Below are 117889 nucleotides of genomic sequence, written 5' to 3' on the forward strand. Positions count from 1 at the left end.
TTAGTTACTCCCTGAAATTGTGTATTACAACAATATGATATCAATGTAGCTAATATATAGTTAGGTTGTAAATATTGTTGCTTAATAGTTTCTGTTATTTATTTTTTGTCATTCAGTTCTGTTACACATTAAGCATTTGACCTTTTCCCCTCATCCTACTACTTAATTATGCCATTTGTAACTACGTTTATAGTTTGTAACATCTCAATTTTTATATTTTTATGTTGATCCGTTGACTTTGTTTATTGAGAAGTGCTGAACTTTTTCACTTTTACTTGAGCAAATATTTGCATCACTATTTGGTGACAGTTTGCTTTTATAATTGGGCCCCATTATTTAAACAATAGACTTTTTTGGAAGCTCTACTCGTCTCTACCAGGACATACCATGGATCTCTTTGGTAAAGCCATATCCGAGAGCAAAGCCTGTTGCTATAGCGACAGGCGACGCAGCTCTCTCCAACAACATGTTTTTGGCAGTGCGTCCTGTAACCGCAGTTTCACACCCCCATCGTTTACACCGTTCCCCCTGTTATTCTGCAGACAGGGCACTTTCCGCATGAGCATTAATATGTAATCATCCCAGGTCACAAGATCACAAACTGTGGAAACATGAGCCAATGAACGAGCAAACATTTGGACAAGAACATGTGTCTCCTCTTCATGCAGGCCCCAAGCCCAGGTAAAGGAGGGGAATCACAAGGAAGGGCGCCTGTCTTAAAATCACAAATTCAAATACAAGTCGCCAAACACCACTGCAGGCACAATAAGTTAGTGATAAACGCAAGGGGGAAAAGACATATTTGCTCATTTCATTCAAAACATATAAGTATGTTAATATATTTTTCCTCCGTCTCTGATCATATAAATGTGATGATCCGCAACAATAAAATGTAAAAATGCTTGGCACATTTTAGCATTATTTTCTTAAAAATCATGTCTGGGAAAATATATCACTTTATTCCTCAATGAAAGGTACAAGCAAAAAAACAAAACAACAATTGATATGTTAATGATAGTAACGTATTTTACTGTTTGAGGATTTGTTTTGCATCTGAGCTGATTTGATTGAAATAGGATGAACCTTTTATTTTATTGTTTAAATACAGCTACCTCTCTCAACTTACTCCACTACATATTCAAACACATTATTGTGTAAAATATTTGCCCTCAGCAAACGGCTCATTTTTATTTATTCTCCGCACACTATGTACACATTTACCGTCGACTCTGCACTATTTCAGCGCGGCGTGCAATCCGCGAATGTACTCCTGAATTTGTTTAGCCTCCTTTACCGATGCCGTGCTACAATGATTGCCCGCTTTTTGTGCAGTATTGCCCTCCATCTGTCCTGTTTGTACAGTACGCGGCAGCCAAGAGCCCTCTCCACTCCAGCGGCGCATCGCGGGATGGGAAGAGCCTCCTTCTTCAAAGACGCGGGCGGCCCTGCTCTCCTCCACCATGGCACATTGGTATCAGTTTCACCATAATTTCATCACCAGTAGCTCCCCGCGAATACTGCTTACATTAACTTTTTACAAGGGATTGGCAACACGCAGGCACTGGCGCACGGATGCATGGCACAAGACTTTAGCCCCCCCCGTTTATTCAATAGTTGGTGTGAACATATTGTTATTTGTTGATGAAGTGTTGAGCAAACAGGGCCAGAGAAAGACAAGACAAGAGAGGAGAAACCCCCGTAGATACGGCGGGATTATGCATTGGGAGAATGGGGATTAAAAATACAAGAGGTTGGGGAGGCTTCAAAGTGCAACGTGCTTGAATGACGGCTGGCGTATTGTTTTGATAAGTGTTCCCCCAGGAGAACATGTGAGACGGCGTGTCACTTTCTCCCTCTCATCTTTGCCATAAAGAAAAGCACGGGCACCGAGGGGACCGGCAAAAATCAACTGTAATTGTGGCAACAATACTGTAGAGACACACACACACACACACACACACAATGCAAATGAATTTATTTAGTCTGAACATGAACCTAAATTACCGTGTTAGACCCTGAGATGGGAGATGATAATTGCGGTTGCACTGGGAAGCATGACAAATACAGACGATTTCATTCAAAACCCCGAGATACTCTTTCATCACGCTGCCGGTAACATGGATCAGGACATGTTACGATATGAAACATTGTCAAATCCGCATGTGTGTGTGTTTACCACCAAAGTCAGGAAGGGAAAAGAATAAGACGCTCGACATGCGCGGCTGTGTTTCCCCTGTTCAAATTACAAAGACGGCATGAATAAAGATGAGTGAATTAACCCATTACTCTGACCATGAACGCTGCCGACATGACGCAACAGAAACGCCGCGTCTCAATTATGATTTACTTTGACTTCAAACAAAACAAAACACAGGTTCACGACGAGAGGAAAACAAAAGATCAAAATTATCAAGCTTCAAAACAATGCGCGGAAGGCCTTCCCACGTTTAGTGCAACCACAGTGAAATAGTTGCACATGCAGCTTTTTAACACCGGTTGTTTTGGAGTGTTATCAATTACAAAAAGAGGGAAATCGATTTTTTTGAATTTACATCATTTTGGGGTCAAACAATTAACTATGTTGGCATTGTGTTGTTACAGATGATGCTTCCTCACTCACCTAAATATTTCATTCTTGAAACACCAATATTACAAACAGTTCAGCCGTCTACACTTAAGTGATTCTTCATGGATCCCAAGTGAATGTAAATTAAAGAATAGGCTACATTGTATTCTCTGTGATGTTAATTTGGAGCACATCAATTTGCTTGGTCTTAAAGCAAACATATCTACTGTATATGCTCAACCGTCTCGCCAAGTAATAATTTAACACGCCACAGTTTTACAATTAAAAAGGATTAGCTGAGTTGATAGAATCAAAAACTGTAAATTTACACATGTTCTGTGTCATTCGGATGTATTCCTGCTTTGTCTGTTGATACTTTTTTTTTTCCAGACAAAAATGAATTACCATTGCTAGATTCATACACAGTCATTTCAGTGATTGATTTTTTGGTGATTCAGCCCTTCTTATTTAACATTCAAATACAGTCCATTGTGCCCTTGGACTTGGCCAGGTTAAACAATACGTCGTTCATCTCCAGAGTGGATCTGACAGCTGAGGTCTATGGTGGGAGACAAGCGTTGTGAAATTGACAGAATTGTGTGACGTTTACTGCCGGATTCGCTGACTGCGTTTCTCCCACGTCTTTAATAAACATGTGTAAATACAAATCCCACACAAAGCCTCGTTACTAGATTACCATTGTTTTTCTCGGGGTGTTCGCGTTATCACCGCGCCGCTTCTGTTGTGGGGAACGTGTTTTAACCGAGAGCTGAGATTTCGAGCCCTGGTGTGGTCTCATTACGGCAGGCTGCTGTTGGTTATGCTGCGCCTTTGAAGATGAGGCTGAAGGGAGATGCGTTTTGCTGCAGTTCAAACAGTCTCCTCCACCAGGACCCACCTCCACCGCTGCCTCTGCGCCCAAAAGTGCGTCTGCGTGGGGGCTTTGGGCTGTGGGTTTGCTCCTGGTTAGAGGGACGGGGTTGCAGGCCACTTCCACTTCCAGCCAAAGCAGATTATCCCAGTGATGCAGTGAGAGTGAGCGCTAAAGCCAGGCAGCATTTGGTGATTTGTTTGAGACCATAACATCATTCATTCACTCCCAACTCAGTGGTGGTAAGCGACTATTGTTGCCACAGCTGCCCTGGAGTCGACTGAAACGGTTCACTCACACACTCCGCACAGGCAAGGTGGGTGTCTTGCCCAGGGATACAATGACAGCCTGCACCTGTGGGAGTTGGGATCTGAACCGCAATGTAAAAATATTGATAGCATTTGTGTAGAAATGGAAATCCACCTTTTCAATATGAATCAATAACATGAGTGTACTGTCAATGTCTTAAGTCTATGTCTATTTTCATCACTGTTTTTGTTCAACATTTTAGAAGAAAAACAAAGGAATAATCCACACAAGCGATAGTGCTTTACACGTCAGCTAAAGAACAATAAATAAATAGTTTAAGAGTAGCGCGCAAGACAACATGAAATCAATTGAAAAAGAAAACATTCAGCAGTAAAAACACTTCCCTCTGGTCATCTCAGGGCCCAGAAGGAGAGACTGAGAAGGAGCTTCTTCTCCAAGGCAGTGAAGGCCCTATTGAAAGTTTAATTGGACATGTCATGAGGCCAGTGAAAAATCACTGGTCAGAACTTGAAATTACTTTTATGATATGAATGCAGATTTTTATTGATGTTTTGATGCTATTATGCATGGGGGTGCTCTCAAAATGAATTCTGTTGTGATTCATTTTGCAGTGACAATAAGGAACAATCCTATCCTAAAACAAAATACTGATACTAATGCAGCAAAACCATCAACTAAACAGCTACATAATAATAATAATAATTCAACAAATTATGATTTATTAGCTGAGCGGATTTCCATTTTTATTCACTAATTTACCTAACACTTGCTTATCTTTGAACAGTGTGAGGACGACGAGAGCACCTACAGGACACAGGCTGCACAAGTTTGTCGCTTTGAGGATCTAACCCTCAACCTCCATGCCAGAAACACGGGTGCGCTAACCACTCTGCCACTGTGTCTGTTCTTTGCAAGAGAATTAGCTCCAAAAGTCTCTTCTTAGGTGAGATCGTGATGTATTTAAAGAATATGAACGTTGTATAGGCTTTTGTGAGGTGAGAGAAGGAGCCCCCTGTGGTGTGTTTTTGAGGAGAGAGAGGCCTGAGCAGCAGACAGATGTGCGAGCCAAAAGGAAAGAAGACTTTGAAGGTAAAGGCAGCGGAAGCAGGATTAAAGCACAGGCTGGACTTGTAAGCGGAGATCACAATCCACTACTGAGGCTTTTCAGTTGACAAGTCTAACAGAATGATTTCACCCCTCTATTTCACCTCCTCTTCCTATGTTCTAATGCAAGGGCTGTGCAATATGGGGGGACAATTCCGATATTTTTGATTATTGAGATCATGAAATTTCAATATTTCATCAAACCATATCAAGACGCTCATTAAAATCCCTATATCTGATTTTTTTTTTGTGGAACAAAATTTTATTTGCCCTCCACCAGTACATTGTAAACTCTGATAATTGTGAGAAAAAATACTGTGCACCTGAATATAAAGGATTTGCATCCATTTCATGAACTTTCGGACTAGTTTTCTAGCATTTTGTTGACCTGCGTTTGGAAAGTGAAAAATGAGTTTGGGCCACAAATGGCTATTTAATTTATTCACTTCCTTGTTCATTGTTTGTAAACAAATACAATCAGGTACGAGGCCTTTAAACGAACTATTCGAACTGTTATACTAGTGATAACACTTTACAGCCCGCGAGTTCCATGTGTAGGTGCAGGGAACAAGAAAGTAATTGCACATTTAAGTACAGGTATTTACACATTAAAGTGCCAAAAGGGTGTAACAAAGTGTAACAACTGTATACAAGGAGTAACAAAGGTGTACAACGTGTATCAAGGTGTACTAAGTGTAACAAAGGTTTATGTGTTGTTGCATGGGTTTTGATAATATACAGTTTCATAAATGACAACAATACACTGTAACTACTGCAGTGTTTGTACAGGCTTTTTAATGCCCAAATAGTACATTTGAACACGACAAACAGAGGAAAAAGAAATTGGTACATACATAATTTTTTGCGATTTCCGAACATTTCATCAAACAGAGGAAAGGGAATCAGACATTTGAGCAAAAAAAAATCAATCAATCAATTTTAGCCCAAACTGTAGCTGAATATGTTTTAGTCTATAGTTTTCGTATTTTCGATGAATGGTTTGGCACAATTTAATGCCTTTTAATGCTTCTATATGCCCCCCGTGGAAACCCTGTAATGTGTAACTACACATGAGCGCGGGCTGTAATCTAAAGTGAGACACTATGTACACACCTTTATTACTCTTTGAACACAGTTATTAAACTGTGTCCAAAGTAATTACATGTCTAATTACTTTGGATTCTAAGTACCCATGTGTTTCTGTTATAGGCTGTTAGCAACACATGAAAACCTCAGTCAGAAGTATTTTGTGGCACCTTAAGGTGCGATATGAATATTGCCTCTCTTATTGCGGCAGACCCATTTTATGTGGAAGTCTGATCCAGCTCAATAAATAACTTTTTTATCCTTTATGGAAACAGCACAGCTATGGTGTGAGTGGTTTATCAGCTGTGTTATAAAATCTGAACACCAACAGCATGTATCTGTATGTTTCTATTTACAGACTTTTTAAAACTTTAAATATCTTTCAAATGTAAACTGTAGTTTTCTTTTACCAATAGAATGTTATTATTATTTTTTATTTTATTATTGAAGAGTTGTGATAACATGTCTTTCAGTTTTCCATCACGCCTCACGTATAGACTTTTGTGGCTACGTTTAATTCTTAATATATGCCACATTCATAACCACTACTTCAAAACAATAATTAAATGCTTTCACCTACAAGGGGCCACGGCATGTCTGAACCGCAGTTGACCTCAGAATCAAAAGCGAGGCACAGAAATGACCTAAATATTATACTTTCAACTGCAGTGTTCAAGTTGTTATCAAAACAGCATTTGAAACATGGCTGGGTAATCTCTCTGGGAATATCCTTTTGTATCTTGAGCCACACAAAGCCATTCAAAGCACCCTGAGCTAAAAAGGCAGTGTCCGGGACTCAGCTGCACCCATGGGACCCTCCGCACAAACCAAAGCAAGGCCCTCTTGAAACTGCACAGAGGAGAGAGAAGAAAACCTACTGCGTTATATCCCCCACCTGAAGCCCCTCACATGCTTACATTTCTCTGTGTAAACCCTTACAGGAATAAGTGGCTCATGTCTCTGCACTGCGGCTTTCTGTTTGTCCCTGATCTACAACATTTTGGGAGAAGTGTGGATTCCAGTAAAAGCTTGTCAAACAACACATTTCATTCTCCCAACTCCAGCAGCAGCCCTGCGAGGCCCAGAGGCATAACGCTGCCCCTTTGAACATCCAAATCCCCGTGCTGCGCCTTGACTCGCCTTTGTTATTCGCTCTGCTGCTGTTTCTTTCTTTTTTTGTGCTCAATGCCATTGCGCTGTGGACCACGGGCCGTTTAGCTGTGAAAGATCACCTCATTTGCGGCTTCAAGACCCAATTAATTGACCTCTTTAAATGATAACAGAGGGCGAACATATTGTTATAATCAAGAATTCATTAGAGGGAATTCAGGATCCTGATTTAATTAGTCCCTCCCTGGATTTAGAAATGAGAGATTGCAAACACTCAACAAACGGCGCCCTCTGCTGACAGCTGTTCCAAATACGCGCGCACACACACACACACACACACACACACACACACGTCACATTCATGCCTCTCATATTTATGCAGCGGGTTTACAGTGATGCGAAACAATGAAAAAAGTGGGTTAGCCTTGTTTACGTCAAATACGACAGAATGGTTTTAAAAGCGGAGCAACACAAGAATCCTAATGAGATTGCAGCCCGGGTTGGACATGTGTGATGAGGCGCAGGGCTCCCTCTCTATGGGCTAAAGAGCACAATGTCTGACAGAGTAAAGGCGAGATGCTGGAACAAATATCTCTATGCAAATGCGGTGACAGTGAAAGGATGCGGTGTTATATACAGGGCTTTGTATACAATGTATGGGCTCACATTGTCTATAGAGATTCAGTATCCTTTGCCCACATACGCGAATTAAAGTGTCACCATTTACTGAAATACATCTGATAAGTTTCAACCTCTTTAACCTCCACATTTTCTCCAGTTCGGCTTTACCCAAATCTAAAAGTTTCAACAGTGTAATGCCTCATTTGAAAGCCAAAAGTTTTTTTTTTTACAGTGTTTTTGTCTCTTTTTTGTCATGGTTTTGTAGTTTTTTGTTACGTTTATTGCTTTCTTGTCATTTTTTTTCATCATGTTTTTGTTGCTTTTGTCCCTTTTTTTTTTGTTGCTTTTCTGGTACGTTTTTGTCGCTATTTTCACGCTTTTAGATTTGGGTAAAGCCAAACTGAAGAAAATGTGCTTGGTTCAGGAGGGTCAAAGGGTCAAACGTAAAAAAACAAAACCAACATTTGTTCATTTTTTGTAGTAGATTTTTATAAGGGGGCTAAAATGATGTGTCTTGCCCAAGGACAAGATAAGATCAGATAAAATAAGATGGTCCTTTATTGATCTCACAATGGAGAAATTCACCTATTACATCAGTTCTCAAGAAACACTCAAGACAGAAATGTGCAGATTAAATAGTAGTATGAATTTAAAAAAAACTTTAAGGGGCAAAAAGTGTAAATAATTAAAAACAGAATAAGAACAGACTACAAAATGTAGAATAGCAAAATGTCAGCATTAGCGGTGCAATGTTTACCGTCATGGTGCAGGTGGTTGATAAAGTGACGCTGATGCAGAGATTATTGCATGTAGTTTTTCATTGTAGTTATGGCACATGAATTACTTTACAGTGTTGTACGGTCTGACAGCGGTGGGGATGAAGGACCTGCGGTAGCGCTCCTTCTTCTTCATGATGGAGGTCAGCTTGGCTAATACCCTCCTGTCCCTCACCTCCTCCAGAACACAAATAGCCTGAACAAAACCGCTTTATTTTAATGTGTCTATACCTTTTTTGGGTCCGTAAGCTTTATTCAGCAGGACACCAGAGGATGAAGAGCAGGGATAAGCATTCAGACAACTGTTGGAGCCAATGACACTGCCATAATGTGCAGCAGCCACTAGACTACCAGCTCCACTCTTCCTTCTACTTTCATGAGGTGACCGTCTCTACAGAGCGTAGGGTGGTCAACTCAAAAAACTATTTTAAATGTACACAACGATTTACACCAATGGTTCCCAACCTTTTTTGTCTCGCGTACCCCTTGATTCATTCATTTATAAGTACCCCCTACCTCGAGGATCTTGTCAATTTCAATACAAAGTGACCAACTCAAGTACGATTGTTTAATAGTGTGTCGTGTTCAAAATGAAGCTGAAATACTCTCAAAATCAAACCTTATTATTAAAACTAACTAAATTAAAATGAGTATTCTACTCAGTTTCACTTTCTTTTTTAGTCTGAAATAATTCCAAGTGCCCCCTGCTAAGTGCTCATGTACCCCCAGGGTTCCCCATACTGATTTACACTGTGATTTGGCATAATTCTTTGTGCCAGGTGCCCCTCCATCATGACACAATTCTTTCTAATTTTACAGGTTTGGCACTGGCATACAGAGGGAAACACAACAGTAACTATTTACATGCGTCCTCGGAGGCAGTTGTGCAACCACTTACGGAGAACTTGGCAAGAGGCGACTTACCGTAACTTACCGCAACTTTTTTTTTCTTTTCTGTAATCCACATAAACAAGGGCTGCACTGTGGCACACAAGTCCAGAGCAGCTTAGTTATTTCTCCCAGCTTGCATTTAAATATACAGTGGTATGCATAAGTATGGCCCCCCCTTTAACTTTTCGACCTTTTGCCATACTATGGACATAAATATATTTAAATTAAATTTTATGTGAAAGACACACACTAAGTGACACACAATGGTCTCAGAGGTCTGTTAAGAGACTATTGGGGAGCAGACAGCATCATGAAGTCCAAAAACACATCAGACAGGTCCGGGATAAAGTTATTGAGAAGCATAAAGATGGATTAGGTTATAAAAAGATTTACAAAGCTTTGAACATCTCTCAAAGTACAGTTAAATACACCATCCAGGAATGGAAAGAGTCTGGCATCACTAAAAACCTACCAAGACCCGGCCGTCCTCCTAAACTTACTGACCGAACAAGGACAGCACTGACCACAGCTGTTACCCTGGATCAACTGCAGAGAGCTACGACTCAGGTGGGGGAAACTGTACACAGAACAACTATTATCTTATACTGCACAAATCTGGCCTTTGTGGCAGAGTTCTTCTGGCAAACAGAAACAGGACTTCTTATAGTTTTCTTTAAAAATGCTACCCTGCCATAAGGCCAGATTTGTGCAGTATACGGCTAATAGTTGTTCTGTGTGCAGTTTCCCCCACCTGAGCCGTAGCTCTCTGCAGTTGATCCAGGGTAACAGCTCTGGTCAGTGCTGTCCTTGTTCGGTCAGTAAGTTTAGGAGGACGGCCGGGTCTTGGTAGGTTTGCAGTGATGCCATACTCTTTACATTCCTGGATGGTGTATTTAACTGTACTTTGAGAGATGTTCAAAGCTTTGGAAATATTTTTATAACCTAACCCAGCTTTATACTTCTCAATAACTTTATCCCGGACCTGTCTGGTGTGTTCTTGGACTTCATGATGCTGTCTGCTCCCCAATAGTCTCTTAACAGACCTCTGAGACCATCGCAGAGCAGCTGTATTTGAACTGACATTAGATTACACACAGGTAGACTCTAGTTAGTCATGGGGGCAACATGTGATCATCCAGAAATCATCAGGCAACTTCTGAAGGCAATTGGTTGCACTAAAAGGAAAGGCAGCCTGCACTTTTGCACATCACACTTTTCGTTTTTTTTATTTATAAAACAAATATAAATCATGTATAAATTTGATTTCACTTCACGATTGTGTGTCACTTAGTGTGTGTCTTTCAAAAATTTCAACTAAATATATTTCTGTTTATGGTCCATAGTATGGCAAAATGTCGAAAAGTTAAAGGGGGGCCCATACTTATGCATACCACTGTATAATACAGCGGACAGACGATCTCTGGCCCCACAGTGTTCGCTGAGATGTGCACTTCAACTTCAAGAGGTCACGGTTTTAAATCTGTCAAAAACTGTAGACTGGCTCTGACAATTTGCTCAATGTCTCTCCCTACTCTTCACTGATAAATCAACATCAATATAACCTACATTTAGAATATTCAAGTGTATGCTCAAACAAAAGAATTAAATGACCACTGCTGCGGATAACCAGACAGTCACAACCAAAGACGAACTTAAGAGGTCCTCAGAGAAATATTGGCTGCATTGTTCTGGCTGATAGTTTTCACCGTTATAATGAAGGATGATATTTCTTATCTTCTGCCGAGACTAAACTCTGAATAGCAATGAATAATTTGTGCCCCAGCGCTTGCATTTATATTGTTCAGAGGGATTTCTTTTGACCCCCATCTCAAACTCAATCTCTGTCGGTTCATGTGACACCAGGACAGATGCAGCGCTGCGTCTCAGCCCTGGATCTGATTGGTTTCGGAGCAGCAAAGATCAAAGCCGAGACAAAACAAAAGATAAAAGATGATAGAGGAAAAGCTGCAGGAAAGATATGTTGTCACCATGTCGTTTTTTCACCCACAGCCTGACCAAAATCATACATACTAGTGCAATATTGTTTTTTCTTTAGGAGGCTGAACTTTGCAATGTTTAGGTCAAATGGAGTTTATTTGAAATGCCAGTGGGTGCATCGTGTGTACTCCCCTGTGTGTTGGAAAGTCACCTTTGACTTGTCTCTAGTTTCCTTTGTAAGATGATGCTACATTCCTTTGGTGGTTGTTAGACTCATCCAAATCTTTATATCACTTTGGAGATTCTGCAGATGACAATCTATAATTTGTTATAAAGAGAATTTGTATGGACCTATAGATTTAAAAAAGAAAAATGTCAATGACAGTTGCAAATGTCAAAAGGATCTGAGTCCTAACTTTGAAAATTAGACTACCACAGGATTTGTCCTCTGAAGAAGACCACGTTTTCTTTTTTGCTTGTCTACTGGAAAACATGATCCCGAAGAGCCCTTGTCCTAACACTCATTGGACCCATTAACGCACATCCTTTTTGACATTTTATGAGCACATCATTATGAGTTGAATTATATTGTGGCTGAATCTCAGTTCTCTTTGTGTCTGCATAGTTTTCAAGTATTAACTGTTGTTTTGGTCATTATTTCAGCTTTATAGGTTTATTTAATGTTTATTAAACATTTCTGTTGAAAATGCAGTATTTTACATGAAAAACAATTCTTATTTGGGTTGCGGTGTGCAATCCTAGGATTAATAGGAGGATGGGTCCTGACAGCATCCCAGTTGAGAACCACTGCCCTAAAACATACACTTTTAAGAATCCTTCTCCATGTGCTCTTGCAGGATTCTGGCTCAGATCTAGAGATGGGTCGTTTGCAGTCGCCCACTGCTGCTGACAGTTTGCCCCAGCTGCAACGAAAGATGGAAAGTAAATGATGGAGAGGACTTCTATGGGGACAGTAAAATACCATTTACAATTTATTTTCTAGGCCTACAATAAAAAAAATTAAGCTGCCAACCAAGATGCTGGTGCAGTTCTGCACGGCCATCATCGAGTCCATCCTCACCTCCGCCATCACCGCGTGGTTCCCCGGTGCCACAGACCGGGACAAGTTTCGACTGCAGAGCATTGTGCTGCTGCTGAGAAGGTGATTGGCTGTGAGCTCCCATCTCTCCAGGACCTGTTCACCTCCAGGACCCGGAGGCGTGTGGATCAGATCACAGCTGACCCTTCTCACCCCCATAAATCCCGCCACATGAGCAGTTTTTCAGACTCATGAACAAAAAACAAGACCCACTAGCTTGGTCACAGACTCATGGATGTAATGTGCTCTGTTGCACTGTGTGGTGTGTCCCCACTTAGATCATCTGCTATCACTTTATCACTTTATATCACCTTATCACTTTATATACTGTACCTGCACATCTGTAAGTACAATCTGTTGTTCTATGTCAATTATTGTTATACCATATTTGACCTTTTATTATTTATCTTATTTAATATTCTTATACATGCCCCTATAGCCTTTTAGTTTCAAGTTTTATAGTTTATTTTTATCTAGATTCTGTGTTATATTTTGTATGTTTCACGTCAGCACCAAGAAAAATTCCTAGTCTGTGAATCTGTTGTCAAACCATCCCACCTCCTGAAAGAGCACACTGTCGTTGTGTCCTTGGGCAAGACACTTCACCCACATTGCCCTCAGTGTCTGCGTACATTGGTGTATGAATGAGAGTATGAATGGGTGAGTGGATCCTTGCTGTAAAGCGCTTTGAGTGCCTACTGTAGGTGGAAAAGCGCTGTATAAGTTGAGACCATTTACCATTTACCATTTACCATGGCAATAAAAGCTATTCTGATTCTGAGAAGAAACCACTGAAACTATTATGGCGCATGTTTACTGTATCAATAAATTGACTGATTTAGGCAACCTTCTTCTGGAACAAATGACTGGAAATTGGACAACCATCAGCCCCTAACAGTCCATTCTGAAGCGGACTTATATAATGTTTTGCTCCATCGTTGAATATCGAAAGGTTTTAAAGGGGCCAACACGCGATCGTCATGTTGTCCTAGTCTATTTTCAGCTTCGCCCCCACATCACAACACAAAACTGAGAAGGATTTAACAACTTCTTGAGAAACTGGGGGAGTGGACCAGCAACAGGCGGCCAGGGCTTGAAACTTTTGGGAAGTGGGTCCTTTGGGAAAAGGGAGGAGGCGTAAAGGTCCAACGAACACGGGCTCACGGGGGGAGTGACTCAGAGGGAGGTGGTCACGGTTTGGGGTATAAACAGCAAACTACCGCCGCCCTCCGTTTGAGCAACTTTGTGGCCTGTACGTCCCCTCTACGTGCGCCTGGGGAAAGTGCGTAGCTCCTGCCTCTGCAGCCGGTCCTCTCCGATAGCTGCTGCAGCTAACCACCCAAACTGCAGCGGACATGGCACCTGTCTGGCCCCAAGTGTTTGCGCTCATTTTAGCGTCTGTGCTCGTGCAAACGGCGACGGGAGCAAGTATCAATGACACGTGAGTACGACGAGTTTCTCCTATAGTCCCGGTGCTTTGCATTTCGGGGTTATTGTGTGTGCGTCACGCCGAATGCACGTGATGTGATGAAGGTATTCCTCAAGCATCATCTCCAGTCGTTTAAGGACATCCAGCAGCATCCCAGCGTGGAGGCTGCAAGGTCCACAAACAAAGCAGCCTGACCACTCTTATGCAATCCGTAGTTCACTTTAAAGTCTCTAAATGTTCATGTTCTACTCAAATCTGGAAAGTGAACAAACCTAGTAGTGACAAGCTTCCCTGCAATGTTGTAAAACGAAGAAAATGTGGGGCTGTAGGCCTTTTTAACATCTGCAACACAGTATATATTGTATGCATTTATGGAATTAAATAGCCTAAATAAAAAGTTCATTGTTATGTCTTCCGCATTGGGCCGTCTTATATTATTGCCCTGGCTTTTCTTTATTGTCTTGTGCATTCCAAAGAGAGCTTTCTGTTCTGACTTATATACTGTTATTTATAAATGTGATCTTGGTTAACTGTGTGTTGTGCTCACTTTTCCATGACCCAAATGCCTTTCACAGAGGCGCTTGAAGCTGACCAGTCAAAGAAGTTTCATCATCACAGTTTCACTGAGGCAAAAACGGCATCAGCATTCTCCACAGCATCACCAAAACTCAATTAAATGTGTCCTTTAGTTCTCATTGGCAGCAGACAGCCTGTGCGTGCCAACCAGCTTCAACACAACCTCAAACACTAATCAGCAGAGGGCCCATGGCTCCATAATATTTAAAATCTGCCCATGCAGTAACAGATGAACACTGCTGTTTCATCATACGCTGAAACTTGGTTCAACAGGTTACTGATAATTATTCAGACATTAATAGGCTTTCTATAAAAGACAGAAACCACAGTATAATGCTAGCATGTCAGGATTCCTGTTGCCCAGTACTGGTGAAGTTGGATCTATAATAGGCAGATGATGGTGGCTTGTTAAAAAATATGGTTAATATGTTTCTGGTGCATGTAGGAGAAAAAACATTATTGATTATTTTAGCTATAATTGAAATAAAGGCCAGGGAATATGGCAATACTGTTCTTTTACTCCTGTATATGAATCAATCTCAATTTTCAATATAAACCTTTACAAAAAAAAAAAAATTCCACTCCAATATTATTTAACACAAAAATCTTGTGTTATACTCCTCCAAACTATAAAGTTGTTTGCTGTATACCTGACCAATGATGATTATTGAGATTGTGATTTTAATTCAGTTTCGATTCTCCTTTGAAGAACTGGAAAAGTGTACTTTTGTGTATAAGTGGTTTGTTCTGCAAAGAAACTGTTAGACACACAGGAGCTGCCACAGTATCTGGCTTGAAGGGGGCGGGGCACTGGAGGAGGGGTGGGTGCACATTGTACACACAGGAAAGTTAGTGTTAATTAATCTTATTCTTATTTACTCAATAGGCAATTTTTTGGAAAAAGATCAGTGTAATCGTAAATATAATTGGATTTTGATGATTACACAGCTTTCTGTCAATGTATTTTATGTTGTTTGTACTCCCATATTCTAGCCCATATTCTGAGTAATGTCTGATCATCAATGTCCTGTTCACTGCTGTAGGATATTTGCGGTGACGCTGAGCTCTCGAGTCAAAGCGGCCGTCCCACAGACGCTGTGTGCCCAGGTCCATGGGCCCTCAGAGCGCGTGGTCCTGACAGTGACTTTAGAGCTGGAGTCCAGCAGCAGCTCTCTGCTGGAAGAGACCATTGAACAGGACTTCTACCGCTGCATCATCTTTCAGGTATGGCTCAGCAACACACTGAGAGCACTACACTGTTGTTTAAAAGAAATATTTCAAGAACAAATTTTATATCTATTTTGTATTTGAGGTCATAATTTGAAGTAATTGTGCACGGTTTGGCTCTATAATGTATCCAGTTTTTGGCTCTGGCTCAGTGCTGACAAAGTAAATGGTTGTGAGTAAATTGCAGCTCTGGTTTCCGTCAGACCACTGCACATGGTTATGCAACTTACGGGACATGCACCCTGATGCCAAACGACCCACCGACCCCAATCATCTGTGACAATAGCAGTGTGTGTGGACCTCCTGCTGCTGCTCTGGCATTTATCAATAGGCACAATGAGCACTTTCTGCCAGAGGCCAAACATGTACCTGCATTCCTCTGGACTGCAGCCCTCTGCCCTCTACTCAGCCCCAGAGCAGCCCTAAACCACAGCGTTTGGGATTGGCTCCAGCTTCTCTTATGTAAGAGCAACTCCATTAAGGAATAAAAACATGTGCTATACAAGTATGACCACTTTTCCTAATTATCCTTGAGTGATGGAGAGGGACTAACATGGCTTAAAATGGGTTTTGCAGCCAGATGGGCTCTGCCAGCATTACAGAAAGCGTCCTGTTTCCAATTTCCGATAAATTTGTTGACATGTGCTAGATGTGTTCCTCGGCTTAATGTTTTCCTTTCTATGTATAAGAACACGGACCACTTCTCAAAGCAAACAATATAAAGATAGTTGTTGTGTTTGCAAGCACAAACGATTCAATAAAATATAATATAGCACGGGCAAAAATCTACAAACAGGATTCTAGGCATGGCCTTGTTTCCATCTGTTGTTCCACACATGCTGTCACAAACACACTCTCCTTTATCCTGGACCCAGAGGACCCTACTATACATGTTTTAAACCCATAAAGGGAAACCAATGCAGGGTGGTGCACATTATATCAAACTCCACACAGAAACGGTGCCACAGTTGCCAACATTTCTATTCTATTTCTATCCAAGTACTATTTGTGTTTCTGTTTGATTTGTTATTTATTTATGTCTTTCCAGGCCCCAGTTGTTCCCAGGAGAACAGTAGCATCAATTAATGTCACCATTCAGGGGGAGAGCGGCACTCTGGGTAAAAAGGCCAAAATACTGATCGAACCTGCTACTTTCATTCACATCATTCAGACGGACAAGCCCATCTACAAACCGGGCCAGACTGGTATGTTACCTAACACAGACACAGTCCACTAAAAGCAGTAAATGGTATGAGGGGAGAGGGAGATTCACTGCTCAACCTCTCCTCTGTGCTGCTTAGAAATTCAGCTGCATTTGCACTATTTTGGTCTACTTTACAAAATCTGCATAATGCTGAGCCAAAACTTGACAACTTTAGGAATTATGTCTATATTCAGCACTTAGGCAGGGAGCGGTTCCTCAACAGATTTTGCTACTGGATGTTTGTAAATGAAGAAAGCTTTCTTTCCAAAGCAAGGTACCGAGACTCCATCAATTGACAGTTCTAGCAATTTATCTAGCAAGTTATTTAAGCTTGGAGGCACCACTAATTTGGCTTATTATATGACTTCACTTGATAATCTGAAAAACGGAGCAGATGGACTGCCAGTATGGTATTATTTTTCTTTTTCAATTTTTAGAAAGTACATCGAACCCCTCTGTCCACAATAAACAAAAATGAAAAAAAAAACGAGACTAAAATAACAACAGATATAAAAAATATTTTTAGTCAAATCTTGTAACTAGTGAGATATTATTTTTGTATATAAAATTGTTATGCGGGCCGTTGGCGCCATACAGTATGCATTTGTTTTTAACGTCTTGTCAATAATGCATTATTTATTGCCAAATAATAAAGCATCAGTTTGACTTTTGTGGACACCCAAAGCTTGACATTGCTTTATTTATTCATTCTACAAGATTGACGTCTCTGACAACACACACATCCCATTCATACTTGGGTGAAGTGTTTTGTCCAAGTGACATTGGGCACTGCAGCAGGAATTGAACTGCCAACCCTCTGATCAGAATCGTTTCATTTTATACTTTTATACTGTTTGGCAGAAGTTGTACATTTTAAAGATATGAATTTGTTTTATTTTCATGGTGTCTGTGACTTAATGGTACCTGCTGTAAAATTGAATGTTTGCCTTTTCCCAGTAATAGGGTTTGTTTTTTCTCTGATTTTAGTCAAATTCAGAGTCACCTCTATGGATGCTGAATTTATTCCTGTAAAACGAACAGTAAGTCTGATTTTTGTTTTGCTGAACAGAAATTTTTGGTAGAAGGTATATAATTAATATGTATATTTAGTATAATTCACATATTAATAAAAAAATTGCATGTTCTTCACAGAACATCCACACCAACGGTGGCAGGAGTGAAACGCGCAATCAGCTTCTATTCATTCCCTATGTGGGCTGACAACCGGAAAGCGAGTACCAGTTATTGCTTTCCGGTCGCCAGCCCGCATAGGGAATGGCTTGATGCTGACGGCTCATTTTGCTCCTGCAGCTGTTGGATGTTCTGTGAAAGCCTGATGTTGCGATTGCACATGCTCAGTGAAGAATTAGTGTAATCAGCACCGCCTCCTGGTGGACAGTGTCTGTTCCTAGAACCGTAGTTATAGTAGTAACTTTAGTTGGTTAATAAAATCATTTATTATAGGCATTCCACTTAATGTGAAATATAGCACTTACTTACCAACTCTGCCATTTTGTGAGTGACAGTTTTGGTTTTAAACATGTGCTTAATGCCAAAGTTTGTGTAACGTTGCGCTGTGTGTGATGTGTATTGAGGAGCTGGGTCTATTTTGGTTCAGAGAGTGGGAGGCGAGCGAAGGCCTGTTTGTTGGTTTTTAAGGAGAGAGTGGGTGTGCGGCGCCGCGTGGACTCCTGTGATAAACTGCTGTCAGAGTTCATTTGGCGCACAGCACATCTGACCCAAACATCTGAATCAATATGAGCTCAGGGCCTTTTCCATCCGCGATCGCGCACATGAGAGCATCACTGTATACAGCAAACCTATCACATGTCAACTATCAATATGTCTGAATAGTAAAGCATGTGTTTTTCTCTTTCAGTACAAAGTGATAGAGCTTGAGGTAAGCCACAGTTTCATCATTTGGCAGTGGAAAACATATCAGGTTGTCTTAAAATGTACCGACATCACACTAACAGACTGTAAAGGGAGAGAGGCAAGGCTGTACCTTTCTGCTTCATGGGCAGTATATGGAATTTACCATAGAAACCCTAAACCTTTTATGAATGTTCAAAAATTGCATTACAACTATGAATATATGTGCATATCCATTCATTTTAAAGTTTACTTTTCTGTAACACCAATTAGTACAAAACACATAGAAAGTATAGGGCTTGTGACTTGACTTGGACTAGAGCCAAATACTTTTTTCTCCTTCTAACAGGATTAAATGTTTAATTGCTAACACTTCCATGTGGCTATTTGATATCTTCACTCTATCATCGGTTAAAATAACATGCCCAATTGCTTTATTTCTGCAAAACAATTTTCATGGAATAATGCTGTTAGTTTTGCTCCCCCTTCACCTTGTATTCGATGTCCAGGACCCCAGTACAAATCGCATTGCTCAGTGGCTGGATCAAACCATTGACAGGGGCATCCTGGATCTTTCGCACCCGATTATCCTTGAAGCTGCACAGGGCACCTACACCATCACTGCCACCACAGAGCAGGGCGAGAAAGTGCACCACAACTTTGACATCAAGGAATACGGTAATACTATTGTACCAATAAAGTTGCAAAATACAGAATCTTATTTTATCTATTGCAACTGTTTCATGAATTAGTTTTGCCAAAATATGAGGTGAAGGTGCAGCTGCCGAATGTGATCACAATCCTGGACACGGAGGCCATCTTTAAAGTCTGTGGAAAGTGAGTGTATCATTTGCAAGCATGCAAAGTTTCTCTAGTTTTGTTTAGTATTTCAAATATTTATGCGTTTATTGAATGGAGTTAGAGTTTTAGTATTTTATTTTGGTCATGCATATTTCTTCTTCAAAGTTCCTATTTCTTGGTGCAGATACACTTATGGTAAACCAGTGGAGGGCTCTGTCAAAGCAGTGTTCTGTCGAAAGGCCTTTCGAGGTTACTGGTACACTACCAACAAACAAGACGTGTGCAAGACCTTCCAGCTCACAGTAAGTATCTGCATACACCTAAATTGCTCTAACCCGTTTAATTATTCATCCCAGTGATGGCATATATTTCTTTCTATTTCTTTAGACTGACAAAAGCGGTTGCGCTTCTCAAACTGTGAATCTTTCTGAGTATTTCCTGAATAAGAGTGGATATCACGACAGTTTCCAGCTGGAGGCTGAACTGCAGGAGTTTGGAACTGGTATTTTTAATTGCTCTCAATTTCTAAAAAAAAAACAACAACTTGAAAACTAATTTTTGTTCACTTGTGCATATTTGTAACTATTCACTCTGCAGGGGTGACTCTCAGAGGCAGTGCACGGGTCAGCTTCACTGAAAAGATAAGAACAACCACTTTTGAGGATGAACCTGCGTCTTACAAACCCGGCATTGCATTTGAAGGAAAGGTAAACATGACTTTCAGTATATATCAGTGTTGTCTCTTTTCTGTTACTTCATGTAGCCATGTTGTTCTACTGGCTCACATAAATCATTTGCGCTCTACAAGATTGTATCCCCTTATCCTATTTCAGCATAATTTAATTTAATGTTTCAACTGGTACATACTATATGCTATTGTCCATTTTCTGCCTTTTTCAACCCGACCATAGTGTGCCTGCGTTTTTGTTTGTTTGTTTTACTTTGTGACACTTTTCTAGGTCAAATTAGTTGGTCCTGACTCCAAACCTGTCGCCAATGAGAATGTGTACCTCACCACAAGTAAATCCCAAAACCTTACGCTCACCACTGACCAAAAAGGCATGGCTTCCTTTGCCCTGGACACATCCCTCTGGACCGACTCTGTGTCTCTCTGGGTGAGTGAAAGCCTTTTTCCCCCTTCTTCATTATGTCAAACTTCAAATGTTATTATGGCCTATTATCAATGCCTGTTTTGTTTTTAGGCATCGGCGAGGGAGCGAGGGAAGATGGATCCATATGTCCCCAACCTGCGCACACCGGAGTACAGTTCAGCCTCTCGTCAAGTGACCGTCTTTTACTCCAAGAGCAGCAGTTTCATGAAGATCAAGCAAAACGAGGGAAGGTTTCGCTGCAACAAAGAGGCGTCGGTTCAAGCCGAGTACATCATACAAGGAAAAGAGCTGAAGGAGGGACAGGAGCAGTTGGACTTCTTCTATTTGGTAAGAATTTGCCTTACAGGGCTATAACAGCGGGGTCAGGAAGTATTTTTACCCTTTCTCACATTGTGCACAGCAAATGTTCACATTTATCATTGTTATTTCTTAAGATAATCGAGGCCCATGGAATAGGGCTGCTGTAATTGTTTGTTTTTTGTGTTTTTTTTGCATATGTTTTATTTGACGAAACCGGTGCAGAATTTTACCAACAGAAAATAAATGTATTTGATTTTCATATCACTTAAGGTGTCTGAAAACTTTCGCAACCCAGTATGACTTGCTCGAACAATTGTATTGCATTACATTGTTACATTTTCTCTTTTGTGTTCCTTTGATGCAGGTGATGGCCAAAGGCTCATTGGTCCAGCATGACCGTTTACCTGTGGCAGTTAAAAGAGATATGGGTAAAATTGGTCGGCTCTTTCCAACTGGAACAAAGTATTAGATGACTGTAATGTTTCCTGATCATGTTTTTTTTTTTTTTACATGTTTGTTGCAGTGAACAAAGGTGTGTTGACGATTCCTCTGCGCCAGGTTGTCAAACTGGCTCCGATTGCTCAGGTGCTGGTGTACACTGTGATGCCCAGTGGGGAAGCTGTGGCCGACAGCATGGACTTCCCGGTTCAGCTTTGTCTCAGTAACAAGGTACAACTACGCCTGAAAAGGCTACACACAGAATCTATGACTTTGTAGCTGTCATATAATTTATCCTTTAGGTCTCCAAATACACATTGCCTTGCTAAAGCGATTCACCTAATGCCCTTTCTAATTTAAAAGATGTGTCTTTGTTTCCTCTCTGTTCCAAAGGTTTCTATGAAGTTTGCAACTCTCCAGCAGCTTCCAGCGGAGAAGACCACACTGACGCTGCAGGCTCATCCCGACTCGCTGTGCTCTGTCCGGGCCATCGACCAGAGCGTCCTCCTGCTCAAGACTGGGGTGGAGCTCACAGTGGACTATGTAGGACATTTAACTTTCCTATTCAAACGTTCTTCAGACAAGTGTGCTCTTCTTCATTCAGTCTTGTTCAGTAGTAAATGTTGCTTGTTGTCCTCTTCTTAGGTGTATGACCAGCTGCCTTTCCAGAAACTCACTGGTTATCCTTACGAGGTGGAGGACCACGAGCCGTACCCGTGTTTCCCCGTCCCTATCCCGGAGGTGGAGGTGGAGCCGGTGATAGAGGTGGAGCCGGTGATAGAGGTGGAGCCGGTGATAGAGGTGGATGTGGATGCGAAGGGCGGCGGCCGCAAGAAGCGCTCATTTTATTTCGGACCGGTCAATCACAAAGACGACGTGTACAGCATCTTTAAAGTAAAGCCCTTTGTTTGGTCACGTTGTTGACGATTGCCGAATCACGATGAAGCGTCACATTGAGAAACCAAATGAGTGTCAACGTTGAGTTACCTGTAAAATTGATTTGTTTTGTCGCTCAGTCCTTGTATTGAGAGTTCATCTTATGTGATATTGACCTGTCCTGTTTTTCTCCTAGGAAATAGGAATCAAGATTGTGACCAACTCAGATGTGAAGAAACCCTTTAATTGCCAAGAGATGATGTACGACCTGGCTTATGAAGGTATTATGTATTCAATGGCAGTGGATGATATTGCCATGGATTTTAGCGAGGCTGATGGTGCTGCAACTAAAACGGCAACAACACCAGACGTATCAAAGCCGACAAAAGAGACCGTTAGAACGTACTTCCCCGAGACCTGGATTTGGGAGCTGGTCTCTGTCGGGTAAGTGCTGGTGCTAATCGTTCTTTTATGTATCTGTTCTTAGATATGGTGGTAGATTCTCCTCCAATCCCCATGGCCTTTAACATGATGCCCAGCCAGGACAGTCTCTCAAAAGACAGCGTCCCAAATCGTGAGCAAAAGAAGGAGACCGTCAGGACTTTCTTCCCCGAAACCTGGATCTGGGACCTGGTGCCTGTGGGGTAATGATCCAACATCATTAGAAGAGACAAGAAAATCAAATGAGATATTGTAGTGCAAATAGTGATTCTAGAAAACCAATGGAACCTAAGACATTTCTTATAGCCACTGTTTCTGATGAAGGTGGTGAAGTAGCCGAAGTTTGTCAAGGCACGGCACAGAAATATAGGAATAAGAAACCAGGTGTAAGAAATTCCCATGGTAATGTGTTGTTAATTTATAATATGGCAGAAAAAATTCTACTCCAAGGATACAAAGAAGATTTCACCGAAAGCACTACGGGACATGCTTTCAAATTCCTTGTCAATTATTGTCATCTTCGCTGGTGCCCAGAGAGTACTTCAAGTTTTGCGCAGTATTATTGCGCTACTTTCCACTAATAATCTTACGTAAACTAAATAATGCTTTACATATTTCATTTGCTCTATCGTATAAAAGCTACTTTTTATATAATTTTCACTTTCACTGTGTCTACATCTGATTATTGTTGATCAACTTTTTTGTCTTTAAATTTCTTGAATTTTGCTTCATTTTCTAATTATTTGCATGATATTTGGCCTCTCTCTTCTACTTTAATTTTTGCCATATTTATTTGTGAATTTAGTGCACCACTGTGTTTTTTGTTTACTTTTCTTGTCATCTTTAGTAATCATGTTCGACCTTGTGTTTGTGGACAGACCCAGCGGCTCGGTGAACGTAGAGAAGACGGTCCCAGACACGATCACCAAATGGGCCGCGGGGGCTTTCTGTGTGTCCCCCGCAGGGCTCGGCATCGCCCCCAACACCGCGCTCACCGCCTTCCAGCCGTTCTTCGTCAGCCTCTCGCTGCCCTACTCGGTCATCAGGGGAGAGGTGTTCACGCTCAAAGCCACCGTCTTCAACTACCTCTCCAAGTGCATCATGGTAAGTTTAAGAAAGTGCTTATGTCGCACGCTCAAATGCAGTTTTGTTTTTGTGTTTTTTTTGTGTTTTTGGATCTCTATCTCGCGCTACATATATAGACCAGTAACACCTTTACTCTGCCCACGTTCCTCCAGTAGCAATCAGCGAGTAGACTTTGGCATTTAGACCATGGTAGCTTTGTACCTTTTGTATCTTTGTCCATCTTTCTGTTGTTATTCACACCTGACTTATTTTCTAAAGGAATTGTAATTGAAAAGTAACAAACAATCACTTTAATTTTTATTGGTGTTCAGGTGAAGGTAACACTGGCGGACTCGGAGCAGTTCACCTTTAAGCCCTGTGACAGCTGCCAGTACACGGTGTGTCTGTGCGGAGAGGAGAGCACCACATTCTCATGGGTCGTCACGCCATCCGTACTCGGTAAAGCTTCATTTATCTCACAGCTTCGGAAAAACCTCTAAATAAGGCGTACAAGGAATTCTCTGTTGGTTAATTAAGTCGGCAAGATTACATTTTAATGAAAACATGTTAATTCTTTTTTCTGGCATTTAGTTCATTTCAAAGTTGTAAAACTATATATGTATTTTGGATTATAAACAACAATGATAATGTTGAAGGAACAGGCCACCGTTTTTCCATACGGAGATATGTTCATACCTGAGCTTAGACGAGTTGATGCGTACCTGTGCAGTCTTTGTGCGTGCGCTCTGTTACGCAAGAAGACCGAAGATGTTAGCATTTGGCCTCTCCCAATGTATTCCTATGGCACCAAACGGGATGAAGTTAGAAGCGACCAAGCTCTTCAAAGGGCACGCACAAAGCCCAGACAGGTAAGTATCAACTTGTCTAAGCTCAGGTAAGAACATATCACGGCATGGAAAAACGGTGGCCTGTTCCTTTAAGTGTAAATGCGTTTTCTAGGGTTGTTTTAGTTTTAGTTCTAATCTAGCTTGAAATGTATTTATGTTACATCTTATAAATTCCCTTTAATTTCCAGTTGTGTACAATGTTTTTAATGTTTTTTTTTCTCATATAACAAAAGCCCCGCATGGTGTTGAATTGGTGATGATTTCATTTGGAGCTGCTTTTGTGTTGTGTCTCTCAGTCACAAACATGAGAAAGGAAAAGCTAATTAACCCTTGTTATTAGGGCCCTGACAGCTGGGTGTGCTGCGGGCCATGTAAAAGTAAAGCACTTATTTTTAATGGTGTGAGCTTCATCAGCCTCCATCAGTGGGATGAGTGCAGGCTCCTCTAACGCCCCCTTAGAGCTCTGCTGACAATCACTTGAACTAACAAGTCAGGTAGTATCTCTGACGAAACAGCGGGAAAGCTCTCCCCCAGGGCCCGATCTGTACTTGTCCTCTGTGTGAGACGGAGTGAAGGCAGTGAGGGGGGAGGACAATAATAAGGCAACAAATGGGGATTAATGAGGCCCAATGAGCTGGGAACAGGAGGAAGGAAAACAGGAGGCAGGAGCAGCTGGAGAGAGAAAATCCACAGGAAGAAGTTTTGCTTGGTACACAAAATATGACAGTATCAGCACTAATATGGCTGTGTCCCACAGGTGAGGTGAGTATCAGGGTCAGTGCAGAGGCCCTCAAGACAGACCTCTTCTGTGGGAACGAAGTGGCCACTGTCCCGGAGATGGGACAGATCGACACTGTGGTCCGCACACTGCTGGTGCAGGTCAGTGTTTACTGGACATAGACTTGGCTCATATACGCAAGGCCTTAGTAACTGTTTGCACATCAACATACATTATTTTAAATTGTGAAAACATTCAGAGAACCAAAGCAATTTTAAACTTCAACCATGTTAAGACCAACCCTTTGGTTTCCTTCTTATATCTGGCTTAGTTTTTGGCTTTGTTCTCATTCTGAATATTAACTTTTAATCATGAGTAACATCTCTATTTAACATTTTCTCTCCAGGCTGAAGGAACTCCACAGATGGTGAGCCACAACGCACTGCTCTGTCCCGCAGGTGAGTCTTCATCACAGTCTGTGCCGCTTCTACTCTCTGCCTTTAGCTCAATTTAAAGATAGGAATTTGATCTTGAGGCTGTGATCTTTTGTATATTTCATTTGCAGAGGGTCCTGTGGAGAAGAAGATCTCTCTTCTGATGCCTGAGATGTTTGTGGCTGGCTCAGCCCGAGCCACAGTCTCTGTTCTGGGTTTGTCACATCACATTTACTGCCTCACATTTAAATGTGTGTAAGATTGTAATTTCTAATGTCGGTTATGCGTGTTTCCAGGCGACCTGATGGGCAGAGCCATGAAGAACCTGGACAAACTGCTGGCCATGCCTTATGGCTGTGGGGAGCAGAACATGGTGCTGTTCGCCCCAAACATTTTCATCCTCAACTATCTGAAGAGCACAGGCCAGCTCAGCAAGGACATCCTGGACAGAGCGACTACGTTCCTACAGTCAGGTATGTCACATGTGGATGTAAAACAATATCACTTTTAACACCGCTGTAAAAGAATGTGCTAAGTGTTTTGCATTTTGTAGGATATCAGAGAGAGCTCACGTACAAACACGATGATGGTTCATACAGCGCCTTTGGAAAGTCCGACGAGTCCGGAAACACGTGGTCAGTAAATGCCCAAATTATTCCCTTTTTAAACCTGGGAGAAATACCAATATCCAGTGTTTGTTTGTGTCCTGCTTATGTCATATGTCACTGGGCAAAATCCACATTGCATTATCCATAGTGCAGCTGGAAGGGCATCTGATCTTAAAATACATTTGTATGTGATTGGTGACAGTTTTTGTGATGGCACCAGAAACACTACATTTATCCTGCTCCTTCTGCTGTTTTATACTGCACAGCGATAAACACCAAAAGAAAATGAGGTATATTTCTGATGGCATAACTTGTACCCGTTGCATCACTTGTTACCCAACATTTAAAAGCATTTATTTAGGGCTGCACTGTGCGTATTTTCAGCTCTAATCTCACACTTTTTTTGATTAGAGGAGAAGAATGGTGTCCCGTCAGCTGTCTGGCACCAGCGCACATCCTAATAAATCTAAAGACGCTGCCAAAATGTGAATATTTGAATTAAATGGGCTTTAAATCACAGCCTCCGGGGGATTTATCTACCCCTCTGCTCTTTATTAGACGCCACTGGGCAGTTTGGCAGGTACTGAGGCTGTGTAGGTGTGTTTGTGAAGCCAGGAAAACTGGGGCTGTTCAGTTTGAAATATGTGTCAATGCCAATGGGAGAGTGTCCAAATTACCAAACAGTGCATTGCTTTGTTTAGTGACGACAATGGGGGGAAAATACTGGAAGCATTTAGAGGTATTTTGTGTTAGATTAAATTGTTTTATTATTGGAAAAGTAGCTTGGAAATTAAACGGATAGACCTCATCTTTCCAATTAAAAGAGGCATAAATAAGCTTTTTTCTATATTTTGTAAAGATAAAACATTCACACATTTAAATCTTTAGAGGTGATAATGATGTGTAATTGTAATTGTTGGTGAACTCTCGACAAGAACAGTAGTTTTGAAAAAGATGTCAAAGATTTTCTATTTTTATGTGTGACTTCACAGGCTTACTACCTTTGTGATGAAATCCTTTGGAGGAGCCAAACCATACATTTATATTCAAGAGGAGCACGTTACTGAGGCCAAGAAGTGGCTCCACCGTCACCAGAGTCCAGCGACCGGCTGCATTGCCTCTGTTGGCAAGCTTTTTCACAATGGCATGAAGGTGCTGTGTCCTTTTTTAATCGTTGCATTTTGAACCTTGGTGTGTCTTAACAAAAGCGTGTTATTTTTAAGTGTGAATTTTCTTCCCAAAGCAGAAAATAATGTTAAGAATAATTAGGCTTCTCCAAGCTCTGGATATACAGTATATGTCGCCTCAGGCCTAAACACAAACGACATGGACTATATAAAAGAATAATTGGCCAGACCCTGACAACACAGCTTCATTAAGGAAAGACGTGGTGTTCAGAGTTCTGATCAGGCTTCACTGTGGCTTCAAAGAATATCAGTCATTGGTCTCTGTGCGGCTGTCAGAGCAAATGCAAGGTCCACACACTGTTGACACACGTATTGCCTTCACAAATTCATATTCCATACCATGGATCATTTGTTGATTTAATACTTCTTTATTTATTTATTTATTTATTATATAAGGCATTATCATTGACAAACTTAGTGTCTTGACATTTTGACAAAGTTACAAACTTGAAAAAACTAGCATTAGCAAGAGGAATGTGCTTTTAAATCTGTCACTCTCTCCCGCTCATTCTCTCTCCCAGGGGGGAGTCAGTGATGACGTTTCCCTCACGGCCTACATTACAGCTGCTCTGCTGGAGCTGGACGTAAATGTGACTGTAAGTAACACCATACAATTGATCATCTAGTGACTTAATAATGCTTAGTTACTGCTCCTTAGTACATCATTTGGTGTCTATAATTTACGCTTATTTTCTGTAGTCTACATTGTTGATAGTAGACTCTCCTAAGGCTGGCTTAAAGATAGGGTATGTAGGATTTTGATACTTCATAAACTCATCTGATTCAAACATACTAATTTTAGTATGTGAGAGTTGATCATGTTTATATTTTAGCTTTGATTCTTGAGAGAAAATTCCAGTCAGTAGATAGAATTGGCCCCTCACTTTTGGGTTGCCAGATCCTAAAATGGTGCCTTTTGCAAAAACACAAAAAGAATCCCAGCACCTGTTCCCTGCCTTAGCACTAACAAGTGCTCCGGAGGGACTCTATTATCCTGAGCCTGAAATGGTGCATGTACACAAACTTGTACTTGAGTCCATGCAATAAGCAGCATGGAGACTCAAGTCTTCAGCAGGTTGAGTTGCGACTGTAAATCACTAAGAGCATGTGCATGTCTTGTTCTGGTCAGGACCCCATGGTGCAGTCGTGCCTTCGGTGCCTCCAAGGGGCGATGGCGGGTCAAATGGACAACCTCTACACCACTGCCCTGCTGTCCTACACCTTCACTCTGGCTGGAGACCAGGACACCAGGACCAAACTCATCACATATCTGCACCAGAAGTCTAAGACGCAAGGTGAGAGAGAGAAAGATAGACATGCACACTAAAAATCTGTGGTAAAGCACATGCTACGTAACCCTATGAATCTAAACACTTGATCGTTCTGAATATTGATACGAAGGGACAATTGTTTTAGGTCTGGTGCGCTGTTTGATTGGCAGGTGGGACGCGGTACTGGGACAGGGCCGGGGCATCAGGGAAAGGTCTGGACTCTCTGGAAGTGGAGATGACGTCCTACGTGCTGCTGGCTCTGCTCTCTGGAACTGCCCTGCCAGGGTTTGGACTGGACTACAGCTCGAGCATCGTCCGCTGGCTTGCTCAGCAGCAGAACCCGTATGGTGGCTTCTCCTCCACACAGGTCATTTTACAGAATCACTAAAGTCAGTCCTTAAAGGGACTATATAGAGTTTAAAAATGTTAAAAACATGTATTTTCCTCCCCCTACATGTTCCAGCCATGTCCTAAGGTGTAGAATGAGCTCCGACCTATTCACCACAACTGCCTCTAAAATTCTGCACTGTCACTCAAAACGGTGTTACTTCGGGTCCGAATTGCCGTCATGCACAAGCTTAATATAGAAGGTGCAGTTACACATATGACCTGAGGTGGCAGTAGTGAGTATAAAATGGCCAACTTGTATTTAGCCCCTTTAACTTGAATAAATGGAAAGGTTTGCTTCTGGCAGGAAAATTAGAAATTGGCTGATGAAATACAGATCAGCCCATGCAACAGTCCAAAATGTCACCGTAATTTTAAGAATAAATGAAAAATATTCTATCGTCACAAAAGCCAATGCGTAAAATAATCACTGCACTTGACAGGAATTTTGTAACAATCCCTCTCTTGTGCTTTTTAGGACACTGTCGTGGCTCTCCAAGCACTGGCCAAGTATGCCGCTGCCACCTATAGTGAGGAGGGCAGCACTACAGTGAAAGTGACGTCTCTGGGAGGCCTGAGCACAGAGTTCACAGTGGAGCAGTCAAATCGGCTGCTGTACCAGGAGGAGAAGCTGATCGAGGTCCCTGGGGAATACACAGTGAGCGCGGAGGGCCAGAGCTGCGTCCTCGCACAGGTACAGCAGACCCATAGAGGGATGAACAATTCAATGTTTTTGACTGGTGTCTGTCCGCAGATCTCCATGCACTACAACATCCCCCCTCCTCCAGACTTCTCCGCGTTCAACATTTCCACTCAGACTATGTCGAAATGTAACGTCAGCAGACCACAGCTCATCCTGTTTGTGCACGTCAGGTACAGCTAAAGATGAGTAGTTGAAAACTGTCCATTTTGCTAAAATTCTGTGAGTCACAAGTGAAAAAGTGATTCTGGAAGCGGTTCAAAATGCAGTTGTGTGTTTCCAGATATCAGGGTCGGAGGGAGGAAACCAACATGGTCATCATCAACATCAAACTCCTCTCTGGATATGTCCTGGACAAAAGCTCTCTGGGCATGGTGAGTTACTCGGTGCAGGTACAAACTCAGCCACTTTTTCAGATCCTGCATGGCCCCTTCCAGTAGTCGATTATGAATACTGACCACATTGCTGTCATTGATTGTGCCCCATGCTGTTGTGTTCTGACAGATGAAGAGTGACCCATCAGTGAAGAGAGTGGATGTAGACGAAGGATTCATTAACATCTACTTAGATGGGGTATATCACCGCATTACATTTGCACTCGCATGCAAACATTCATATTCAGTTGGAGTAGGTCAGTTTGATTAGTGGCATATTTTTGTACAATGTTTGGACCTCTATTGGATGCACTCATACTTCTTGAACTGCAAGTCTACGATAATCTGCGAGGGGGCCAGACCTAACGTTGTCAACACCTGATATACAGTGTACTGGACTGTGACGAGACACTGGAGGGTTGCCCAAACTGCCAGTAATGTGGGGTGAATCCTCAAACTTTAGGCAGGGTTTCTACTGGCAGCAGCAAGTCAAATCTAATGCTTTTTAATGCAATTTTAATGCTGCTATATTTTAAGGCCACAAATGATTAAAAAAATCATGGCTTATTTCATTTGTAAACATTCAGTTCAATTTGGATATTCAAAAAGAAAATTTGACACAATAGGAAACTTTGGAACAAAACATTGTGAACTGCAGCCACATTTTTTTTTTGTAGAACGCAGGGTGGAAGTGAGTGCGTCAGTGGGTCCCGATAAAATGACGATCGGGTGCTCTTTGAGGACAAAACCCACCAGAACATGTAGATGAAAAGAAAAAGGTCATGTTCGAGGCACTCTGAAAAGGTTAAAAGTCCTTTATTGAGCAAAGGGACGCCAACGCACGGTCTTCATCACATGCCCTGATGAAGGTCGAAACGCGTCGGCGTCCCTTGCTCAATACAGGACTTTTAACTTTATCCGCGTGCCTCTGACATTTATTTTTCTTTTCATCTCCACAGTTTGTTTGTGTTTTTGAATGTTTGCAGTAAATAATTGAGCAATGTCATTGAGTGGGTTCTGTCTCTATTTAGATTTATTGCCAGCTTGTATTTGATTTAATGCTTTTTACTGACTTAATACATTTTGGCATATTTCCTTTTAATGACTTTTAATGCCTTTTCATGCCCCGGGGAAACCCTTTTAGAGTTAAAGTACGTAGTTAACACAGTTTTCCCATGAGAAACAGTAAAATATTTTGCCACATGAACCATAATTGTGTGTCTAACTCATATCTAGAGTGGCAAGAAGTAAATAAGTCGTCTGTGCATTTGCAGCTGAAGAAAGACAAGCTGCGGATCTACAGTGTGACGATCGAGCAGGACCAGGCGGTCAGGAACCTCAAACCTGCTGTGGTCAAAGTCTACGATTACTACCAGACGAGTACAGACTTTTTTATTTTAATACTATTTGACATTAAAGATGTGTGAGCTTTAATGTCTTACTGCTCATGTTTGCAGGTGATGAAGCTGTCACTGAATACACGTCCCCCTGTGCAGAAAGTATGTACTTATTTTTTATCCTTACAAATGGATTTCTCAGTGTAGCAACGATGGATGTCAGAAATGTTGACAATATATAACTAATAACTTTTCTTCTTTCAGGTGACACCGTGAATGAACTGTAATGTCCTCGAGGGAATAACTTCCTTTTGCAAATCTGGAGCAATCACTGACCCCTCTTAAATATTTTTCTGTGTACAATTTTTTTTTATTTGAAGGTGTCGTTTTTTTTATATTTCCCTTTGCTTTTAATGTTTTGTTTTTAATTCGCTAGTCCCTCTTGTTTGATCGTTTTTAAACACATTTTGTCGAGTTCAGAACTGCACCCTCAACACTGGATCCTTCACATACTTTTAATCCGCTTTTAAAGAAGAAACACGGCCACGTCTCAGTAACAGTTTTGTTTTATTAGATCTCATCAAATCCATTTGTCTTCGTGTGAAAAGTGACGCTTGACACTTACAAGGTACCTATAACACAGTATGGTCCGAATTGCAAAATACAGCTTCTACAGTAACAGTACATTTTACTGAGTGCTAGGTGAGTCTCTGTGCGTCCTCTGCTGTACCGGTAAAAAAGTAGAATGATACATCACTACCATTTACAATTTGAAATGTAACGTGACAATAAATTTTCTAAAATGACAAAAATAAGTAAAAATCGTCCTTTTTTTCTTTTCTTTTTTTTTTTTTTACAATACCATTTCATTTTTATAGTAAGATATTCATTCAGGCATCCGCTTTACAGTATATTATTTTTGTTCTTTTCACATAGATAACAATAGCACTACATGTACAGACAGCCTTGCCAGTGTTGATAGTTTGGTTTGCACACAACTGGACACGAGCGCATTGAAAACAGAGGCAAGGGAGATGCAATATATATATTTATATATATTAAGATCTTTTTCACTAGTCTCTTTTGTCACTATCTCAGGCACAACATCCATAAATTCATTACTTTACAACACATGAAACTAAACCACAGTTTCACATGCGCCAAAAGTCACAGCGTAAAGTCTTCCTAATCAAAGTCTCTTTTTTTTTTTTTTTTACTATATAAACAGCGAATGACATTTTAGTTTTTTTCAATTGTTTTCCCAGTCACAGGTTGTGGGTTTAAATCCTGAATCTGGTGTTAACCTCAGGGTGCTGTGTTTCACTCTTCCCTCTCAGAGAATATGTTGTAAAGTTACTACGCATTCTGTCTTTGGTCAGCTTACGTGTGCGAGTGGGATTTGAATTCACAGCCTTCAGATCAAAAACACGTCTTATTTGGGGCTTTATCCACTGAGCTACGGCCATCACTACAAAAAGTAAATATCAAGCATTGGCTTAAATGACTTGAATTGAGGAAATGTATCTTGTTTTGAGCGTTTTTCCCCCATTTGGACTTTTGTCCTGATCTGACCAAGATTTATTTGCCTGTTTAATGACATTTCAGACTAGTTATAAGTAAAACTGCCAATGGGATAAGAAAATTACCTGAAATAAGGATGAAATGTGTTGGAACGAGTCCGAAACATCTCAGAAAAAGTTAAATAATCTAGATCAAATGCTCAACTAAATCTTAACTGGACAAAACAGCCCAAATTATTAAACTCAAATTGAGGCATTTAAACTAATCCAGTTAATTACTTTTTGAAGTGATCTTAAAAGCCTTTATATGTAAGAAATCTGAATAAAATTGTGTACATCCATAAAGTTACCAAAAAGTATTTCACGTGAACTTCTGTGGTCAACTGGTTAAATTGCAGGGCATTAAAAGTCAGTGAGCCTGTGAGATTTTCCCGTGGCATGTAGCATTTGTGTGGTTATAAATTAATAATAATGAATAAATAAAAAAGAATGGTTTAAAATATGCTACACACATTACACATTTCAGCAACTAGTGAGGATTTCAACCCACAACCTATAGATGGCCAACCCCCAACCGGGAGCAACCAACCCCCCCTGAAATTAACCCTATCATGCCAGTGGAGCGTGCTGTGGCGGGGCACTCGACCCGCGAGCCACAAAGGGGACTTAGACATAGTTTAATAATTATTGCCAAATGTGTGTTACTTTTTCCTATCCTTGCCTGGGCATGAATCTTTATTTCCTGTACAAAATGTGCCCGATAACCCGCAGTGTAGAAGAAAAAACCCACTCAAATCTAGATCCACTCAGCAAAACCAATCATAGACCGTTATCGTTGCTTGTTGTATCCACTGGAAGAAGTCAAGGCACAGAACTGAGTTGCATCTTTTTACTGTCATGTTGTCCATCTTTTGTGGTCCTGTGTGTTAAAGCGGACATTGTAACGCCCTCTAGTGGCAGTGATGATACGCCGTCCAGCTTAGTTGTTGCATCACCCCAAGCTAAAGAAGGCTACTTGGCAAAAAAACAAACCAAAAAAACTACTTGTGTGGTAAAGCGATATGCATTTTAGTTGGCAAATGTACCTAATACAGAGATAGTGACTTCATTCTTTTTTATATAATAATTTTCACACAACACTGGTGATGGACCTGTGGATTGACCAATATAAAATCATCTAAAATACAGCAGGCTAGAGCTGATACCGTCAATAGCCTACTGGAGAAAATAAATGCGTAAGAGATTGTTTACGCGTATAAAATCTTAGCAGCCGTGTTCATACTGGTCGACCCACATAGAGAACTGCAGTGTGAACTCCTGAGCTGAAGTGACTCTAACACATGACTTTGGTGAGCCTGAACAGAGAAACATCTTCATAATAAATACCATTGTTTACGCCGCATGTGATGTAGTGTCAGAAACAATGTGGACGCCAGGTGCATTGACTTTTTTTCCACAGACGAGTCATTTGTGTCTGTATTGTCTTTTTCCGGTAACGTCCTTATCGATGAACTAAAAGCGAAGGTGACTACAGAGCACTTAAATGAAAACATTGGCATCGAGTCATTTGGCTGAATCCACGAGAGTAAAAGTTTAAAAAATAAAGACAAATAATACAAAAAAAGTAACTACAAGATCTCCATTTGGCAATATAGAAAGGCTTTTGCAGTCTTTACATTTGGTTTATATACAGTGGTGAGTTGAGCGTGTCTCCCTTTTTTTCATCCGAAACACAATCACGTAAAAAAAGAAGAATCGATATCAGCATTTAAAAAAAAAAAAAGAAGAGTGATACTGAAAGTGAACTGAGGAAGGCATAGTGTCAGGAAACAGGAAGTGGAGTTGGATGGGACAGATCAGTTGAGGAACTGTGTGTATCCCTCCGCGCCGGTCACAATGACGTCCATCCAGATGCGCATGGCCTCGGCAGAAGGGGCCACCATGTAGTACAGTCTGTCGTGGGTCTTTACGCAGAACGTCAGGGAGGGGTTCGGGCTCTGTGGGACGGAAACGCAGACAAACCAGTGAATGGGGATGGCACGAGACTGTAGTCAAAAGAGCAGTGGAATAAACCATGCATTTCACATTCAAGAACAAGCTTTGATTAAACAAAAGGAGGGTTTTTAGCGAAAGAACTACAGTTTTGTGCAGCCTGAGTTTGTGAAGCTAAAACTCGCATGATTTCCTGATCTTTATATATTCCTACAAAGGTTTGCAACATGTGCCTGTGTGATCAGTGCTGCCTGTTCCTCCTCTGAACCCTCACACGCGCCTCTTTACTCCCAACTTTCCCCCTCTGTTGTGTGACATTGGAAGTGACAAGTGAAATCAAAAGGTTCATAGTTGATCAGAGCCGCACAGTTGAGTCAGCGCCGTCACTTCGACACATGCAGCGCTGCGGAGGCTTTATGATGAGAAAGTGCCAAAGTTTTAAGTCGAGGCGGCAAAGGCAGCGATCAGCAGAGATCACAAGGAAGAGAACTACAGTAAAGGGCACAGGTTTTCAACAGATCTGAATAAAACTAGAGAAAAATAGACCAAATTGGTTTATCTGGAAATCGGAAAGAAACAACATCTAAGACACATGCATCATCTAGTTAAGGAGTAAATGAGTAAATGCTTCAATTCCACCAGGGGCTTCGACCTACTTACTAGCAGATACAGTAAGAAAAAACTGAACATAACCTGCATTTAGGCAAATACAGTACAGGTAACTAAATGTGTTTTATTATTTGTTTTTGTTTAAATGAGATTTAGAAAAATAAAAAAAGGTTCAGGGTGTACTCTGCATTAGTATAGCAGAGTCTATAGTATACTCTACCATTAGTATTTGTATAAAAGCACGCTCACAGGAGGGAAACTGTCAGGGACATCTGAATTAGACAGTAATGATATCTGATTGTGAAGAACATTTACATTTTTATTGAGTGAATTTAGTGTCTTTTGTTTGTATTAAACATTGTGCAATAGAAAATAGTGACCATGGCATGACGACAAATATTACTACTACTAGTACTACTACTACTACTGCTACTACTGCTACTACTATTACTACTTCTACTACTCAAAATTTTGTACCAAAAGTGTAAAGTATAAAATACTGTAATTATTATAACACCACTTAAATGTTGGTTAAATTTTAGCACAAAAACATGAAAAACAGGCAGGTCTTGACAAGGGATAATTAGCAACAGTAGGAAGCAGTGTTGCACTCAGAACGACTGTAAAGGCATTAGCCCTTAATTCTCCCAGATTTAGCTGGAGTAAAAAGTCATACTATTATTTTTGTAGCTGCTTCAAACAGACCACTGGGATGGACAGAGGGATCAGGTGGGATCAACTCACACATCCAGAGTAGATTTTAGTACTTAGTACATTTCCTTTACATGCATCATCCTTTCCTTTTTAACAAGCACACAGTGGGTTTACAACAAGGGCTTTTACAAACACAGTGGATACATACACTAGTGAGATTCAAGTTGAACACTCCCTTCTGTGACAGCGGCCGGACAAAGCAAAAAAAGAAAGTGCACAAGCAGAGAAGACAAATGTGCAGAAAGCATTAAAATAAAAAGAAGCAAAGCTAACAGTGGGGAGAGCGGGGGAGAAAGGGGAGGGGCGTACCTTGGTGGCACTTCGGAGGTGGTCGTAGTAAACCTCTTCAATGGCCTGAAAGTAGATCACGCCCTTCAACTTGGTCTCGTGTTTATCTGAAAAAAACACATATGTCAAACAGCGACATAACTGCAGGTGAGAGAAGAGCGTTTCACAAAAACGTCACACTGAATAAAGGATGAGCTTATTAGGGAACGAAGCCACACTTTGATCATGGCCAATTTATCGTTTTTGATGATGGATGGAAAAAGACAAGCACAGCACTTTTTGTCTGTTTTTAAAACCAATGGGGCTCTCATTGTATTTTCAGACTTGACTGCATTCTTACGCTGCTCTGGTAAATGATTGCAGTTTGTTTCATCAGCCTCTGCAGAACTGCAGTGAGGAACCGGTGGGGAACTCGACGCCCCTCTCTACCTCCAGGCACAAACACTCCACAAGCCAACTTAAGAGCAGTAGGTAGACACGCAGCACTTCATTTCGAGGAATAATAGTTTCCTTTAAACGCACAGCTATTATCCGCTAATGACCTGTTTAGCATTCAAACAGCCCCGTGTTTGCATCTCATTTGGTTGCGTGTAAATGAGCCAAACTAAAGCGGGGTTGGGGCCTGATTAGCCGCGGATTAGCAGCGCTCTTGACTCACGCTCGTCACCTCTGTTACACTTCACTCAAGGTCAAGAGACAAGGGCAAGCCGCTGCATCTCAATCAGCTCCTATGAGGACGGGCTGCAGAGCGCATTTCAACTAGCACCAAAGTAATCTCAGAACACCTCCTCGCCCTGGCTCGCTTTCAACAAGGTACGCTTTAAGCAGCTTTAAGCGGAACCTTCTGAGGACTTCAAAGGCCTGACAGCGAGTGTCCCAGCGCTCAGTGTGCAACATCAAATTACACCGGTGCACGCTTCACACACGAGGCGTTCAAGGTCTGGAGGACGCATGTTCCACTCACCGCTCAGACACACCACTTTTGACTGAAATATTAACAAGTTCAGCACTTTACACAGCGCCCTACAGACCAACACCTGTGCTTTGGTCTAGCAGCATATAGATCTATGTGGGAAAGTGTGATGGTTTGTTCATGCACGTCTGTTTACTTTTAAATAGAGCTACATTTCTTAGTCAAGTTCATTTGTTAGGGTTGTAAGATTCAACCACAGTAAATGCTTGGTGGTCTAATTATCATCATAAAACTGTATCACCTCTACATTTAATTTTCACCTTCCATATTAATGTCCTCACCAACATAGTAGGAGAAGGTCCGTTTGAGGCGATCAAAGACAAACCAGCGCTTCTTCCATGACTTGATCTTGCCGCCCATTTTGACCAGGTTGCCCTTGCACATCTTCTCCGTGACGATGACATGGTAACATGTCTCCACGTTGTGTCCGGACGACTCCACGTGCGAGCGCAGGTCAAACTCCTCTTTTCGGATGGGCAGGTATCGAGTCATGGGGCGAGCCTGGAGTTGGACCACACGGGGAAAAGTAAAAACACTGTGGGGCTATTGCGGAAGGACTACTGTGTCCAGCCATTCACATGTTATAGGAAACATGCTGATATTTGATCTCAAAGCATTGTACTGCCCAACACTCGCTTTATTCTAGTACATTTAAGGGGTTATTTATTAAGACAGGTGCTAAATAATGGGTACAAAAGGAAGAAAATTAATCTGCTGTTGCATCAAATTTACACTTTGATGTTGCCTGTACTACAGTATCAGGCATGCTACTAGCTTTGCACATGAGTAAACGCTTGGTAAATAACCCCTTAGTTTGTTATTAGAGGGATATTACATTTACTGTCTTTGAGGTGAGTTGAAGACACGTTTTCTGACCTGAACAAAGTTCTTGGACCTCATTTTGACCTCCTTCTCGATGAGCTGTTCCCGATGAAGAGTCTCGTCGTGAAGGCGCTTCTCTGCCTCCTCTCTCCTCCTCCTCTCCTCGTCCAGCAGCTGTCGTCGAGCAAGACTCTCCCGTTCCTAAGCACAATTGCTTTCATTACATGCTGTGGGATTTATATATAGATGTTCATGTTATAAGAAGCAAGGACTGACCACCTAACAAAAAAGCACAAATACAGAGAATATTAGCAATCTAAGACTGTCATAACAATGAAAAGCATCATTGAATCGTCCATTGCACATTGTTATCAGTGGATTTGCAAGGAAGTCATTCATCATTTCCTAATGATCTATTTGAATGGGGCTGCGATGTTGCGGACGTCCTTTTGAAATGTGACTCACTCGAGATTCAATAAGTCTGGCTTTTTCCAGTTGTGCCTCTTTCAGCATCTTCTCCATCTCTTCAATCTTTAGGACGTCCAGTCCTCCAACACTGCAGACAAAACAAAGAAATCATTTGCCTACATTTAGAATGAGTTCAAAGAGTGTGAGTATAATTGTTTTCATACTTTGCAACTATTCAGACAAATTGGTTCTCAAACTGGGGTGCTAAGGCTTGGAGAAATTTAAATGTATGCTTAAGTATGGCATTCAAGTTAGGTTTACATCAAGATCAGTCATAATTTAGTTCAATTTAGCTCCATTTTAGACCCTTCTTCCTTCTTAGACCCGTTTCAGTCCTGATTTTGGTTAAGGTAGTACTGTGAAAAGTTGAAGAACTGGACTACACATGTAAGTGCGAAGGTGGATGAATGAAAGAATGAATGCATAATTGTAAATGAATTATGTAGAACGGCCCAACCAGGGACAGGAGTCATATTAGATTTAGGGCTGGCCGATATTGATGAAAATCAATATCTCGATATTTTTGGGGGCTTTCTCGATTATGATGATGCAGCGATATTTGTCGCTTTGTCGCTGAAAAAGATAATTGTCCTATTTTTCCCCCTGGACAGAAAGGCCCCAGGAATTGAACCTGGAACCTTCTAGCTGTGAAGCACAAGCGCTAACCATTGTGCCACCGCCAAGCACACCGAGTTGAGTGCATTGGGACTGACTTTAACTACACCTGAATAAAAAGTAAACTGAAGTAAACAAAGTAGGAAAAGGAAAAAAAAAAGTTTGGGCAAAATGGAGCAGAAACTAAACTGATGGTACAAGCAAATAAACAATGCAGTATAATGTAGTATAGCGTCAGGTGATCCTGATGTCTTATTTGTTCGGAGGTCAAGCCTCAACATACCACGCTCTGTCAGTTTGCTTAAGCTGTTATTCAATAAACACATGACATCTGGACAGCTGCCAATGTGTGCACTTTTCTTAAAACTATGCAAGAAATGGAGTAATGTCCCCAAAAAACACTTACTCACAGACTTACTAGTAGCCTTCGTCGCCACTTAAACTTAAAAAAACAGATACTTAGTCATTTTTGCCTTCCTCCTGTGGTAGCTGTCAGTCAGCTCAGTGCCACATTCAAAATTACTGCTAATAGTTGTACAATTGGTCTCTGGGGAGCTGTAAAAAGCAGTTATGAGCCAAATACGCTGCTGCCCACGCTGTCAGTTTGACGCCACACAGAGCGATGCCACACGACCAGATGGCGCTAAATGAGCTGATGTTGGCACAAGGACGCAACCCCGGAGAGCAGAGGATTATCCCGCGTCAGATATGACTTTAATACATTGATCCAGCACATTATTATAACCACCGTCTAATATCGGGCATCAAATGACTGTGTCTGTGCACCCTTTTCCAGAACCTGTCCACACTTGATCCGCCATTAGAGTTACTGCAGCGCTGGGTTGAATTTACAAGTTTCGCTCAAGCAGGTATCAGGTATCGTTAACCAAGAACTTTCAAATAAAGTACTGGAACCCCCTCGAAAACCTGAAAGATGGATATACGAGTGAGCACACGGTTTGAGAGTGTAAGAGGGAGAGGCAGACATTGTAGGAAACAACACTAAAATGCAGCTAAATACTTTAAAATGTTTCTATACTGTTGGCCCTCTGAACTTTGAACTTGTGGCCGAGAATTTAAATGAAGTGTAGCTCCTGTTTGATGGGCTTTATTTCTGTACCTGGACCCATTGTCAGGTGAGCAGGCGGAGTTGTTTCCCGTGGAGATGCTGGTGTCCATGCTGTCTGAGCTCTCCAGGCTGAGCGTGTCGTAGGGCTGCTCGCGGGCTGCAGGCTGGTGGTGCAGGATGGAGTGGTGCAGCCCGTAGCTCTGCATGGGCGAGTACGAGGGCGAGGAGGGCGAGGGGCTGAGGAGCAGGGGCTGGGAGCCGTGGAGCGCCTCCCACTGGCACTGCGCCTCCACCGCGGCCCGCTGCTTCAGCTCGGCCAGACGCCGCCGCTGCTCCTCGATCACCTGCTGACCTGGAGACGGGGGTCACATGTCAGTGGGGTTGTTGGCAGCAGGTCACTACTTTACACGCATGCACAAACTGAACAGAGAGAGGCCAAGTCCTGCACCTCCAGTGGACCCCTTAGGTTATGACAGGGAGTTAGTGAGTTCTCTCAACTATTCATGAGGTTTAGTAATGATACTACAACCACTTTGATTTGGCAAAAGGCATCTTACAGATTTCTTCCTATTTCTCTCTGCTCCTAGTGATTTGTATATATAAAGTGTGGGTGTTTGGAGCATTCCATAGTAATAAATCAATGGATATTAAAATATGTAGATCACTTATTGACAATATAAAAGCTTTTGGATACTACAATTTCCCATGGCTCTTTTAGGCTGTTTTAGGCTGTTTATGTTAGTCTCTACACATTTGGCATAGCTTTAACAACAGTTCCCCTCATAATTTTATAGCCTCCTATTATATTCTACTGGTGAATATTCCCTCCACTGACACACGTCCACTAGAGGGAGCACGACAAATTGTTCCTCACATTGTTGCCAAGAGACAGGTAAACACAGCATCCCCCCCGGAGAAGCCAGTTCCACCACCACGAAACAAAACAACATGCACCACACATACAACAAGTATGTGCCCCTTCGAATAAATACATAAAGTTTAACAGCAGCTCAGAAACTTCACCACCACAACCTTGAGTCCTGGTAAACTGAACCGAAATCAATATCTGCTAAGGAGGAGCGCACTAACAGCTTCAGACATGCAATATTTATTCTCCTGCAGCCAGACTGTTCATAGAAGATTGACGAAGCGGAGAACGAGAGTGCACGATGCTCCTTCAGACAAAGGCAAGATGAAAAGGGTTTTATTAGAAAGAGGAGTTAATGACACACCAGAGAAGAGCAGGCGCAGACAGAAGGGCGATGGAGTCTGAAAACACACTAGCCAAGTGCCAAGTGAGGTAAACGTTAGCTTTGAAGGAGAAATCAATACAGGTAAGCTGCGAGTATGGCTTTACTTTCAAATTGAGCAGGATTTTTTGGTCTTGTGGCTACGCTGAAGATGTGTTATTGGATATTCCGTGCTCTTGGAAGTGAGTTCAGGCAACATACTTTAAAGCATTTTTTATTTTTTATTTTATTTTAACGTGCCAGCTTAAAAAAAAAAAAAAAAAAAAAACCTCCTCCCAAAACAGCAGTTATAAAAAATAGGAGTTAATGTCAATAGGTGTTAATGTCAGTCCTTGCCAGTAAATGAGATTAAACAGTGAGGAAAAGAGAGTGAATGAGCCGACGTGGATGCCCCTGGATCTGTCTACCTGCCAGTCTTCCCTCAGTGGAGGTCTGTGTGCAGGTCAGGGGCTCTGCGGGGCCGCAAGGCAGGAGACAGAGACAGACGTGAGCCAAGCCTCAAAACCACTCGCACTGATACAGTATGGGCAGCCCGACCCAGCACCCGTGGGTGGGAGCAGCAGACACTGTGACGCCGAGGTTTAGTCTGATCCATTTAGTGGGGCCCTAAAGCTTTGTGTTGCCACTTTCACAAACACCTCATTTAAATAAACAACACTTGCACAACTTAAACACTGAACATGTGGCCTACTCACTAAATGTGTAGCCTGTTTATTAGGTGAAGAAACGCAATGAGCATGTTTGTATTAGCTCTCAGTCATCCAAGAGTTACCCATTGTAGCAAACGCTTTACAAAGTTGTCAACTGGACTGGGTTGTTTGTGTGAGAACATAATAACCGCACATACGATAATCTCCTTCATGCTCATCTGTTCATCCAGACGACTTCAAATGACTTTGCTATTATACAGAGTGAGCACTTTCTCTTCGTCGCACACAATTTAAAACATGACGATGAAATGAACTGGCTGAAATGTATAGCAGTAGCAGCAGTGCCAAACTAATTATAGCAAAGGACATTTCAAAGCAGGTGAGCTACCTTTCTGCTGCAGAGCCAGCTGCCTCTTGGTCTCGATGTCCTGAAGAGTAGCTGCCAGGTTCCGAGGCAAACTGCCAGTGCTGTTCGCTGCCAGCAGGGGGCTCTGCTGGGTCAAAGAAGGAGAAACTGTCAGTTTCATCATTTACCTTAGATCTCCACATGACTCACTGTATAAAGCATGTACGGTAGAGGAGACCAGACTGTACCTTGGTGCTGGTGTTGCGTCCCAACGTGGCTGCACCGTGCAGCAGGGGAGAGGCCGAGCCCGATCCGCAGGTGTGGAGCGACTGTCCTGGATCACTGTCCAACTTGGAGCGAAACACCTGAAGAACAGAGTAAATATTAAACGCTGGTATTATAATGATTAAGCGCAGTAGAAGCACTGATGGCAGACTTAGCATCGTCGTCACACATGGAAACAACACACCTGCAGGAAACCATGTCACTTTTAGAATTAAGCAGTCAAACGCTTAGTTAAATGGAGCTTCAATCAGCTGCTGACTCCACTTTGTGAATAAAATAATCAAAGACTTTAAAGGGCACTTTGATCAGACTCACTTAACTAATCCTGCCTTTATGTTGCTACAGTAAGCTTCAAAGTCCTGACTTCAAAGTGTCAGACATTCACTTATTTCAAGTAACGACTGATGATTCGGCCGACTTCTGCCAAGAGCATTTCTCAATAAACACTTTATGAAAAGTTAGCAACACTTTTCATAAACTGTGGAGTGAATCAACCCAACAGTACATTCTCGAAAGACAGATTTGTGCTATAGGAAACATAAAGGGCAAAAATAACCACTTCACACAATAGGTACTGTAGCAGTGCTACACAGGTTAGGACCCGGGCATTTTTAGACGCATAAAAAGGCAAAACACTTGCTTACAACACAAACACGCCCACACACGCAGTGAAAGGTTGTCAGCTTGAGTGACAGAGCGATAGAATCTAACAGTAGGAAAGGGCAGACAGAGGCCAGTACCTGCAGTGCTGCTCTGCGACTGGACAGAGACTTGGCTGGAAGAGGAGGGGCCCCGAGCGCACTGGAGCCTGTCATCAGCTCCCTGTACCACTGCTCTAAATCTAACTGAGGGAGGCGCGGTCTAGAGGACTCTGACTGGTACTGCACAGTGTAGACAGTGAAAGAGCATGGACAGGAAGAAAAGGAAAAGACAAGATTAGAAAGCCAGTATCAGCCAGCCATTTCTAAGCAGCCTCAAAAGATGAAATTAATGTTTGAAATGACTACCTAAAATATGCACACAATATTACGGTTGTCAGCTGTATTCTCTCGATTGCCTAAAGCAGTTTTATCCTTATTATACATTTCTTTTAGTCCCATTCATGTTTCAACTGCGATGGCCCAATTCTGCCTTTTATGGTTTACTTAATTGGCATATTAATGGTTTATGAAAAGAAAAAGTTACTAAGGTTGTTGTATAAGTTATGGTCAAGGTCTTTTCCAAGTAGCTTTCCAAAGGTGCTCGTCATACAAAAGTTTGATGAGTGAAATTTGATTACGGGCTTGCCAAACAACTATGTAGCAAGTTATATAGATAAAGATACAGATGTTAGGAAAGAAATTTAAGCAAGAGGGATGGGAAAGCAAAAAAAACATAGCAGTTTAAACATCAGTGGGAAGAGGAGCAGGAGACAGGACACACACCTCTACAGAGAGAGAGAGGGAGGAGCCGTGGGGAGAAGGGCGGCACGGGTAGGCGGGGTCTACGGCTCCAGACTGCAGGGGCTGAGGCAGGCGCAGCGGGGAGGTAGGGGACGACTCCACTTTGGGCATCCCGTACATCTGGGATAACTGTCCCACCGTCACGTACTCCTTCAGCACGGGATGAAAGCAAGGCACAGGCGCAGAGACAGGGGAAGAGATGAGGCGACATGTGAGCGAGGCAACAGTAAAGGGGACGGGGGGAAACATCGCAACAACACACCGGGGCTCTGAAAGGGAAAACATGCAGCGTCACGGACACATGGAAGCGAAAACAACATGTGCAACGCTTCAACTTCATCTGTGTCAGGATGAAAGCAACACAGATGAGAGTGAGCTGCCGGCCACGCCAACTCAACAGCGTTTAAGACTATTGGGCACAACGAGAAGTTCAACAAGCTCTTCAAATTTTTACTTATTTTGTACGCTTTTTTTGGTATTGTTGAACTACTGTGACCAAGCAAATTGTCAAAGAGATTAATGAAGTTTCTCATTAAATAAATAAAAAGACCAAATTCACATTTTTCTAACTTTCTCTTTCACATGAGAAAACGGAATAATTCTATACATCTCTATAATCATTTGGAAAGGTCTTCTGCCAGCAATGCAAGAGATATAGTATGTTTAGGATAAATATAAAATACACATATATACGGTATATAGTTCTCCACAGATGTCACACGCTCATTTTTTTTATAATTTATTTTTAAGCTAAATTCACAGTCCAGCAGAGGAAGAGACAGAAGGGACACAGAGAAAAACTCATCAGAAATTTGGGTGTTTCCCATCTCGGTTCACTTCCTCAAAGCCTTAGCTCCTGGATTTCTCAGGAGCTACTCAATGAGTAGAAATGAGTAGAAAAAGCCAAAAGGTAACAGCTTACCGATATTTTTGTCCTCACTCTACTGGCAGCTGAGGAAAGAGCATGGGGATGGGAGACACCCAAAGTCATGAGAGACACACACAGGACGTGATTGTACCTCGCAGGGAACAGCTAACGCAGCGTCTATGGCAAATGTGTGACTGTGGGGCCGCCCGCTGTCGCTGTCACTGCTGCCGTACATCTTATGCACATCGGACAGCTTCAAGTACTCCTGAGCACCAGTCAAGAGCATGGTCAGACAGCACTTACTACTGTAATACCACGTGAGGCCACACAAAAGCCACAAGGCCAAACACAACACCGCAAAAGTGCAAAAACACAAGAGGGCTGAGTGGCAAACATCCAAAGCATCACAAGTGGCAGACACACACAAATGAGGACTGGGAGTCAGTGATGTAGTGTTAACTGAAACAACTTTAGACAGTGCGACGCAAGAGTTGGCTCTTACCACAAACTGTAGGGTTCAAGTGTTAAAAAGTGTCTACAGATGCTTAGTATTGAAATGAGTAAACACTGTGCGCTTGAAACAAGTTTTATACTACAGTAAGACTGTATATCAATTACAGCAATGCAGTGATTTGGCCAAATGTCTGGGAATATACTCCTTTGTATTTCAAATGACAATTGTCGATTCCAGAGTTTATATTTTGATAACAATAATTCATTGGATTTTTATACATTAATAACAAATAGCTTTAACTACCGTGGTTTATAAGATAAGATAAACCTTTATGAACATTAGCTGGATAGGCCTTTTAAATAAACCTGAGCTTAAACATAGCATGAAGGCTTTCCACTTCAGGCTCATTTAACAGTAACACACAAAAATCTCCCATTGTCCTGCTTGAATCTCCAAACTCACAATTATAACTTGATCCCTAATGGAGTTTACAAAACTTGGAAGGCGAATCAAAAGAAAAATCTGAACTGCATTAACACAATAGGTGTGTCAGCCCTTACTACATGTCTGTAACATGTCTACAGCCCATTGTGTCACACATATACAGTATTATGTACTGTATGTCTGTGGAGCAAATCAGCTCTTGAAGTCACTTTATCGAAAGGGAAAAAAGCAAAAGCACAGAAAGCAGAGGACCACACATTGACAGCCACAGTGCGACCGGGACAGTACGATGGTGACCCATACAGTAACATGTGCCTCATGCAGCGGTCCTGGCTGTTACCTCTGTGGGGCTGCTGGGGTACAGCTGACACAGAGGAAAAGGCAGAGAGTAGGAGCGAGAGGCCCGAGAGAGAGAGGGGGGGCGAGAGGAGCGCACGTCCTCCAGCAGGTCCAGCTCACTGATGTGCAGCGCCCCCTGCTGTACACAAGGACTTTCAATGACTACCTCAATAAAAGATAGCCCCTCACATAGTGACAGCACTGCCTACAGGTTTACAGGTTAAAGAATAGATAACAAACCAGCACAAGTACATTCTCGCATTACTTGTCAAATGTTAAATGACACACAAAGGTAAGTTAATGATGTCAGTCCTGTTACCACAGGGTCAGTTTGTTCAGTGGCTGGGGGTGTCTCACCTCTCTCATTGCAGTGGAGGACTTGGGGAAGCTCTTTCCTCCACTCAGGCCATGGTACCTCTTCTCCAGGGCAGAAAGTCTGTCTTTTTCCTGAATCATATCACAATTAATTTATAAATGTTTCTAAACCATTTGCTCTCTCTGTCTTTGAGTCCAAGTGTTTTACCTTCTGGAGCATCTGCAGAGTCAGCGCCCTGTCTTTGGCCAGTCGCTCACACTCCTGAGTGGCCTGTAGGCCCAGCTGACTGGCCTGGGTTTCCAGAGCAGACACTTTTTCCTAAAAAATAAAAAGAAAAAAAGAAAAAAGAAAACTTTATGTAAAACAGGTTGTTATGCAGTTATCTTATTATTACCTCACAGAGTATGAATGGTGGTGCGGGGAACTTTATTGAGACTATTACTATTTTAAAACAAAGACGTCTATCTCTGAGAAACACATTTGCCTGCAGCAGCCTGAGCTCCACACAGTCGGGCTGACTGTTGAATATGAGACTTGTCCCAGAGTGAGTTGTAGGGTCCTACCTTCCTCCTGGCCACAGTGCTGTGGTACTGACTCCTCTCCTGCTGCAGCTGCTGGCTCATGGTCTCTCTCTCCTCCTCCAGGCTGCTCTCGCGCTCCAGCTGCTGGAACTCCAGGTCCTCGAACTTTTTGGTTCCTGCTTCCAGCGCCTCACCTTCCTGAGGCCGCACACAAACCCACGTGTTACATCAGACTCAGGGCACAGACTAAAAGCATGTTTAGCCAAGCAGACAGCCATTAAGAACATGCTTCTACTGCTGCACACTTCTGATGGTTTGGATGTGAGAATTTTGCTGGTTTACATCCAATTCAATCAATCTAAATGTACAGGCATAAGTTTTGCTGCGTAAATGTTTTTCACACTTTTCTCCAAATAAAGCCACAATTAAAATCTAAATGTTCCGCTTACATCTACCCGTACAGATAAAACAGTTGCCATAAACTGCAAAAAGGAAGACACCAAATAATGAAAATGTATCATCTCTATTATTCACAATTCAGATAAATGCACAAGTTGTAAATTTCTTGTTTTGCCCTTCCTGGAAGTAGTTCTTTTATAGCATCACTGCTATGAACAGGCGGCATAAAACGAAGCCGATTTCTAAAAGAAAAGTCACAGGATGAGAGGGAGGGAGGTTAAAGAATGGATCTAGTCAGGGCTTATGTTAATTGATTAGTGAGCAGTTAAGAAATGATTACATGAGCTGCAATAACCCACAGACGATGCACATCAGAATCACACATGCAGTGCAGCATGACCATTTGGACCAGTAAACAGCAGCTGATAGGACTAGGGTTCGTGCTCCAGCAGGAGTGATTGCGTGGGGGGGGTCATAGTCATTGCAGCAACAGCACGTCTATGAGAGCTTCAGGAGACCGGGTGTGTCATGTGTGAGGAGCCATGTGCACTGGGCCCCTACTTAAGGTCAAAGGTTGCAGTAGCACTGTAAGGATAAAGGCATGTGCATAGAGCTGGCAAATGTACATGCTGTATACTAATGAAGCCAGGCTGACTGTAGCACACTAGAGCGCTGACACAATGCACGGTGATACACTGGGCTGGATATTTCTGTTCCTGGTCTTGTTATGTTGTAAGAGTAGATCTGTGTTTTGTAGGCACATATCGAGGACAGGGACAGTGAGCTTGGTGCTTTTGTTCGACTGACGAACCCACCCTTTTGAGCTGTTCCTGTAACTGTTCGCGCAGGGACTCGGGGCAGTTATGAAGCTGGCTCTTCAGCTCCACGTAGCCCTCCTGGAGGCTCTGCAGGGCCAGGCGCTCAGCCTCAACCTTAGCCCTCTCCTAGAACGACACAACACACACACGCGCACACACACAGGCACGCCAGAGGGATGGACGAGGAGAGAGAGAGAGAAACACACGGCTCAGTACACGCCATGCAAATACCAGGCTGCAGGTGTTAGCAACGTCACAGATGTATGCCACAGTAATGCGTCAAAAATAGCTTTACTAAAGCTTCCACCTCTATGCTAAAAAAAAACTCATTAATCAATACTGCTTTTACTTGTGTTTTTACCACACTGTGCACTGATATGGTAGACCTGCACACTGACTGAGCTGCTCTCTTCTGCAACTTATTATTTCAAGTTCAATTATCACTGATCCAAAATGTATGTAACTCCTGTTTGGCTGAGAGGAAATAGTCCCAATTGTAGGACTCACATAATTAATTTGGATAATAATCTATTGAGACACAAAAGGCAAGTAGGGACACTGTCTGAGCTTTTCTGCCAAACAGACAAAAGCATCAAGTCTCCCGTGAGCTGCCCCACTTGGAAGTTTTATTCAAAAAGATACAAATTCCAAACCAACATAAGAAAGAACAGTGACCTCAAATGACCATCCCAGTATGCATAATGTTTGATACTAATAATTACAGTGATGGGAGTTACTAAACAACAACTAAATCTAAGTAAAATCACAGATTATATTCTACGGCTGCAAGGTTTTGGAAAAATTTTAATTTGCGATTTTTCTGTATTGCAATTGCGATTAGATATGCAAGGCTTTCAGTTAGAATAAAGATTTTGGTCACTTTGGTCACTTATACCAGAATCACATGCAATTCTGAAGATTTCTCAGAGTTCTTAATGACAGCAGGTTTATTACACAGCTCTCCGTGGATAGAAGATATTTTGACTTAAAAAATAATCAGTCATGTGATTTGTTATTACAACCAATCAAATATAACTGATTTTGTGGCCCTTCTTTATACAGTGGATACAAGAAATGCCTAATGAAAGATAAGTATCATTAGCATGCTAATCTATTAACATTAAGTCGTTCAGTTCAACAGATTTCACAGAATAAACTTTATGTTGACTATGATGTGTATGCAATATTTCAATGAGAAATATATAACAAAAGCACAATTATAGCTTTTCTTTTATATATGAACATAATTACATGGACAGAGTAAACACAAATTACAAAAACATGCTCAGAAATCGCCTCCATTTCCACTAATCCTGTTCTTGTTACTCATAGAACCCACCAAACACTGCAACCAACCACTACAGTGAACGAGTTCATTGCTTCTAATAAGCATGCAGGTTATAGTTATATAAAGGCAAGCGGAGATGATTGTGAGAAATGGAGAAGCAGTGGACATCAGGAGTTAAAGGATGCTGGTTAAAAGAACTTTGAGAAGTGAAGTCATGCCAGGAAAAGCACCCACAAAGAGAATCGAGACCTTAGTCTAAGCCTCTATACAGCTCTGATTTTAGGCCGAACCTCTCTGACTACACCAATAACCAACCAGGAAAAAGGTAAGAGATCAAAGAGGACTTTTAGACGTCAGGCAGTGAGTGTCTGTGTGGAATAATGTATGAATGAAGCCTTTGTAGATTCAGACTTGAAGGTAACAAATGTGATATCCCCAAACCCTCTCCCCGCCGCCTCTACCTTGTCTTTCTCCCTCTGAATCGCGCTCTCCAGTTCGTCCAGCTTAGTTTGGAGCTGTGTGATGATGTCTGTTTCGGCCTCGATCTGGTCAAGCTCTGCCTGTCTCTCGCCCTGTAGCAAAGCACGCTCCATCTCCGCCTGTGAAATTAACAACACAATCAGAAAAGGTATTAAGAGATAAAACACAGCTAATAAAATATCTACTACATTTGGATTGTTCATTATTCAGTTCAGTCTAACTTCTTTTTCTCTACCTCTTGTTTGGACTCTAGTAGCTGCTGCTCCAGCTCAGTCATGCGTGTTTTGAGCTCGTCTATCCGGGCAAGGACACGAACCCGCTCCTCCTCCAAGTAACCAAGCTCCAGGCGACTAGAACTGGACGACTCTTCATGCTGTAGCATCAGAGAAAGGTCAGGCATAAGAGGACTTTACCATGACAGGATACATGTAAAATAACCTCATAAATGTTTCTGCAATGACATTCAACATGCATCACTGTGAAATAACATGTTGCTAAGTCTATATGCTGCAATTAATCTTTTTTAATAGTTTGCTCTCGCCGCTTACTTGTGCTTATCAGGGCGATAAAACTTGCCCCAGTTCTTACACATAAGATAACTTTATAAATGTTTGGGTGAGGCAGAGCGAAGCACAGCGTTCACATGCTGCAGAGACATGCAGAGCTCCAGCACCCCCGGTGGCGGCGGGGCAGCCCTCTGACCTGTCTGTGTCCATTGTGTAGAGCGGGGCCTGAGCTGGGACCAGGGGATGTCCTCACCTCCTGATGGGTGCTTTCAGTGCTACTGCACTCCTCTTTCAGATTTTCCTCGTCGCTTTCTCGCTGTCTCTGAGCCAGCCGCAGGGTGGACGAGGACGGAGTCCCTCCCAAAATGTCAACTGCGGGTCTGCCACATGAACCTTCTGACAGCCCGCCAGGAAACCCTGTCCGGCCGGAGCTCAGGGGGTCCGGACCCTCGCCTTTGTTGTACTCTGCACACAGGTTTAGGATGGTCTCTAATCGCTGTCTTTCCTGTTGATACACAAACAAAAAGCATATAAGATGGGATGAAGGAGAATCACATCACAACTACAGCCCATAAAACTAGGCCATGGGTTCAAAGCCTTCGGTGCCAGCCACAGTTTTGATCCGAGCAGCCGTGGAGTCTGCCAGGCCTCCACTGAAACAACACAACGCTCGGCCTGCCCTCTCACACAGGACGCTGTGACTGTCCCAGACTCTTGTCCAGCTGTCATTCAGAAGGGCTGTGGCCTTCCTGGACCCCCATGGACCACACTGCTCTGAACTTTAACCTGTGCCTGTCACCTGTCTGCTGCAGGACCCCACAGGCTCTGTCATAACACGCTGCGGGCATTATTAGCTTCTCAGAATGTGTCACTTCCCCAATTGCACATTCTTAGCATTTTTGGACCAATACATTTAATCAAGAACACAGTTTCACTCTTTATGTTTATATTGAGTCATTCAGGAAAAAAAAAACACTGGAACAAAAGGACAGGCTTACATTTTTGCCTAAATACCAAGAGAAGACAGACAATGCATTTTATTGTCAACAGTAAACAACACTAAGCTTTGGGACCATGAAAGCATTGTTCCCGCTGTATCCTCTTATGTCTCAATCACATTTAAATCCAGCTCTTGTCGCAGAGGAACACCAGTGAAGCTGAAAACTCCCACCCACAAACACAGCCCACAGTTAGTAACATTTCCCACTGAAGGAGCATCTGCCTGATTAGCAGCTCCAACGCTACCATTAGCTTTAGCCTGTAATCTAGGAGCAGTGGCTTTTAACTGTGTAGGTGGGAGTAATAGACCCCTTTAGGCCGATATCTAAAAACTGAGCTAACTTTTGTTGGCAGCTAACGACTCAAGTGTCCTCCCACTCCACCACATCTGTTTAGCGCTTCCATTTTTTTTGTCGAGAAGATTAAAAGCTACAAGTGTCATTGTCTGCTTTGATTGCCAGGCAGCCCAAGGCGACAGGACCAAAAAGATGAATACGCGAAAGCATCAAAGAAATGTTTTATAGCTCCGAATATATGTTTGGCTACAACATGAATCAACAGCAAGTAGCATAAAATCTACAGCCTGACACGTGCCAAGAGAGCTAAAATTATGCTTCCAACCAATTTAGCAAACATACATTTACTATTAGGTTTTTAGGCTACCAGACTACACCTTCAGATGTTGGATAAGGTGCTAAACAGGTCAGTGGGCTAATCTGATGGTGCCAATGATCCAGCAGATCTGCGCAGCAATGCAAATCTTTTTAGAGCGGTCATTGATTTTCTGCCACTGATCCAAAGTAAGACATTCAAATGTACTCACTCTCATGCTGGTGTCTGTTGAGGCGCGGGGCACTGAGACTTTGCCCAAAACAAGACAGTTGAACAAATACTGGCCTTTAAAAGCTGGTCACACCCCTGACCTGTCACTGTACCGACTGCAGCCACCCCCGATCCAGGTGTTGACTCCTTATTTGGTCAGGCACTACATTGTAGTATCTCATTCACACAACACAATCACAATATCTATCAGAATATCCGAGGGTTCATTAATCTGTTAATAAACGAACTGCAAGGTCAACATTCGACTTGATCGTACGACTTTGACACGATGCTCCAAGACAACCACATTTTTTTTCAAAGGAATGCCCCGTGTTCCCACAGTCCGTAAATCCTTCATCCGCCCCTAGACAAGCTCCATCCCTCCGCCGCCTCGGCAGATCTGATGGAGCGGCTCACACATACTCGCTTTAAAATGGTTCTCTACACCGAAGAGACGTTCGAAATTGATGATGCATTTTATGACATGTTATTCAATATGCAAGGTCTGCAAGCATAATATAAAATCGACCCACTCGCTTTCTGTCAATATAATGAGAAAATTCTGGCTATTTACTCATTTCTATTTTGACTTTTCTTTTTTTTTTCACAGTAGTCAGCATCTCCTCATGTCTTCCTCTGCCCCCTGGGACCCTGTATCTCCTGTTTTCTCTTATGCCACACAATCTTCCTCCTCTCTCCCTCCTCCTTTCCCTCAGCGCCCGGGGCATTTCCCTGCCTCTGCACCTTTGATCAGCACAGCTCATTTTAACAGCATACTCCTTCTTCTTTACAGCGTACATACCATCTTAAATGGGTTCAGAAAGTTTCCAGACCTCTTTTAATTAGTTCTATTTCATTATGCAGCAATCTAATACTAAAATCATGTAAATTTCCTTTCTATTAAAATTCCCCATTCAATGCTGCAAAAATATATTGAGATTAGTTTCCGGTCTCTATAAAACACCTGCAGATCCATTCCATTGCTCTCAATGATAGAGCTGTGCTGTGTGTTTTTGAGTGTCCACAAAAGTTCAAGTCTGTGTTAAATTCTATTCCTTGGCCGTGGTGCAGAAAAGTACAGCCTCTAGATAAGCGTGAGAGTAGATCTTAACAACAATAAAAAAGTGCCTTTACATAATAACAGAAATAAATAGATTGATACATGCTTCCAGAAGCCACTGCACTTTGCTTGTTGCTATGTGGTAAAGTTCAACAAAGCTTTTATTCTTTTCATATAACTAAAGGCAAAAGGAGATTTACACTGTGTGTCTGCAAAACAAACCACGGACTCCTCCGAGGGTTCGACTTGTTCAGGGTCCCACGGGAGGCACAAGCAGATGAGCCTTACAAGAAAACTGTTATATTTTCTTCTCTGCGCTCGTGCCTTTCCCCTGGTGAACACACTTAAGGCATCAAAGACAGGAAAAGCGAAGGGGCTGGTAATATCTCTCTGGATAATAAAAGTAAAACCGGTGGTCCTCCTCTGCTACAGTGACTGGCACAGGAAGGCGTTGACGTTTTAGCAGCTCCTCATGGGCCCGAAGGGAAAACCTCTCCGATGAAGACGCTCGGTTATCGTGTCAAACACTCGCAGCCAAAAGACTTCAAAGGGCACGTACAGTGATTAAAGCGGGGATAATGCGCGTGCGTCTACATTGACTGAACACTGTGGAGAATAATGGCAGGATTAGGCAGTGATTGTTCTTATAGGATGGAGATAGAGCAAAGCAGGCAGCAACATGTGCAGCTAATTGCATCAGCTTTGTAAAGTTAAACACTTTGTCAGGCCCAGAAATATTGGATTAAGTCTCACTGTATTCCCAAAAGCAGAAGTTATAAGTACATATTGTGTTTTTGTGCTACTTTCACTATAGTTCTGGTTCAAGCTGCAAAGTACAAGCATGTATTTTTTTTGTTGGCAATTGTACAAAGCAAAAAGAAAAGTATAATTTTAAATTTGTCATATATCAATTGATCAAGGCTCCTACTAGTGAGATAAACAAAGATGTTGTGAAACTGTAGGGAATTTCCATAAACCCAACTTCAAATGAAGTAAGTTCTTTCTTTTTGTTGAGGTGAAATGATTGATACAGGGCTCTTGATGTGAGCGCTGACCTTTGGACCCACTTCTGACACTTTGCTTTCATATAGACAGTACTCTGACAAATGTATGAGACTTATATTACCTTATTATTATCTATTTCACTTTAATAAGTCTGTGCCTTCAAATTGTCAGTCAAATTGTTAAATCCACAAACCGGTACAGCCCATAACTCTGTTTGTGCTTTAAACAGCACAAACTAAATCCCTTGCCCAGATTTGTTTTCACTGTACACAGCAGGCATTCATGCCGCTGTAATGACAATGAATGTTAATTAAACAGCAGTTTTTTTTATTTTTAGAAATCAACACACACACACCTTTTGTTAAATAATCGTGAAATCTACCACCCACGTCAACCTCCACACATGTTTACTGCTGTGTATTTATGTAATTCACCTGTACTTAAGGACCACACATGACTCAATCCACGCTCGTAAAATCTCTATGTAAAGAAAGCTTTGTCGGCAGGAGAGGCTGTAGGAGAGGCAGCATCACATGGAGGCCCTGTCCAAACACTAGACACGTTATCCACCAAATCATCCAGGGTCTATTTCAATGTTACTGGCATAGCTTTGTTAATATTAGCACCCCCAGGGCGCCTTTGGTTACCTTCAGGAGTGCTGCCATGCTGTGGAGAAAGACCGGCTTGTCTGTGGCCATGGAGAGCACACAGAGCATGTTCTGCTGGTAACTCGGGCCTCGCCTCTGCACAGGTACGGTCCTCCTAAACCCATAGTACTGCTCCATTGCCCGTCACCCACCACAAACAGAAGAGATGGGACAGAGCTGCAGAACGTGGTCAGGTCTTGTGAGAAGCCCATGTGAAAAGGGGGCGGGTCATAACATGCAAAGAGACGTCCCAAAGTGGGAGGCAGTTAACTAAGAAAAGCAAACTTTAAGGATAACTTTATATGCACTGGCAGCTCTAGTACATTGACTATATCCTAACTAACTATATCATAAGGGAAGTATAATGGGGGAAAGTGTAATGATAAACAACAATGGACTGACTAGAAAAAAATAAGCACCCTATTGTGTGCATATTCATAGTACCCTGTATTGAGTACTGTGTTTAAGTATTGCACTAGAGCTGGGACACTGTCATTTTTCTGCTCATTATTGAAAAGTCAATTCTCTTATTGAGCAACACATTAACCAAAACAAAGGTGTTAACAAGCACATTTTGTTCTGATGGTTGTTTACAAAAATAATAAGGTAATGATGTTTATTATTTTGCCTTTGACACTATTGTTAACTATGAATAGTTTTGAAGGAAGCTTATTTTTAAATGGGAGAATCCTTGTGGTAACAAACCTTTAATTACAGTTTGTTCTCTCCTATTTGTGCACATCATTTACAATCTAGTGTCATTTACAAAGAGAGCAACGTTCAGCCTAAAAGCTGCTGTGTTCTGACAGGAGGCACAGGCTTCACTGGTGAGGTTTGACAGTTAAACAACGCCCTCTAGTGGACAGTCTAAAGAACAGTGAATAAACAGACCGTAAAAAGATTGTAAAACCATTGAGAAAGAGAAAATCCTCCATCTTTGAGGTCACTGTGTATGAAATAGACAAAAACACTAAGCATAATGTAAAGAGCAGGCTAAACCTCCCCTGAGGAAACTTGATGTGACTGCTTTGTCTTTTCCCAGGGGAAATCCATACAGCATGTTTTACTGTATGCAATCACCTCCATAATACTGGATTATTACAGCTGTTCTTTGCATAAATTTAAATTAAAAAGAGCCTTCTGTGCAGAATCTAGGGCCTTGATTACGGTTGTGTTTTCAAAACACTAAACCATAGCAATTGAGTCGAAATCACTGCCATCTGACATTTCTGTAAACATTTATTTCAAACGGGAGACACTTTTCTGTCCAGGGCGCTACTCATGGAACCGCTTGTCTCCTGAGCTTAACCGAGATCCCATGTGGTTTTAAAGATGAACTTAAGTGCATGTAGTGATGTAAATGATTTTGTCAGCGATGAAATGTCTTGCCTTTGCAGTGTCATACTCAACGTTATTGTAAAAGCTCTTCTTGGTACAAACATTGCAAATGAGCCTCAGCTGTTGCGACGTGTTGGTTACACGTTAATCGCACGTGTCATTATCGAACACATTGACGCTTGTTGGAGTTGTCTAGGTCGGCAGGTTTGGCGGATATATTTGGTGGCACACATGATGCCAGGATACAGTGTTTGAGGGGGTATTTTTGGTCTTCTAATCCATCTGGACAGTAGCAGGGATGCAAACTATGTCGCAAATATTTCCCACAGCGTCACACACACGTCCACATTTCCGACATCCAATCTGAAAAGCTCACCTACCACTGCAGAAAGTCGGAGAATAAATATGTTTTTGGTATCTTATGTTAAACCAAATGGATCTCGCAGCCCCTGATAACAACCCAATTACTCTGATGATTACGACGCGTCAGGATTACCGGGTTCAAGCGTCACGTGTCCAGGAAGTGAACTTAACCCTTTAATGAAATACAGTCGGCACACACACAGTAACATGAGGCGTCTGCTGCTGTCTCAAAGCTGCTCAGACTCGGGTCAGGGCCAAATGGGTTTCCTCCCTGGCATGGGGGCATGTTGCTCAGACGGGACATGCGGACACAGGGCCGTGCCAGTGTGTGGACGGCCCGAACAGATGGACATGGAGGAGTCACAGCAGGACAGCCGTTAAACGGGGCTTAAACTGCAGCGTCCAGGGAGAGGGACATTAGAGAGATTAGCTAAAAGGTTGCATGAGCCTATCGACACCTGTATCATTTACGGTGGAGATTTGGGAGAACAGGTGTCTGAAAAGCATCACAAATGGGACAGAAACAAAAGCAATAGATCAATGAATGTTGTTTTGCGGGAACGCTGAAAATGGTGCTGCTGTAATCAAATATAAACCTGATCTGGAGGTTAGAAATGACAGCCGAGAGAGGACCTGGATGTCACCTTTTACTTTTTACTTTGAATACAATCACCTCAACAAATAATGAGGCAGAAAATCCCTGCAGCAACACGTTTCATCCAACATCATACAGTGCTTCATAACCTGCGGACCTGTGACACTATCGCTGGCCTATATTCTAGGCTGCAGATTGCATCATAGTTTTTGTATACAGTGCGCATGAAAGCAGCCGATTCCGCGCTGCCTCCCTCTGCCTTGGAGCTGTGTAATCCCATTTGATACAGCAACAGGAGGACTCTCTCTCTCTCCTGAAATGCGTTTTTCGCTGTACACAACTTTGTTTTGTGGTAATCACTTGTATGAATGAGTAGCAGCAGGCTGTGTGCGAAATGATTAAAATTCAGACGCTCCAGGGCACGCCAAATCTGTCATAACAGTGACTCGAGTGTGACTAATTACAGGCCCCGCAGCTCGAGCCTCCTCAAAGTCTACAGAAAAGTATAATAGTCGCACATGGGCCGCAAAGAAACGGCTCCTCCTGTGAGTTTTGCTGTACGCTCAAGCTTGTCCCTGAATCCCTTATTTATACAGCATTACTGTGCACTTGACCTTGCACTCCTCCGGCTATGTACCTTTAAAGTCAATATTTCCCTGAGTGTGTAAGCGCCGGCACCAGGCCGAAGGTTGAAGCGACTATTTTTCATATTGAACAAAGACACAAGGGCTTGACAGCGGTAGTTTGAGGTAAACATAAGAGATAACAAACAGCCTGGCTTTGTTACAAAAAGAAAATATTAACCTCTTTTGGCTGAACTCACAAATGTTGCCTCCATGCTATTAAGACGGTTTACAACAACAAAGATATCTGGTGATAATGCAAAGTTAAATGGATTTTAACATTTCTGCAAGACTAGTACCGGTTTTCACAATCTCACATCTCAAAGCGTGTGTTTCTTTGATACAGCACTAGCTCAGCCTTTAGGGTAAACTACAACAAACTACTCTAATCTACTACAATACGCAGCACAGATTAAACTGCCAACTCGTGTTATTGATTCATTCATCTTTGCACACTCCAGGTCATTGGTCCGAGAGCCTCTCCCTGTGGCACTTGGGCGTTGGTAAAGCTACACAATGCTCAAAAGCCAGTTTCCACATTCACTCTCAAATGAACTCGCTATCACGATCATATCATGCATCATTTTTTTTATGTGTATAAGGAAATAACCTCAATCAGCATAGACTGTGTTGGTTTGCATCTCAAAGTGAAGTATGAGCGCCCTCTTCTGGCTGCAGTGGGAATTGCACGAAAAAGATTGAATAACGGTAAGCTAAAAAATCAGTGGCACCGTAATAAAGGCAGTTTGGGTGCTCAAAACCAGACTGGTGATGGTTTACAGGCTTTTCAAATGCAGAGGACACTTCCATGTTCTACGCATGATACTATAGTATGTTTTTTGGAGAGGGAATAACACTATAACATGGGGGGGAAAGATATTCGCATGATGTATGTCTCCTTTAAGAAACAAAAGCAAAGATGCTGGTTTAGGATTGAGCCAACAACCTCTTGGAAGATGGGCTGAACGGCGAACCATCCTCGTTCAGTACAATGAATAACTACAAACAATTTCTAATCTAGTGGTAAAACCGCTCTGAAATGCCTGTGACTTCTTTTCATTGGTTTAGCAGTTCATGTTCAATTGTATGCAATGCAAATGTAAATGCTCTTGGACCTGTTTAAAATGTGCACAATGAAATTAATCTGTGTTTGAATCATAAATTGCTAATGATTGAAATAATTGTCTAAATAAATTGAAATAAAAAATACATATATAAAGTTCTGCAGCAGCTCTGAATGAAATGTTGCACCTCATGATACAGTATGATATAACATAATCCTCTTAAAAGTTTACAGGCAAAAAGTAAGCTCTAAAGTAATTATCTTGACACTTTGGTTGTCGAGTTACGGCTTAAAAGCATTCCTCCGCCGCACATGTGGCACTGTGTCACACTGTTTTATTGGCACGTCTCTGCAGGAGGTCCCAGAACACGACCAGCCCACAGATAGGGAGGGCATGTCAGAGTGCCCTTCCAAACCAAGCCGCCTCCACTCTGTCCCACACTCTTTAAAACGCCATTTGTAATTACAAGCAGGGCGGACAAATGCCTTCCTCACAGCGAGGCTTTTAAAGGAATTTTATTCAAACTGCCTGACAAGTTCAAGGCGACCACCGCTGCTCCCTCCTCCTCCTGTCCAGTTTACGAAAAAACAAACAATGCGGTTGCTATGGGATCACTTGGACGTCCCGGGACCAACATGACAGCAGCGGCGCACACAGCCAATAGCCCTGATATGGACTTGTCACTCAAAGTATTTATGGCCTTTTACAAAGAAACATGGCGATAAGAGACACTCCCAGCCTCAAAGACGGCATCCATTCAGTCAATCAACAAGTGTCTGGAGCAAGTCTTTGAATAACTCCACAGAAACGGGGTGGCAACTTACATAAGAGACACTTTTTAGTTCCTTTTTTCATACGTTCTGGATTCTGCCTACTTATTTCTGCCCACTCCTAGTCAAAAACAAATGTAATGTTCCAAGTTCAAGTGTTGAACTTGTACAACACAAACAGAAGATGTGTTATGCAAACTTGGAACTGCTGTTATTACTTGATTGATTTCACACTAAAAGTAAGACCAATCTTTCTAATAATGCATTCACATCATACTGACTGGGATTCTAACTCACCAGCCTCTCCATCTCCTGCTCCCTCAGCCGCTCCTCTCTCTGCCTGCGGTGATACTCCAGCAGCTCGTCCTCGTTGTCACTGATCTCTGTGATGCTGTTCTTCCTCTCCCTCATCCCGGGATGGGGCCGCCCCGATGCCGACATCTTTCTGTGCGCCCTGGGACTCGCCGCCGGAGACGATCCCGGCAAAGACCCCAGACTGTAAGCGGGGGTCAGGGAACTCCCCAAACCTGCTTTCCTAGAGCCGCCTCCGCCACCCTCCATCATCATCAAGGTAGGTGACGGACTACGCGCTCGCATCCCTTTGCTGATTATGATCTCGTCGGGTGTCGTTGCAGTTCTGCGGCGCAGTCTGGGGCTTTCTGGAACCAGCTTGCTAATGCACGAAGGACTGTCTGGAGTCTTTAAAATCGGGATTGTTCCTGGCAGCGCCCCTGGAAGTACCGGCACCCCTCTCCGTGCCATAGACGGGCTAAGAGGAGGCAAATCCCTCATACTTAAATTTGCACTGCTACTACCATTCATCTCCATATTTCGCCTTGCTACCCGCGGGCTCTCCGGCGGCTGTAGCGATCGCTGCTGTAGAGGCCCACCTTGGATGATATGCACAATGGGGTCTAGGGGCGGCTGGAAGGCTCTTGTGGGTTGAGAAAGTTGCCGCGACGGACTCGAGGTGAGCGATCGATCCCCTAAACTTGCCTGCTCCCGGAAAGGACTTGCAGGCCTTTCTTGAAGCACTGTGGTGTTCTTGGTCCTTGGATGTGACGGAGATGAGCATATAGAAAACTTTGGCAATAGTCTGGGGCTACTTGGCACAATGTTGCGGCCATTTATAGACTCCTCTGGGGACAAAACAGGAGTGTGCCTTGGGAAATCGCTCCCATCCTGACTGAGTCCCCTCCTGATCGGCTTTGGACTCGGAGGGGTATCTGTGAGCACCTTTCGCTGCAACCTGGGGCTTTCCTGGACTTTTGGACTGGCCCCCCCGCTGCTGAAGCTAGGCAGTATGGTCCGTGGCTGCGGGACGGGCAGAGCTTGGGAGCTGAAGTTGTAGCTGGAGGAGCGTACAGGCACAGGTGGCAACGACGAGGTCTGGTCAGGGGGTCCACCGATAGGGGAGGGGCTGGTGAAGCTCCCACTGCTGGCCGCTGAAGGAGAAGACAGGGGTGAGAACGGAGGAGACGCGTTTTCATAACTGGACCCGACGGACATGGCTCCCGGGCTCACGGGAGGGGACAGCAGGTACCGCCCCCCACCGTTCACCATCGGAGAGAGGGGGGAGTGAGCGGAGCCACCCGGAGGCTTCTTGGAGTCGGAGGATGTGGGCTGAGAGTCATCCATGACTAAGGAGTCCATGATGTCCTGAAGGTCCTTCTCAATGGAGCTGACGATCTTACTGTGCTCGGACTGAACTTTGTCTCCAGGGGCAGGGGGGGACTGGGCAGGGCTCGAGTGGTGATTCCCATTGACCAGGCTCTCCTTGTCTGCAAGAGAAGAAAGATTATACTGTTATTTGATTGTCTGTCACTGTTTTAAACTATGTATGTGAACCACAACTGTTCTCAGTGTTGAATTATAATGCATATTTACATAAAAAATAAAATCAAGATCTGACAATGGTCCCGGCATTAATGAATCATAGTGAGTGTTTCCTAGAGACCGTAAACAAATGTTAAACTGCCTGCTCACTTCCTAAACAATGTGCTGAACATTGATATAAAAGTTAAGAAAGATTTTAAGTATATGTATGGAACGTTCTATTTTGGATAAGGATCAGGAGAAAATGTGCCCACGTAACCCAATTACTATGTGGTTCAAATACGAGGTAGGACACACAAGCTGTAATCTAATCTCAACAGTCTCTCTCTGATGTCAGCGCCGCTCTGTCGATTACTGCCACAGAAACAAAACGCCACACGAAATTTAGCAGCATGGCCCCGGGGCACGGTTCACTGTCTGGATCAGGTTTGTATTTCAGTAAAATACAATTAGTTTGGAATTGATTGGGTGAGAGGTTTGAAAACAACATGACAATGATTAATTATTAATTAATAATAATCGGCCCTGGGTCTCTATAGCCTGTCCTGGCAGTGGATCTCTCCTTCTGTGGTTCTCCCCAAGGCTTCTCTTTTCTCCTGCTGGGTTTTTGAGTTTTTCCTTGCCGTGCTGGAGAGTCTAAGGACGGGGGACGCCCACGCCGCTCGTCGCCACCTGCTGCCGACGCTTATTGGACATTATATTTGCCTGGATTCACCTGAACTTTAAATTGTCATATTTATTGCTCTGTTTTATTGCCTTAATGTTTGGTGCAGCCCTGTGAGGCGACTTCTTTTGTGATATTGGGCTATACAAAACCATTAAATGTGTTTTTTAAAAGTGGCCCAATGAGACGATGAGATGAGAAGAACATGCGCCTATGTTTGTAGGCTCTCAATCGCCCAGGAGTTTTTTTTTTTTTCATATAAAGCCCACAACTCAAAAAACACCAAGCCGACTCATCTCTACAGTAATAAGCATCCATGTTTTTAGATGGCTAATCTCTGACATGAATGCACAAGACATTTTCCCTCTGTCACAAAATCAGAATAATTAAATTGAAGCCCTTAAACAAACTATTATCAGGTTGTTTGAAGATGACACATTCATTGAGGTCAGTAGTGTCAAGTTCAGTATTTGTCCTCTTTATAAATATGATGTCATAGAGATGCTCCCATAAAAGTAAAAGCCTCACAAATAATGCATTAGCTGCTTGTCCTACAGAGATGGGGCTGGATTCGCTTCCTGGTCGTTCTTCTTAAAGACAGAGCGCTACAATGACGCTCGGTGGTAATGACAGCCTGTCCACTGTCAGGACTGAATGCACGTCCAGGCCAATTGTACAGCATCAGGCGAGCTGTCAGGCTGATAATAGCCTTCATTTAAGGCGGAGGGCTCCGCGTGAGCTAAATGTCACGCCGTGCATTAAACAAAACACAGCAGCTGAATTCATATGTGCAGTGTCACTAGCTATGGGGGAGCGATGATAAAAATAAATGCAGGCGTTTGCGAAGGGAAAGCCCATGATGTCATGGACTACCGCCTCAGCCAGGAGCACTTCACCAAATCCCGTTAGCAAATCACTGAAAACGATTCTCGCCACCCTTTCCTTAAGCCTCAAAATGGCACCCTCTTTAACGTCACACAAGACTAGCCAGACATTTGTGTCCAAATCGGCAGCTTAACTTCACTAACAAATGTTGTCCTTCACAAATTAAAGTTATATTTGCAGGCATCATAATACGTCAGCCTAGCCTTACTTTAACGCGCTACTTCAAGTTAAAGTTCTCGATTCTGCAAAAGAACAAGCACATTCATTCCCAACATTTGAACGGAATAAAATAAGAGCTACAATTATTTCGTAGCAATCATTTGCTTGTTGTTTGGATCGTAATTGCACTTGTATTATACGTGAATAAACGAGAAACAGCCGCTTTTCTAATGGAGTACGGCGCGCAGTCAGGTACTATCGCATCTGTCAGGCGTTCCGCGCTAGGCAGGTTACTCACACGATGAAAGGATAAAACTGCGAGCAGGTCAGTGTCAGTGCTGCTATTTGACACACAGCAAAGCCGACATCCTGCAGACAGCGGTGCCAGAGAGGCCGAGGAGTGACAGGGCCTGGCCGGGCTCCATAAACCACAAACCGGGGTGGATATCAGCCTCAGCCAGGGGGTTGTTGGGGAGCGCGGTAAAACTGCTGCTATGGCTCAAGCTGATTTCCGGTCAGGACTTTCAACGTAAAGTATGAACTAAATATTTCCTATATCTCTATTTTCATTTTAAATGGAAAACATGTTGTTAAAACGGATAGTAACATATGTTTTGTGCAAGTCCCAATTTAAGTTAGTTTACAATAAATAGCGGCCAAACGTTATAAATGTAATCTTATTATATTATATTTGTAATGTGTTATACTTCCTGTTATCATTATACAGTGAACTTGGCTTGACATCGTTTGCTAAGACATACAAAACTGTCTAATAAGCATTTGGAACCTGTATATTATTATTATTATACTATTGTTACATATCCCCAGTGGTATTCACAAAAACACAATTATTAGCCTAAATAATACAAAACAAATAAACACTAGGCAAATGTTTTAATTACAAAGGCATTGTGCGTTGTCTTTTTTTAATTAAATGACAACAAAAAGAGTGCAATACATCTTCTCAGTGTAAACCTGGGGACCTCAGCTTTATCACAGTGCAGGCCACCAACAAGCAGTAAACCTATACAAGATACGAATCAGGATAAAGGCTCTTATTAAAATGTCTTGATGGTACCGAGCATTAAGGTGTGACACAGTAGAATAGAGGTTCATAAATAGTCTCTGAGAAAGATAGCGCTGGCCACATTAAGTAATCAGCACAAAGGCACAAAACGTGTGCTGGCCTAGAAGAGAGGTACAGGAAATGTCCAACCCAGACAAGATCGCTGCTGAAAGATGTTGGATAAAGACAGCTGGGACAGGTTTGCCCAGAACAACAAAACAAAAAAGAGCATGGGCCATATTGAACTACTCTGTACATAACAAAGGCAACGGGTTTTAGCATTATACATTGCGTTATTTGTAATAAATCATATAATGAGTGGTACTTTTTAGTGCAGATTCCATTATACAAGGCTACTGTCATTACGTTAAAATTGCACAACCAGCGCTTTACTTCTTTGAGTCAAGGTAACATATCAATTACCTAAATTTATGCTCAAAGCTTGGTAAAGTGATCTTTAGTGTTGCTGTCATGCTCTCACACAGATAAGAGTCATTTTGTTTCAGATATGACAAATGCTCGGAGATTACTATGGGAGTGGTGTAAATCTTGTCAGTGCATCTCAGGAATGCATAATTGAAGAAAATGGCAGGTTTCTAAACAACGGAAACCTTTCATTACTGGATCAGGAAATACACGACAGCAGCCAAGTTTCCTTCTCGATGGACATATCTCGCAGTGGGCTTAATGTCACAGCAAACGCAGGGACATACGGGGTAGTCTTACAGCAACAAGCATTGGCAACAAGCACATACGCACACATGCATGAGCGTCCCTAATTTTTGCCTGGAGACGCGGTGGAATGGGATGCTCATAAAACATGCATAGTGTGAATACAGAGCCAGGTCCCAGCTGGGTATTACTCAGGCTGGGGCTACAGTGCATTGGAAAGTCGGCTTATGTCAGTGTGGCATTCATGGTGGCCTATACTGGACACATTCACATGGGCATATTTAAGTATAGTGCATAGAATATATTACTTCAAAAGATTCCCCAAATGACTGTCTTCCTGAAATCCAATCAACTAAAACATTTACATTCTTATAAAGATGGGGCTCAGGTTCTACTTCTTTTATAGTAATTTTTATGAAACAATTTAAACAGTTTAACAAATGACATTGTCATGTTTTTTTTTTTGAGGTTTTTATTATGGGTTTATTTATGCTGGGTTTTCTCAAGAGTTGTTTGTTGTACCATCACCACCTTTCATGCAAAAAAGAAAAAGTAGTTCAACACTGTACCAGTTGCTGGGTTTCAGGTGACATCACAGCGTAAAGGGTAACACTTTATTTTACACTACCCTTGATACATTCTATCTAACTAAATTCAGTACAAAGTAATGTGCTCTTTAACAATGTGTAATAACTTGTATGGGTGCTATGTATCTTTCATGGGTTAGATACACAATGGAATAATATGTGCTTGTAGTTTGGAGGTGCATAATGTAATAAGACATAACTCTAACCCTAACCTTAAAGGAATAGGCCACCGTTTTTACATACTAAGATATGTTCTTACCTCACTTTAGACGTGTTAATATATCCCCGTCTGGTCTTTGTCCGTGCGCTCTGCCAGGCAAACGGAGCACATACGCAGCCTCTCCCACATGTCCTATAGCTCCAAAAAAGCTCACGATAGAAGCTACCAAGCTCTTCCACGTGTTCCCTATTTAAATAAAGTTACGTGAAGTGTTTTCATGCGAAGTATATTTACCCAGAAATGTAGCATGTCGATTTTATAAGCAAATAAAAAGGGGGACTATATTGTGAGGCGTAATGATACGAGGAGTAAAACGTCCGCGCAGTAACTCCTAAAGGTTATTGCCGGAAGTGAGCGGGGGAAGTCTTTAGGAGTTACTACGCGGACGCTGTGCTCCTCGTATCATTACGCCTCACAATATAGTCCCCCTTTTTATTTGCTTATAAAATTGACATGCTACATTTCTGGGTAAATATACTTCGCATGAAAACACTTCACGTAACTTTATTTAAATAGGGAACACGTGGAAGAGCTTGGTAGCTTCTATCGTGAGCTTTTTCGGAGCTATGTGACATGTGGGAGAGGCTGCGTATGTGCTCCGTTTGCGTGACAGAGCGCACGGACAAAGACCAGACGGGGATATATTAACTCGACTAAAGTGAGCTAAGAACATATCTTAGTATGTAAAAACGGTGGCCTATTCCTTTAAGCCCTAACCCTAAGGGTCTTGTGTACTATTACACTGTGTACCCTCAAAGTACTAATACACATTATTCCATTGTGTATGTAGTGCATAGGTTCAAGTTATAACAGATTGTTACAGAGCACATTACAGGGGGCAGGTAAAATTATTTTGTTTCTGAGTAGATTTTTGGTGTTGTACAGAGAGACTATGAACTCAGTCGATGATATTAATGATACTTTTTGTAATTCATACATTTTCTTTTCAGATACTACTTGTGAAAGTATAATGCAGTAATAGGAGCACCTGGCTCCTGCCCCCCACATGGCAGTGTGACATCATCACATTCTAGAACCTGAAAACAACCTAAACAGTATAATACACGGTTGTGGGCCATATAGACCCTATTTGTTTGGACTCACTTCCTCACTCTTCTGTGGCAGTAAAACCCTGCAGTGCTCCACCTCAACACCAGCATGAGAAACACTACAGTCTATTCATTCATACGGTCCTGAGTGAAACCAAACCTACATGTGGGACGTTCTCCGAGAATGCTTTATTATTCATGGGACAAAAGCTCTGTGTGTACTTTACAGAAGTTTGAGAATAAGAACGTGCAAATTTAACAGCAATACAAATTAGGTCACGAAAATGCAGAATGTCCCATACCTGCACACAGTCTGTAGTCTCCAGTCGGGATGCTGCCTCCCTGGGGCATCATGCTCTTCATCCTAAAGGCCTCTTCAGGGTGATTGAAGCGAAAGAAGGCGGACTGGCCAAAACACAGCATACAGCCTGGAAGACATAACAGAGAAAAATTAACTTTATGCAATCAAATATTTTACACATAACATTCGAAACTCGTAACCAAAAGTCTAAAAAGTGTTGCAAAGAGAGAAAGAAAGACATAATTTAACGCTAAAAACTAAATGACACACTATACTTTATGAGGTTGGTCTGAAGCTACAAATATCAACACCATGTAGAGAATGAAGAGGAGTGAGCAGGTGTTGATGTCCTGATCCTACCAAGAAGAAATGTCTTTCTCTAAGAGGATTACACAGGTGTGTCTGTGACCTATGAGGCAAACAAACTGTCTATACGATGTGGGCCAGGCATAATGTCAACAACAGATAAGTAATCACATGTTTATAGCTCTTCATAAAGCACCACTGTCTTGTTTCAAATGGATCATCAAGCTCTAGTACTGATATGATCCCCGTCTGTCATCAGTAGATGTTGTCTAAGTGAGAGGTTAACACAGCCTCCATGTCCATATATAAACCATGTGTGTTTTTCTAGTCTCAATGTGGAACATAAGTCGCTGGATTAACACCAATCCATGAAATGATTCATGAAAATATATCAGATATCCTCACTACGCTGATAGATGGTGCTCATTGGAATCATTATCTGTTTGGCCATGGTCTGCTTTCCTCCAGGCTCTCCCTCTTTTCTTTATAATGTTGTTGAAAAATTACTATTGGATCATTTTTGGAGCTTTCTGGTTATTTTGGATTACATTTTCACCAGCAGTAATTGATTAAAAAAAAAGTCCTTCTGTTTCATTTTCCATCCCAGTCATAATTATAGCTTTTCAAAATGATCTTGCTCTTCTGTCTTGATCATCAGTTTTAGTACAAATAGGAAAGATGAGAAGATGCTGAATAGGAGTTTGGGTCTAGTCAGTGTGTGTGTGTGTGTGTGTGTGTGTGTGTGTGTATGTGTGTATAGCCACGTCAGCTCAGCAGTCGCCTAAATCCTACCTCTCTTTCTTTTTCTCCTCTTTTCTTCAATCCCCCTCCCTCCCTCCCTCCCTCTCTACCTGTAACATTCACCAACACACACTCCCGCCAGAAGATCAAGCACTCATTTCCGACAAAAGGAACTTCAAAAAGCGTAGCTGGGAGCGCCGTGTTTCTGGGTGCAGTCATGACAGATTTGCCGCTCTCTGTGTGTGGAGGATGTGAGGGATTCGGGGAGAGATCTGCACGCCACGTGGCATTTTACTCAGCAAAATCACTGATGACTCAGGTTCACACAGCACCTGTACAAACTTAAGTGTCTCGGGTTTTAGCTCATATTTTCACAAACGTGCCTGAAGCTGTGTGGTGTGTGTGTAACCATAACTGGGATTCTTTGTAGTACTTATGTAAACAGCGTCCCATCTTTACTATATGAGAATCCAGTGTGACCTCCAACAGTGTGTAGTCTTGAGCCAACATGCCACATACTGACACTGTGCTCATTGGTCTTGCTCCGCTCCAGGCTGATTGAGCTGGTCCAACATCTCGTGTACTTTTCCTCATCCTCTCAGCACAAACCCCTGCAGGCTTCTTACTCGCTCTCAGGGCCAGGCTCCTCTGAACCATCATCCCTTGCCCCAAAACCTCAGTGTGTGTGGATGCATGTGTGGTCAGAGAGAGGCACAAGCATGTGATGAGTCAGGGAAACACTGAATACACACACGGAAGTGCAACACAGAGGTCCAGGGGGGTCACAGTGTCAGGAGCCTCCAATGGAAATCCATTCAGAGCGGTCGAGACAACGTTATACTATTCATCAAGGTGAAGTGGCTGCACACTTTTTGCAATAATCAACACACAGGCTCCCCAAAAAAGCATCCCAGAATCGGTAACGTATTAAAATATCAATCAATATCTTCAATATCTCCAACAATCATACAAAACAAGAAGTCCCATGTTTCTTTAAAGCTTTCTTGGACATGATGCAGAAGAAAAGAAGCTCCCTACCTGTCCTCTGAAGAAACGCCATGCATTTTTAGAGTAGGTGGACTAGCTGAACATACAATATTTCCCTAATCAATCCATCTGCTTTAAGCTACCAGCGGTCTCTCGGCGGCAATTAAGACTCGTCCATTCTACCATTATAACTTCTCATGGAGCTATTTATCTTGATGGATTCTCCTCCAGCAAGGGCCACGCTGCAGGGAGAGTTTACCGTAGCAGCAGAAGTAAGAAGATTAATAGCATGGTATGGTGTCGAGTATTTATCTATGTCAACGGGACATTTAGGAAGCAGGGGATGCTCTAAACATGCCCATGTATCACTCACAGAGGGGTGAAGGTGGGACGCGAGGGATGCATGAATCAAACTGCATTTCATTACATAAAACCCACACGGTGCTGACACGGGAAAACTGCAGTGAATCATTTTGCTGCTACGAGATCTGCAAGGTTATTTAAGTGAAAGCACAGTGTGTGAAGTGACAACAGGCATTTGCATTATACAATAAGTAGAGTCCTGTCATTTTAAATGCAGGACGCTTTCTATGACAGTGTGTGAAGGCGGGAGCTTGTTTCCAGTGTGACAGGGAAAGGTGAAAGTATGGGTGATGGAAGGTCGACTTTGGGGAGCTACTCGCCTGAAAGTGTCAAGACTGGCCCCTCGCTCTGAAGACTCATGTGGACTTATGCTTTTAGTGGAAAATGCAAACCAGCTTTTAGGCCATGACAAGAAAGTGCATATATTCTCTTCTTTCTTTTTTGTCCCCAAATAAGAAAACAGTTAACAACTAGACCATAAATGTTACAACTTGACAATTACAGTGGTAGAATATCAGACCATAAATGTCCAAAGCAGGAGCAGACTAAGTTTTGTTACCTGGCAGTAAAATACTGTCATTTAAATTGATATTTCCAAATAACGGGTATTTGCAGGGAAGGCCTCATGCAGTATGTCCGTTCAAGTATCTGGCCAACATCTGGCAGGACCACGTTGGCACTTTTTTTTTTTTTTTATAAAACACAGCAGTATCTTCAGGGCAGGATTTTTTCCAGCTATCAGCGGTTTTCATGGCACAGATCTTAGCCTGTCTGGGACGAAACGCATTATACGGCTGCATGAGTTTGGAAAAAGAGTGTGCATTTTTAAGGGTGTTAATTAAAGTTTGAGGGAAGACTGAAATATAAACTAATGCAAGCATTGCATGTATTTCAGGGCAGTGTTTGTACATAGAGTTCTAAACTATGGTTCAGCTCTGAAGAACTCGTGTATAAAGGATGTCTTGTTGTTTTCAAAGGATATTACAACACCCAAATGACAAGTCTCTGCAGTTTTTGACAATTGAGTCCATTCATATGGCAGTTCTGGATTGATTTTGATATATCTTGCGAACAGTGGGTGCATGTTAATCAGATTGAGTTTGTGAGATTAGACTCCAGCACAGGGGACGGTGGGGTCTAATCACCACTTCATCAAACTGAGTGCTCCTCTGCCACAGCAGCAAGATTCAACTGCTGTACTGTATAGAAAATCAGCTCACGCTCATGAAAGGAATGACCAAAAACAGAAAACAGACTAGCCACGACATCAAAGTAATGCTGCATATCCTTCAGAACAAACTTTATAACTAGTGATTAAAATAGTTGAACAGTTTGTCTGTTTATATGACAATTTTCAGCTCATATAAGTCGTCATGTTGGCTGGACCATGTGTTTTTCTCTGATTGTGGGGGTCGCCAGATGATCTCAATGCAATATTTTCAAAAATGATGATGTTATTTGATTTATTTTTGATTGAAAACTATATTTTGTGACATCTGAAAATACACTATAGAAACACTAGATTTGATAAACCCATTTTTTTTTATAAGCGCTTATTTCATTTACAGTGGGGGGTCACGAGTTGTTGGTCTGGGGATTTCGGGGATCGTGGCCTGAAAACACATGCACTGTTGTTGGAAAGAATTGGAAAAGCATGTAATTTGACAGGCCAGGTGAGTAATCTAGTCAGATTAATGAGAGATTATATTAATGTGTAATAAGATCTACAAAATGGATTCAAGAATAGTGACTTTTATTCTTCTTTGTTGGGTATTCGGGACATAGAGATGGTCGGCTGCAGAAGGACAGTCGGGTCAGGTCCCGTTTTCTAATAAAACCTAAGTATACAGTGCATACCGTAAGTGGATTATACACTGAAGCATTCAAGGACACATATTCATTTAGAGAAGGTCAAAATCTATATAGAGTCAAGTGAAGTGAGCAATTTATGAAATGGAGTTCTTCTTGAGTGTCATTCAGTGACATTTAACATTGAAGTGTAGTGTTCAAGTAGAAATGAAATAGCATGAAGATCAGGAGATCAGGATTTGGAGGAAAAAACACATGTATAAAATATGTGCATTACCATATATTACATTATACGCTATGTCGCAACCTTTTTGAAATCAGAATTTTTACATCTGGCTTCGACTTTAGACCCGTGACATTTTCTCAATACGCAATTGTCTATAATGGAAAGACATTTTAGACATTTTATCAACTTAATGCCAGCCCTAGCACAACCGATCACTGTGAACCTTTGGGAGAACGTCCTCGGTCCAATCAGGGCTAATGCCACGCTGTGCCTCCAGGCTGCAGTGGCATTCAGGTCCACTGTGGTAAACCTTGTTCCACTCACTCCATTAAAAATGCATCGGAGCAGCAAATAGTCCTGTCCCTCTAATAACATGACTTCAGATTTCTGTACTTTTCCTGTGACCACATTAAGTCTTTCCACTGTGTTCACCCCAACCACAAGTAGAAGCCGAGAGGTGGTCCGTGGAAGAACGTCTGAGTGGAATTACTTCAAATTGAATGAGAACACGAAAGAGGAGAGTTTGCTTTTGTTTGCTAATAAAATAATTGTCAATAGAGAGAAACATTTGTGTATGTATTGCAATGCGTGATGCTCAAGGCTTCCTAAAGTCTGCCTGACAGCATCATTGAAGCATCTTAATCAATAAGCTAAACTAAAGAAATGCAGTCTCTACTTTAGGTAGGACTCCAGTTTCATGGCACACATCACAATCAATTTAAAAACTGTGGAAGAACAGAAAACCGGCTCAATTCCTAATGCCAAACTTTTCAGGCAAGATGTGATGCACTACAAAACAAAGGCATCTCCACTTGAACGGCGATGGTGGGACATCACTAGAGTGGTGCAGGGCAGAAGACAAAGGCATGCCCACAAATGCACGGGACAGTTGCTATGGAAAGACGATGGTTTACAGCCTCCGCAGCAAAGGCCAAAAAGGAAACCCCCTCCCCAGTTAATCAATGACCCGAGTTTGTCCTCGTCAAACAGATAAAGGTCTAGTGTAGCAAAAAGGAGGAGCTGGGCAGTTTAACCTCTCATTGACGTCATGTGGCGGGACTGTCAGAGCAAATACAGGTTGGAAAAATTGACTCGGAAAGCGGCGATCACATGTTTAAACCGGTCTGACGCCAGTACTAAGCCTTTGTGGTATTTTAGCGCTGGATTCACACTAATTCAAACGGATAGCGAGATAGAAAGGACAGATTGTCTTTCACACTTGTACTTAATATTCATAATAGCAGCAGAGACCAGATGCAGTTTGCATCAGCAGGCTGTCATCAGCTGTGGTCTCCAGCGGGCACACGTTGGTCGCTGGTTGTCGGACGTCCCAACAGATGTTCCCCCTCCAAACCTCCCCATGAGCCTCCATTTGTCAGAGCCACTGTCTCGTTGATAAACATGCTCACACAGGCAGATGGCTGCAGAAGAAAGTGTCTATAGAGAAGTGATGTACAACTGGACTTTAACTCGCAGGGTCATATATGCAAAAAATATCCCCAGCATCAAAAACAGATATTTGCATTAAATAATAGATTTTTTTCTGATTTAAATTATAGTTAGGAGTTTGGACATATTTCAGTCCAATTTAGGTTAATTACAGACCCTTTTAGACCAGGTTTATTTGAGATTTGACCTTGATCTAGGCCTGGTGGACAGTCCAATATCTTATAGTCATTTTGTTGTAATTATACCTAATAAATACAATAAAACAGACAAAAGAGACTGCATTAGAAGAGGCTGGGTACCACCGAACCACTGCACCAGTAGTTAGAGTATGGTTTATTCTTGGGCCAATCCATCAGGGACCCTGACAGTGCCTTGACCTTCTCTTGTCAAAGGATGTTCGTTCATGGAGCGTGTCACGGACAACATACAGGACCTCGGCGTATGTGCACCAGCTGCTCCCACCTCCACTGTCCCCGCTGTTCCAGCAGATGTGCAGCTATGATCTGCGCCGGGCCCCTGGGAGCCCATCATAAGTGCACAGCAGCCTGGACTGTGTTTACAAAGGGGCTCCACATCCTCATTTCACAAAAGGGTCAATGCAATGTGTCACGGCCAACAGATGCTGAGGATACACTGGTGAGCAATGACAGGCTATAGGAAAATATGACCACAATGTGTAGCCCACTGAAAAAGAATCCAGAGAAATCCAAGATATCAAGCATTTAGACAATGACAGTAGTGGTAGAATATGGGCTGGTAACTCTTCACACAATACAATTCAAAGAACCAGCCACAGTAGGTGGCCTACTACAGTAGGTTGTGTGTCCCTTCCAAAGCCCAGATAGATATGCATTTGGAAATGTGAAATCACTGACATAACATGCAACAGCCCGGATCCAAAGGACCCCAGTGTTGTTTGGGAACGAGTGGCTCAACTCAAAGTAAAGCCTCCCGCTCAGTTCAGTGACAGTGGTACCCAGGAATAGCCGTGTAACAGTAGATAGACACAGTGCGGTCTGGTCATGCCGAGCCGGACGGGGGTATCCAGGGGTAACTGCAGACACATATATGTCTGTGCCTATTATAGGGACTCACATGGAGGTTAGGGGAAGTCAGGACTTTACTGAAGACAGCAGCGCTACAGCAGGTGTTCATGGACCAGAGACAGCTCTTCAAGTTTGGACAAAATGCAAACATTTACCCCCAATAGCTTCTGAACTCCATCCTAACAGCTCCATTTTCTAACACTAAAATGGGCCTGTTGATCTTTTCTTGTCCTAAGCATTGTTTTCTTTGGGGTTGTTTTGATGTTCTGACAAATCAGACCCAGGCATAAACATTACGCTTGTAACAAAGCTGTTGAGTAATTGGGCAAAGTATACTTACTGCTAGTAACTCTTGCCAATCTGTAATTTAACTTTTAGTATAGCCATTCATTGCAGTAGTCGAAGTCAGCCTCGTTTTTTCTAACATCTTTCAGTAGTGGTTTTAGTGGTGTAGACTAGAGTATGGTTGACAAGCAGAAACTCAGTATTCTTTCATCAGACTTTATTTACGTCATTCCCTTTGCTCTCATGCTACATTTTGTAACTTTTGCATCACTGGAAACACAGCAAACACGCGTGGGCTGCAGGCAAACAGTTCAATGCGCCTTGACGCACACAACCGGCGTCTGGGGTAAGGTTTCCGTGCCGTTAAATTAGCACCAAACACCGGCTACAGCACATTAACAAGCCAGAAAGCGAAACAAAACCTTAAAACCGTGCTCCACAAGGTCTGAAGGCGTAATAAACTGCGGCGCATTATCATTAACGCCAGCCAGAGCTAACCAACCACCAGAGTAATGACATTAGTAGCATTAGTAACATTAACTTCGGCAAATCAACTTACTTTACAAGCGCCGAGAGAGACTTCTTTGCCAGTCAGTTTTCATGGTAAACTCCTTTACAAAATACAGCCACGTGTTGTTTTTCGTTTCAGCCGCAATATTGTGGAAAACCAGCGATAATAGCAGGGTTTTGTCCCCAATGGCTTTTGTTATGATAATCCTAGAAGCCCATAGACTCCGCGATGTTCTCCAGATATGTAAATGCGCTTCTGGCTAAAAAAAAAAAAAGAAGAAGAAAAAGAAAAGCGCACAGGCTGACGCTCCGGTGGTCTATGTGTCCTTCTTCATTCAACCCGGAGGTTACAGGCATAGTCCATTGTGTCACTGCGGTAAAGTGGCCCGCCACTTCCAAACCCACGGTAAAGTGGCCCACACTTGAAAAGATGTTGCGCCTTTTGCCGGTTACTTACGGTAATAGCAGATTTCCTCGTCGTACAGCTTGCCTTTTCCGTGCAATTTCGCTATGAATAAAGTTGTGATCATCACTCTTTTGTAGCTAATGATGTGTGTTCATTAATTTAGGGAAATAGAGTTGCGCGCACGCGCGCGTTTGTTTGTGTGCGCGCGCGCGGTGGCTAAAACTTCATATTTCTACCACAGTAGTGGTCACGTGACGGCACGGACAGATAACCAGCGTGTATTGAGAATATAGGGAACTATTCATCTTCATTGTCTTTTATTCCCTACTTCATGCAGTTTTATTATCATTATTATTATTATTATTATTATTATTATTATTATTATTATTAAAAGATTATAAATATTATAATCATTTTGACAGGGCACCAAGGACGCTCCAAATGGAACAAAATTCAGGTTTTCAAAAATTCTTTAAAAAAAACCTTAAGAGGTTTGCAACTAGTTTCACTGCAGACATGGCCTCAGTGCTGCCCTCTATCACCCTGCCAAAACAAAATCCACTTTTACTGTGGAAATCTGAAGAAAACTGAGGTAGAAAAAGGCCAAAACGGAACAAAGAACAGTTTTTCAAAAATTCTTTAAAAAATAACCTTAAGAGGTTTGCAACTAATTTCACTGCAGACATGACCTCAGTGCTGCCCCCTATCGCCCTGTCAAAACCAAGTCCACTTTTACTGTGGAAATCTGAAGAAAACTGAGATAGAAAAAGGCCAAAATGGAACAAAATTCAGGTTTTCAAAAAATGTTTAAAAAAAATCCTTAAAAGGTTTGCAACTAGTTTCACTGCAGACATGGCCTCAGTGCTGCCCTCTATCGCCCTGCCAAAACCAAGTCCACTTTTACTGTGGAAATTTGAAGAAAACTGAGGTTGAAAAAGGCCAAAATGGAACAAAATTCAGTTTTTCAAAAAATGTTTAAAAAAATCCTTGAGAGGTTTGCAACTAATTTCACTGCAGACATGGCCTCAGTGCTGCCCTCTATCGCCCTGTCAAAACCAAGTCCACTTTTACTGTGGAAATTTGAAGAAAACTGAGGTTGAAAAAGGCCAAAATGGAACAAAATTAAGGTTTTCAAAAAATGTTTAAAAAAAATCCTTAAGAGGTTTGCAACTAGTTTCACTGCAGCCATGGCCTCAGTGCTGCCCTCTATCACCCTGTTGAAACAAAGTCCACTTTTACTGTGGAAATCTGAAGAAAACTGAGGTTGAAATTGGCCAAAATGGAACAAAATTCAGTTTTTCAAAAAATGTTTAAAAAATATCCTTAAGAGGTTTGCAACTAATTTCACTGCAGACATGGCCTCAGTGCTTCCCCCTATCTCCCTGCCAAAACCAAGTCCACTTTTACTGTGGAAATTTGAAGAAAACTTAGGTTAAAAAAGGCCAAAATGGAATAAAATTCAGTTTTTCAAAAAATGTTTAAAAAAAATCCTTGAGAGGTTTGCAACTAGTTTCACTGCAGCCATGGCCTCAGTGCTGCCCTCTATCGCCCTGCCAAAACCAAGTCCACTTTTACTGTGGAAATCTGAAGAAAACTGAGGTTGAAAAATGCCAAAATGGAACAAAATTAAGGTTTTCAAAAAGTCTTTAAAAAAAATCCTTAAGAGGTTTGCAACTAATTTCACTGCAGACATGGCCTCAGTGCTGCCCCCTATCTCCCTGCCAAAACCAAGTCCACTTTTACTGTGGAAATTTGAAGAAAACTTAGGTTAAAAAAGGCCAAAATGGAATAAAATTCAGTTTTTCAAAAAATGCTTTAAAAAAAATCCTTCAGAGGTTTGCAACTAGTTTCACTACAGCCATGGCCTCAGTGCTGCCCTCTATCGCCCTGCCAAAACCAAGTCCACTTTTACTGTGGAAATCTGAAGAAAACTGAGGTTGAAAAATGCCAAAATGGAACAAATTTCAGGTTTTCAAAAATGCTTTAAAAAAAATCCTTAAGAGGTTTGCAACTAGTTTCACTGCAGCCATGGCCTCAGTGCTGCCCTCTATCACCCTGTTGAAACAAAGTCCACTTTTACTGTGGAAATCTGAAGAAAACTGAGGTTGAAATTGGCCAAAATGGAACAAAATTCAGTTTTTCAAAAAATGTTTAAAAAAAATCCTTGAGAGGTTTGCAACTAGTTTCACTGCAGACATGGCCTCAGTGCTGCCCTCTATCACCCTGCCAAAACATAATCCACTTTTACTGTGGAAATCTGAAGAAAACTGAGGTTGAAAAAGGCCAAAATGGAACAAAATTAAGGTTTTCAAAAAATGTTTAAAAAAAATCCTTGAGAGGTTTGCAACTAATTTCACTGCAGACATGGCCTCAGTGCTGCCCTCTATCACCCTGTTGAAACAAAGTCCACTTTTACTGTGGAAATCTGAAGAAAACTGAGGTAGAAATAGGCCAAAATGGAACAAAGAACAGTTTTTCAAAAATTCTTTAAAACAAATCCTTAAGAGGTTTGCAACTAATTTCACTGCAGCCATGACCTCAGTGCTGCCCTCTATTGCCCTGCCAAAAAAAATCCACTTTTACTGTGGAAATCTGAAGAAAACCAAATTAATCTAAATACTCCCACATTATCCCACTCCTACCCTCCCTCCACTGGCTCCCAGTCCATCCATCCATTTTCTTCCACTTTTCCGTTTCCAGGTCGTGATCACATTGCACCAGCCCCCTATGGCCTCCTGCAGGAATGGGTCCACGGAAGGACGGCCTCATGATTCAAACCGGCCTGTTGGTCTCTCATAAGGGGCTCCCAGTCCGCTTTTGTGTTTTTTTTTTAAATTTGGACATTTGTTTTTGAGATGTCGCCCAGCATGGCGCAGCCGGGGCCCCACCCTGGAGCCAGACCTGGGGTTGGGGTCCGAACGCGAGCGTCTGGTGGCCGAGCCTCTGCCCACGGGGCCCAGCCCGGGCACAGCCCCAAGGGACGACATGGGCCCGCCCTCCTGTGGACCCACCACCCACAGAGGGATCCGTAGGTTTCGGGTGCAGAGAGGACTGCGTGGCAGTCAGAGGCAGGTGCCTCGACGACCTGGTCCGCCTGCGCAGCTTCTGGCGTTCGGGACATGGAACGTCACTTCACTCCTGGAGAGAGGCTGGACTCTCCATTTTACTGGTTGCCCGCAGGGAGAGGCGGCGGGCTGGGGTGGGTTTGCGCATAGCCCCCCAGCTCAGCCGTCACGTGTTGGAGTTCACCCCGGTGAACGAGAGGGTCGCATCCCTAGGCCTTCGGGTTGGGGACAGGTCTCTCACCGGTGTCTCGGCCTACGGGCCCAACATCGGTGCAGAGTACCCGGCCTTCTTGGAGTCCCTGAGAGGAGTACGAGATGGTGCTCCGACTGGGGACTCCATTGTTCTACTGGGGGACTTCAACGTCCACGTGGGTAACGACAGTGAGACCTGGATGGGAGTGATTGGGAGGAACGGCCTCCCCGATCTGAACCCGAGTGGTGTTCTGTTCCGCTGGCGGGGGAGGAAGCCCGTCAGACCTGGCAGGCCCAAACGTGTTGTGAGGGTCTGCTGGGAACACCTGGCGGATCCCTCTGTCAGTGGGGTCTTCAACTCTCACCCAGATTCCGAAGGAGGCTGGGGACATGGAGTCCGAGTGGACCATGTTCTCCTCCTCCTTTGTCGATGCGGCTGCTCGTAGATGTGGCCGTAATGTCTCTGGTGCCTGTCGTGGCGGCAATCCCCGAACCTGGTGGTGGCGCCCGGAAGTAAGGGATGCCGTCAAGCTGAAGAAGGAGTCCTACCTGGCCTTGTTGGCTTGTGGGACTCCGGAGGCAGCTGAGAGGTACCGGCAGGCCAAGCGTGCTGCAGCTCGGGCGGTTCGGGGAGGCCATGGAGGAGGACTATCGGTCGGCCTCGAAGAGATTCTGGCAAACCATCCGGTGCCTCAGGAGGGGGAAGCAGTGCTTCACCAACACTGTTTACAGTACGGGTGGGTGGCTGCTGCCCTCGACTGGGGATGTCGTGGGGCGGGGGTAGGAGTACTTTGAGGATCTCCTCAATCCCACCGTCACGTCTTCCGATGAGGAAGCAGAGGCTGGGGACTCGGAGGTGGGGTCGCCCATCACCCAAGCTGAAGTCACCGGGGTGGTGAGAAAGCTCCTCGGTGGCTCCGGGGGTGGATGAGATGGAGAGATGACCTTAAGTCTCTGGATGTTGTAGGACTGTCTTGGCTGACACGTCTCTGCAGCATCGCGTGGCGGTCGGGGACAGTGCCCCTGGATTGGCAGACCGGGGTGGTGGTCCCTCTCTTTAAAAAGGGGGATCGGAGGGTGTGCTCCAAATACAGAGGGATCACACTCCTCAGCCTCCCTGGTAAGGTCTACTCCAGGGTGCTGGAGAGGAGGATCCGGCCGATAGTTGAACCTTGGATCCAGGAGGAACAATGCGGTTTTCGTCCTGGTCGTGGCACACTGGACCAGCTCTATACCCTTCATCGAGTGCTCGAGGGTTCGTGGGAGTACGACCAACCAATCCACATGTGTTTTGTGGATCTGGAGAAAGCGTTCGACCGTGTCCCTCGTGGTGCCCTGTGGGGGGAGTATGGGGTCCGGGGCCCTCTGCTAAGGGCTGTCCGTTCCCTGTATGACCGCAGCAGGAGCTTGGTTCGTATTGCCGGCAGTAAGTCAGACCTGTTCCCGGTGCGTGTTGGTCTCCGCCAGGGCTGCCCTTTGTCACCGATTATGTTCACTACCTTTATTGACAGAATTTCAAGGCGCAGCCAGGGCCCGGAGGGTGTCCGGTTTGGGAACCTCAGGATCTCATCTCTGCTGTTTGCAGACGATGATGTTCTGATGGCTTCAACAAATCAGGACCTTCAGCTGCCCTGGGGCGGTTTGCAGCTGAGTGTGTAGCGGCCGGGATGAGGATCAGCACCTCCAAATCTGAGGCCATGGTTCTCCACCAGAAAAAGCGGAGGAGCTCGGAGTAGAGTCGCTGCTCCTTCACGTCGAAAGAAGCCAGCTGAGGTGGCTAGGGCATCTGTTCCAGATGCCTCCTGGCCGCCTCCCGCGGGAGGTGTTCCAGGCATGTCTTATTAGGACAAGGCCTCGTGGAAGGCCTAGGGCACGCTGGCGGGACTATGTCTCCAAGCTGGCCTGGTGTCGCCTCGGGGTCAGAACAGCTGGAGGAGGCGTGTGTGGATCGCGACTTCTGGGCATCTCTGCTGAGACTGCTGCCCCCGCGACCCGCCCCCCCCCCCCGGACAAAGCGGAAGAAAATGGATGGATGGCATTTGGTTTTTAAGTCTCTTCATGGACATGCTCCTCACCATCTGTCTTAGTTTCTGGACGTCTACCATCCAAGCAGAGCTCCTCATATGGTATTCGATGTCCCCAAGTATATAAGCAGTAGGGGGATTGTGCTTTTAGTGTGGCAGGACCAAAACTGTGAACCTCACTCCCAGTCAAACTGTGAGTCATCACTGACTTGCTGTTGTTTAAGTGTAGACTAAAGGCCTTTTGTGGCAATTATGACCATGTTTGAACTCCATGTTTTGAACTTGATAGGGGCCAGCACTGAGGCCATGACTGCAGTGAAAGATCTTGCACAGCTTCTTTTAATATTTTTTAATATGATGCCAAATTTGTCATTTTATGTCCATTATGACCATGTTTGAACTTAATTTACTCCCAATTTCTGCAGTAAAAGTGGCTGGTCTGTTGCAGGTGGGTAGGGGGCAGCACTGAGGCCATGGCTGCAGTGAAACTAGTTGCAAACCTCTCAAGGATTTTTTTTAAACATTTTTTGAAAAACTGTTTTTTTTTTCCATTTTGGCCTTTTTCAACCTGTTTTCTTCAAATTTCCACAGTAAAAGTGGATTTTGTTTTGACAGGGAGATAGGGGGCAGCACTGAGGCCATGTCTGCAGTGAAACTAGTTGCAAACCTCTTATGGATTTTTTAAAATAATTTTTGAAAAACTGATTTTTTTTCCATTTTGGCCTTTTTCAACCTGTTTTCTTAAAATTCCACAGTAAAAGTGGATTTTGTTTTTACAGGGCGATAGGGGGCAGCACTGAGGCCATGTCTGCAGTGAAATTAGTTGCAAACCTCTTAAGGATATTTTTTAAACATTTTTTGAAAAACTGAATTTTGTTCCATTTTGGCCAATTTCAACCTCAGTTTTCTTCAGATTTCCACAGTAAAAGTGGACTTTGTTTCAACAGGGTGATAGAGGGCAGCACTGAGGCCATGTCTGCAGTGAAATTAGTTGCAAACCTCTCAAGGATTTTTTTTAAACATTTTTTGAAAACCTTAATTTTGTTCCATTTTGGCCTTTTTCAACCTCAGTTTTCTTCAGATTTCCACAGTAAAAGTGGATTTTGTTTTGGCAGGGAGATAGGGGGCAGCACTGAGGCCATGTCTGCAGTGAAATTAGTTGCAAACCTCTTAAGTTTTTTTTTTTTTATATATATATATTTTTTTTTAAATGATTTTTTTCCATTTTGGCCTTTTTCAACCTCAGTTTTCTTCAGATTTCCACAGTAAAAGTGGACTTTGTTTCAACAGGGTGATAGAGGGCAGCACTGAGGCCATGTCTGCAGTGAAATTAGTTGAAAACCTATCAAGGATTTTTTTTAAACATTTTTTGAAAAACTGAATTTTGTTCCATTTTGGCCTTTTTCAACCTCAGTTTTCTTCAGATTTCCACAGTAAAAGTGGACTTTGTTTCAACAGGGTGATAGAGGGCAGCACTGAGGCCATGTCTGCAGTGAAATTAGTTGCAAACCTCTCAAGGATTTTTTTTAAACATTTTTTGAAAAACTGAATTTTATTCCATTTTGGCCTTTTTAAACCTCAGTTTTCTTCAGATTTCCACAGTAAAAGTGGACTTTGTTTCAACAGGGTGATAGAGGGCAGCACTGAGGCCATGTCTGCAGTGAAATTAGTTGCAAACCTCTTAAGGATTTTTTTTTATTTTTATATATTTTTAAAAAAATGATTTTTTTCCATTTTGGCCTTTTTCAACCTCAGTTTTCTTCAGATTTCCACAGTAAAGGTGGATTTTGTTTTGGCAGGGCAATAGAGGGCAGCACTGAGGCCATGTCTGCAGTGAAATTAGTTGCAAACCTCTCAAGGATTTTTTTTAAACATTTTTTGAAAAACTGAATTTTGTTCCATTTTGGCCTTTTTCAACATCAGTTTTCTTCAGATTTCCACAGTAAAAGTGGACTTGGTTTTGGCAGGGTGATAGAGGGCAGCACTGAGGCCATGTCTGCAGTGAAATTAGTTGCAAACCTCTTAAGGATATTTTTTAAACATTTTTGGAAAACCTGAATTTTTTTCCATTTTGGCCATTTTCAACCTCAGTTTTCTTCAAATTTCCACAGTAAAAGTGGACTTGGTTTTGGCAGGGCGATAGAGGGCAGCACTGAGGCCATGGCTGCAGTGAAACTAGTTGCAAACCTCTCAAGGATTTTTTTTAAACATTTTTTGAAAAACTGAATTTTATTCCATTTTGGCCTTTTTCAACCTCAGTTTTCTTCAGATTTCCACAGTAAAAGGGGACTTTGTTTCAACAGGGTGATAGAGGGCAGCACTGAGGCCATGTCTGCAGTGAAACTAGTTGCAAACCTCTTAAGGATATTTTTTAAACATTTTTGGAAAACCTGAATTTTTTTCCATTTTGGCCAATGTCAACCTCAGTTTTCTTCAGATTTCCACAGTAAAAGTGGACTTTGTTTCAACAGGGTGATAGAGGGCAGCACTGAGGCCATGTCTGCAGTGAAATTAGTTGCAAACCTCTCAAGGATTTTTTTTAAACATTTTTTGAAAACCTTAATTTTGTTCCATTTTGGCCAATTTCAACCTCAGTTTTCTTCAGATTTCCACAGTAAAAGTGGACTTTGTTTCAACAGGGTGATAGAGGGCAGCACTGAGGCCATGTCTGCAGTGAAATTAGTTGCAAACCTCTCAAGGATTTTTTTAAACATTTTTTGAAAACCTTAATTTTGTTCCATTTTGGCCTTTTTCAACCTCAGTTTTCTTCAGATTTCCACAGTAAAAGTGGATTTTGTTTTGGCAGGGAGATAGGGGGCAGCACTGAGGCCATGTCTGCAGTGAAATTAGTTGCAAACCTCTTAAGGATTTTTTTTAAAGCATTTTTGAAAACCTGAAATTTGTTCCATTTTTCAACCTCAGTTTTCTTCAGATTTCCACAGTAAAAGTGGACTTGGTTTTGGCAGGGTGATAGAGGGCAGCACTGAGGCCATGTCTGCAGTGAAATTAGTTGCAAACCTCTTACGTTTTTTTTTTATATATATATATATTTAAAAAAATGATTTTTTTCCATTTTGGCCTTTTTCAACCTCAGTTTTCTTCAGATTTCCACAGTAAAGGTGGATTTTGTTTTGGCAGGGCAATAGAGGGCAGCACTGAGGCCATGTCTGCAGTGAAACTAGTTGCAAACCTCTCAAGGATTTTTTTTAAACATTTTTTGAAAAACTGAATTTTATTCCATTTTGGCCTTTTTTAACCTAAGTTTTCTTCAAATTTCCACAGTACAAGTGGACTTGGTTTTGGCAGGGAGATAGGGGGCAGCACTGAGGCCATGTCTGCAGTGAAATTAGTTGCAAACCTCTTAAGGATATTTTTTAAACATTTTTTGAAAAACTGAATTTTGTTCCATTTTGGCCAATTTCAACCTCAGTTTTCTTCAGATTTCCACAGTAAAAGTGGATTTTGTTTTGGCAGGGTGATAGAGGGCAGCACTGAGGTAATGTCTGCAGTGAAACTAGTTGCAAACCTCTTAAGGTTTTTTTTAAAGAATTTTTGAAAACCTGAATTTTGTTCCATTTGGAGCGTCCTTGGTGCCCTGTCAAAATGATTATAATATTTATAATCTTTTAATAATAATAATAATAATAATAATAATAATAATAATAATAATAATAATAATAATAATAATGATAATAAAACTGCATGAAGTAGGGAATAAAAGACAATGAAGATGAATAGTTCCCTATATTCTCAATACACGCTGGTCATCTGTCCGTGCCGTCACGTGACCACTACTGTGGTAGAAATATGAAGTTTTAGCCACCGCGTGCGCGCACATAAACAAACGCGCGCGTGCGCGCAACTCTATTTCCCTAAATTAATGAACACACATCATTAGCTACAAAAGAGTGATGATCACAACTTTATTCATAGCGAAATTGCACGGAAAAGGCAAGCTGTACGACGAGGAAATCTGCTATTACCGTAAGTAACCGGCAAAAGGCGCAACATCTTTTCACGTGTGGGCCACTTTACCGTGGGTCTGGAAGTGGCGGGCCACTTTACCGCAGTATTGTGTCTCTGTTCACTACCATAGCAGACGCTTCTACCGCTGTGGCAGCTTTCCCCGCGCTTCTACAGCTGGTGCGCAGTCATCTCTCCAGAGCGCAGGGAAAGTCAGGGAAGCGAAGAGCAGGAGGGGGAGGAGGAGGAGCAAAAGGTGGCGGAGATCCTGAGTCAGAGCGGGGTTGAGGGGGGTTTAAAGCCCGAGGTTTAAGTAGTATCCTCTGGGGGGGCACCGGCAACGAGTCACGCGTCTATCACTTAACAATAGACCGAGGGGAAAGACCGGTCGATCATCTTGATTTCCCTTTTCCTTGTTTTCCCCCCCATAGAGGTGAGCTGGGTTTGATGGCAAAAGTGACTGACCATGACTTTGATAAATAAAGTGTTGTTTAAAGGCACACTGCGCAACATTTTGGATTATACTGTTGCCATGAGTACGAAACATGTTCTTAATGACCAGCTCCACACGGATTATGCAATTACTGTGGGTAATCAAAGGATAGATATGGATGAGGACCTATATTTAAATCTCAAATTCTGCTGCCTTTGGTCACATCACCATGGACACAGGCTGGAGACGTCCCGGTAAAGTTACAGTCATGTCTTAGGAGAGCTGAGCCGCTCACGGTAAAAGCACATGTTTGTGCGTTTATGAGGTATTTTTAATTGATGAAAGCATCTGTCATAAAATAAATCATTGCGTTTCAATTTCATTTTTTTAGGCAAAATGTTATGCACTGTGGCTTTAAATGTTCACTTAAACTAAAATGTATGATTGACATTCGCCTTTCAATTGGCGCGAAATGGTAAAATTAACACCGACTTGGGTTTAAACTAAAAACCATGAAGTTGTTATTATACTGGGTTATACAAATTGGATTTAACTGAAGCTGTCATAATGAAAATATGTGATAAAAATCTAAGGTGAAAGGAAAAGCTCTGCAAATGTCTCTGCTATAGTTTACTATGTCTTTTCCACAAGATGTTTATATACTAAGTGTAACTCTCTTGGCGTCTCTTCTTTTTGTTCTTTTTTAGCACTTGTTTTCCAGAAAAAACAAAGAGGAAAATATCACTGAAAGCCTATTTGCAGTATCCATCTGTGGAGTCTCTGGCTTTTATGACCGTGTTGTTAAAGATCAAAGATGCCCTGTTTGTTTGAAAGCTACAATTATGCACTAAAATATTATATTGTCACATTCATCCGACCCATAAATACTCCGCTTTGTATCACATTTCATTTGTGCTGAACAGGGCAATAGGCATGTAGGATATAGGCCATATTCTTTTTACTCTTGCCCTTAACCTTACAATTTACATTAAAGTCACTCATCCATTATGTCTCCAAAAGCAAAAACAATCATTTCCCAGTACCAAAAAGTGTGCTCTTATAGTCATAACACTTTGTTTCTATGTGTGTTTTTGTTATTGGGATTCCCCTTTCCCTCTTTCTCCCGACTGAAGTTTACCACTAAATGCTTGTTAAACATTTTTATCCTTTAACAATCCAAACGTGTTGTTACATGGCTGTCTAGTGTGCGGCCAAACTACAGTAGGCCAGTGTTTTAAATGGATAGAGGAGACGGCATTAAACACACACATGCTTAGTCACACATATGAAGATAACGTCAAGCATTGCTCATTAGAGAGGGCGTAACCAAAAAGTCTGGAGCATTTCCTCCTGTAGGATAACACTCATGTCGCCGCAATAGCCAAAGGTGAAAACAAACATAATCTTTCACAACCTGAGACCAGCCCACAACACATTGCAGCTTTTTCTGACAGTGAACTTTGTTTTACCCTCTCACTCTTCCTTCCTCAACATGAGACCCACTCAGAGGCTAAAGTTGGACCAGTCTGGGGGGTGGGCAGCAAAAATAGTCCCAACTCGGGTTACCTATAGGCCGGGACCTGGTTAGAATATTGAAAGACCGCCGGACAGGGTGCAAACAGAAAGCGTTTACGCTACAATGGAGTTTGAAAGGAGACTATTTCAAAATCACACTAAAACACTAAAACATATTACAATAATACATTCCTTTTTCATCATCATAATCCTAATGTTTGTCAAGAATAATCTGATAAAAAAGATAATAAGAACGCCCTGACAGGAGTGTGACTATCCTCATATCCTCAGGGCACATCTTCAAGCTTTGGTTTTTAGAGCAGTCATATGAGTCATTGAGAGTAATATACTGTAGGCAACGCCCACACTGGCCCATGGGCAATTGAACACAGTACAGAGCACTTGATACACATTTTGAGTAATTAATGAAAGATCGTGACCACACGAGGAGAATCAAACAGAAAAACTATGACCCAAAGTACCCACTATGTTCATTGACTTAGATTCAGGTTGTAATGAATTTCCAGCATAATTACGTTCAACAGTCTCCGCTCTGAAAGCCCGAGGAGCACAGGGTAGGAAATCAATTCTACTCCTTCATTTTCTTCATTATCTACAGTAGTGAACATGTTAACTCATTAACATGGGGACCCCAGGCGCTTCTAGAATCGATCCCTGGTTAAAAGCTCAGGCTGTGCATTTTGAGCAAAGGAGCTTCTGGCTCTTTCATTCAATTTCCACTAGGTAGGCAAGATCTGTTGTGCTGATCTCTCTAGTTTACAGTAATGCTGTGCAGTAGCACCAAAACATGGAGAACGAAGCATGCAGGGATGAAAAAGAAGAAACAGATTCACTGCAGCGCAAGGGTGAATGTGTTTCTCACTCCAAGAAGGTGTGGGGTTTGATTCCCAGATACAATGGGGGTAGATTTTCTCTGCCAGTGACCACAGCTGGAGTAACCCTCCATCTGCAATGTTGTGGTAACAAGTCAAGGACAGCACTTAAGCTGTACCCAAATTCTTTATGAATGTGACTCATTTCAGTGCAGCTTTAGAGTGACGTCTGTCAGTACAGCTCTCTGTCTTACCTTGGGACAGGCGGATGGGCTGTTTGACCTGGAGTCCGTCCACGGAGCAAAGGTTGCCACACGGGTGAAGCGTGATCACCCCCGACCTGTTCTCAATGAAACAGTGCTGGGCTGCCACACCGGGACCCTGGATGGTAATATCCATCGGACCATGGCCCAGAGTGGTCCGGCCTAGGATGAGACACATTACATGGTAAGTTTTATTGTACTGTTTATGTCAGTGAAGTGCTAAACCATTACCTTCAGGCAGTGGCAGTAGAGTGATTGCTGTGCTTAGGCGTCCACTTCCTAGACTGACCAGATGGGGGCGTTCTGCTTGGAACTTTAAACCCTTCCCTGTGTCAATCAGGTCCAAAGGGGTGCTCTGGAAGACAGAGAATAAATTATGTAAAAAAAAAAAAGAGACGACGTTCTGACAGTCTGTGTAACATGCCCCACGTAATCTGAGAGAGGCGGTCACTCTATCGGACCTAAAGAGGCCACTTCCTCTGTCTGCATTTGCACAACTGTCTGAGCTAGAATTAGCTCCAAGTGATGAGACCTAATCAGAAACAATTTCCTGTCCATTAGCTAATCACTACTGCATGAGACACCAGTTGAGAGTGGCTTGACAACAGAACATTTCATTTTCTTTAAATATATTGCTTCTGTGCATGCGTTCTTTGTTAAACATTGTCAAAATTTTGCCATGTTGATACTTTTTAAAACTTTCAGCCCCATGTTAAACTTGTTACAAATTCAGCACAGTGAGAAGGATATGTGCTTGCCTATTCTTTTGAGAATGGGTATTATGTATATAGATAAAGATTGGAAAAAGTAACCCAAAATAGCAAGCGTTAAATAAAAATCAACGCAACATCAGTTCAGCTACATGTTTCTTTGACAGACACTGACTGATACAGTAAGGTCCATATTCAGGGTGTGACAGATCTGTATAAGGTCAGTCAGACATTCATTTGAACAGTTAACTCTATACTGGAACAGTGTCTTATTTGCTGCACGCGTTTGTAGATTTTATTAAGAACTTGTTGAAGACCACTCTCTGAGCTCCTGCTCTGGTTGGATGCCTCTGTTTACGCTAATGGGATTATAACTGATGCTGTGCAATGGATGGAGTGGGGTGGGCCCTAAGAGGATTGTTATGGGGGGTTTGGGGTCTGTGGGAGGGGCTTATTAGGAGATAGTGGGACATGACACAGTTTGTTGTAATTCGCTGGTGTGCTGCTGCTCTCCTGTGGTGCACGAAACAAGGACCTGGTGTGTGGAGTTTACATGTTCTCCCTGTGTCTGCGTAGGTTTCCACTGGTTTTACACACCACTAAAACATGTACAATAGGCCTGGATGAATGAAAGCGTGTTTGAGACAAACAGAGTCCCAAAACATGCACTGTCCCAACCAAATAAATAAATAAAATTAATGATGATGATGAGGACTGAGGTGACCAGCGGGTGGGAAACCACTGGCTATGGCATTTAAGGACCAATATCACACTGATCAAGCAACGACAAAATGTAAAATGCTGAAACAAAACAACAGCTCTGATTCTTTAGGTTTTGTCTAAGCCACAGAGGTTCCATAAACATCACTGCACCAAAAAATCCATAGTTTAATATTGAGGTGAAGGACAGAATTATTCGGTATAGATTTTGTCAAAGTATGGCTCAGTAGACTCTCATTAAGTGCAGTCCCATTAGGGTGCCCCTATGCCCATCATTACTATTGACGGACTTCGAAGTAGAACTACCGTCTTTCATAAATAATTTTACTGTCAGACTCAAGATAGTTAATTTCACTCCAACACCAACACAAACACTCAAGCACCAACCCCTTTTTGATGTTCTATTCCAGACATCAAGATACAGTCTCTCACCTGAAGTGTCCCGGGGTGGGTGCGTCCACACTCGGGCATGTTCCTGTTCAGGCGGTCCATGTCCATAGAGCTGTCCCCGTCTCCAGTCGACACATGAAGGTCCTGCAGGAGGAAATGATGTCATGAGCACTGCGTTTGCAACATCAACATAGTATCCGAAACCAATGAGATCACTGTTCTGATGTCTTTTCAATGTATTTTTGTTCCAGGGCCGTTTCTAAGGTTGTGCAATCTGCCTCTTCTGCAAATGTGTAATCATCTGTGATTCACGGTGGAAAACAACATAACAGGAAACATTATGAACAGTCTGTAAGGAATAAATAACACAGCGTAATATGTCCTCCTTTGGGCACAAAAGAGTACCCACAAGTATTTTGGATATAAGGCACTACGTCATTGTTTCTACCTTCATCTGATAGTGGCAGATGGGGACACAGCTGGAGGATTGTCCTACAGTATATCTGCACAAAGAAACCTTTGAGGCTACCTGACCAATCCGCAAAATTGCTTCTTGATTCCTTCATTATTATTGTTTATCTTTTTTCCTCTTTTTTTGATTAATTGATGCAAGGCAAAGTGAAGCAACATTTTAATTGCATATCTATCCACTTTCACACAAAACGACACTTACAGCAACCTATTGAAAAGGTTGAATAAAGAACAGTTTGTTTTTGTTTGAGCCTGCCTGACTCTGCAAGAGGGGTATTATTCGACCCCCGAATGAGGATGTGAAAGTCAGCAAAGTGGCACACACGTACATAAATCGCTGACCAAGCAGTTATTTTGAAACAACTTGCTGTTATTTTTAGCATCATCGGTCACTTCTGACGTGGACGCTAACTATCCCCCTGTTGCCATTAATCCCCTCCCATGTGCGTGTAATAAGGTGTGATTCATGCGGTCACAGAGCAGATGGTTAAGCGGCGTTTGGCAACAGTTTTCCGGCCCTTAAGGAACCAGCACACGGTCTAAATGTCTTCCTCATTGACACATTCACTGAAAATTGTCCCACTTAGTCGCTATAAAAACACAAATCACCGCAAATGCCTCATAGCTTAGTCACTTTCCAGGATGAAAACCTGCATATAGTGCCACACAAAAAAAAGGACTTGAGAGAAGATCATTATAGCAATAGGATAACATGTAACGGAGTCGTTTGTATTTCTGAAATGCACGTGTGTGTATTCCACCCTCACGATCACAATATAGTCCTATCTGAAGTACTGAAAAGATCTTTGAAATGATCATCTGAAGCCCGGAGTAAGCTTTAAACACCATGCTGCAACATAGAAGGAAAAAAAAACTTTGATGGAACAAGAAGTAATTCAGACGAAAATGCAGTGTGGCAAACTGTCTGTCAATGGCATGAATAAAGACAGGTGCACTGAATCTACAAAAATACACAGAAAAGTTGGAAGGATTAAAGCACCGACCACAGTCAAGGCACTGATGCTTTCTTGCAATGTTAACAATATAGTCTATTTTCTTGAGGTCAAATTGATAGGCATAAAACATTGCTGTATAATAACAATAAACTGTCAATAAACTGTCCAATATAAATAATGTTGTATCACATCAACATCATTTATACTGTTCTTTGCCCATTACAAAATTAATATATATATTTTTTTTCAATGACAAAAGCACCCCTCACTAAAACTTTGCCACAGCACCCTTTCAATCTTTACCTTTTTCCAGTTATCCAGCCAAAACAGAGCCTCCATGACTGAGCGCGGCTCTCCTACACAGAAGACTGACCCAATCCTCTGAGCGTGAACCCGATTAAGTAGGACACCTCTTAAGACCTCACGGCTAATTTGCCTGCGTTTCCTGTGCGCAGCGTCTCTGCTCTCCGTGAAGCGCAGATTTCTGTCTTTGTCTCTTTGTCCAAATACAAAAACTCACACACACACACAAGGAGACCGGAGCGGAGAAGAGCTGGACCTGTCCCTGCTTGCTCCACTTAAACTAAGACCTGCATTCCTGACTGGCAGCTCCTAAGTAACAGATAACCCCATGGACAAATTTGTGGTATTGGGGTTTGAGAAAGCGTTTGTCCGAGGTCTGAAAGGAAAGAGGAGACAGACGGGGGACAACAATCCAGACCTTTCTTATGAGTATTTGAATTGCTAAAGTGCATGAGGGAAATAGGCCAACATACACTTGATTGAACATGCTCCAGATTAAAGCAATGCGTCTGTTGTGTTTACAAAAGGAGGCATGAGTGAAAAAACGTGGTAGAGTTTATCATTATCTAAACAACACTGGCTGCATTAAGGTCGATGAATAGATCCTATATTTGAGATTGGAGCATGGAGATTTTTTTTCTTTTTTAAATTAAAGTGTTGGTAATAACCAGGATAAAGCATTTGTATGTGTCATATCTATCCAATCCATACAAGGGTCTGTGTCCTCCATTCTTCGTAAAAAAGAAAGGCCAGACTTTCACTGAACTTGACTCAGTTGTGCTTCAGGGATGTCAACCCGCCAGTCTTCCAAGAATGCATTACCATGGTGCTTGATGGTGCTTTGACCTCTAAGAAAACTATCCACGGGTCAGCTGCACGGAAACTGGCCCTTTTGCCACGATCTGCCATACTTGCAATTTCTTACTCACTTGCTTTCCAATAGCCTGAATGATATACTTCCTCCTTTTCGCCCAAACTCCGTCAGCGCTTGTTCCCACCACATCACAGCCCCCTTTCGTTCACTGCGGGGGGCGTCAGTTTCAGTCCCTCATATTCACACTCACTGAAGAAGAGACAAAGACGGCCCGGTTCAGTGTGTGGCTCTCATTGCAGGACAGAAAGGCATTGTATCACATTATAGCAGATCCTCAAGTTCTCACATGTGGTTCTGAACAAGAAGGGTCTCAAGCGGAGGAAGGATAGGGGAACAATCTCATGGTCAAGCTACTGTTGAATATTTCCACCAGGACAAGCTGAATGGCCTTTTCTCAGACTGGGGTAACGTGAAGAGAATCAGCATTCAGATAAATATATACGTATATTGGGGAGCCCAGACAACCATATGTGAGCTACCACATCCATCCCACACAAAGGCTGGAGATTTGGATCCATCCATTATTTCCAAGTCAAGTATTTACAGATATTGATAGTATAATGAGCGCTGCATGTCCCAGCAGGCAGTACACGGCCTAAGACTGTGGTAAAAGTGAGGAGGAAGTCCCATGAAAAGACTGTGAATCTTCACAAGCTTTAGGAGGCATCCAGGCCTCTTCCCAAACACACCTGTGTTTAGAAAATAACTTACAAAATGGCTTTAATATTATAACAAGTCCATTCGAGGTATTGCAAAAAGCAAAGTTAACATAGTTATTTATCTAACTTAGTCATCTCAAACATAAGGTTTTCTTTCCATATACACTCTTTCCACCTTTGACATCAGAAATTTTTATGAAGACCTCTGCGAACCTTTTCAGCATGCAGGCAAATGCTCAACAGTGTTTCACTTCATAAGTTAGAGAATAGTAACACAAATAGCATCTTACTTGAACCGCTACATTGAGTAAGTCCAGCCTGTCTGCTCTGATAAAGGTGCTTCTGGATAATCCTGCTGTAGCACTCTCATCCATCTTCCTTCCTTCCTCTATCTCCCTTTTTCTCTCTCTCTTTCTCTTATCTCACTCATTATATTCCCCTCATAAGTCTTACACTCCCCCATTTCCAAAGGTTTTATTGCTTTCACTGTCATAATCAGTCATGGGCCCTTTTTGCGTGACTCCTGGCTGTCACATGGATAACATTGAGCAATTGTTGCTGTTTTCAGAGGCAAACCAACAACTTGTATCTTCTCGCCCTTAGTTTGATAAAAACATTCACTTAATTCATCAGACTCTGCAATCAGACCTCCACCAAGGCAATGGCTGTGTCTCGCAATGGAAACGATTCTTGGTATGCGTGGCTAGAATCATTCAATTAAAAAATCATTATGTGCACTACTTATAATTCTTTATAAAACATAATATAAACCTAAACCTAATAGAAATCTACCTTCACAGGTTTGTAACATGTTGTCTGGTTCTTTTCTGCAACGCTGCAAGGTTTGGATAGTTTTTTGATGCAGCCAACACCAAAATGACATGATCTGTTTTTAGAAGACAACCACAGAAATGCAGTAAACCGGTGCTGTGGGAAGAACTGTGAGCCACAATAACCCTGCACCCGCCAACTCAGCTGCGGAGAGCTATAGTCTATAGTATTATGGGCTCAATCTTACTTAATGTCCCGTATAAACTGCACAATTGTATATGGAGTAACTTATGATGACAGCACAGCTTCAGTACAATAACAAATAGAAATTTAAAGCAGTACTAAGTAACTCATGCCCCTAGAGGCCATGAGCGCCACTGCAGGTGTCGTAGCATGTTGTGTTTTTTTACTCATTAATTGTCCATGAGAGTAAATACTACGCTGACAGAAAAGACAAAGGGAGAGAGGAATATTGTACATCCAATTACACGATGAAGATTTTTTTCCCCCTCAAACTTGGCTGTAAATACTGTTTAAGTGGCGCTAGGCCGCAGTTAGCTTTGCTCCTTAGCCTGTTAGCTTCTTCTTCGTGATTCCATTAATGTGTATTGCGCCTCCAATTATCCCATTAACACTTGTATTACCCCCAGAGGGACAGCGAAAAGGATTTATTAAGGCAAAAAAGTTACTTAGTACTGCTTTAAACAAAGTAAACAATTGGCCCTATATACATTTTTGCGCTTTTATGAAAATGACAAAACGCTGATTGGATTTACGGCTTTGAAAAGGAGATACAACATCAATGATTTGCTCGATAACTTTACGTTGTTCATAAAAATGCATCATGTTCTGAATGATCCTGAATGTTTAGCAGGCTCGCTATAGGAACTACCTCAACGTAACGTCATGTAGCTAGCAGGCAAACTAAAATGACTTCTATAAAAATGGCTATTTCTTTGTTGTTTTTACTTCAAGTAAACAACAAACCTTACAGAAGCTTGCGAATTCATGATAGCGCTCAAAACAAATTTCATTTTCCTAAGCTTTCTTCCGTGTCTTGATTTTCACTTTGAACACATCAAAACAACAACCCCAAACACACTCTTTTATGGGCAGATCGCGTTGGTTTGTGGCGTCTTCTATTGTGGTGCAACGACTTTGAACAGCCTCAACAACAACAGTTCACTCAACAGTATTTTGCCACTTGAGGATCTATGCCAAGCGTCTTGAAAGCAACAGGAAAGGCCATGTGACAGAGAGAGGAAGAAGATGACAGACTGATGCCGGCTCGGTGTCACTATAAAAGGACTTCCTGTTCAGCCAGGGACACGCTTCCTGTTGGCGACAGTGGTCAAGGTCAGGCCACGGCTCTGCCCACAGGAGCGAAGGCAGCGACACTCTACTGTCACATCTGCTTCACTTCTTTCTCTGTCCACTTTTAGACATAAAGGAAGCAGAGGCCCATAGCCACAGACAGTAGAAATAAACAGTGGTGTGAGCGATGTGGCGAAGTAAAGGTATTGGCTCCATAAAGACTGGCTTTGTCACTGACCCGCAGAAAAAATCAACACCAACCCTTTCCCCCTCCGCTTAGAATGCTGTTTTTGACTTGAACTTTATGTTTTGTTGTGTTCTGTGTAAAAGGGCAAACTCCTCGGTTGAATCATTCTGCATTTTCACAGTTGATCTAAATCTAATCCAAAGCATCTTCTTTTAAATTAAAGCTATTGTTCCATTCTCTTATTTTGCTAGGCAGCGAACACATCAGAAATCATAGGTACAGTCTGGTTATTGACTTTTCATGCATCCATAAAAGTCCATGGTTTTAAAATAGACCATGTCTTTACTAAATAGATTAACACTAATGACCGGTTCCTGATGGTATGCGCGAGTGATAAGTCTAATCCTAACCACAACACATTGTAATGCAAATATATGCAGAGACTGATAGCAGCGTTTCTCCCCGAGTGTGATAACATGAGTAAACACATCAGTTATTCTGCCACGAGCTGTTCACTGCACCCTCGCCACACTACACTCAACAGACGCCCAAGTCTAAGGTTCTAAACGTTCATTTTGTTATTTTGCTGCTCCTTTCATGGACTATTAAGTACTCAGTTCTGTTTCATCACTGTGCTTCCCTCAAATGGTATATTTTCCTGCAAATCATAAAATGTAGCACTGACCAATGTAGTACTCTTTCATTATGCAATCAAATATTTATTCTTTAAACTGCGGTGTAGAATAAGACTGCATTGTTTGCATCTTAAATTCTTAATTGTTTGATACCGTCTGCATACCCAACCCATAATGCATACAAAAACCTCTAGTGGTGCTGATGGAAAGTCAAAAATTTGATGATATGGCACTGTGAAAAGTTTGAGAACCACAGGTCTAAGCAACCTGGGACGCGACGCCCCAAAGCCTCTGCAAATCACCGCACATATGCATTTTGCCGTCTTTAAGTATGGAGTGAACTAAACACAGAGAACACAGAAGATCAGAGCACTTGTCATTTACAGATTATTGTCTTCAGCAAAACCTGCTCCAACGTCCTATTATCACCAAACCACTGCCTCTGAACCTATGAGCTTTCATCATCACGAGGCACGGAGAGAGTGTCACCTACTTATTTGACCTAAGTCGAGGCGTGCTCTGAAACCATGCCTTGTCCGTGTAGAACCAGACATGATTTGCTGATTGTGAGCGGAGGTCCGTTACTCATTGGTGCCGTTGGCTTTTGGCTCAGTGGTTCCAAAGACACAGAGCTGGACGGACATTCCCCACAGTTTCACAAAGAGGTCCTTTCAACTGCAGTAATCCCAGAGAGGGACAGAGTGGTGTGAACAACTGAGCATGAGGCTGTGTCTGTGAGCAAGTGCCAGGTAGTCAACCTAATGGTAAGCATCTGTTCTTTCATTATGTCCAGGAAAACGATGGTCCAACAACTTTATCATCATGGATAGATTACAAGAAATGAAATAGTAATGTATGCGGACTACATTTTTGGTTGAATCCTACATATGTCCCCGCAACACAACAACAAATACCTCAAATGCTCAGCGCTTTGGCTCCTTCGTGTCCAGGTTCAGGAAGAAAACACTTGAGCTCCATCATCTCTCAGTCTGTTTCCAAACAAACACAGCAGCATGTTTCTGGTGCCGACAGCAAAACACGCCTATCCACTCACCACTTCAGTCTGACGCTCATGCCCTGTCACAGAATCACCCCAATCCTGCCAAAATCCATGCTTAAGTCCACACGAAGCTTTGAGTGCAACGCCAGTGGTAACAGTGAAGGGAAGTGGAGGTGACCAGGGGAGGGGGTCCTGCGTGGGATATCCCGATTTGAGTCATGGAAACAGCCCTGAGTCAGTCTTGTGTTGTTGTTCGTATTCACTAAACTGCGACTTGTGGAAACGTTTACTATACACTTCCACAAAGACATGGTTGTACTCCACCAAGACATGTTTTCAATTGTCTCCGATACACAGATGATAGTTTTTACCCATGACTTCATCGGTGACCCCAAATGAGAGCCCCAGCTGGGTTTGCAGTGGCGTAAATGACACAAATGATGGGTTGCAAACTTATGAACTGATAGGTCCGGCTTGAAGGTTGCCTCATGTCCTCACACAGACCGTCGAAGCTTGAAAGAGCAGGTGAGGGGGGAGGAAGCAGCCAAACGCCGTGAGATCATCTTTTACCACCTTCTGCTGCCAACTCCCGTCACCACGGCAACGGACAGGACAAAACACAGCGTTGTTGTATAGCCGACTGATTTACTATTGTTGGGCCCGAGGAGCTACCGTGGCATTAGGAGTCAATGCCCTCTGTGGACCACTTAACGCTCGTAAACAGGATGACTGCAAAGAATGGTGACATGAACCTGGCTCACCATGATGCATTTTTAATGGCAGGTCTATAGTGTCAGCAAAATGTGAATAATCACTGTGGCGTAGGCTGTATATTTGTATTAACCTCTCAACCCCCCCGCCTGAACCGAGCACATTTCCTCCAGTTCGGCTTCACCCAAATCTGAAAGCAACAAAACAGTGACAAAAATGTGATGAAAGTGCAGTTAGAAAGTTACAAAAAGGCAACAAAGGAGCGGCAAAAAAAGTGTGAAAAGTGACCAAAATAAAGTCACAAAACAGCAACAAAAATGTGACAAAAAAGTGATGAAAGTGCAAAAGTCAAAAGAGCCACAAAACGGCAACTAATAAGTGACAAAAAGGCAACAAAAGACCAGCATAAATGTGATGAAAACACAACGAAAAAGCCACAATAAATGAGATGAAAAAGAAGAAAGTGACGACAACGCAGCAACAATGTGGAAAAAGGGTAAAGGTCTATTAAGATCAGCAATGGAAGTCTTAGCTTTCAAATGAGGCGTTACTCTGGCCTATAGGCTGTGACCTTCTAGATTTGGGTAAAGCTGAAATGGAGAGAATACACTCGGTAAGAGGTTAAGTCCAGTTCTATTCAACCTTGATCCGAAATCACCAAATGATTACAGATGTGTGCATAACTTCATCAGAGCCATCAGAGACCCCCCTGATACAGAGTGACTCCGGCCTGGGGGTTTGCTCCAGATGAAAGACACGGTAAAATGAGGAAGCGATGAAGGAGGGGGGAAAACGGGGAGGGGGGGGGAGAAGGCGCAGAGGTCGTGTCCCGTCTGTGTAACAAGGCGCGCTCTGACGGGACGCCCGAGTGTGTTAAACAGGACAAAGTGCAGCTGTTGGACAGAAGACACAGCTGTTCCCCAAAACATGTGGCCTGAGAGCTTGGGCCTGATGTCGTACGCGGCCTGACCAGACGGCACGGTTTTGAAGATGACCGTTTGATTATCATTTTTTTGCTCCTTATGTGTAAATGTGGTTAATTTAAACTTTTGCGAGAGCATTTTTTCTATATTGACTTTCAATAAGCTCAAAGATGCAGGAAGGTGGAAGCCTCTAGCCACCTATCAGAGATGAATGATTCAAACTGGACCAAGAATTTGTGGAAAATCTCCTGCAAGGCTGTGACGGAATGTGCTATATAGTTATTTTTTCCACAGGTGATCTCATTTTCTGTTTATTTTGAAGAATATTCACTATGGAAGAAGTTTGTCTGGATAATTTTGTGCCATGAATGAATAATGCTGAGTGAGTAAGGTAAAACAATAAAACAATGAGATCTTATTTCATTTCAAGGAATGCACGACTGGTTTTGCACTTATGTACGCAAACTTGTCTCTACAGGGAGGTCATTTTACCAAGGAGAATGATACTAACTTTAGCGAAAGAGAAAAAAAAGGGCAATAATTTATATGCTCAACACAGTGAGGCTGAATTTCAATCAGAAGCTTAAACCATGAAGGTCGATTACCACTCAGGACCACTTCAGAGCAGACCTCCCCAGAGCAAACACCCCAAAGTGAAGATGCTCCATTTTCTCTCCAAATGAACAGCAGTATCAAGTGGCCGCTTTTCATAAACCCACTCGTTTTCCCATGGGCCTCTCTGTTAGCGGCATGATACAATGGAATTATAAACCTATTAGAGCCCTCTGCAGGAACCACTGTTGACTTCCTAGATTCAGTCGAGGTCAGTCAAGGAGGTGGAAGAAATCATCACAATACTCAATGCACCACTGCCAAGTGCCAGTTGTGGCTACTTTACAAGCAATTTTAGTTAATGCTGCTTCCAGTGCTGTGGTGTTAGCACAATTAGACTTGTATTGGCATTTTATTCCGTTATACAGTATTATACGAACTAAAATAGAGATGCGCTGATGTGGCTTTGTCAGTCCCAATAGCAAAACTGACACTTGGCTTTTGAATAACTGCTGAAACCCATCCATCTATTTCTTCTACTTTATCTGGGGTTCAGTCCTGGAGGCAGCAGTGTGTGAGCAGAGATGCCCAAACTTCCTTATCTACACATACCAATGTACAGGGGGAAAAAATAAAGATTTTTATTCTGCATCTGCATCGTACAAATCATTTTGAGACAATCAGTGTTTAAGAATTGCCTAAATGATGCTCTTAAACTATTCTGTGAATATGCAAATGAGGTTTCGAGTTTCAGCTTACAGTACTACAGCTAGTTATTTAGCATCTTAGCTGAGTGTGTAGCAGAGCACCCGTAGGTTCAGAGGGGACCGTCCCGCTGGAAGGGGCTATAGAGTAGAGTGCGGATCGGGCTGATTTTTTCTGTCCGAGCCCGGCCCTCGTCCGACAGAGCAGTGATCAAATCCGAACCGAGCCCGACAAGCATTAAGATATTTGTGTCCGAGTCAGACCGAGCCCGACACATTTAAAATCACAATATTTCCATAAGCCTAATGACACAGTAGGATACGATAATACGATATTGTTTGTGTGGAAAAAGTCGGATTTTATCCATCAAAAGGCATTCGGAACGTCAACACAGATGAGCGGAGCACGCACGGCCACACGCACGCACGTACGCGGAGCAACAGTTTTACCTGTGCGGTCACTGCACGTGTTTCGTTGTCACAGCAGTTCACAACTTCTTAAAAGCATTACTGCGTGCGCACTGCGCAGTGCATAAGCGGGTTTAAATGCCGCATCTTCTATTTATTTATTTATTTATTTAGTTTTTTGACAAATGAACGCTTGCTATGCATGAAATGAAACAGACCCATTTTATTTTCATTTTTTATTATCGTGCTGATGTGTCCGAGTCCGACCCGAGCCCGAAAATAAGTTCTAAATATTTGTCCGAGTCCGACCGAGCCCGTCGGGTTCCGACGGGTCCCGTCGGACGTCGGACGGGTTGCAGCACTCTACTATAGAGTGCCTCTATGTGTTGGCCTGATTGTGCTCTCAGCAGAATGAGCTCACATAACAAAGGATTTATTATCAGTAGCTGGAGAGGAGCAGCAGTCTGGGAACTCTTGCACAGGCGCTTTCTCCTGCCAGGAGCCCGAAAAATGTGTCCCAGCTCTGCTCCGGTCCGGGGGCGCGAACAACAACACGCACTGTGTAGGTCTGTTTCTCTGGACCATAAAGCAGTCTGTGTTACAGTGGAAAGAGTGAGAAAGAGCTAAAATAGAAATGGAATAAAGATGTATTAATATGAGGTCAGGCCAGCAACACATGTTGATGTACAAGGAAAATAGCTTGATGTGAAGAAATTATTCAAATCATGTTGAATGCAAAAAAAATCTGAAATTTGAAAAACATTGTTGGCAAAATCTTTGGCACAAAGATTTCAACAACAATTTAACTTTGTTGTTGAATTCCCTGTTAGTGGACGCTTAGCCATTCCCCCAGCTTCTTTTGAACTGCCACAAAGTACACTTGCTTGTGACTCTGAAGATAAATACTATAAACAACGTATTTGCTGTTTGTGGATTTCAAGGACTCTCCCATATGAGACCCACAACTATCAGTTCACCAGGAGATGTTTTCCAATCTCCGCGTTCTTTCACATGGGATCATAGTTTACAAACTGCAATAGATTACACACTAAATTCAGCTACAAAAGTCTTCAATCTTTGACAAATCAAGTGGACAGTCTGTGGTTAGTCTTTGAACTTCTGACACTATGTAACTTACTACAGCCCCTTTTTTAATATAACAAACAGCTTGACGTCCTCATGGAAGAATATATGTTGTTTAAACGTAGTGCACCTGCTCTACCAGATGTTTCACTAAGGAAATACTACAAAACAGCAAGCACCATCTGTCTGTTGCTCAATAGCAACACTGGCATTTCTTTCAGAAAGACAGGTCATTTTTCAGTTTGTCTCACAAAGCCAAACAAAAAGCCATTTACTCCACTAAAATGTGGAACAAAAAAAGGAATAGACACATTGTACTATCAGTACAGATAGCTTAATGTCTCATGTGTTGTTGTTGCTAGCATTAATGAAGAGTTAACTCAACAATATAAGTGCATTTAAAAATCAGAAAGCTTTGTAGAGTTCTGGAAAGGTTGAAATGCCCAAAAAGGCTATTAAAGTTGAATTAGTCCATTAAAGAAGTATATTATTTCCTGCTTTAGACAAGACTCCACCTGTCTCTGTAATCTGTGTGTGTGTGCAAATAAAGTCAGTAAATAGCCCTGATTGTCCAACTCTAAGTGCACTTTACCTGTTTGAAATCCAAAAGCAGCTTCAGCTGCTAATCTTAAGTCTCCATAGAATCCCAAAATGAGTGGAAGGGGAATAGTCCAGTCGTGACAGTGCAAACTAAACCATCATGTGTTCAGGTTTGATACTGAGCCTGCCTGCTCTGTCTTTGCCCCTCCCTCTCACTCTCCTCCTGCCACCTTTCACAACGCCCCTTCCCAGCGCACAGACACCCTTAGCAGGGTCAGTCTTCCTGTCCCAGCCCAGCCTCGCCTCGCCCCACTGCGGGCATAAGGCGCTCATTCTTCAGCAGGACAGTGCCCCTGTGTTGTTGGTGCAAACCTACAGTGCACCCAGGCCAGGGTAAAGGTAAATACAAGAGTGGAAACTTCCCCTGCAGAGTTTAAACAACTCTGCTCTAAAGACAAAGTTACTGCTGCTGCTGTGGAGTTATGATACAGAGGTTGGACTTACTACTTACTCGATTCTATAATTCCTTTAAATTAGGTTGGGTTTTAGGCAAAAGATGTCCAAAGTGTATATGAGGACCAACATGTTCAGTGAACTGGGGTAATTGTATCACTAAGATACAGACTTCCACCAAGGTACTCACCCTATTTCACTTGGTAAATAAATAGTGTCCATACCAACATGATTTTTTTTTTTTTAAATAGATAAGTTTTAAATTCACAGTTAAAGCCAACATGTCATATAATGTGACATTTTTAATTGAGAAGGAATCAAGTTTTGAACCAAAAATGTATGAATTATTGGGGTTGAAATGAAACAACACGTTTAAAACTGGCAGCAATAGTGAATGGTTGACTATGGCGGTATGCCCTTATCCTTGTCTACAATGGGCTGCAGACTCCATAGAGGAGCCACAGAGGCAGATGTGCAGACTCCAGATGTTGCTTTAATTAGTTCAATGTGTTGTTGGACCCGAGACTGAAGTGAGAAAAAATAAACAGAGAATGTACATCCAGACAGACAGCACGAGCCAATGTACATCCAAAACCACTGCTATGTTCGGGACAGTGCAGGACAGACAGGAAATGCCACATATGCATACATTACAGAACGAGATACTCAGGCTGGGATCACTGTTGCATAATTGAAGGTTTGTTTTGTTTCAGACCAAAACAGTTTCAAAGTCATTTGAGGATTAAGTAATGAGCAGAATGTTGTGGCCATGTGCTAGTATGTAAACACATTTAGCTCTTTGACACAATCTACAATAATACTTTTCAAACATTAATCTAATATTAAGAAATGTCCCCAAAATAAAAATACATTTTAAGCAAATAAAGTTGATTTTTTTTTTTTGCCATATATTTTTTTTCCCAGTATGTGTCTAAAATGCAATCCAACAGCGTTCAAACCTATAATTAAATGCTTTATTTCGTCATGTGTCTTTAAAGGAATTTGCTTCAAATTTGGATGCAACAAACTGCACATTCCTGGCCTGACTCTGGGTGGGATGTACCTTGATTTACACTCAGCTGTCAGTTTGTATCACACACTTACAAAGAGCAGAAACCATCCCACATATCCCACAATGCACTGAAGTGCAGAGCATTGAACCTGCTAATCTTCTGCTGGCTTTGACAGCTGCTGGGAACTCTTCAGACATTGGCACAGACTAAATGCTGTAAAATGGTGTGGTAGGCAGAAATATAATTTCTCCCCAAGAAAAAAAACACCTTATTGTGGCATTTCCTGCATTTGAGGAATTTAAATTGATTGTTCCTCCCACTGTGACCACCCACGCCATCAACAACAAATGAAGTGTGACAATGCAACAGTCAAGAAACAGGTGTCAAAAAGCAACACATTCAAAATTATATTTGTTATATATTGTCAAAAAAAGATATGATAGCTTATATTTCACTTGACGTTTAGGCTCTCCTGTATTTTTAGGTGTTCTCACTGTGTACAAAATGACACCCTCCACTTAAAAAAAAAAAAAAAAGAAATCACATTCTCAGCCACGGGAAGGAGAAACCACAAGAACAACCACTCCCAGGACGGACAGACTGTGCCATGGACGGTGCCAATAAAATTACATACAGAGCATTCCACACAGTCAAATTCTAGGCCTACAAATACATGAGAAAGACACATATTGAGGGGTGCGGGTAAAGAGCTTGATTCACCAGTCTGGTCAAAAGGTTAGATATCCTAATGTTCATGTGCATTTGATCGTCTGTCAGTCTGCCTTCTCCTCTTTGGTGCTTAAGTTACCTAGCTGGAGAATTAACTGAGAGTTTTATTTTTGTGTGTGGAACAACTACAAAGCCTGTATCTCTGTTGAGTCTGGGAATTGATATGCCTCTAAGCCATTGGGAAAGAAAAATTGCATGATTTTATTACATTTTCTATTCTCATGAAATAGGGAAGGGGAAGGGGAAGGGAAAGGAATCTTTTTTGTATAGCGCTTTTCATATGACACAAGTCACACCCAAAGCGCTTCACACATGAAAGGGAGGGGGGTTCATTCACTCCATGCTGATGGTGGTAAGCTCCATTAGTGGCCACAGTTTCCCCTGGGGTAGACTGACAGAAGAGAGGCTGCTCATATCTGCGCCAACGGTCCCTCCGACCACCACCAATCACTCACTGGGTGAAGTGTCTTTCCCAAGCATAAATAAGTTATGCTATCTTGCTCCCTAGAAGTTTCCAAATACTTGCTGGTTTTAGTCATTCATATTTTCATGAAGGGACAAGACTGTTTCCTCACAGCTAGAACCTATTTGCAAACTAACTAAGAAAAAAAAGAAGTATAGGATAACATTATTTAACACCATTTGCCATTTTGCCATTTTTGTCTGGAATTAAACCCCTCAACCTCGCCCTCGTGTCCCCCTCCAGACCTTGATCTTTTATGAACATCTCCAGCCTCTCACACTTTGCATGTATAAACCGAGACAGTAAACTCTTAGAGCTTTCATGTTTAATCAAAAGCATATTTGGTTGAGCTCTCCTCCCTCCAGTGGCAGGAGCGAAGGTGCACCCACGCATTCCCGTTCAAACCCCCCCTTTATTGAGAGACGCACCGAGCCACGCTGCAGGGCTGAGCCGCGGGACGCTCATTAGCCCTGGAACATCAAAGCCTGGTTAGATGGCCACTGACTGGCTCCTCGAACATGACTGCTGCATGCAGACCTACTCCTTAAAACAGAAACATCTTTGGATCAAGTGCGCCAGGCCGAGTACGACATTGAAAAGACTGTAAGCACGGGTATAAAGGAAGGGGGTCGGTCATATTTTAGTCGAAGAATGTGTTGGGAGGTTGGATGAAACTCCCACGTGTTGCCCTGCGGAGCCCCGGGCCATGCGCCGCGCAAGAGATTATTTATATCGCTGTATTGTTTAAAGCCGTTCATTGACAGTCCCAAAGCTTTATAGATACGATATATGGGCGACAATAGGTACTTGTCACTGTCAATGTCATGCTTGTTTTAAGAGCAGGGAAATTGTTGTGACAGTGGCCAGCAGAAGGTGGTGTGGGGGGGAGTTTTGGAAGATGGGCTGGTAAAAGTGTCACACCAGTGCCATCCAGTGGTGATAAAATAAAGGGTCATCATTATACCTTAAAGGCACTATACCTGATGTTTTATTTCTTTTTTTCTAGTAGTGGAACAAATGCAGTTTTGTCCTCCTTTAGTATTTTGTAAACTCCGACATATGTGGGGCAAAACACTGTCCATCTAATTACAAAGCATTTTTCTGTATTTCATGAACTCTCTGCTAGTTTTCCTGCATTTCTGTGACAATGACCCTGAAACGTGACCCTGAAAGATGTGAAATGTGCCTATAACCTCATCCCTGTGAAGAATCGGGATATTACAAATATGTTAGAAAACTAAGGAGTGGGTTTGGATCACAACTTACTTACTTACTTCAGAATCAGAATAGTTTTTTTTAGCCATTGTTTGAGAACAGGTTCACAAACTAGGATTTTTTCTCAGTACAATCGTGTAACATAAAACATGTAACAAAGAATTTAGATAAAAATACGGTATAAAAACTTTTATAACTATAAGTGCCTGCATAAAGACGATTAAACTGAAAGGAAAAAAAAGTTAAATATGTTTTGTGTTTTCCTCTTTCATGGTTTTGATATAAAAAAAAAAATATTAGGTAGAATTAGGGCCTTTAAGCTGCTTTCAGAGATTGTATCAACATTTTCCGTAGGAACTACTTAATGCACATTTGAGCATACAGTTTTCAGTCTGAGATGAGCAGCAAAAACATGATTTAAAAAGTGTGTCTTGTCTACGGTTTGCACTTTTTAAAATCACCAGGACATACTTGATGAGTCAGCACAAAATGTGGCCAAGATTTGTCTAAAGCTGGTCCATCAAAGAGGTCATTGTTCAGAAAACAGGAGTTTGCATGTAACATCGGAGCGCAAGCCTGAGTCGTGTTGTTTGAACGGCCTCAAAAAGGAAATTCCACATGAGGCTTCAAAATTCATCCAATATCCTCTTTGTCTGTCCCCGAAACTGCACAACCAAAAGAGCAAAAAAAAAAAAGAAACACTAAAAGCCATTGTGTTTTTTTTTTTTAACCATAGAGATACATGTTGGAATCTCTGTGGATTATTGGTTTTTGAGTACTTAACAATTGTGTATATGCAACACTTCCTCCTCTGTTTAAAAGGCCTCCCGCTGGTTTCGTTTTCCTTCACTTTTACTGTGGAGCCTCTGTCTTGTTTTACAGTGCGTCGCTGAACCCCGAGAAAAGCGTCACCCCTGCGACCCGCCGAGCAGCTGACGTCAAACAGGTGTCAGTAAAAGAGGTGACAGGACGCGTAACAGCCTGCGATCCCGCCCGTCAGTAAAATCATCACAATGCTAACAGTCAGTGATTGTGTGAAACCCCATTATGAAGTTGGCTACATTAACAGCATTGAGGGAAAGCCCCCCTCCCTCTGTTCGGTGACCTCCAGGGGACCATTGTTAAACCCTCAGAGGTCAACGAAACAATAAACATCCAACAGCTCACTAATGATAGAGACACATTTCATAGGCTTCGTGTCATTTATCATTTTCAGGATACATTTAAACTCATGTCAAAGAGTTTCTCCATGGCTGTTTGTTCATAACACCAGAAGCAACTTATGGGACATGCACTGAGTAGTTGCGGCCATAGTGAGTATTAGAAGTGATGGTTGCCCCTGTAATTACCGCCCGTGTGTCAGCTCAGGGCTTTAGCAGCAGATCCCTTTGAACCTCAGGCCGTGAGGAAGAGGACACACTGCACCACTTTGTTCGGGCCCAACGTGGAGCATGCTCACATCCAGTGAATGAAACTGTGAGCAGCTACATGTCGATGTTCCTCTTACACTAGGGACTAATGCTGTGCCCTTACAATTTAAATGCACTGCTGCTTTTGTGAGCAACATGCAGTGATGGTTTGATTCATAAATTGCACCTTTAGTTCTTAATAATACAGCAGCAAATTATGAAGGGTTATGGCTGAGGGAGTAAGCCTTGTCAAAGTAAAATATAAGCAAATGAGTGAATGAATTAGGCGTTTTAAAGTTTCAATGCCAAAGTTGAAAAAGTAGTCCACACACAAACTCTATCTTGACATTATTGGGATTCAAAATTGCGACATAAGTTCATAGACAAAACGGGACACGCGCTTTTTAGTCCTCACCTTGAATCGCACCTTCTTCAGTATCATCTGAAAATCCAAGTATATTGCAATTTCCTCGGTCACTTCTCCTCTGATAGTTTTTTTTTTGTTCTTACTCCATCCAGATACAAGTCTCCACCATATATCCCAGTCCGGTCCCCTCTTTTTCCAAACCCAGTCAAAACACGGAGGCGGCCTGTGTGTTTTGCGTGCCAAAGACAACAGCGTTTGGTCCTCCGCGGGCCGGTTCTCCCCTCTCTCCCCTCTGAGACCTATTCACAAAGAGCTTATCAGGCTGCTCATTCATTCGGAAAGAGGCACGCCCACTTTTTATGACTGGTGGGACGCCATTAGCACACCCTTCCTCCAGCGACACCCGGCGCTCCAAGTTTGGGCGCCCATAAGCTGTCTTTAACTCGCCCCCCTCCTGTGTGCTGACCTGGGACAGTCCATGTTCTCCTCCACCCCCCCAATAGAGACACTTCTGAACTTCTCCTAGTCCATGTCTCCACTGACCCATCTGTCGGGTCACAGCGTCTCTGGACATCTGACGTAACACATGTCCCGTCTGGGGATGCCACGAGCCTATTATAAAGAAGCAAGTGAATAGTTTTAGGATGCATTGTGGTATTTTTGTGATGGCTGTGCTACTTGATGGCCTTACAGCTCCAGCGTTGACAGATCAAGGCCTGGCCCTGATCATTTGTTGAATGTCTCTCCCTGCTCTTTACCGCCTATTTAAAACTTTGCTGTTTTGTCCAAGAGTATCTGTGAACACCATCATGTGTTGTATGTAAAAACTCTCCACAAGTGAAAAGGGAAGTATATTTAACTATCAGCAAGGAGGTTGTGGGTTCAGTTTCTCTGCTTGTTGCAATCCATCCATTCTCCACATTTTTTTTTTTTTGGGGTGAATCTAAACTACCCTCAGACAAAGGCCCTATATCTGATTTGAAATTGTTTATTGTGGTCCCAACTCATTCCTATGTTTCCTTACGCGCATCTCACACTGTAATTCTTCACAGAGATGAGTTTATAAGCACCTGTCCCAATGTTCAGGAAACTTTACCGTGATGGTAATGAAAACACCATCTCGCCTGCTAGCTCACAATCAATGAAGAAGAACAAGAACAAGAAACACAAATGTGTAAGCTGATGGACAAAACAAATTTTATTCCATTTCTACAAAAAAAAAAATCAGGTATCGGCTATACCTGATTTTCATAGTGCCTAGATTATGTTAAAGTATTTAGGTGGTATACTGGTAGAGCTAACTATTTAGCCATTTGAAAAGCACCTGTTACAATTATAACATTTTTGTCCATGGTGTGCCCGCATTAACCAAGGTCCATAGTTGTTGAAAAGCCAAAATTTTAAAACTAAAATAATAATTCCAGAAGCAAATCCTGTATTTAAATGTAGATCAAATAGCAATATAAAATATTAAAAGTCGATCCTACAGAATAAATACATTTCCACAACATTTAGACTTGAACTGACTTGATTTTAACATTATACTATATGAAAGTCCTACTTGTCGTAAAAAATATTCTCCTGTTACTACAACATGGCCAAAAGGACTAGACAGAGTTTGTTTTGATTCAAGAGAAGCTTGTTTGACCTCTGCCCCGGGACAGCGAACACAAACATGTTAACCGCTGTCCCACAGAAAATGCCACTGCAACCATGAGTCACCAGTGGGTCATCAGAGCAGCGGCTCCAGCCAAATCTCAGGTACCGCCGAATGTCTGAGCAGGTGCAAGTTGTTGGGGTCATTGTCTAGCAGGGAAATGTGCACGGTAGTAGCCATAGGAGTGTCAATAAAGGTGGAGTGTTAGTAATAAAGTTGACCATTTTCTTCCAAAAGCTATAGCTCTCCTATTGGACAGGCAAATCTACAGTATAACTTTTGAAAAATCAGATACAATTGCAACAGCTGTTAGTGCTACAAAACTATTGTTTCACAAGAACTGATCGATATTTGATTGAAAACTTAATACCATCTTATCCTTGCCCGTGGAGTCCCCCAGGGGTCAGTCTTGGGACCCCTCTTATTCAACCTGTACATGCTTCCATTGGATCAGCTAATAAACAGCAATAATGTGCCTTACGACAACTATGCAGATGACACCCAGATCAGTGTGTTATTGACGGAAGGTGATTATTGGCCTGTAGATACACTCTGTCACTTAATCCAACAAATCAGTTTGTGAATGCAAAACAACTTTCTTCAACTAAACTCATAAATTAAGGCCACACTTCATCCCACTCCTTTTCAAGCATGTACACTCTTTCAATATATGCTCAGTGCGCAGTGGGCTCCATCACACGAGGAGCCGCCAATAGAAATGTGAAAGTGCCCCATGGAAAAAGACCTTTGGACAGTCAGCCTTTACTGCTAAACTGTGAAACTGCTTATCTCCTGAGCTGAAACAGACAGGACTTAATCTATGGATTGAAAAAAATGAATTTAAGTGCAGTGTGCAACAATTTTTAGATTACACTTAAATGCACTATCTTTGTGAAATGTCAGAATTAACATTACTGTACTTTTTATTTTTTATCTAAGTGTATTATATTTTAAAAGCCCGGGGACAGACATCGCAAAGTAGCCTTGTGAAACTCAGAAAATTACAGAGAGTTTCACCTATAAATGTTGTATGTTTGTTGTTAATTGTTCACACGTGTCCCTATCAAATAAATATGTTTTGTAATAGTTTTTTGTTTTTTTTTCTTGTCAAAATGCATGTGTTCGAAATAAATTTTAAATCACATTCGCACACTCTCATTCATTCAGTAGCAATTTCCTGACAAACAATACTCGACTTGAGATGTTTGACAATCACACATTTGTTGTCCAAGTTGTCCCGGAAAAGTAACATACAATGTGAACTGAACTCCAACAATCACAAGAATTTCTGGACTAGCAAGTTATAAGTCAGTATTAAGTTACAAGTCAGTATTACCCTATGAAATGTCTGTCATTCAGTCTGGGGCTAACCTATGCCAATAATAATAATAATAATAATTAAAAAAAACGATATATTAAGATGCAACAACAAACAGAAGCGTCAGAAGATTTTCAATAATACATTTTATTCCATTAAAGAGACTTCTCTAATTGTACACTGGAATGTTAAGATTCCCCTTCAGTACTTCAGTTAAAAATGTTCAATCTAGTCATTGTCAACCCACATCCAAACAACCACGGCCAAACTGAAATCTGGAGAAATGTAGAAATGAAAAACAAAAACATAAAAAGACGAAAGTAGGAGTCTGAATCATGCCGACGTAAGTAAAGGATGACTGTGAAAGGTTTCTTGGCTAAAGTGAAGTGGTTGCCAGTCCCACTAAATTATCACAAACGTGTAACACCGTATGGGACATCAGATTAAGAGGCTTGATGTTGTTTCTGGGCTGAACTCAAAAGTACTGTTTGGACTGCAGTAAATTAACCAGGCAATCCATTTTTAAAGTAATTAGACAAATGAGGAGTGGGAGCTACAGTGTTAGACAAACACAGATAAGGATCATTTAACTACTGCCAAAGCCGCTCTAATTTCCAGCAAAGTGCCCCATTAAACTCAGCTTTTTACAAATAAGTGAGACAAATTAAACATAGAAAAACAGCCAAAATAAAAACAAAGAAGTGGGATATTTAGCACAAAGCATAGACCGAAGAATAAGTGGACTGACGATTCAAGCAGGTAAAGTAGATTTCAGAAATACGATTTTGCTTGGCGATGTTTTAGCGCCACCTAACCTTTACTTCAATAGTGACACAGTTTTACAGTATGTGAAAAGCCAGGTCAATATACAGGTAAACTATTATTACAAAGTACAAAATGACAAGAATCCAAAAATCTGTGTTTCCCACAAAATCCACTTTGACTATGGGAGCACTAGTGATATTGTCATATTTTTAGTCAATACCATTTTCAGAGAAAAATGTCACTTATTGACTCTATTCAATCTTTTATCAGTTCTTTTTTTTTTACTTTATCAATCTATGCATAGATTTTCTCAAATCTATGCATACTGTGGCTTATAAAATAATAATCATACTGCAGTACAAGCCTATTAATGGGAAACACTGATTTCTTGCTATAGTTAATACAGTACATACAAATTACCTTCTCAGTCCACAATTCTACTGTCTATGGCAAAAACTAAATGATATGCGAGTTATCGAGGGAATCAAGACAAACAAGAATCCGTAATGATTGAATAAGCAATGGATCTGTAAAATTAAAGCACAATACAAAAAACATTACCGACAAACCTTTGAAAAGCAATACGCAAACTAGCAGCGGTCGTTTTTGAAGAACACGGTTGCTGTGAGTAGGGACGGCCTTCAGAGGCCGCTATTTCCCTCCTGGGTCGTCTGTGGTTTTGTCACTGTCCCGGTCCCTTTGCTCCGCAGTCATCCCCTACTTACGTAAGAACCTCTTTCAATGTTCCTGCTCGGTGACGACAGCATCAATGTACGTTTAGATTTCGTGTGTTGGTTATATATAGCAGATCCTCTCTTATACAAACATAAATACACCACGCTGCGCTGCTCCACGACAGGAGGGCTGCCATAGTCCGGTCGTTGTACACAGTCTGTGGTGTTGTATACATGGTGGACAGGCAAGTTTTCTTCAATCATTCTCTAGAGCATAGAATTGGACTTGACGTTGGTGATTTTTTTTCCACTTTCATTTGTTGTTTTTAGATTCTTTTTTCTTTTTTTCTTTTTACAGGATTTCATATTTGTCAACAACAAAGGAGGTTTCAGAAGAGAATCTAACAGAGCTGTCGTCGTCTACATGAATCACTTTGGTAACCTGTGGGGAAAAGAAAGAACAAGATTTTTAGCCAAATCGTGTCAGAAAATTTGAGATACCTAAAGTTAGAACTGACTTATTTTGTAATAATCTGTTTTTACAAATCATTTTGCCATAAAACGGTGGCCGAGTGTGACTTTTTTTTCCCACCCGTAATTAGAACCCTCTGCCAAAAATGGCCTTAAGACAGAAAGAAAGAGGCCTGAAGGTTATATATAAAGTAAATCTATGATATTCATTCCCAAAGGGGAAATTCATCACATGGAAAAATAAGAAATAAAAAACTATATGAGGCAGGTAAACAAATAAACTAGTGTGACCTGAATGTCGCAGTAGTTGCGCTTGGACACAAAGGACACGTTGATGGGGAAGAAGTCGTTGGGCTGTCCCGCGACACTGAATTCCAGACTGCCCGTCTTGTTGTTGGCGTCAATCACCGGAAGGCACCACTCCAAGATGTTTCGCCGACTGTCGTGTTTGTACTCACCATCAAGATCCCCGATCACTGGAGCCCCAACACCGGACCTGAGGGCAGAATAAAGAGCTGAATTTGTCTGAAAAATCATCTCAGCAGATGTGAAAATACTAATTTAAAAACAATAATGTTTATCATTTAATCTCAGCAGCACTTACGGTACAGGGATGCTAATGACCACATCATTGAGCTCGAGGCCGTCTTCTTGTAGCTCATATTCAATATTGACGTCGCAGCCACTACCGCTCTCTGAAGGCCAGCAGTTAACTGTGGAGAGATGGTTTAATTTAAGACCAAACACAACATGTAATCTGTGTAGTTAACAAGCGCATGGACACTCACTGGTTAAAGGTATGAGGGACTCGTCTGTGGTCTGTAGCCTCCACTTGAGGACGCCAACGTCATTGTTGAGAGGGAACGATTTCTCTGGGTTTTTCAAACCAATCACTGAGTCGGCAGTGAACAACTTCTTGTCCACATTGGGATGTGTCTGGGAGGATGAAGGATGTCAATTACATCATTTACACTTATAAAATATTCTTGGCTGTATGCAAATCAAAATGACAATCAAGTACAATGTCTGCCAAGAAGATTTAATTATAATGTTGATATGAATATTGGAATCCTTTTATAATATGGAGTACTTACTTGCAGCTGAAGCCCTTTGCCATCGTTGTTGTTGATGATCAGGCGGATGCGTCCATTCTTGTCATCTGTGACTCTCAGTGTGACCATTCCCAGCAACTCCATGTTCTGCAGGCCTCCATCACGACCACATGTCAACGAGATCTTCTCCTCTACGCGCAAATGAACGCTAGAGAAAAAGAATGAAAGAACTCTCAAATGACTCTTTCAAATGTTTTTCGTGTTCTTCAGTGGCAATAAATTCCACACATTACACTCACTTCAACAATACCTAGTAATTACACCAATATGATTATTTAATCATTCACAGTAAATATCTGTCAGCTATTTATTATTTGATGCCTTCTCTGTATATATAACTTCCAAACATGGAATTCAGGTGGGAAAATAACTTAACACAAAGCAACAGTGTAGTTTATGACTGTACCTCTCAACGTTGACCGGTGGCGGCAGAACTTTAGATGCATCTGAGCCTCTCTTTCCAGTGGTGCTAATGATGGTCTCACCCTCAGACTTGAGTTTGTCCACGAAGTTGTCGACTTCTTTCCCTTTAGCACCCAGTTTAAGAGCTTTGCTTGGTCCACTTGGTCTACAAAAGGATATTATGAAGCACTATGAACACCATGCATATCTTAGGCAAAACATGACAACTTTCAAATCGGGTGGTCTATAGTATGTCAACATCTGTTCAATTAGTTGCTTGCGTTAGAGGCAGGAACATTTGCAACAGTGAGTTTGTGAAGGCTACACCATTATTGCAACACTGCTTTGCCTGGTCTGGGGAGCCCTCAGCATTGAACACTTTGAAAGTTCCTTGTTATATTGAGCAGTGCAAGTAGGTGCTACCTGACGGCGGCGGGTGTGATTTTGGGTTTCTCTGGTTCAACGATGGTGTCTGTGATGATGGACCCTGAGGAGATGCTGGTCATGCCGCCGCTGCCAAAACCACCAAAACCGGGGGCTTTCTTTCCCGAGCGCTCAGCGTCCCGCCTCGCCTGCTGCAACTCTTTGGCCTTTCTCCTCATCTCAGCCTTGGCCTCCCTTTCTTGAGTCTGAGAGACACAAATGTACATATACTTAAAACTAAATTGGGAAAGAAATTTTAACGAACAATAATCCCAACCAAAATTAAAACGATTTTAATTTCACAAGTCATACCACCATATTAAAGCATTACCTCTCTGACAGCGCGGAAGACCTTCTCTTCGTGGGAGTCCATCTCTGTGAATGTGCGAATCTGTGCCAGGTTCACATTCTCTCTGTATCCGAGAGCCACAATCTCATCAAAGGCAAAGATCAGGTCAAAACAGTGCTCTGATATCTCCGCCTCCTCCAGCACTCGACAGTACTCTGGGATCTGCAAATACAGATCTTTTTAATTAATTTGATCTTTTAAGGAACAAAACATGCATTTCCTTTTTTTTTTTTATACTGAAGTTACTTATTGTGTTTCTGGGTCTCATAATACTTATGTCATTATGGGCCAGTTAACCCACGTACCACACGAGAGAAGAGTCTAAGTGTCTCCAGGTCCTCTAGGATGTTGCTGTTCTTGGTCGTGATGAGCACCATGTAGAGTTTCTCTAGCGGCTGGTACACATAACGGACACTGTCTGTCTCCACAAACGTGTGCTGCTTCCCGGTGTTCATGAGTTTGGGGAAAGCCGCCAGCAGTCCTTCGACTCGCGTTCGGGTCATTTCCACAAACTGACGTGAGACAATGGCCTTACCAGCCTTGGTGCACACCGCCGCTGCCAACAGCACCTGCAGAAGAGAAAGTATTACTAAGATCACTAAAGAACATGGTGATGTTTAACGACACGGACTGGTTTAGAGACTGTTCAGCCTTAGAGATTTTCTGCAGAACATCTCTAAGACATACATTAAGAAGAATGCTCAAACACCCAGGTAGACAAACTAAATGACAACTTGTCAATTTTAAGAAATTCATTGATATTAATATAGACTTTCAATAATACTTGAATTCGTCTACCTGGATCCATGATCATCTTGTCAATGACAAGTTAATTATGGATTGAGATTTTGCAATTTGAAAGTACACCGAGATACATAAAACTTGAGTCAAGCTGGAATTAAAAACAAATTAAAAATTAGTTTTTATGAGATAAAATAAAAAATATTGATTGTGCTCTTCTCTATTAAACCTACCATTGTAGGAATGGACAAATACAACACTGCTTTAAATGCCCGCAGCATTTTGTATAAAACGCAGTTACATGTAAAATAATTACAGGCTCCGTGAAAGCGGAACAAGATTCTTCATTCAATACTATAATAGATCGCAGGTTTGTGATGTAGCATATCCTTAGGTATTACAGAGTACAATACCAAAGGGCTTGGAAGGTTATGACAAACTAATTATTCATGTTTTTATGAGTGGCTTAATAACGAGTTGCTTAACACATTTCAATGAAAGTGAAAATCAAGCGGAAGCAAAAGAGCAGATGTAATTACATTACATTACAAAACAAGCCACCAACATGCTCCGATAATGTCTGGGAGCGGTATTTTTTACCACTCTGTACTATTCTTCGTAACACATCTGATAACCGGAAAAAATAATAGGTTTCTGCAAGTGACAAGTCAAGAGCTAAAGCCATTAGCCTCGAATGCTAATATGAAGTAAACGTCAGCAGTCTGCACACAAAGCCGCAAAAGATCATAACCATTTCATCAAGTTTATGAAGTTAAACACGTAATCTACCCTAATATATAAACCACATTCTGATTCCAGAAGAAAATTGACAGCCTAAATGTGTCGCTAATAAGGTCGCGTTTGAAGGAGCTAACCAAGCACAGCCTAGCCTTAGCTTTCTTTGCTGTTGTGAAGCCTCAACGCACAAATAACTCGAATAAGATTGACTGTCACTCACCATTTTTGTTTCTCTCTAATTGAAAGCAGCCGCCCGATCGCCGTGTGTCCCGCTGCGGTGTATTTGCGTCGCAGAAGGATGTATAGATGTGTGGAAGTTGTTGGTTGTTAGCTCCACGGCGTCAATATGGCAGCAGCAGCAGCTCAGAGCCACGTCTCCACCGGAAGTGCGCCGCAGCGCTGTAAAAAACAGTGACGTGGGCCTGAAGTGTTGGCTTCTGTTGTTGTTACTGCATAAAAACAACTTCACTCTTTAAAAGAGGTGGGTGTAATAAGCTACTGCACTCACTTTTTAAATAAATACTACTAAATGAAACGGAAATAAATACAAATTGTGTATTTATTTATTTATGGATGGATGTATGTAGCCTATGTATTTATTTATTTATGTATGTATTCATTCATTCTTTCACTATTCTTTTTTATCGACAGACCTGCTAAACATATACAGAGGCATTTTCACTTTTTACACAGCCCCTTGACAGTGTCAAACTTGAACCACAACCAGAAAAATCCATTGGCCTATACCAAAATTAGTTTCTTCTTTAATTATTTGCAAACAAAAAAAATATGTGTCCAATCAACCAGTAGCTCCGGTATAATTCCCGGTATTGAATGACTTGAATGGTTTTCATCGTCACCACCAGATGTCAGCAAACAGCACACTCCCAAAAGGTCATAACATGATAATTATTTCCGAGATCCCATACGAAAGGAAATTAATTTGAGGGGCAGAAATCATCCCAATAATAACACAAACCTAGGCTACAACTGAAACAAAAGGAAGCTGGCTGGGGGAGCAGTCCGTGGTCCTGGAGCAGTACTTTGGCCCCTGGATCTGCTTAGCTCCTTGGGTCCATTTCTTGTTTTACTTGTTTCTAAATATTGATAGATTCCTTACCAGGAGGAATTGACAACTGACAACAACCTCCTAAATAACAGGAGAGCATAGTTGGGTTGGATGATGATCCCAATTTTAAACAACAGCTGCCACATTCATGTCTGTGGATCTAACACATTTTTATAACATAAATGTTTTACTGGAAATATATTTTCTGGAATACTGACAGATTGAGACCATGTTTGCTGGTCTGGACTGTGGGGGAAATCAGTTAGTTAAAACTAGTTGTTTTGTTGTTATTTTTACAACCTGAAATGTCCTGTCAAGCTAAATGTCCATGTCAGCAAAAGGATAGTTGTGGACTATGTGAACACTAAGCTAGAAGTTTCAAGTTCTTTATAAATAGGCTACTGTACAATGAAACAACAACAAAAAATGATCTAAAAGATTGTTATATTTCTAATC

The 117889-nt window shown here is 42.2% G+C and overlaps 3 protein-coding genes across 12 annotated transcripts; 1 reads left to right on the forward strand and 2 right to left on the reverse strand.

Moving 5' to 3' along the window:
- The first annotated feature begins 13501 nt into the window (after positions 1-13501).
- On the forward strand, positions 13502-32359 carry LOC306961549 (alpha-2-macroglobulin). Of its 3 annotated transcripts, none has more exons than XM_079554328.1 (36): positions 13502-13773; positions 15381-15561; positions 16613-16769; positions 17756-17808; positions 18648-18668; positions 19150-19318; positions 19393-19477; positions 19626-19743; positions 19829-19943; positions 20039-20148; positions 20401-20556; positions 20644-20880; positions 21218-21281; positions 21377-21522; positions 21685-21834; positions 21937-22185; positions 22364-22448; positions 22655-22811; positions 23487-23712; positions 24006-24132; positions 25279-25400; positions 25646-25697; positions 25805-25888; positions 25970-26146; positions 26227-26308; positions 27274-27433; positions 27990-28064; positions 28598-28763; positions 28910-29106; positions 29605-29820; positions 29881-29999; positions 30110-30200; positions 30331-30399; positions 31475-31580; positions 31658-31699; positions 31802-32359. In XM_079554328.1, exons 1-36 carry the CDS (start codon positions 13688-13690, stop codon positions 31822-31824), a joined length of 4473 nt encoding a protein of 1490 aa, XP_079410454.1. In that variant the 5' UTR covers positions 13502-13687; the 3' UTR covers positions 31825-32359. The 3 variants fall into 3 exon arrangements, with proteins under 3 accessions (XP_079410454.1, XP_079410453.1, XP_079410455.1); XM_079554329.1 differs by lacking the exon at positions 22655-22811 and having other exon boundaries at positions 13504-13773; positions 21937-22038; positions 22075-22185; positions 22364-22611; XM_079554327.1 differs by lacking the exon at positions 22655-22811 and having other exon boundaries at positions 13503-13773; positions 22364-22611.
- A 1279-nt stretch (positions 32360-33638) lies between these two features.
- On the reverse strand, positions 33639-91764 carry phldb1b (pleckstrin homology-like domain, family B, member 1b). Of its 8 annotated transcripts, XM_079555139.1 has the most exons (26): positions 91705-91764; positions 90017-90118; positions 88386-88509; positions 88146-88316; positions 67740-67865; positions 60597-62080; positions 51210-51518; positions 50743-50880; positions 50489-50626; positions 48737-48865; positions 47565-47720; positions 47209-47319; positions 47043-47132; positions 46687-46824; positions 45600-45713; positions 44563-44730; positions 43879-44019; positions 43102-43218; positions 42896-42998; positions 40659-40959; positions 38921-39011; positions 38510-38656; positions 37915-38134; positions 36682-36767; positions 36521-36550; positions 33639-35054 (listed from the first exon to the last, which is right to left on the reverse strand). In XM_079555139.1, exons 1-26 carry the CDS (start codon positions 91738-91740, stop codon positions 34914-34916), a joined length of 4911 nt encoding a protein of 1636 aa, XP_079411265.1. In that variant the 5' UTR covers positions 91741-91764; the 3' UTR covers positions 33639-34913. The 8 variants fall into 8 exon arrangements, with proteins under 8 accessions (XP_079411265.1, XP_079411266.1, XP_079411267.1 ...); XM_079555140.1 differs by lacking the exon at positions 45600-45713; XM_079555141.1 differs by lacking the exons at positions 45600-45713; positions 46687-46824.
- Positions 91765-111816: 20052 nt separating this feature from the next.
- On the reverse strand, positions 111817-116750 carry LOC306962139 (coatomer subunit delta). The gene is made up of 10 exons (XM_079555208.1): positions 116585-116750; positions 115191-115454; positions 114868-115047; positions 114537-114742; positions 114118-114279; positions 113694-113859; positions 113388-113535; positions 113204-113312; positions 112891-113095; positions 111817-112570 (listed from the first exon to the last, which is right to left on the reverse strand). The coding sequence occupies exons 1-10, from the start codon at positions 116585-116587 to the stop codon at positions 112481-112483; spliced, it is 1533 nt and encodes a 510-aa protein (XP_079411334.1). The 5' UTR covers positions 116588-116750; the 3' UTR covers positions 111817-112480.
- Positions 116751-117889: the final 1139 nt, after the last annotated feature.

This window comes from Gobius niger (assembly GCF_951799975.1).
Source record: "Gobius niger genome assembly, chromosome: 1".
Taxonomy (NCBI): domain Eukaryota; kingdom Metazoa; phylum Chordata; class Actinopteri; order Gobiiformes; family Gobiidae; genus Gobius; species Gobius niger.

Coding starts and splice junctions, on each gene's coding strand:
- LOC306961549 (XM_079554327.1), top strand. CDS start 13,688: ATGGCACCTGTCTGGCCCCAAGTGTTTGCGCTCATTTTAGCGTCTGTG. Junction 20,149..20,400: donor GCATTGCATTTGAAGGAAAG/GTAAACATGACT, acceptor ACACTTTTCTAG/GTCAAATTAGTTGGTCCTGA. Junction 22,186..22,363: donor ACGTGTACAGCATCTTTAAA/GTAAAGCCCTTT, acceptor TTTTTCTCCTAG/GAAATAGGAATCAAGATTGT.
- LOC306962139 (XM_079555208.1), bottom strand. Junction 114,280..114,536: donor ATCACACCCGCCGCCGTCAG/GTAGCACCTACT, acceptor ATCCTTTTGTAG/ACCAAGTGGACCAAGCAAAG. Junction 112,571..112,890: donor GCAACTACTGCGACATTCAG/GTCACACTAGTT, acceptor TTTTCCCCACAG/GTTACCAAAGTGATTCATGT.
- phldb1b (XM_079555139.1), bottom strand. CDS start 91,740: ATGGAGGCTCTGTTTTGGCTGGATAACTGGAAAAAG. Junction 51,519..60,596: donor AGCAGGAGATGGAGAGGCTG/GTGAGTTAGAAT, acceptor GTGTATCAACAG/GAAAGACAGCGATTAGAGAC. Junction 46,825..47,042: donor CCTCCACTGCAATGAGAGAG/GTGAGACACCCC, acceptor CCTTGTGTACAG/CAGGGGGCGCTGCACATCAG.